At 29.0% G+C, this 104,428-nt stretch overlaps 3 protein-coding genes across 6 annotated transcripts; 1 reads left to right on the top strand and 2 right to left on the bottom strand.

Moving 5' to 3' along the window:
- Window positions 1-31,108: 31,108 nt before the first annotated feature.
- On the bottom strand, window positions 31,109-90,325 carry LOC113376431 (putative tricarboxylate transport protein, mitochondrial). Of its 4 annotated transcripts, none has more exons than XM_026616331.1 (6): window positions 90,111-90,325; window positions 34,023-34,231; window positions 33,467-33,593; window positions 32,869-33,092; window positions 32,437-32,601; window positions 31,109-31,674 (listed from the first exon to the last, which is right to left on the bottom strand). In XM_026616331.1, the coding sequence occupies exons 1-6, from the start codon at window positions 90,149-90,151 to the stop codon at window positions 31,436-31,438; spliced, it is 1,005 nt and encodes a 334-aa protein (XP_026472116.1). In that variant the 5' UTR covers window positions 90,152-90,325; the 3' UTR covers window positions 31,109-31,435. The 4 variants fall into 4 exon arrangements, with proteins under 4 accessions (XP_026472116.1, XP_026472118.1, XP_026472119.1 ...); XM_026616333.1 differs by having other exon boundaries at window positions 90,106-90,323; XM_026616334.1 differs by lacking the exon at window positions 90,111-90,325 and adding an exon at window positions 36,954-37,086.
- LOC113376430 (serine protease gd-like) lies at window positions 44,293-61,403 on the top strand. The gene is made up of 9 exons (XM_026616330.1): window positions 44,293-44,582; window positions 52,291-52,456; window positions 56,996-57,376; window positions 58,427-58,598; window positions 58,734-58,915; window positions 58,998-59,093; window positions 59,740-59,927; window positions 60,286-60,433; window positions 61,140-61,403. The coding sequence occupies exons 1-9, from the start codon at window positions 44,355-44,357 to the stop codon at window positions 61,337-61,339; spliced, it is 1,761 nt and encodes a 586-aa protein (XP_026472115.1). The 5' UTR covers window positions 44,293-44,354; the 3' UTR covers window positions 61,340-61,403.
- A 2,829-nt stretch (window positions 90,326-93,154) lies between the features above and the next one.
- On the bottom strand, window positions 93,155-104,223 carry LOC113377738 (PAX-interacting protein 1). Its single transcript, XM_026618147.1, has 11 exons — window positions 104,038-104,223; window positions 102,139-103,959; window positions 99,580-99,933; window positions 99,281-99,510; window positions 98,912-99,208; window positions 97,391-97,716; window positions 97,116-97,300; window positions 96,171-96,377; window positions 95,761-95,992; window positions 95,083-95,326; window positions 93,155-93,945 (listed from the first exon to the last, which is right to left on the bottom strand). Exons 1-11 carry the CDS (start codon window positions 104,131-104,133, stop codon window positions 93,384-93,386), a joined length of 4,554 nt encoding a protein of 1,517 aa, XP_026473932.1. The 5' UTR covers window positions 104,134-104,223; the 3' UTR covers window positions 93,155-93,383.
- Window positions 104,224-104,428: the final 205 nt, after the last annotated feature.

Genomic DNA, 104,428 nt, shown 5'->3' with positions numbered 1-104,428 from the left:
GAGATAGGCGTGGTCTACAAGTGTACTTTTTTGTTGAATGTTATTATTCTTCAAGAAGTATTGCAGAATCGATGTTAATAGCCCATACAAGTAACACAGTAAATTTACGGACAGATACCAATATATTACATGATACATACCTGAATCTCATTCATACTTTGTAGCTTATATATAGATGTACATACACTTTTAATTACAACAATGTATAACAAATCTTATAAACAAACCATCTCATCATAGAATATTTTTTCTCCTAACGACATCTATTTTTCAACTGGACCCTAATCCTTTTTTTTTTCCTATCTGATTGAGTGACTTTACAATTTCAAGTGGTTTCAAGTAGGAGAGAATACGAATACCGAAGACATTGGTATTAAAAGAACAACGTGCAGTGAACGACGTGTAATGAAAAACACAACATGCTAATTTAGATTTCCATATTTTAAAATTTTTTTAATTATAACACACTGATGATGAGACAAACCTAGTCTCGAAACGTTTGTGAAAATTATTATTTAATAAATTAGTGCAAAAAGAGTGTTGTTTGTTCATATTTCCAAATTAATATCTATTATCCACTCAGAATACATTTGTAATATATATATATATATATATATATGTATATAATAAATAAATTTATAATTTTTAAGGGATTTTACAAAATAATAGCTACATTATTGAACCAATGCAAAATATAAATTTCATGGGTACAGTCAGGTACAGTTTTCACAGAGATAACTCTTTACAAAACCTTGATCTGGTATTTTGTCGGAAATGTTCGTCAGCAGAGTTGAAATAACTATTTATTAATTTTTTCTTTTATAAAATTGCATTTTTTACTTAATTTACTATTTTATTTACATCATTTCCAGCGTGAAGGTTCAGTTGGCCCTTTTTACCGCGCCCACAAGTGAGCTTTTATAGGGGTTATATAAAAAAAACTAATGAATCTAACCTAAAAACAACAATGCATCTTATAAAACCATTAAAAACGTCTATACTTATAAGATCTCGCAAATTAAACAACAGTGCTCATAACCAAAAACATCTTACAACAAAAGTTGCCGTTTATCTCCTGAGAGCAACGTTGAAATAATCAATGTAATGGCTGGTTATACAGCTTTTGCCCTCTACTTTCAAATATTGTTGAAAAATTTAACTTTATAGTACAACAGTATAGAGATACTGTTGGTAGACCTTTGAGCCCGGTTCTGCGCTACTGTCAAATGTAAAGGCCAAAAATCGGCTCACATACTTTCCAATTTTGATTTAATCAAAATACCTGAAATGTCAAGAAAACATCATAGTCAAGTCAGATTCCTTGGCGAAAACAAACTCCTTCAATATTTGTTGATTTCAATTAACCAAAATATTAGTAAAACGAATGATTCTGATCATTTTCGTCTATAATTATAATTTTTTAACTAGAAGCAAAAAACATGAAGTTTGAATAGATAGGTTTTCAAAGTTTTTGTGTCAAGAAAGTTAACGTTGCCATAACAACGCTATGTTATCGACTATGTTACCTCAGAATTGGCCTCTAAATTTACAAAAATCATAATATAAAAATCCCATCCATTTTCTAAAAATCGTAAATTTATTCATCATTAAATTCACAAAAATCATAAAATTTAAAAATTTTAACATTTTGTTAATATTGAACCGTTATTTTGCTAAAATTTTAAAATACTATAAATTTTCTTTTTTCGTCAGTTTTCTAAGATGAACTTCTTCACCTAACCTATTTACAACTATTCCATTATAGAATATCAGAAAATTTTTATAGTACTTAGAATATCTGAATCAAATCAAACTTACTTTAGGCTTTTTAGAAGCAATTCGGTCCTGTAGAATCATGTTAATGTAGGACACTGACTCAATGCAACCAATGGAAACTTGTTCGAACAAACATACAGTAGAAACTCGATTAACTCGACTAATTGTTGTCGATAGGCATTCGGATAATCGAAAATCTGGATAATCCAATGTATGAAGAATAATGTTGTGTATTTATTAAAAATAACAAATACACATACATAGATATCAACGAAAATAATGTTTATTAAAAAATTAAAACTTTCTTATATATGTAGATACATATTTTCTTAGATTACATTATATGCATACTACACTGCAGCATTAATCGGGCAAAAATTCGAATTGGGGGTATATACATACATAGGAATTGGTCGCGGTTGGTAGTGCGGATAATCGCAAATCCGTATAACCGAGAGACGGATAAACGAGGTTCTACTGTACTTCATTTTTCTCCCAATCTCGAAGTCAGTATTGTTTACCTGGCACAACCGTATCCAGCGTCCCCTACTAATTTCAATCTGATTATTAATTTTGTCTATTTTCACAACAATTACTGAATGCCTTCTCAGGCAGTTGTAGTTTAGATGAAAATAAAAAAAATAAAAAAACTGTCTATTTTTTTTTGTCTAGAAAAAGGGCAAACTTGCAGCAAATTCAGCTGTTACAGCACAAAAGCCATGCAAGGCAGAACTAGTTAAAATCCTAAACCGAACCATAATCAACCCCGTTCCGTGCGGACTTTATCAACTGCCAAATCTTGATTCTACTATCTGGAATCTTATAGAAGGCACGAAATTGCTCCCTCTCGCATCCAGACTCGGGGCATTGTGCACAAAAGAAAAATGGTTTGTTATGAAAATCTCCGAACAAAAACATTCAAACAATACCAGAACGAGTATATAGACGGACGGACCGACGACTTTAAGTGGAGTTGTTGTTGATGCAGAGAAATAGAGAAGGAGCAGCTGAATATTATATATATCTCAACTAATGGAAAGAAGTAATAAAAGGAGTGGAACGCCATTAAGAACTATCACAATAATAAAAAGCCATAACGAACTGTAATGAAATTTATTAATGTCTTAAAAGATATGACCGACAAATGGTAGGTATTTGATTAGGAAGATAAAAGACATTGCAAGTCAGAAATGTGATGGCTGGCTTAGTCCTGGTGCTTGTCACATGTCATCTATATCATCTGAATGGGGTATAAGATATTTTTAATATAACATATTTTTATACAATTATTAATAGCAACGTGGTGCATTGCAAGCACATTCTGAGAATGTTTTGATATTTCGCCTGAAAGCAGTCAGTAGGACTATAATGTAAGTACGACAAAGGAGGCAATTTTCAGATAAAATAGAAATGTTATGGTCGTGTTATGTTAGGGGTTATAATCGTATGAGTTAGTTGTTACAAACTGTCAAACAACAATTTAAAACTATGCTTGCGGACCACATTAATACTCTAAAACATAATATAGACTTTTCTAACCCGACTGTACTACAACTCCAACAAAATTTATTTAAACCAAGAATTATAGAAGGATCTTTTTTCAGCAAAATGAACTTAACTAGCTGTGCGACTCAAATCGCTCTTATTTACATAGCATTTCCAAATTTTTCACAAAACAATAAAAATGTCGCGCAAAGGTTTGGCAATTCGTTCCACACATGTAGAATCTTAGTACAAATATTTTTAAAAAAATCCTTTCTCCATTATGTCTTCAACCAGTTTACGAGCAACACATTACACACTATCTATTTGTGATTTTTTTAAGTTAGTATTTGGTGAATTATTGTTTAATTCCATGTTTAACGTTAATATTACATAGTGTAGTGGATTACCATATCCTAATACCATGAATTATTAGAGTTACTAAGATTAACTAATTGTAAGTACTTTCTACTCTTTATATATATTTTTTCATCTTTTCACTCCAATTCAATTGCTTTTTAATTTTATTTTTAGTTTCAACTGAATGAAGGCTTGAATTATACCCGAAACGTATTAAAAAAAAAAATCATGTTATTTATTAATGTCGTGTCTGATTACAAAACTTATTTTATATATATATATATATAAATATATATATAATATAATATGTATATATATACATACATGTATGTGTATATAATAAGTTCCTACATTATGATCAATGCAATTAGCGACCTACTCGTATTTCAGATTATTTCATTGCAAATAATTCTGCTCGTTATCAAAGTTAGATATAACACATCACTAGTTCTAGTTATCTTCTGAAATACGAGTATAGAGTTTATATCCTATGAATAATAATTTATCATTATACTGTTGTAACTAACAATATTGTTAAGTCTGCCTTAATGTCCTTTTAATCATTGGAAAGCTTAGTATACTACACAAAAGTTGATCTAAAACTCATCAGAATTAATATAAGGTCAAAATTTTGACTTTTATAAATAAATATGTGTATCCCAAAAAGATTCAAAGAGGCTGCTTTCTCCAAGACTGGAGAAATTATACATAATTTCTGAATCAATTTAAACAGGTATCATATACATTTAAACTTTCCCCCAAAATTGTTCTAACTTTGTTTTCCAAACGCGCAAGCGAAATAAAGAAGACAAAAAAGCATCTATATTCAGCAATTCTTTATTCTTTTGTATATAAAGGTTGTTAAATATATTAAAAAAGTTTTCGAGTATCTTGTGATTTTATCCTTGTCATGAACAGACGCACAAACTGTCCGACGTCTGCACTTGTCATACTAGATTTGAACTCTGTCAAAATGTTGCGAATTATACGAGAAAACAAATGAACAGGGCCACAGGGCCGAACTGGGGGAGGAAAACAGAGGAAACAAAGAATTAAATTGAAAATATTTCATATAAAATGGGGTTTCTTTAACCTAATCTGTTTTTTTGTACTATTCTTAATGCCTTCCTAGGCAGATTGTGGTGATTTGAAATAAAACTAGTTGTGCATGGCATCGTGCCTTAAGGCAAATTGCAGGTACTCCCCGTACCAAAAACTAAATCATTTAAAAAAAAACTTTGCACAACTTTGAAAAAAATAGATTTTTGAGAAATTTTGAAAATTTTGAACACAATTGACTTTTTTTGAAAAATTTGATTTTATAATATTTTGATTATTTTTATATTTTGATTTTGTTTTGTGTTCTAATTTTGAACATATTCTTAAGCAATCGCGCTGCATGGCCAATTTGGAGTCAAATATCAAAGCGCGTAAGCGCCGCGTAGTCGTCTATAACGTGTAAAAGCATTGGTACGTTATCCAAATAAATGTACACAAAATTTGTACTTATTATTACAATTTTTATAAAATACCTGATAATACGATGTACATATGTCTAATGTTCATTTTTGACCGCCAAATGTTTTTATTTTATTTTTTTTATTGGATCTCCGGACACGCTGTACCTGCCTTCGTAAAAATTCAGAACAATTACCAGTTATCCATTTTGTCAATACAAGTAAAATGTTTTTTGAATAATGTAAATCGAAAGCTCCGTTATCTCAAAAACTAAAATACCATTGTTGGCACTTTTTGTCCCGTATCTCCGAAACGGCTAGACCTGCCTTTGACAAAAACTAATCAGCACGTCTCCTTATCAATAGGAATCGAATGTTTTTGGAATCATTGTAATTCAAAACGTGAAGAAATGGAGAAGTTTTAATTTTCGTTTTTTTTGCGATTACTATAACTACTTATGCTGGTAATCCTTGTTCTGTTGATTATGAGTATCTATGATATAAAATATTTTGGCGCACATGTCACTTTGAAAAACCGTTGTATTTTTACATAAGATGAAATAAACATCATTATCTATCAAATCCGAATCTACTTATTTATTGTAACATGATATGAAGCCTTTGGAGAACAATAAATATTCAGTTTAATGACGAGTTGAGATAATATTTTGACATTTGTTTATACTATAAAACCACTTAAAGATATATCTGTATATGCTATTATAGAATTTAAGGATAAAATTGTTCCAAGAAATTTAATAAATCTCTTCAATAAGGATTTTATTATTACGACTTTTGTATAAATGATGAATTTTCATTATATAGAGAAAGACCAGAAATGGCCATTTTCACTTTGAAATATATGGCCATCTATATTTCCAAGTGAAAAATAGATGTCACTACTGCTTGACATCAGGCTGTCCATGATGTAATCTCAACTATAAATTGAAGTAAAGCTATAGCTATAGATATAGATAAAAAATATGTTCTCAAGTGAAAATAGCCCCTCAGAGCAAAAAGTCGAGTTAAAAATACTAATTTATTACAAAAATGTAATCATAAATAATACGGATATCCGTTGGGTTGCCTTCAAATAGACATTTGCAAAAGCTAGCCTAACAATTATTAATTGTGTTCATGAAATAATGAGATTATAAATCAGAAAAAAACTAGAATTAAATGTGTTGCATAATCATAAACAAAGTGATCCTACTTAAAATTGATTAAATTTTAATATTGAGTTTTATTTTGCTGCTTTTAACGCAATACTTTAATTCCAATATTTCTACGTTTTAATCAGTTAGTTATATAAACGATTTCCATGTTTCAACTTAAATAATCATATTATATAAAAATCAATAAAATTAAAATAATCAGTAATGCTACAATTTTAAAGCTGTTTTGCATAAGCATCATTGTTATTCGTTTTGGATTTATTATTCATACATTATCTTTATTTTATGGCAGTTCTATATCCATGACATTTTACATTTAAAATCTATCATATTGATTTTACGTACTTTTATTCAGATTATTCATTACAAATTATTATATTAACCTTGAACCATACTATTCATTTTGGAGCTCAACTAATAAATTCATCACTTAGAGATAGGACAGACAACCTATGACAACCGTTTGGGTTGCCAACTAAAAATGCGAAATAAAATAAACAACTAGTGGGGTGTATGGCATCGTGCCTTAAGGCAAATTGCTGGAACTTCCCGTACCGTAACGAAATGTTCGAGGAATACTGAATGTTTTCAAATAGATTATTATAAATATTGTAACATTGTCTAATATTTATAAGAATTATATAAACTGAATTGCAAAGTTGAAATTATTTGTTTAAAGTATATTAGAACTATAGTCAGATTTAAAAATAAAATCTGAATTATTTTCGATATATAAAAAAAAATTTTTTTGAAAGAAAAAAGTTGAAACAAAATTTTTTTTTTTCCAAAATCAATTATTTTGTTAAGACAAGCAGAAAGTTCTTTGAATCATTTAAATCGGACGCTTAGTTCTCTCAAAAACTGCCATTTTTTGCATATTTAGCTCCGTTTCTTAGAAATGGCTGGGCCTGCCTTTGCCAAAATCTGATAAACACTTCTCCCAATCATTACTAATTGAATGTTTTTTAGAACATTCAAATCGGATGCTCCGTTTTCTCAACAACTCAATTTCTATTTTCTGCACTCTTTGCTCTTTATCTCCGTAATTGCTGGACCTGCCTTTGCCAAAAACTAATCAGCTCATCTCCCTATCAATAGGAATCCAATGTTTTTGAACCATCCAAATCGGTTGATGCGTGCGCCCGAAAACGTCCATCCATTTTTTCTGAGGTATGCCAAAATGTTCAGAAACCTTCAAAACGTCGAAAATTTTCAATTTCGATTTTCGGCCCATTACAATAACTTACCCTACGGGAAGTTAATTAACCAAACAGAGTTTTATGTAAAAACTGCACAAATACGTTAAAGTACATAAACAACAATCTGTTCACGGTACCATATAAATCAATTTGATATATATTATTTACTATTTACAATCAGATTTTATAGAAGGTGTCGAGTTTTGATTTCGCCAACGTTGTTATGATTTTGCGTTTTATTTTGGATATTTTGGTGCTAGGTCATTTTATTAAAATAACTATGATCATAGATCAAACAGGGATAAAAAATATTAATTTAAAATTCTGAAAAACTTTCAGATGAATAATCAATTTGATTTGATTTATTAAAAGTCCATACAAAACATACGTTTTATTGTTCACGTATTCAATGTAAATTCATTTTGGATATATTCCAGAAATCGTAATTTAGATTTCAAAATAACTCGTTATATATATATATATATATATATATATGTATCGTTTCATTTATACCAACAACATTTTACATCAAAATAAAATAAGGTTAGTAGTACATTTTTTAATTGTTATCTTTGAAACGTACCTATAAAATCTAAAATTGTATAAATTAAACTAAATTATTAACGCATTTTATTTTATCCATTTCGTGTTCTAAAATTGTATTTTATTCAAGTGTAAGCAACAAGTCAACTGTAATCAGTAGCCACATACTAAACACGGAACGTGCACATGCTTCGACAGAGATTAAAAACGTGATCGATTTTTTAAGGATTTTTGGACCCTCCTCCCCCTCGGTGATACGTAGTGATATTCAAAAATACCCCCTTCCCTCAAACATCCATTCATAGTTACGAAAGAAATGTTCAATTTTTTTTATTTATTAACTTCCCGTAGGGTAAGTTATAGTAATAGCAAAAAAATCGAAAATAAAAATTTTTATATATCTTTACGATTCAGAGGTTTTTGAACATTTTGGCATACCTTAGAAAAAATTGATGTATGTGTGTGTGTGTGTGTGTGTGCGGATACAAATTTTCGTCGACGATTTCGGGAACACGGTTTAACCGATTTCAATTATTCAAAAAACATTCGATTGCTGTTGATAAAGAGACGTGCTGATTAGTTTTTGGCATAGGCAGGTCCAGCCGTTTGGAAGATACGAGGCAAAAAGTGCCACAAACGGTAAATCAGTTTTTAAGAAAACGAAGCGTTCGATTTTAATAATTTAAAAAACATTTTATTTGTATTGACAAGATGAAGAACAGATCAAATTTTCATAAAGGCAGGTCTAGGAGTTTTAGAGATCTAGTAAAAAAAAAGTAAAAAAAATGACATTTGGCGGACAAAAATAATCATTAGACATATGCACATCAAATTATCAGATATTTTATAGAGATTTTAACAATAAGTATAAATTTTGTTTACATTCCTATGGGTTCCGTACCAATGTTTAACCGTTAGACGACGACGCGGCGCTTCGATATTTCATTTATATGCAGTTAAAGCAGTACTATGCTTCGAAAAAAAGTTTAGAATTTCCAAAATATTTTTTAAAAAAAACATTTTTTTTTTTTCAAAAAAAGTAAATTTTTGTTAAAAATTTATAGTTTAATCTAATTTTTTCAAAAATGTTTTTAAAAAAAATAATTTTTGGTATAGGAAGTTCCAGCAATTTGCCTTAAGGCACGATGACATGTGCCAGGCTAGTGACTAGCCCCACTAGTTAATAATGATCTTATAAAATTTTCTGAAAGAAATTAATTAATTTTTGAGGTCATCGCATACAATTTATTAACTTATTTTATAAACTATACTAAAATAAATGAAAAGAATAAAAATGTATTTGTTCATTTTATTGTATTTTAATACATATACGTATTGGTGCAATACGTAATTGCATTAATCTGTATAATCATATATAATTTAGAAGTACAAAAAAATTGGACATAGCAGTTACAAAACTGAAAAAAGCGAGAGAGAATACTTTTGAATTCTCAATATAGTTTTATCACAGCTCTAATTATTAAATATTTGTGCGTCTGGGTGCTTCATATCTTCATCATAAGATAGTTTATTGTAATTATACGGAAGTTCGCTCCATAACTGACGAACAGCTTTTTCAACTGTGATTTTGAACAAATTATCTTCTACCACAATGGTCACTGAATCAGGTTTCAGTTCTTGAAAACATTTTATCTTAGACATGTATAGAAACTGTCTCATCTCCCCGTTCTCCATTCTGAAGTAGTCGACCCTTAGAAATTTGCCTTGGCACTTTCCGGTTGCTCCAATCTTGACGTCTAAACCATGTAACAACCATAGTTCTAGAGTCATGGTTTCCAAGGTCTCATGGAAAACTTTATCTCTTTCGACAAATTTTGTGGCAATCAGTGTCATTATAGTATTTAATTTTTTAATTATTTAGAATTGAGATTAGTTTATTATGTAGCTTAGTAAATTACGTTTGCGTTTTTTTGTTTTGTTTATCTGATGACTATACTCAATGCTAGTTTGATTTTAGTTTCCATAGAAACAAATTACGTTGACACATTTCATAGATAAGATGATTCATATTGAATAGAAATCATTTTTAAGTAATTTAGCGATATTTGGTGGTAAAATATAGAACTAAAAATCAATTTATTTATTCAAAATGCAATTGCACTAAACATTAATTGAAGGTTAGGTTAATTTAAACGTTAAATTGGATCGAACCATTTCGTTACATCTGTATTTTTCGCGAGTGCCAAATGCTGTACGAGCCAGTTATCGACAAAATGTTTTAAGATTAATCTTTATCATTCATCGTCAATAAAATGTATACACTTACTGTTAGAAAAGACTAATAATCTCAAGGATTACTAGCTGTAAGTGGAATTCTGTCTTAAGGCAATTAAGGCATCGTGCCTTAAGGCAAATTGCTGGTACATCCCGTACCAAATATTATTATTTTTTTAAAAATGATTAACATTTTTTAAAAAAAATTACTTCGAAAAAATAAGATTTTTAAGAAACTATAAACTATAAAATACAAAAAAATCGAAAATGAAAATTTTTATATATCTTTACGTTTCAAAGGTTTCTGAATATTTTGGCATACCTTAGAAAAAATGGATGTATGTGTGTGTGTGCGTGTATGTGTGTGCGTGTATGTGTGTGCGTGTATGTGTGTGCGTGCGGATACAAATTTTCGTCGACGATTTCGGGAACACCGATCAACCGATTTGAATAATTCAAAAAACATTCAATTCGTATTAATGAGGAGACGTGCTGATTAGTTTCTGGCGAAGGCAGGTCTATCCATTCCGAAGATACGGGGCTAAAAGTGCCAAAAATGGTAACACGTTTTTAAGAGAACGGAGCGTCCGATTTTAATAATTTAAAAAACATTTTACTTATATTGACAAGATAAAGAATTTATCAAATTCTCATGACGGCAGGTCTAGCGGTTTCGGAGATCTAATGAAAAAAGTAAAAAAAAAATGCCACCTGGCGGTCAAAAATGATCATTAGACATATGCACATCAAATTATCAGATATTTTATAGACATTTTAACAAATTTTGTTTACATTCCTATGGGTTCCATACCAATGCTTATCCGTTAGACGGCGGCGCGGCGCTTACGCGCTTCGATATTTCGTCTCTATGCAGTTAAAGCAGTACGATTGCTTTGAAAAAAAGTTCAGAATTTCCAAAATATTTCAAAATACACTTTTATTCAAAAAGTCTTTTTTTCAAAAAAAAGTAAATTTTTGTCCAAAATTTATAGTTTCTCAAAAATCTAATTTTTAAGAGTAATTTTTTTTCAAAAATGTTAATATTTAAAAAAAAAAAAATTTGGTACGGGAAGTTCTAGCAATTTGCCTTAAGGCACGATGCCATGCGCCCCACTAGTTTAATAATATTATAACAATATTTACAACAATTCAATTCAATAAAACGGAGTGTTAAAAATTTCTGTTTGTCGGCGAAAAAGGACCCGGGCTTATTTATCAAAATGCATCAAGGTCAAACGAACGGACAAAACACAACCATATAATTCCGTTCGAGCACTTCAATGAAAGACCTTGAAAATACTCATATGGTTCCAAAATTTAGGCAATTTGATTTGGCGAAACTTTTAAGTAACTTTCATAATTCGATATTTTGTTTGTTTGAAAAGATTTATTTATTCAATAATATATTACATAAAGTAAATGTGAGTAATTAGGATTTTGTATATTTATCTTATGATAACAGTACAATTCATTATTAAATATTCATTTGAAACATTAATAATAATACAAATTAAATAAATTAAATTAGGAAAAAATCTCAAAAACCATATTACAATGTTATATAGGTGGTTTATAGTTTTATTTATTGAGTGAGTATGAATGTCGGTAGGTTGTATTTGTTATACCAGAACATGTCTTGAGATATTGAACCAATTTCCGTGATTGATGACGAAACTTTTAAGTCACATTCCTATTTTTTTATATTTCATTAAATAATTATGGCTTTTTCATGAAATGAAGCATAAATCTTGATTTTAGTCAAGACAACCAATATCAATATATATGACCTTGGCTAGGATTTTCAACCTGAAATAACATTTTGATACAAAGAAGTGCATTATAGGCAACTGTGCCTTGAGTAATTTTTCATTAAAACGAAAGAAATCTTTAAACCGAATTTTTGTTTTTCATTTGCATATATAGACTTATAATTACTGATTTGCAGTTCCCCAATTTTTTTTGTATGTATAAAAATACGGCCCATAGAGGATTAAACCATTTTTGTTAAAAACATACAATTTACAAATTTCTGAAAATATTTAATAACTAGTTGTAAGTGGCATTTGGCCTTGTAACTTGCTTTATGAACTTCCCGGCATGTGTCTTTAATCGTCTTTATTCAATATTTTAATTTCTAAGTATTCCCAGTTGATATAGGATTCATAATGTGAAGAATTTTTACATTTTCAAATTGTTTTTATTACACATTATTGAAAATCGAACACGTGTCTGATACAACTCGGCGTATGTTGAAAGAGCACCGCCCGATTCATCTAAATTTTAATATTTTTTTTTAAATTTATAACCATTTTCCGTAGGACTATAATGTTTTAGTATGTTTATTAAGACCAGGTCATTAATATACGTTTTTTTTTATCAATTGCGAAAAAACTGCCTCGCCGATCTTTGCCCAATTTGTCCAAAACTAACCAGCACGATTGTCAAATAATATCTTTCGAAATGTATTTGATTTTTCAAAATCGAATCAGAATTTTTGGCTAACATGTGGCCGCAAAATAAACGAAATATAGAAGCGCGTAAGCGCCGCGTTAGAAGTCTTAAGAATAAACATTGATACGGGGCCCATAGAAATGTAAACAAAATATGTACTTACTAAAATCTGTATAAAATATCTGAAAATTTGATGCCAAATGGCATTCTTTTTACTTTTTTTTATATGATCTCTGAAACCGCTAGACCTGCCTTTCCAAAAATGTAAGTAGTTCATTTCGTCAATGCAAATAAAATGTTTCTTGAATTATTCAAATCAGACGCTCCGTTCTCTCAAAAACTGAATTACCATTTTTGGCACTTTTTGCTCCTTATCTTTAAAACGGCAAGACCTGCCTTTGGCAAAAACTAATCAGCACGTCTCCTTATCAACAGGAATCGAATGTTTTTGGAATTATTCTAATCGGTTGATCCGTACGCTCGAAATCGTCAACGGAAAATTGTATCCACACATACAAACACACACACATACACACACACCACACATACATCCATTTTTTCTAAGGTATGCCAAAATGTTCAGAAACCCCTAAAACTTTGAGATATGCAAAAAAATTATCTACGATTTTTGGAGGATTACTGTAAGTTACCCTACGAAAAAAATTAAAAAGATATATGTATGAAATAGATAATTTTGTTTAATTTCTTAAAACTGGTTCATATGTTAAATTGAGATCTTGTATAAATTAAACGAATTTGTTTAACACAATTCACTTCATATATTTCGAGTTCCAAAAATGTATGTTAGTGAAGTGTAAAAGTCAACTGTAATCAGTAGCTACCAGCAAAACACCACATAAAGTACATATGCTTCGGCATCATAAAGCAAAATCGTAATATTATCTATGAAAAATTGTTCAATTTTTAATAGATCACTTAGAAAATTGAATTTTGAATCCAATAGTAATGATTTAAAATTACTACTTGATTATATAATTAGAAAAATATCCTTTAAAATGTCTTTTAAAATGTTCAAAACATTTTGCGTTCTGAGGTATACGCAGATCGCATCTCGGATTATGTAACCGTAGAATGTCTTCAAAAACTTTATGCACATAAATGGTACATCCATAAATATTAAATAATCCATGTTAATTAAAATAGTTTTACTTTATTTTAAAATAATTTTAAATATTTAAATTCTAGTTAACCACTCACCTGCCACAATTAAGGCATCCATAATTCCTACATCACTTAAAGATCGTTTTTAAAATCCAAATTCAAACACAAAATCACATGTTGTAAAAATAATCAGAAAATAGTTAATTTAAACATTGCACAATATTTAAAACGACATTTTGGAACTTGGTGACAAAAATTATTTTTTACGACAAAACTGTTAAACCAAAACTGTTCGAACTATACGGTGGTTATTGTTAAAAGTCTACTTTTTATATGTTTTATATTTATTGTAGAGGATGTTTTACTATTTGGAATATGTTCGTTGAGTTTTATATTATATTTTAATATATTTTTTACGATATTTCGAATGACGTATCACAAAAACGAGACAAAGAACCGACACCCCGAGCGTTCAAAATCGTACTGATGGAAATTTTGACGAAGGACCAAGCGGAACGTGTTTCGTTAGGTTGCCATCTAGCGGGCAAACAGAGAGTTCGTGGTGTGTTTCTGGAATAAGGACTCTAAAAGTGCGGCAAATTTGAATTTTGAATTCCTTAGGAATGTGTAGTTTGTTTTTTTAAATTGTATTGAGCTGTAAAGTTTTGAAATGTGGTACATAAAAGCGATGTTGATTTAAAAGTAAGACCAGTGGTGCATAGCATCGTGTCTTAAGGCAAATTGCTAGAACTTCCCGTACCAGAATTAAATATTCGAGCAAAAAAGAATTAATAATTAATAAATATTGATCAATAATTTATTACAAATGTTTTAAATATTTTTAAAGAAATAATTATAATTATTATATATGTATTTCTTCATACAACTAATATACAGTGGCGATCTTATCGCTCAAAGCACTTGAGAAAGTTTACATTAGCAGGAGGTGCATGAATGAATCCGTCTGAGGATATATTTCTTACGATTGCAATAACGCATATGAAATATATACATTTTCAATTTGAATTGTAAATTTCAAATTTATATTTAAAGTATAAAACTTTGCATATTTTTGAAAATTGTGGAAAAAAAATTTGTTTAAACTGTATAAGTGAACCAAGTTAAAAATCTTGATACGGAACCCCAAAAAAATATAATAAATTTAGTACTCATGTTTAATATCTCTATAAAATATCTGGCCATTTTAAACTTTTTTTTCTACATTCTCTCCTGTATCTCCAAAACTGCTGGACCTGCCTTCCGAAAAATTTAACCAGTTTATTTCGTCAATACAAGTAAATGTTTTTTGAATAATTCAAATCGGACGCTCCGTTCTCTCCAAAACTGAACCGTTTTAGCACTTTTTGCCTCATATCTTTGAAACGGCTAGACATGTCTTTGCCAAAAACTAATCAGCATATCTTCTCATCAATAGGAATAAAATGTTTTTTGAATAATTCAAATCGGTTGATCCGTGCGACCGAAATCGTCGAGGAAAAATTTGTTTCCGCACACGCATACATCCATTTTTTATAAGATATGCCAAAATGTTCAGAAACCTTTAAAACGTGAAGACATGCAAAAATTTTATTTTCGATTTTTTGCGATTACTATAACTTGCCCTATGGGAAGTTAACTAGTACAAACTAGTTGTAAGTAGCATTTTGCCTTAAAACAAGTTGCAACATGATCAATCAATTTAGGTAAAATGTTCAACTGTTTATTTCGAAAATAAAGTTTTCGATTTTAATAAAAATGTATAAATGCAATTTCTAAATAATGTTTTTCCAACATACTTATAATATCAGTAATTGTTTAAATTAAATTAATTTGTTTAACAAATTTTATTTCATCTATTTCGGATTCAAAAAATGTATTTCATTAAAGAGTGGGGCGTCAACTGCAATCAGTAGCTACATACGAAACACAGAGCGTACATAAGTTTCGGCTAAGATTCTGATTAGAATCGCTTAATCGCGGGGCGCAATTTCAAAGAGGGTGAATTTTTATAATTCAATCGCTTATCGTAGACCTATAATATTGTAGTATGTTAATTCAGACTATAAAATTTCAACATTTAATTGCGAAGAAACGGCCCGGATAATTTTTACCAAAAACTAATCAAACCGATTCTCAATCAATATCTTCAGTTTTTGAATTTTAAAAATCATTTTAGAACTGTGAGCTAAGACGTGGACGAAAATTTTTAAACTTTTCTGCTAATTACAAAGAAATGGCCTGTCCGATTTTCGCACGAAACTGATAAACGCTAATCCTTAGTTCGAGTTACATCAAAAGGCTTTTAAATTTTTGAAATCGGTACAGACGTTTATGAGAAAACATCGACGATAAGTCTCAAATCGACTTGCATGCTCACCCAACCCATATACTTTTTCCAAATTTTGTCTCACTGGATTCAGAATGATTTGACACATCGAGCAAACATAAAATTGGCATATCCAATTTTTTTGCAAAAACATAAACTTCTCTTTCGTGAAGTTAATTAGATGTAAGTGCCATTTACCTTAAGGCAAGTTGCATAAATTTCCCGACAAGAGTAAATAATCGACTTAATCAACAGGAATCAATATGTAAGTTGAGCTTTATCCATATGCAAAGTTTCAATAAAATAAAATTTTTTAACAAACAATTAATTACAAAGAAATTACCCTGATATCATTACCACAAATATCCACGATTCGCAACTGATATCTTTCGCACGGTTGAATTTTCAAAACCGGTCCAGAATTTGATGGAATTCTGGGCATCATCAAATAAATTCGATTTAATTCTACTTTTTTTGTAATACTGCTTTTTTAATATATTGTCTTAAAATACATGAATAATTAATGAGAATACAAAAATATATATAAATCGCAAAAGTTTTCAAGCGGGAAAAGAATCTTTAACAAACTCCAATAAGGAATCATAGACCATAAATGTTATTGGAACGTCACAGCAAACTCGGCCAAGCCTAGGTAGGGTTCCTTTGTAGAAAGCAAAAAGTCCTTCTTGCTTCCAAATTTGGACTATGCAGTCTACAAAGTTTTTATATTTTGTGGCTCCAAAACCTTGCATTCTGGTTTTCACTATATCTATTGGAGCGTTACCGAATACGGAAGCGGCCCCTGTAAAAATTTAGTTTTTGTAAAAAAAACGAAAATTACCAATATAATTTCGATCATATATCAAAAACTGTTCAGTTCATATTACCTGCGAAGACTCCCATTACACCGATGACGGGCTTCGGTATTTTCATGTTATGGTTATCTCCTTTGTAGCGTTGCTTCATGGTTTCCATGCAAGAGAATCTAATCGCCTGATTCGACCCTTGTCTTATAATAGTTGGAAACAGTCCTTTGTATAAACCAACAAACCCTATTAGAAATAAAAATAAAACATATTAAAATTTTAGTTTCATATTTATCTATTAACTTCCCGTAGGACAAGTTATAGTTATAGTAATCGAAAATGAAAATTTTTATATATCTTTACGTTTTAAAACCTTCTGAACATTTTGGCATACCTTAGAAAAAATTGATGTATATGTGTGTGTGTGCGTGTATGTATGTGTGCGCGGATACAAATTTTGGTAGACGATTTCGGGAACACGGATGAAGCGATTTGAATAATTCAAAGAACATTCGATTCGTATTGATAAGGAGACGTGCTGATTAGTTTTTGGCGAAGGTGGTAAATCTGCTACAATGTTTGAAAATCTGCTACAGTGATTATAAATATAATACAATAAGTGTAAATCTTCAGCAATGATCATAAACCTATGACAATGCTATTTTAGTCTAACCCAGTGATCCCCAAAGTGCTCCACATGGATCCCCAGGGGTCCATGACAACTTTCAAGGGCTCGACGGCAGAGAAAACAAAATTTGGGGGTCAATGAAATAAAAATGGGGGTCTACGGCATATTTAGAAATAAATCAAAAAGTAAAGAAAAATATTACATATAAATGTTAGTATTGCACGCGAAGCCAGCCACCCATCAACCTCGCATATCTCAGAAACTATTGAATGATTCAACTTTAAATTTTTGTCAAATATTTAGTAAAGTGTAGTAACAATGTGTGTCAAGTTTTATCAAAATCGTATCATGCATTTTTGAAAACGTACAATCTGTTTTAATACCAGTATTGAGAGCGGAGCCAGCCACCCATCAACCTCGCATATATCTGAAAAACTATTGAATGACCAACTTCAAATTTTGGTCAAAAAAAAATTTAAAAAAAAGAAAAATATGATTTGGGCTCCGAATTGCTACCCCTTTTAAAATATACTCTAGATCTGTTCCTCAGCGACCATATACCGATCTCAGATCTCAAAAGGATGCTTGCTGCGAAGAAACTTTTACCTAATGATAGATGAGATGATAGCTGAATTTTGTGGCAAAGTACAAATCGTACTAAAAATGGGTTCAAAAAGTTTGAAGTTCGCTATAATCGTTATATCGTCTTCGAAGAAACTATATTGCATAAAAAAAAGAAATTGCTTGTTCTTAGTTATCCTACGGATTTATTGAGTGATGTGAAATATATCGTTTCCAGATATTTCATTTGATGGGTAGTTGTAATTTAAAAAAAAAAAAAAACATGTGTAAAAGTTTAATATATAATAATACCAAATATTTTTTAATACAAGGGAGATTTTTAGCTATAATAAATAACGTCCTTAAGGGGGTATTCTACTGTAGAATTTTGAAAAAATCGAAAAAATTTTTTTTTCATATTTTCAAAGTTTAGTTATTCAAAAATATGTCATTAAAAGTATTTTTCAAAATTACTATTATTTCCTGAGTTATAGCCGTTTTAGTGGCGTGGCCTCGGTTCGGGTCCGACTTGTCTCAAAACTTTGAACGCGTTTTTCTCGGAACTACTTTTTTCGAGCTGGCGGTAAGGATATCTCGAGTTCTAATGAACCGATTTACTTCAAATTTGGAGAGAATCTTCTCTATACATCGCTTTATCGTATGGACCTTGCCCAAAACTATAACTTTTCATTTAGTATTTTTAAAAAATTCGGATTTGTTAAAAAAACATGAAAAAAAAATTTTTTTTTTCAAACTGCCGCCATTCAAACAAAACAAATTTGTTTAACTTATCCAAGGTTCATACGATAGCGGCATCTATTATAATTAAGAATCCATCTATTTTTTATGTTTCAAATCACCAGGAGGGTTGGAATCATGTACGCCAGGACACCCTCTTTTTTTGGGAACCTCCACTTTGACTGCTCATAACTTTGTGAATTTTAATTTTTTTTTAATAATAATTTTTTTATGTAATAATAAAATATCAATAAACAAATGATAAAAAAATCGATAGTAAAAATATTATTTGTTTCCTTCATACAGCGCTTCAAAAACTGGGCGAAATTCATGGCTCTACAGTAGAATACCCCCTTAATCAATTTATTCATTTTTGATATCAATTATAATTATTTATCTTTACCTGTTTCTTTAATAATTAGTCGAACTCCGTGCACAAATCCACGAAACCTGGGTTGTTTCGATCGCATGTCATTGATAAATTGCACCTTGATGGTTTCCATTGGTGTTACTGCCACAATTGCTTCACAGATACCAGCGCCCAAACCGGCTAACATTCGACCAGTGGCGTCCAATTCTCCAATACCACCGGTTAATTTATTTTTTGTGTATTCGAAGGCTCCGAATCTTAAAGCATAGATAGCACAAACTTTAGATTGTTTAGTGAAATATTATTGCAATAATAATAAATATCATTGAACCAGTTCAATCAAATTGATAAAATTAGATTTGTATGTAAGATTTAAATAAATGTGTACCGTACGCCAGCTTTCGGTATAGATCCATAAAGAAGAACACTGAGACCACGATAAAGACCAAAAAAGCCATTTTGTTTCACTGTTTGTTTCACACAGTCAACGATTCCTTTATATTGTTTTGTCCCTGTTGATTTATAAAAACATATAAATCTGATTTTTTTTTACTATATATAAATATTTCCAAATCATAAAAAATGAAGCAAAACATATTCAATTAACTTTTTTGCTAGGGCAGTGTACTCAGCAGGAGTGATACTGCTCTATGGGCCAGGAAGCCGCCCAAGTATTTGTTAGACAAGACATATTTTGAGATTTTTCAATCGTTAAAATATATAATAAAAATATATTTAAACATTTAATTACATTTTAAAAGAACCGAAAAATCACAATAACAAATTAGAATTCTCCATAATTTAACACGGTGTGATATGTATTGCAAGAATGGTCTATACATTGAATGTTGTCTGAAGGCGACACTCGTACATACACGTCGCCATAAATTTATCTCGGTAAAAGTTCCAGGTAATTTTTATGTGGGTTTATAAAATGTATTTAAAATTATTATAGAACTGGACTTTCCTGCAGTTTGCCAGAAGACAAACCGTTGACATTATGTCTTTTGTATTAAATAAAACATTTTCATTTACTTATCATCTGGGTTACCTTTCTCATCAAGTTGAAGCTGGGTTTTGATATATTCAGTTGGATATGTAATGCAGATTTCTATTCCACCAGTAATTCCGCCAGCTATAATTCCATGAACAGCTTTCGTCTCGCGCTTTCTATTAAAATAAAATAAAAAAGTAAAATCATCAAAAAAAATCAAAATAGCTTAAATTTAAATATTAGTATATACGTTGATTTTTTCCTAATAAATATTACTTCAGATTATTTTCTCATACAAACAGATCTTAACTTAACGAGATGACGATCTTCTATTTGGCGGATTTAATCTAAGGGGATGACAACCCATTATTCGGTCGATATTTCCATAACGGATTATTATATAAGTTGAAATTATAATTATCACGTTTCAGGCAGGATAGTTTTTCAATTATATCAAATGGTAAAAATTAGTAACACTGGTGTCCCTCAAGGGCGTTTTCTAAGACCCTCTTCAATCATAACGATAAATAATCTGGTGAAAACTTTGCTGATAAATTAATAGTTAATACGTTTTTTCAAAGAATCGTACTCTTTAACAAACAATTTATTTAAATTTTTTTTAAAACGATTTTATAACATTTTTACAGCAATAAAAACTTAACGAGTCCTATGAACCGTTTGCATTGGCTTCTTATGCGACGTGCCTTTTTTTATAGATGACAACCAAAACGGCTGTCCTATACCTATTATTTATAATTATATTTGCTGTAATACTAATGAATTTTTTATTGGTGCAGCAAAGTCTCGACTATTTTAGAATATTACTAACTAAATTTCCTAGTGAAAACCGATGACATTGATGATTGACATCAAGCAGTTCGAGACGAATGGAAACTCTAAATTCGTATCTCTGACCACTTGGCCACGGAAAAGCACATCGCAAAAATTATATATTATAATTTAATCATTTTCAATAAATACACTTACGGTATTCCACTTGCCATCGGCCGAACTACTTTTCAAGTTTAATCATACATGTTTCTAAACATTCAAAGCAATGTATTACAAAAATTTACGCACACTGAAATTTTGATATTTTATTATTAAATAATTATGTTTGACGTTTGTTTGATTTTTTTTATCACTTTATGTCAAAAGATTTGACATGAAATTAAAACAAGTTTGATTTTTGATGAAATCATATCTGTCCATTTTTATAAAAATTTTGCTTTACAAACTGCTCGACGTGAATAGTAAAATTTCTGATTATTTTAAAGCGATTTAACAATTTTTTGTCATTTTGTGTTGTTTATCCATATATCATACTGTAAAGAACTGCATCACTGGATGCAGATCTTAGCCTCTTCTTTCATTGTTCAATTCTAAGCCTTGCAATTGATTTTATATCTCCTGTAGATGAGAATGTGTTGTTTAGAAAAATTGTTATTTTTTTCAATTTTATTGATAAAAGAATTTTGAGGTGATAAATAAAATTCTGCTTCAAAAATGCTCGGCGGACGTCAGAAAATTATTTAAAGGGCCACAAGAAGACCGCGGGCCGCGGTTTGATCACCCTCGATCTATTCTATTCGACGCTTCAATACAAACTGCCCAGTGTCTCAGAGAAAATAGCCAAATAATAAACTATATTTACATTGTTCCAAAAAGGGGTCTTCCGGGCAGAAAGGGTTAAAATAACTTAGAAATTTGTATTTGTATGACATATATATATATATATATATATATATATATATATATATATATATATATATATATATATTGAATATATATAGTGCAATGTACCGAAAGGCTATTTTCACTTGATTTCTGTAATCACAAGTAAAAATGTTATATCTATATTTATTGTAGTAACGTGTTATTAGTATAAAATTGCGTCATAATAATCAGAAATTTCACTATTCACGTTGGTTTGATTTTTGTTATATTATCTTTTCTCAGCAAGTATCAAATAACTTTACTTTGATGTATATTTTATAACACATACACATTTTTCAATTGACCAAAAGATTTTTATTTCCAAAGATATCAATTGATTTGATATTGATTTAAATTACTAGATTTTTATTCGATACGAACGTGGTCTACAAGTTTTAGGTTCGATGGTTCGATTCCTACCTCGTCCAAACCCGACATCAAGCTGCATGATGTCAAATTTTCACTGGAAGTTCAAGATCTCAAATATATCCTTAACATCAGTCTACTTGTCCACTAATTTTCCTGTCTACCTGTTTACCTGTCTGCCTGGCTACAAGTCCATCTGCCTACAAATCCACCTGCTTATCAATAATTCTATTCGTATATAAGCTGCATAATGTCAAATTTCTACTAGAAGTCTTAGATCTCCTTAGGTGATTCGACACCAGTCTACTTGTCCACTAATTTACCTGTCTACCTGTTTACCTGTTTACCTGACTACCAGTCCACCTGCTTACCAATCCACCTGCGTATCAGCAATTCTGTAATAATGATTTGTAATAATAATCTTTGATCACCAAATGACATTTTTTTTATTTTTTTCCCAGCAACCCCGAAACTGCTGGACCTGCATTTGAAAAATTTATTAATTTTTTTGTATTTCATTACAAGTAAAATGTTTTTTGTCATTTTTGAATAGTTCAAATCGGATGCTTTTTTCTCTCAAAAAATCATTTTTTTGCAAATTTGGTTCTGTACCTCCTAGATTTGTCTTTGTCAAAAACCAATCAGTACGTCTCCCCATCAGTGCTATGAATCATAGTCCAGTCATTTAAGCTTAAATTAAGTAAAAATCTCGGAATTCGAGATACTTAACTGTAGGTCTGTGAATACTTGTATATTGACACTCTAATGTTGTCTCAAAACCTACATATTGTATTGACACCCTGCCATATGTAGGTTTTGAGACAACTTTAGGATGTCAATATACAAGTATTCACAGACTTAACAGTTAAGTATCTCGAATTCCAAAGTGAACTTACTATAATAACTGGACTATCAAATGTTTTTTGAAAAATTCAAACCGAAATCAAAATTAAAAATTAAAATTATGCAAAAATATTCATTTTCGACTTTGGACAAGTACTATAACTTACCCTACGGGAAGTTAATAATAATTAAATAATATAAGAATTCTAATTTTACATTATTTTGTATAACTTACCCTACAGGATGTTATCAAAATCTGAAAAGTCGTGACAAACATTTACAGTATTGTTAAGTGTCATATTGAATCATCCATTAATTTAATTTCCAATATTTTTTAACAATAACCACAAGTACATTTTTTCCATTTTTTTATATTATATATATATATATATATATATATATATATATATATATATGTGTGTGTGTGTGTGTGTGTATATATTACTTTGTCTAAAATAATTTTTCTGAAAACACAAATACCTGAATAAATAAACACCGTTTAAAAACCCAAGAGACTTTAATCACCAAACAAAAATACCACTATTTTATAATCAAAATAAAAGTATTTACACACCAACAATTTATCAAAAATACATTCACAAAACAATAACAAAATCACAGTATAAAAATAGACGTACACATTTTCACATTCGACAAATTTCGAATGAGGTTCAAGTGGCCCGGTTTGGCCAAACTTTAGTGAACCATTCCATGAAAGAATCGTAGAGGACGAACGTTATGGCAACGTCTAGGCAAACTCTTCCTAATCTGGGCACTGTTCCTTTGTAGAATGAAGTGAATCCTTCGTTTTTATACATTTGGATGATGCAGTCCAAAGTGTTTTTGTATTTTGCCGCATCGAGCGACTGCATACGAGTTTTTATGACGTCGATTGGTGCGTTGCCGTAACATGAAATTATTCCTGGAAAGATATACCAACAGTAAAGGATTATTATCTATAGACAGGTGGTATTCTGGTCCAGAAGCATGATTTTTTTGCGATTTTTGAAAGACCGTAAAAAAGGCCAATAATATTTTTTTTACAAGATATTAATTATTATTTTGAGAATTTAGAAAAAAAAATAATAGTTAATAATAAATTCATCAAAATATTCATAAAGCTGAAATTTTAAAAGGTGGGTCTCAAAAAATTGGCACATGAACAATATCCATGATTTCAGCTCTACAAATAATCTGAAGAATAAAAATATACATTATTAATCTAGAATAATGTCGTCATCGTATGAACTACGTATAAGTTTAAAAAAGTATTTGTCACAAAATAGCGACTATCTAAAAAAAATTGATAACTTTTTTTATGTTCATTTTTTTAAAAAAAAATAGTAAATATCGGAATTTAATAAATATGAGCTTGGATCATTATTGGTTCATCCTGCAGAATGGTCTATAGAAAAGACTCATATAAATCGGTCGAGTAGAAGTTGAGAAATCGTGGGTGTCGTATCGAAAAAGACAGTTTGGAGTAAAACTCGTTCAAAACTTGCCGGAAAAAGGAAACGATTATATCTCAAAAAAAAATTTAAATTTTGAAAAATTCTCTCGTACAACTTTGAAATTAATATGACCAGAATCTCTAATTAAAAAGCCTATAGTTAGCCTTATAATTATTTATTTCTACAAAATATGTTTTCAAGTAATAATAGCCCTCTGGCATTGCTGCGCAAGGAGAAGTGTGTAAAAAATTTAATAGACTGGAATATGGAAATAAAAATAACTCATGTGAAAAATCTACATAATAAAATTTCAATAAAAATATATTGAACGTCGTATGATAGGATAATATTAATAATATGGTAAGTATCGAGGTTAACAAAAAACAATAACAATAACTCGGTATAAAGTGGCATTTTGACTTACACATGAACTTCCCAATATGTGTAAATAATCGATTTGATCAATAACATTTTTTTATTTATATGATCTACTTGTTTACCTATCTGTCTGTCCACCTATATACCTTTCTATATTTATTTTTCTCTACCAATTTACCGCCCTTCCTGTCTACCTGTCCACCTATTTACCTGTCTACGTATCCTCGTAAAGATTTAGCAACTTTTAAAATTGTGACGGTACAATTTTGAACTGTTTATGTCCAAAGTAAAATTCCAATTGATGTTATTATACACGTTGTATGCCAAAAGAGTGCGTCTTATTATTCCAAACTTTATTGAATTTTAGTATGTTACCAAGTTTAGTATGTTAGTTTATGCCATAAACTCACCACATTATGTAAATTTTCTATAAAATTGTCAAAAAAATATATCAGTAGTTAATTATGCTAAAACGGCTCAGTAAAATGGTTTACTGAAAACTAATTATCGCGATTAGTGTTATCTTGATACAGGTTTAATAATTTTTGTCTAATTTTCTGGCTTTGTAAATAAACTAGGTGCGGCTCCTAAACTTTAGGCTGATAAATAGCACATATTTACCACATTTCAAATATGTGGTATTCCAGAAAATTAATCAAAATAGAGCAAATATAAAAACATTGTACAATAATTTTTAAAACTATATTAAGAGGCTCATATAACAAAAAAATTACAAGATTTTTGAAAAGAATGAACCTTACAATTTTGGAATTTCATATGGTTTTATTACTTTATTACTGAGAATGTTTAAATGTTATAATGCTATCATCTTACCAGCAAAAACGCCCATGGCTCCAATGACTGTTTTAGGGACTTTTTTCGTCTTGTCCCCTCCTCTGTATTTATCCTTCATGGTCTCCATCAAGAAGAAACGCATAGCTTGATTCGATCCTTGTTTCATAATAGTAGGAGCTAAGCCTTTGTAGACACCAGAGATACCTAAAATAAAAAATATACATGAGAAATATAATAATTTAATTTATTCAAAGACCCAAGTTTGGTACCCAAAATAAGAAGAATAGTAAAATAATCAAAATATTTTACTCCGGTTAATAATGAAACTGATTGTTAAATTAACCTGATTCCTTGATAATGAGACTGACTCCGTGTAAAAATCCTTTGAATCTTGGATTTGGTGATCTCTGATCGTTGATGAATTTTACTTTTATGGTTTCCATTGGAGTCACAGCAAATATCGCCTCCATGCAACCAGCGATCAGACCGGCGAACAACCTTTGCCCTCCGGTAATTTCCCCATTTTCATCTTGAATTTGGTTCTTGACAGTTTCATAAGAGCCGAACCTTTCATAATTGGAAATTTAAAAAAAAAAGTGAGTATCAAAGAAAATAGATAATATTTCTATTAGCGATAGATACTATGCTATGGAAAATTTATGCTAAATATCTCCTGATATTATCAGGAATTCAGAATAGTTTTGTTTAATTTTTTTATGTTTATTTGAAAAAATCACCTGACTGCCGATTTTGGAATGGATCCGTACAGAAGAATGCTAAGTCCTCGGTACAAACCAAAAACGCCTTTTTCACGAACAGTCTTTGTAATAACATCCAGTACACCGCTATACTTCCTATCGGCACCTTAAATAATAATAATATATTAATATTTTTGCAAATGTGCTTTCTTTGTTCATTGTATTTTCACAAATGACCAATCGAAATAATTAATTCTTCTATGATCTTATGAGCTCATTTACCATCAAATACAAACTAATAAATCAGTAAACTTTTTTATGATACTCACCTTTTCCGTCTAATTGCAATTGAGTTTTAACGTACTCTGTCGGATAAGATAGTGAAATCTCCAACCCACCAGTTATTCCTCCGGCAATAGCAGCCTAGGTAAAAAATGTATTAAAAAATTTAAAACGATGTATAAAATATATTTTTGCAGATTTATAGCGAATAATATTACAATATTTTCATAGCCGTTTATGTTATTATCATCCTTACTCACCCAGTTAAACAATAATGCACGGATTTTAAAATATGTACAAAAATTCTATAGAAATCTTTGATTTGTATATTTTCATTTTAATAACTATTTTATGTTAATAACTCGAAAAAAAATAATAGAAATTATATGCTTATATCATTCACAATATGCTCATAGAAAGTTTTGGAGAAATTATACCTTAATAAGTGTATTAATTTAGGACATGTTTTAATTATATGATCTAAAGCTCAAGATATATATATATATATATATATATATACAGTGGCGTCGGAACCAAATTTTTGATGGGTGGGCTCGTTTTTTTTTTTTTTTTTGATAGACAGGCAGTGGGCTCGTTTTTTTTTTTAGAGAAATTAGCCCAAATTGATGGGTGGGCTGAGCCCCCCCATCAAAATTCATGGGTGGGCTCAAGCCCACACAGCCCACACGGTTCCGACGCCACTGTATATATATATATATATATATATATATATATATACACATATATATAATTTATAATTATATTTCCTTACCTTCAGCAGACTTGTTTTCCCTGGCGTTGCGGCTGCTCCATGATCCACCATCCATGGTCTCCGAAAAGGATTGTTTTTAAGCATAGCAATTCTGCACGGATCCATTTTAATTACCAAATTTTATATCCCAATTAATACCAAAAAATATATATTTCCTTATTTAAATTTTGGAACAATTTTTAAAAAAATAGTGGCACAATTTCGAAAAAAAAATCATACAAAAATATATTCCCGTCTAATCTACATTATAAACGGCCCGAAAATTTTGTTTCAGATCATAATAATCAAAATAAAACACCATCAGTACCCAAAATGCGATGATCTAGTATGAATACCATCTAGAAAATTCTGTGAATGGAAACAAAAATGGCGATTGTCTATAATAATAAAATTTAGATATAGTATCGACCGAAGTGATTATCATTTTAATTATAAATGTGATTTCAGTTGATTCTGGATGATGAATATATAATTTGTACACTTTGTAACACTGCAGATATAGGGTGAGGTTGTATAAGGAGCCAATTCTCAGACAAAATAGATATGTTTTGGTAATGCTATGTTACGGGTCTATCTTCGAATGAATTGGTAATAACAAACTGTCAAACAGCTATGTATTTCTTGGTCGATCAGGCATTCCTATCATAATATGCTGATGATAATACAAATTGATGCAATTTACAAATATCAACCAAAATATAGCTGAGGTACGACTTAAGCAACATTACCTTATACCTTAATTGTACAAAAATTTGATCTTAATTTACATCATCATCTCTAGAACTTATTGAAGATTAATAGTATAAATAAATAAAAAAAAGTATATAAACTATTATAATATGTAATAAGAACAGATCAATAGTTTTCAAACATTTATTTACAAACACCGTGTTAATAAAATACATTTTTTCAACATTTCAGAACATCAATAAAAATCTAATAAATAAATATATTACATTTTTTTAAACCTTTATCCAATATGAAATATACAACTTTGATAATTACAGTAGATTTTATATTAGTAATTTAAACATTAACAGAAATCGAGTCTATGTGTATTAGTAAACAAAATATACTTTACACATATAAAAATCTAATTTCTAAAACATACTTATCATTTTACTTACAAAACACTCAGTACATTGATTGCATATTACATTAGATATTATGTTTGACTAAATGGCACAACTTGAACACATGAAAAGTGCCTGATGTTGTTCTGCATAAAAATACTTTAGTTAAAAAAAATCATTTTAGTAACTATTATTACTAGAGTACATTAGATATGGTCTGACCATGATTGATATATTTTGATACATTTTAGGCTTATAATATAAAAAAATACAATCAATTTAACATTTGATATTACATATATTAAATCAACAATATCTAAACATTGAAATTAGAGAAACTGAACCTGAAGATAGTGATTTAAGTATAAATTCTAAGCTAGTAAAGAAGATCCGAAAAAATCTGATAATGGTAATTTTACCGCTCCAACTAAATATCCAAAATTCCAGCAGAATTTGTAATGTAAATATTGATTCTGATAAACTGAAATCACCAGTAAAAAAAATCCAAGAAGTTCTAATAATGGTAATTTTACCACTAAGGAATATAAATGCTGCTGCAAGAGAAGATTTGACTAATTTCAAACAGAATACCCCATCGAAATAAGCGATCAGCAATTGAAGAAGATAATTGTGCTAATTTGTTGATTGTTCTTTAATTTTTATGATCGTTTTATATATTGTTAATAATTAAGTTCTTAATAAAGCATTTTGATATAGATTGATATACATTTAAACATCAGTTGGACTCCAAAAAAAAAAAAAATCGAACAAAATTCCATAAAAGCAGCTCCAATTCATCATATTGGATCAATGAAGTAAATAAAAATAAAATAGTCCAGATAAAGTGAATAGGACACAGATTAATACCATTAAAACATAAAAAAGGAGGTGCATTAAATATAAATAATAATAGTAGTGCTTTGGATTGAAATCCGATGAAATAATCAGGCTCTCAAAATCCCCATCGTATCTCGTAAATCAAACTGTAAACATGAGTTCAACTCCAAAAAATGTTAAACCTTCAAAAATCCACAACTGCAGCTCAATTCTTACTATCCCAACATAAGAACTTTTATATGTAAAAAAACTTGAAATTAGAAGTACAGAAGAATACTATTTATTGTCTAAAATAACAGATATTACTCAAATATTTATACAGTACCCAAAAATCCAAATTGAGGCTTGAGGAAAACATTGATAATTTGAAAGCATTGTATAATGATACTCTAAAAATCATTTTCAGATAAGAGTTTAATTAAAATTTAGCCTGAATTACCACATCAATGGAAATCTCTTTCAAGATACAAAACTTTTGAAATCTGAACTAATTTTACAAATAAATTTATGACAAAGCAAGATGAAAGGTTTAGAACAAGATCAAATAGTCGACATATTTGATAAGCTATAGACAAATTGAGCAAATGCAATAATAATGGAAATAAGGAAGGACATTTAGAATGTAGTTCACATTGATTTTTGTGCCAACAATAAATGTGGTTAATAATAACATAATAAATTGATTTTTGTGCCAACGTTTAAAAGTAAATATGCATCAATAATAAAACCTTATTGGATTGAATTGGATAAGATTGTGTTCAAAATATTATAATATTGCAAAGAGAATCACAGATCCATTTTTTTTTTACTGATGAATAAGATAGTTGCAGTTTTCAAAACAGAAATATTACCATTAGAAGATCTTAATACTATGAATTAAATTTAAAATTCTTAACTCTTAAAAAATGTGTTAAGCTCGATAGGTCATTAGTACATTAGACAAAGTTTTAGGTCTTTAGTTTTTACAGTTATTTTGGTCGACATTTTGACTATACATTTAATAACATTTATATACAGTACACATATAAAAGATATATCATATATTTATCAAAAATATATTTATATATAAACAACGATTTATTACGATATTGTTCATGAAAGGAATGCATATCTATTAGATTATATAAAAATGTTATGAAAACATTCCTTAATGCAGATTTCGAGATAAAAGTTTAGAAATAATTTTCATTAAAACAAAGATATTTATAAATGCATTAAGACTCACAGAAAATGTAAAAATAGATCCCAAGAATTAATATGATTTATGGTTTCATGAAACGCAACATGCTACATATTACGTTTATTATTACATAAAAAATATAGAATTAGTTTTCACAAATCGTAGTACTAAACATAGTCCGTTAAAATAATACCTCAAATAATGCACAATATAAAATTAATTTTAAAAACATTTTGAATAACAAATTTTTCAAATAAGATAAATGCAACATTTTTTTAAAATAGAGTTCAAGTATATGGAGCAAAATAAAATATATATTGTATTTTAGCAATAAATTTTTTTGCATCAACACCTCTGATTATAAAAACACTTCAATAGATAATTATAACAACTAGTCAACAACTCTAGTTTAGAATTATATGTAAAATTCAACAAGATAAAAAAAATATAATATTAAAAATGAAAGTAATATGTGCATCATATCTCGCAATGTGTTGTTTGAAATCACTTGCTACACAATTTATATTTCAAATTCAAACCTAAATGTATTTAAGAAGTCCAGAAAAAAATAATTTTAATCAAAATTTCTCCTAAAATATTTTGTTAAACACTTTCACTATTTAATCGCATTCCAACAAAGAGCATTTATATAATTTCAGTGAACATTTAAAAAACAGATGTGTATTAAAACTTAATGCACATACATAGTGTTTTGCATGAACAAATATTATTCAATTGAAGCTGTAAATTGCAGAATATTAGTTCATGATAACTTATAAATGCTTCTCATCAGTGCATTTTACTATCTACTACCTAATTTAATGCCAAACCTTATTGAACAGCTCCATGAAGGAATCGTAAATCATAAATGTGATTGCTACATCCGCACAAACGCGGCCTAATCTAGGTACAGTACCTTTGTAAAAAGCAGCTGGTCCTTCATTCTTCCAAATTTTCAATGTACAATCAAAGGCATTTTTGTATTTTGAAGCCTCTAAGCCCTGCATTCTTGTTTTTACGACGTCAATTGGCGTGTTGCCAAAAACTGATGCTGCACCTAAAAGGAATAATAAAGTATTTTAATGTTGAGTTGAATATATCATGAAAACAAGTTGTTAAATGAAATTGAATATGTTGAAAATGTCCAACACCATTATCAAAACATGCAAAGTATGGTGTTTTTAATAACACTATTTGAAAGTAGAGGAAAAATAAATTTGTAAATCGGGTGACATCGCTATCATGAGAAAACGGCCACGTTTTCAATTTTTTAACAGATATATATTTTTTGTTATGTTGTTTGGTTTTGAGCACTGTTGTTTAGTTTATGATACCAGAATATAGTAGTTAAGTGCACGTTTTAAATGCAAGATTGATGACTGTAGTAAGAGTTCATAAAAAATATTATTCATTATGTATATCAATAAATATTTAGGATATAATTTTGATTGTAAGAGTTGGACAGTGTTTGCAATTTATTTTACATACAGTGTTGTACTTTTCATGCTTGATATAGTTAATGTTTAGTTTTTATATACAAAGTTTAAATTATGTAGTATATTGTAAGTTATATTGAAAAGGTTTAGATTTTTTTTTATAACAATTCAAATACATTTGGTATGTAAGGAGTTTTTATATATTTTTGTTTTATGCCTGTTGTCATTTCAAATTTTTGTCTGTTTAAAGAGTTACAGAATAAATAGATATTCCATATCCCCAAAACAGAACGTAAGCATACAAATATATAAGCATTTGTTAAATTTTAGAATAATTCCAGAAAATATTTTAAATTAATCCCAAATAGATCTTAAACAATTACCTGCAATGGCACCCATAACTCCAACAATGGGTTTTGGCACCTTCTTGTCCCTGTCACCGCCTTTGTATAGCTCTTTCATAGTTTCCATACAGTAGAATCTAATTGCTTGATTCGAACCTTGTTTCAGAATGGTTGGTGTTAAACCTTTGTATATACCTTGGAATCCTAAAATAAAAAATAAAATATTAGTAGTCATAATAAAAGCATAACAATAAACAAAACTGTATACAGACAACCAAAATGTTCTGTACTCATAAAGTACTTAATAGCTTAAGAAAAAAATATATAAAAAATCATAAAGTATGTCATTTCACAAGTTAAAAAGTTTGAATTGCCTATAAACAAACTTTTCTCAAACAATGTCATTCCATCGCCAAATAAAATTTTATAGCCAAAATCTAATTTAGTTTAAATAATTTTCATGAATCTAACCTGTTTCCTTAATTATCAATCCTACGCCATGGAAAAATCCTCTAAAACGAGGTTTAGCAGATCTCTGATCATTAATAAATTTAACTTTTACAGTTTCCATGGGGGTCACAGCCAAAATAGCTTCAAGACAACCAGCACCCATACCGGCTAACAAACGACCACCGGTGGTCAAGTCACCATGTTCATCACAGAGGTTGCTTTTGAAATATTCAAATGCTCCAAATCTAAAATAAATTAAAAAATATAATTGAGATGATTGATAATTAATTGGTAAATATAATATTTAGCATGTAGGTGTAATTTTATTTAATCTTTTAGATGTGTTTTGTTATTTCTATAGAAAAAGAAATTGAAGAATAAGTAATTCTTTTAAAAATATTTAATATATTTATACTTTTCAATGCTCCTAATCTGCAGCAAATCATTAGAAAGAAATATCATTGGGACAGTTGATTAACATGATTAAAACAACATATTTAGAATTTAAAAGTAATTCTAATCAATATTTATTTAATTGTGTTTTATTATTTCTATGAAAAGGAACTTAAAGCATAAGTGATTCTTCTAAAATATTACTATTTATATAATATATTTTTACCTTACTGCTGATTTGGGTATTGATCCATATAATAAAACACTCAATCCTCTATATAGACCGAAAAAACCATGACCCTTCACAGTTTTCTTAACGCAATCAGCAATTCCAGTATATTTTTTAGCTCCACCTGTTTTGTAAATATAAAAAATACAAGAACACTGCATCATTATCTCAATGCTAATATTTTGTCAAAAAAATACCAAAGCAAACAAACATGTAATCAGATATGATTTATTATATTTGTAATGTGTATCATATATGCTAATATAGCATGATACAATCATATCTAATAGCAAGAGATAAACTTCTTATCAAATTAATATTTTACTGCAATTAGTCATAAGGAACAAAAAGAAACATTATGAATTTTAAATCACTAAAAGAAATTATTTAATTTTCAGCTAAGTGTTTTTCAATTGTCCAAAGCTAATAAATTAGGCTTCATAATATTAAAAACAAAAGTTCAAAAATATTTTTTTTAGAAACCTTATAATTGAATAGATTTTAAGCAAACCCCAACAATTGTTTATACATGGTTATTATATCTTTAAATTACCTTTCTCGTCCAATTGCAGTTGTGTTTTGACATATTCTGTTGGATATGTAATACAAATTTCTATGCCTCCTGTAATTCCTCCTGCAATAATTCCCTTCAGACCAGTGTTACCAGCCACTGCTGCAGCAGCACCATTGCCATCAAGCCACGGTCTGCGAAATGGATTTTTAGACTGCAGAGCCCGGCTTGTGTCCATACCAAAATATTTCCTAGAAAAATGATAATTATTAGTAAAATAATTATAGTAAAAAAATATTTTAAATTATTAATATACAAAAAAAATAAATTCAGTGATAAAAATCCTTATTCCAGTTAAATGTGAAACAATTTTTGTCTAACCATAATAATAATAACAAAAATTAAGTAAATTATATATTATATTATATTTATTTGTTATCAGCCCATAATGATCTATTGATAATAGAAACATTTTAAAAACTACATGAGCATATGGCAGCTAGTATAAGTAATATCAATATAATACAAGAATTCAAAAATAAAATCTTGAAGATTTTTATCAGATAACCAATATGCTCTATAAGAGAAAAAATGGTACCCAAAGGTTTGCAAATGAGATTTTAGAAATTGAAAACACAAAATGTACACATTCTTTAACTATATTTCATTTATCTAGATGAAATCCATCAGAAGAAACACATACTGTCTATCTGAATCTCAAGAAATCACAATCAATAATCAATAATCATTAATCAATATATAATTGTTTGTACTTTGATTAATAAATGTGAATTGAATAGTATAAATTATTCTAGCAATATTTATGAGAAAAATTACAGCATTCATATAATTTGTTCAACTATTAAATTTTTATACTGAATTTCATAGAACGAAAACTATGTGTATCTTATGCCCTAAAACTAAAGGCAAGTAATATTAAATTAAAAATATTAACGTGATAAGTATGTGCAAAATTTATTTTATGCAAGGTTATAAATAAAACATTCAAATCTTTGATAAATTAATAATTATGCAAAGAGAAATAGCATTGAATATTAGTAATGTAAACACAAAATGAAACAACAAGACATATTATAAAATATAATAAAATTATGTAAGATATAGTTGTAACTACAATAATTACATTTAATTAGATAAAGATTTTAGAAATTGAAAAAAAATTAAAAATCTCGATGAAATCTACCTGAAGAAGTAAGTACACTATGTTTGAATCTCAAGACATTACAATCAATAATCATTAATCAATATATAATTATTTGTACTTCTATTAATAAATGTATGTCGAATAGTATCAAGTGTAGAAATATTTAATAAATTTACTGAATTTTATAGACCAAAAACAATATGTTTCTTATACCCTGGAACTAAGGTAAAACATTATTGGATTAAAAATAGGAACGTCAAATGCATGTGCAAAATTTATTTTATGTAAGTTTAAAAGTAAAACATTTGAATCTTTGATAAATTGATAATTATGCAAAGCAACTGAATATTGGTAATAAAGAAAACAAGAACTATAATTATGAAAAAGTATGTAGTAGTATCTCAAAGAAATTCAATCGAAAAAGCAAACACTATCCCTGGATTCCAAAACATCACAGTCAGTAATTGTTAATCTACATATAATTCTTGGTACTTTTTTTAATAATAGTATGTCGAATAGTATCAAGTGTTAATTTTGTGTAGTAATATTAAATATTATTACTGAATTTTATAGCTAGAATTTTAACTAGTGTAAAGCATTATTAGATTAAAAATATGAAAGCCATATAGATGTATGTGCAAAATTTATAAATAAAACATTTAAATCTATGATAAATTGATGATTATAAAAATGGAAAAAGCATTGAATATTAGTAATTTAGAAATTTAGAAAAAAAAGTTAACAACAAGACATATAATAAAATTGTGTAGTATGTAATAATAAAGACATAACAATAAACATAATTGTATATAGAATTGCATTTTCACAACAATTAAATTTCATTTGATAAAGATTTTAGAAGTTGAAAATACAAAGTGACTATATTTCATCTATCTCGTTTAAATCTATTCCGTTAAAGCAAATATTTTCTGTCAGAATCTCAAGACATTACAAACAATAATCATTCATCGATACATAATTGTTTGTACTTTTGTTAACAAATGTATGCCGAATAGAATCAAGTGTTATAACAACATGTATGGGAATAAAATTACATTATTTATATAGAAATTTTAGAAATAATTATAACTGAATTTTATTGAACAAAAACAATGTATTTCTTATACCATAGAACTAGAGTAAAGCATTATTCGATTAACAATAGGAACGTCATATATATGTGCAGAACTTGTAAATGAAACATTTGATCTACAATAAATTGATAATTAAACAAAGGGAAAAAGTAATTTAAAAATAGGAAAAAGCTAACAGAACATATAATAAAATTGTGAAGTGTGTAGTGGCAACTCACAATAATTAAATACTAAATTAAATTTCTGAAATTTTTATACCATGTATATAAAAATTTTAGAAATGTGCACAAGTATGAGACAAAAAATTACACCATTTATATAATTTTTTGTAAAAATATTCAATAATTATTCTGAATTTTATTTAACAAAACCAATATGTGTTTCTTAAACACCAGAACTAAGGTAAAGCATTATTAAATTAAATATATAAGCGCCATTAATTAGTTTAAAAGAGGTAAGGTCAACGTAGAAGAATATTTTTAGGAAGAAGTTCAACCAAATAACTCAAATTTTTGAGGTTAGCATATTTCTAATGCAAATAAACCACTTTAAATTTATTATTATTACGATTGCACAATTTTATAACATTAAACATATAATAAAATTATATTATCTGTTGTCTACTCACCTGTCCATTATTAAATTATAATAAATATAAAATAAACGAAATTAAAAAGTGACACTAGACTACAAGTTTCTAAAACGTGCTCTAACCTTGAACTGTCAGGGCATTATTTCTGTCGTCTATATGGAAGACTCGATAGCATTTGTGTAACTATGTAAAATATATTCATAAATAATTATGTAAGATTTTAATCGCTAAATAAAAATTATTCTAGCGATAAGTGTTTTTATCATTTTATAAATAATCTTTATCGTGTTTGAAAAGTCGTATGTGTTTGCAAAACAGCAAAATAAAACTCTTGTAACGGATCGATTTATTTCAAATTCTTTTAATGTAGTAAAATTTTCATACTTTATTGTTAAGGTCCCGAAGGAGTTTTCGTTCTCACGAAAAAATCCGATTTGCTAGTTTTATGTTTTTTTCGACGTTTCAAGTCATTCTGAATAGAATGAGACCAAATTTGGCATGTGTGTGTGTGTGAATGCCGATTTTTGACCTTCCATCGACGTTTTCTCAAAAACGGCTGGACCGATTTCAAAAATTCAAAAGCCATTCGATGTAACCAGATAGCGATTAGCGTTGGTCAGTTTTGCGTCACGATCGACAGAGTCTTTTCTTTGTAATTAGTAAAAACGTGTAATTTTTAACTTCCCATAGGGGAAGTCATTGTAATCGTCCAAAAATCGAAATTTGAAAATTTTTACATTTCTTCACATTTTAAAGGTTTCTGAACATTTTGGCATACCTCACAAAAAATTGATGTGTGTATGTATGTATGGATACAATTTTTCGTCCACGTTTTCGGGCACGCGGATAAACCGATTTGAATGATTCAAAAAACATTCGATTCCTATTAACAAGAAGATGTGTGAATTAGTTTTTGGCAAAGGCAGGTCTAGTCGTTTTGGAGATACGGAGCAAAGAGTGCAGAAAATAGAAATCGAGTTTTTGAGAAAATGGAGCATCCGAATTGAATGATCTAAAAGACATTCAATTTGTAATGACGGGGAGAAATGGTGATTAGATTTTGGCAAAGGCAGGTCCGGCCGTTTTGGAGATACCGAGCTAAATGTGCAAAAAATGGCAGTTTTTGAGAGAACTAAGCATCCGATTTGCCTTAAGGCACGATGCCATACACCGCTAGTTTCGTCCACGTTTTAACCCAAAACTTTAAATCGATTTTAAACATTCAAAAACTGTTCGAAAGATGTTAGTTCGGAATCGTGTTGATTAGTTTTTGGTACAGATCACCCAAGCCGTTTCTTCGTAATTATTTAAAAAACAAATTTGACGATTTTCATAAAACTTTGTATAACAATAGGTTTAGTTATCTGAAATAACATAATAAACTATTATAGGCCTACGATAAGCGGTTGATTTATAAAAATTCATCAAAGTTTACAATTTCGCTTCGTGCTTGAGCGATTCTAATCAGAATCTATGCCAAAACATCTGTCTGTTCTGTTGCTACTGATTACAGTTGACGTCTACTACTTAAAATAGTATTTAAAATAAATTTCTGCTAATTACAAAGAAAAGGCTTGGCAGATTATTGTGCAAAACTAATCAAGTCCTTATTGAGATATATCGAATGACTTTTAAATTTTTATTTCAGTCCATACATTTACGAGAAAACATGAACAAAAGATCGAAAAATCGGCTCACACACACAAACACATACTTTTTGCAAAGTTGATCACAAAGTTGACACACTCATACTTTTTTTTAAAAATTTGGAATCAAACTATTCAGAATCTTATTTTTCAAATTTGGTGTCAAATGATTTAAAATGACTTGAAACGAGAGAAAACATAACAATTCTGTATATGTATGTATTACTTTGTACATATTTGTCTTAATTAAATCGTCGATTTGCCGAAGGAGAAGTTTATGTTTTTGCAAAAAAAATATTTACTAGTTTTACGTTTTCTCCACGTTACAAGTCATTTTAAATCATTTTGAAAAATAAGTTTCACCAAATAAGAACAATAAGAACACCAAATTTGAAAAATAAGTAGAAGCCAAAACATTCGTCGACGTTTTTTCAAAAACGGCTGCATCGATTTAAAAAAATTAAAAACCGGTCGATAATACTAGATAAGAACGTTTTTTTATATGAAAAGCTCAAAATATTTCGTTCACGTTTTTGCCAAAAATCCTGAATCGATTTTGGAAAGGTAAAAACCGTTCCAGTAATTACCCGTTAATTGTTAAAAAATGTATCGTGATCGAATGCATAGTCTTAACGAATATCCTGAAATATTATAGGTCTATGAAAAGTAGTCTAATTATAAAAATGTATTAATCGTTGAAAAAATTAGCCACATCAAATTTTCTATATTTTATTGTAACAATTTTAAAGGTTGCTGAAAACTTGACTTTATTTACAGGTATCTGATTTTTAATGCAACTTGCTTTACTGCAAATGTCACTTACACCTAGTTATTTGTACGTGTCGACACGGAATAGGTGTCATCACTCAGCTAAAGTCATACAAAACATTAAATAAATACAGTAACAGAAAAATAACATAGCTTTAAAATATAAAAATGTTTAATAATAATTTAGTAAAATTAATTGAAATTATTAAAAAAAACATTAAAAATTAGCTAAAATTGCCAGATAACTTTAAATAATTTTAGTAAGATTTAAGCGTATAATTTATTTCAATTTTTAATAATTTTATTTATGATATTTTGAAATTCATTTAAAAAACATATGATTTTATAAAAATTGATGACATAATTTTCAGATAACTTGTATCATATTAAATACTTGTAAATTTACATAAATCCGGATACATACGGATATTACCTACATATTATAATTTTCATGGCTTTTCTTGGAATGATGAATGATAAAATATCTTTTTAAAACGTTTTCACGTGATTATTACCGATTAGATTAAGTAATGGGAAAATGATATATAATTATGAAAATGCAATAAAATTGTTTCTAATATGTTTTCACGAACAACTTGACATAATTCTTAACTTTTTAAAAAAATTAACTATAAATTTTATAATATTTATTCTGCGAACGTTGAACAATTTCTCGGTACAGATCTTCATACAAAGCAAATCGGTAATTAGCCTTTAATTTTTTTTCATTTCTTTCTAATTATTTTATAGTATTTCAAAAATTTCCAATAACTAGACATAATATTAGTATAGGTACATATTCTATATCATATTCAACAATTATACATAAGATTTCCAGTTGTAAAAAAATGGATGTATAAACCTCTGCTATAGTCATGTTTGCATTTCTTTCTTTTTTTTCAAACACTTAGATTTTTGTTTTCTTTACTTTTATGCAAATATTTGTATGCAATGTTATTTCATTTTTGCAATATCACATTTCTGAGAAAACATTTAACATCAACCCTGTTTTCTGCCATTTAGATGGTTCAATGTTGATTCTCATCACATTAATGGAAGCGCTGGCTACCAAATGCAAATTTCCACAAATGCAGACATCAAAGTAAATTATGAAATATCAATAATTTAAAATAATATTCCGTTAAAAGTTGGAAGACTAGTTGCAGGGTTACGAGGCGATTATTTGTTTAGATATTCGAATTTTATTGTGGATTCGATAACAGCGTTACCAGAACATTTCAATTCTATCGAAGAATTGGCCCCTAATACTCCATGATATGAAAATTTGCCCTATGATAATATATTTTTAATATCACAAGCATCAAACAACGAAAATGAACTAGAAAAACAATTATTAAAATATAGTAATTGTGTACTGACTGCTCTGTGTCTAAGATAGAAAATTGATTTACGGCAAACTGTTTTCCTCCCCTGCAAATATTTATTGCCAAAGTTTTAAATCTGATTATTAAATGCAGACTGTTACTTATACTTTACAAAAATAATTATCTGATCTGTAATTGGTAATTTTTTTTTCATTTTTAGTAACTTTTACACCTGGCGTGAAATGAACAAGTAAAACTGCAGTATTCGAATCATTACTTTAACCCTTTCCACTCGGATGCCGCTCCGGCGGCAAAATACATACAAATTTCGGAATTCGCGAGTTGAAAGGGTTAAAAATACAAAAATTCTTCTAAACATTGTCAGAGATTATGAAAAGTAACGTATTTTAATAAACTATGATTTTAATGAATTTTTATTTTCTAATTGGTAACTTAAAAGAAAAATTTGCTGTGATAAACGTATAGACAGTGTGGCATATAGCAAAAAAAATACAAGGATCTTTTCTGTACATGGGACAAACTAGTGGTGCATGGCATCGTGCCTTAAAGCAAATTGCTAGAACTTCTCGTATCAAAAATTATTTTTTTAAAGAAGTTTTAAAATTTGTTGAAAACTTTGAAAAAACTAGTTTTTTGAAAATTTTGAGATTTCTGAAAAAAATTGACTTTTTTGAAAAAATTTGAAATTTTTACATTTTGAACTTTTTTTAAAGCAATCGCGCTGCGTATCTGTTTTAGAAACAAAATATCGAAGCGCATAAGCGCCGCGTCGTAGTTTTACGGATAAAAATTGTTACGGAACCCATAGAAATATAAACAAAATTTGCACACATTATTAAACTTTCTATAAAATATCTAATAATTTGATGTGCATATGTCTAATGATCATTTTTGACACGTTTTTCATTGGATCTCTGAAACCGCTACACCTGCCTCTCCAAAAATTTAATCAGTACTTCATTTCGTCAATACAAATAAAATGTTTTATGAATTATTGCTATCAGACGCTCCGATCTCTCAAAAACTAAATTGCCAATTTTTGGCACTTTTTGTCCCGTATCTTTGAAACAGCTGGGCCTGCCTTAACCAAAAACTAATCAGCATGTCTCCCCATCAATACGAATCGAATGAATTATTCAAATCGGTTGATTCGTTTTTCCGAAATTGTCGACGAAAACTTGTATCCGCGCACACACACAAACATAAGCATTATTAAGTTTAAGTTTGAAAACTTTTATTTCATTACATAGGGTGTAAAACAATATATTGTAATACTGTTTCTTACCCTAGGGCATTATACTTTTTCAAATCTTATGACTACATTTAATAATCTTATGCAATACATTTAACGTTTTTTTTTTTTTATTTTATTTTCATTCTGCAATCTATAAAAATAATTACATTTAGCAGAGAATGCTGACAAGTTGTTTACAATTGATGATCTACAAATTACTAGAATTAATATATATAAAAAAAACTAAAGACAAATATGAAGAAAAAAACTATATTAGATCTCCAGGTATTTTCCTTTTGAGTCTGGTCGGCTGGCCTTAATAATTCAATTAACATGAGATACATGCTACAAAAAACATCCATACGTGCATCAATTTTTTCTAAGGAATGCCAAAATGCTCAGAAACTTTTGAAACGTGAAGATATGCAAAAACATTCATTTTCCATTTTTTGCAATTACTATAACTTACCTAAAGGCAAGTTAATAATCGACAAAATTATTTAACAGTATGCAATATAATAAAAAAATAATAACATGATAAAAAAAATACAATCAATTATCAGCTCTCCTTCTATGCACTTGGCTTACAATAAATGGAGATCCACTTCATGAAACCACAATCGCGCGATTCAGGCTCGCGAATAAACAACGTATGCAAATAAATATATATTATATATACAAATAAATACCCAAATACATATAAATATAAGATATTACATATATATACAAATACAAATACATATATATTTTATATTTCTCCGGTACACGCCACTCGAAGAGATATAAACAAATACAGCAAAAAGGAAGAACTGTAAATCGCTTTAAAGATTTCTCATTTGAAATACGACAAAAGTGTTCCACAGTCTCTGCGGGGAGTTTGAATGAAATCCATCGATCGATGCCGATATTATTTTCCACATATAAATACATAACGATTTGTGTACAAAAAGGCAAAAAGGGTTCGACCTTATAAGGAACAACATCCTGTGTGTCCAGAAACAACGAAATAAAAATACATCGTTATGGTGGATTTAATTAACATCAGTAGTTTTGTTGGAAGTGAGGATTTGAGTGAAAATCTCGACAGTTTGAGGATATATCAAAATTAATAATAAAGTGTTTCAAGATTAACATCAAAGTAATTAATAACTATTAAAATTGAATTATTACAACAGTGGACAAAAATAATTACATACATTTTTAAATCCAACGCTTTTTTTTAACAATTAACAACAGTAGTTTTGTTGCAAGTGAAAGACTCTGGTGATGATCGACAATTTACGGATATATCAAAATTAATCATAATTTATAACCAAAGTGTTTAAAAAATTGCATAAAAATAAATGACTATTACCGAAATTATTTAACACCAGTGGACAAAAAATAATTACATGAATTTTTTAACCAGGACGTTGTTGAACAATTAACAGTAGTTTTCTTGGAAGTGAGGACTCAAAATTAATCATAATTTATAACCAATGTGCTAAAATAGTTCAAGAAATTAAGTTAATACAAAAGGGTACAAAAACCAATTAAATAAATTTTTAAACCAGACCGTTTTTTGAACAATTAGCAACAAAAATAGTGTTTTTGGAAGTGAGCATTTTAGTAAAAATCCACAATTTACAGATATATCAAAATTAATCTTTATTGGAAATCAACTTGGTGAAAAAATAAATTGAAAATTATCGAAATTAATTAAATACAACAGAGGATAAAAATAATAACCATCAAAATTTTTAAACCTGTTAATTTTGTTTATCTAAAAGCTTGTGCATTGTTATTCAATTTATAAAGCAAATAAATATTTAATGATTAGTGTGATATTAAATTTCTTACGTTTTTGTTAAATCCAGTGTTAATTTTATAAAATAATTGAAATAATAATAATTTAAAATATTACTAACAGTTTTAAAAGTGAATTAAATAAATAAATATAAAATATTGAATTGGTTTTAAAAATTTAGTGAAACTGGCTCCAGATTTACATTTTTCTAGTGCCAAAAATCATTTTACAAATTAATTTGATTGATTTTTAATGCATCAGAATATTTAAATAAAGAGCACATCTACTCCAGAATTATTCTTCAAAAGTGCCTAATTTAAATAAAATCATCTTGAATCACTTAAATTAAATTATCAATCACAAAATAAGTTGTTAAGTTGGAATCAATCCTCGTTAATTTTGCAATTTTTGTCATTGTTAAAATAAATATACGTATTATGCAAATTGTTTAAAAAAATTCTAAACTTCAATAGGAAAAGCAGTTAATTTGCTCAAAGTCTTACTAATATAAAAAAATTAATATATGTAAAATTCCTTTACCCAAAAGTGCCTAATTGAAATAAAATCAGTAAATCCTTAAATCTAAATATTTGTGTAAAAAAAATCAATCAATTATCAAGACAATCGAAAAAATTATAGTGATTCACCCAAACGTTGGAAGTTAAATTGGAACCAATCTCCATTAATGATGTGCAAATCGTATTAAAAATTTCGATAATTTCTATAATTTAACAAATTCTACAATGGCCTGCAAAAAATTCGGATTATCCACAATAATTTGGTGTTGGATGATTTTAGTGGCCAGTATGTCTGGCGGTGCGGAATGCCAAAATGTATCTCCCTGCCCCAGGATTTTCCAATATATTTTTGATGGTGCAGATTGGATTGGACTTTTGGAGATACCTAGCCCAATGATTGGAGAAACGGTCACAATACATGTACTTTTGACTATTAGAGCAGTGCTGCCCACGGTATGTACAGAGAAAATATAATTTGTAATAAAAATTTATCAAAATCCAACGACAAAGCAGTTTTTGTATCACCAATTATAATACCAACAATTTGTTTAATGAAGTAAAGTTTATAATTTTGTAAACATTTTTGCTTTTATATTACCACTAACAATGTGAATTAATAAGTACTTATATAATTGATTTATATACATAAATATATTAGTATAAATAATTAATTTTTATTAGCCCTGGTAAAGTTTAATTGATCCACCTTTTCCTTAATCGGTCGATAATGAAATTTTAAATTCTTTTAATATTTAATCTCATAAATTGCTTATTAATGTAATATATTGAAACAATTAAATTCATTTTAACTTGCTTTTAATTAGTAGAAATAAGAGACATAAATTTATTTCATTAAGATTTTAAACGAAAATCGTAGATGTTTCTAATAAATTATCAGATCAAAGATTCCTATCGTACAACACAAATTGTTATTAAAATGTTTAAATATTGAATAAGAGGAACACAATATATTAACTTTTTCAAATTTTTATAGATTTATATATGTACTTAAATTCAATATATTTGATACATTATTGCCAATAAAAATTTTACTTGTTGAACAATTTTTTTTTCATCATAAACCTTGAAAAAAAATGGCACTGTTGTTTCCTCATATCCTCAAAATAAAGCTATGTGATCTTCAAGTTTAGCAATATCTAAACATGAAATATTTGAGATACAAATTATGAAAAAAAAAATACTAACAATTAGTAAATCTTTAATAACGTGACTAGCCATAAAACTTGTAATAGAGGCTTGAAAAATTCTATTTCAAATTCTAATCAAAATATGAAAAAAATAGCATTGAATGAAAATTTTACACCAGCCGTTCCACTAATTTGTGACATAATTTAACCAAACAATACCAACTCATTTACATTAATTACTAAGAAAAAATTGCTTTCGCAAAATTGTACTTCCCAGGAGATTCGGTATATAGAATAAAAAGAATCAAATATTCAAAAAATATTATTGAAAATTTATCATGAAAATATAAAATTCAAGAAAGTGTTATATTTTTGTCCTGTATTTATTGTACTATTTGCCCAATAAATCAACAGTCATTCCACTTTATTGCTGAAAATATTTTTTAACATCCGAATGTAAATAGATTTATAAACAAATTAAAACAATACGTGACATTATTTATTATCATTGTTTTTATCAATCTCAATTATTTATTTTATTCCAATAATTTTAGTTCAATAATTGTTAGTCAAGTACTATTACTATTATATTCTATTAAATTACTTCCAATGGGTTGCAAATCCAAAAAATCATTTTAAGCGATTATATCATTTAAATTTCATAAAAATAATATATACAGTAAAACCCTGTTAAGACGATTTTGCAGGGTCAAAAACGCGTCTAAAGCGAGAAAGTCTAATAGGGGGATAGAGGCAATATGCTTTATAATACAAATTTTAATCTTTTAAAATCAATTAATTTAACAAAAAGCTTACTGTTTATTTGTCAAGAGCTGTAAAAGATTTAAAAAATTTAAAGTAGATTTAAATTTTACACTATCAATTAATTTATAATATGAATGATAAATATGAATCTTTTACATTTAGAGCATTTTGTTGTTAAGAAAAAGGTTTTTTTTTTGTTATTGTCTTTGGATTTGCATCATTTGGCCAGGTGCTATTCGTAAAATTGTTTAAATCTTATTACGTAATTAATTTATAAACTGATCTTTGCATTCTTAATTTTTAAATTTTAAATATTTATAAATTTTTAAATTATTACCAGCTATTAGCATTTGTAAATTGGTTAAGAAAATTACATTTTCTTACTGCCTTCTTTCGTAGAAAAAGATTCTTATTACTAAATTTTTTAAACTTGTTAATTTCGAGTATCAATCATATCAATGGACCACTTTTTATTAAATACATATAAATTCACTTAGGTGTTTAATTCAAAATTAGCTTATATTTTATATATATTTACATTCATATCTTGGGTATCAAAACTTAATTTAGACATAATTTAGAACACTGGGTGAACCACTGGGTTTTTCTTTTAAAATTCTATGTAATTTATCAAATTAATTACTCAATGTCTTTCTATATAGACAGATTGTAATTTATAAGATAATAAAAAATATTTATCTTGGGTTGTGGGATATCACGGTTTTAGAAAATATTGTCAATTTTTAAATGTATCAGACAAATAATTAAAAAAATACAAGATTTATAGTTGAGTCAATTCACGATTGAAATTTCTAAATTACATATTTAATGCAATAAGTCAGTCGATCAATATAGAGTTTCAATCATATTTACCCTCAGCCACAAAACAACTTACAAAAATATAATTCCTAAGATTCTGATAACGTCTGATTGTAATATTCATATTTTCCATAAAATCACTATCAAGTCTAATTTTTCACTTCACTGACACATTTTCACAAAATTTCATATATCACAACACAATAGATTAATTGCACTAACTTTTATTCAAAAAAAATATAATTTATCGATTGATGAAAGTATTCCCAAAGGTTTATTTCACTTTTATCACGACGTATTTCCCGGTTTCGAGGCTGGGCAGAAATAATTTTATGCCAAAATTTCCCCGCATCTTCTGTCGACCGTTCGTTCTAGTTCTGGGTATTACGAGCGAACTCAAAATCATCGACACCTGTTTTTGTAATAAGAAATAATCTTCTACAGGTAGAAAGATAAATTTCGATTATTACACTTTGTTGATCCTTTCCTCTCTATTGAGAAAAAGTGCGATTTGCTTATTTTATTATGGGACATTATTATATGAGTTTTAACACCTAGGTTTTGTGAAAGGGTGAATCATACAGGTAGTTGCATTGCTATTGCCAAGTATAGGGTGTGATCGAATTTAATTCATATTAGAAAGATTTATATTAAATGTTACATTATTAAAAAAACTAGTTGTAAAAAGCATTTTTCCCGATACTTATACGTAATCAACTTAATCAACGAGAATTAAGATACAGATATTTAGGTAAAATGCCTTCAAATATTTATATATATTTTCAAAAATAAAATTTTCGCTTTCACTATAAATTAATCAATGCTATTTCTAAATAAAGTCTTTCAAATATACTTACGATGTCTGTAATTGTATAAATATATAAATTAATTTCATTTATTACCACTCATCATCCATTTCGGGTTCTGGAAATGTATTTTTTTAAAGTGTCAACTGTAATCAGTAGCTATCTACGAACGAACACAGAACGTACATTATTAATGGCTTATGCGCAGGGCTCAATTGCAAACTTTGGTGAATTTTTATTTCTTAAATATTATTTTAGACTATGAAATCTATCGTCGTACTAAGTATCATCAAAATCCTTAAAACAATTTTTTTCAACATTTAATTACGAAGAAACGGCCCGGCTGATCTTTGCCAAAAATTAATCAACGCGATTCCCAACCAATATCTTTCGAACGAGTTTTATGATTTTTAAAATCGATTCAAAATTGTGGGCTACAACGTGGACGAAATTTTTTACACTTTTTTGCTAATTTAGCAAATAGCAGGATTTGACTGCCAAAAATCAATGGTTTTGCGAATTTTTGCATCCAAATCAGTTCAGCTGTTTTTCTAAACATATAAATACCTAACAATGTATATTCATTTTTTCTAAGGTAATCAAAATGATCAATAATATTTTGCGATTTTAATAGCTGATAATGGAGAGTTAAAGCCTAAAAGCTTTAACCCGCCATTAATCACGCGAGGTTTTCAGGGGGAGGGAGGGGTATAGTAAGATATAACGTGTATTTATTTTTTACCCGAATTTAAAAAAAAAACATTTTCAAAAAAAAAAAAATAAAAAAAATTACAATTGTTTCTCGTAACTAAAAATATACGTGATGTTTGGTGGGGGAAAGTGGGGGGGGGGTAATTTTAAATATCACCACATATCACCAAAGGGAAGGGGGAGTTCAAAAATCGATCACGTGGTTAATGGATGCCCCCCAAAGACTAAAACATTAGATTTGAGTTAACTTCCACTTTCCTCCGATAATTTTTCATTTTTCTGATTTAATATTAAGAATTATTTTGGAATTATTTGATATTAAGACAAGTTTTGATATAAAAAAATAGTTTCGTGCAACATATTTAAAAACTTCTTTTACAGTAATTAGAAAGCCAAAATTATATTTCAATACTTATGCTGTTTAAAAATGCTACAATTCATAATATAATATTTGAATTACATAAAAATATAAATAGACTTTAAGCGTTCCCAGATCTTTTTTCTGTTTTCGCTTACAAATTAAAGTATAATTAGTTGTATATCTCATTATTATTTTTATTTAATTAGTTTGCCAACATACATTTTAATCCAAATTCTACAATTTTAAAATGTAACTTTTTGAAATTTTAGAATTTAAAGTCTTTAGAAATGAGCCCAACGGTAGGCCTATTAGAATTTCCTACTACTGATGATATATTTTTAATTTGATGCAGAAATGCCAGGACAAGACTATTTTCACTTGAGATTTTATTTGAGATCTATAACCTCACGTGAAAATCATATAATCTCAAGTGAAAATCATACTGCTTGATATCGAACTGACCAATGTTCAATCAATACACTTAGTCTTCCACATTCCTAATCAATACACCACGAGAGACTTACAAGCTAAAATAAACCATAAAATTTGCATCGACTTCATTAATTAGCTTAATTATTAACTTCCCGTAGGGCAAGTTATAGTAATCGCAAAAAAATCGAAAATGAAAATTTTTATGTATCTTTACGTTTCAAAGGTTTCTGAACATTTTGGCATACCTTAGAAAAAATGGATGTATGTGTGTGTGTGTGTGTGTGTGTATGTGTGTGTGTATGTATGTACGTGTGTGTATGTATGTGCGGATACAAATTTTCGTCGACGATTTCGGGAACACGGATCAACCGATTTGAATAATTCAAAAAACATTCGATTCGTATTGATATGGAGACGTGCTGATTAGTTTTTGGCGAAGGCAGGTCTAGCCGTTCCGAAGATACGGGGCAAAAAGTGCCGAAAACGGTAACTCAGTTTTTAAGAGAACGGAGCGTCCGATTTGAATAATTCAAAAAACATTTCACTTGTATTGACAAGATGAAGAATCGATAAAATTTTCATAAAGGTAGGTCTAGCGGTTTCGGAGATATGGAGGAAAAAGTAAAAAAATGAGCCATTCGGCGGTCAAAAATGATCATTAGACATATGCACATCAAATCATCAGATATTTTATAGAGATTTTAACAATAAGTATACATTTTGTTAACATTCTTATGGGTTCCGTACCAATGCTTATGCGTTGGACAGCGACGCGGCGCTTACGCGCTTTATATTTTGTTCCTATGCAGTTAAAGCAGTACAATTGCTTTGAAAAAAAGTTCAGATCTTCCACAATATGTCAAAATAAAGAAAATTTTTTTTTTTCAAAAAAAAAGAAATTAAAAAAATTTTTTTTTTTGAAAAAAAATTTTTTTCAAAAAAAAGTAATTTTTTGTCCAATTTAGTTTCTCAAAAATCTTATTTTTTCAAAGTAATTTTTTTTTCAAGAATGTTAATCGTTTTTAAAAAAATAATAATTTTTGGTACGGGAAGTTCCAGCAATTTGCCTTGAGGCACGATGCCTTAATTGCCTTAAGACAGAATTCCACTTACAGCTAGTTAAGCCTTAATATATAATATTGATGATCAATGAAAGAAAAACATGAGTCAATTGCGCCGTACTAAAAATAATCCCGCTTGTTTATAAATATTATTTCACCAATCATTCTGACTCGATAATTTAATTATTATGAATTACTGTTAATAATATACAGAAGCGTGCCTCAGTAAGTAAGAATGAATCGATCAACACTATTGTCTTCTTGTACATCTGTATGTAAATTTACTAAGAAACAATACAAGAGAAGACAACCTGTTCGTTTTATTAACTTGAGGTCGTCGTTAGTTCATACATACAAGATATGATATGGGAAATAAAAACCCACGCGGTTCAGCTAAGTTTTTAGAAAAATCCCCAAATGACAACATGCACATGGGAAATAAATTATTATGCATACTCATCATTTGAAAAAGCAGTTGCATATTTCTGCTAGGTGACAAGTTGCAATGAATATTTTTATAAGTAGATATTAGCTTCTGTTGTTAAGACATAATAATTATATATTTTTTAAAACTATTTGTTTTCTAGAGTTATTTAACAAATAATGTCGCATTCTTTTTTATAATCGTTTCATAGCTAAACTAAAAACCTATTATTTTTCAAAAAACACGATTTAATTTTTAACTTCACTTAGGGTGAGTTACAGTAATCGCAGAAAAAATTAAAATGATTATATATATATATATATATATATATATATATATATATATCTTCTATAAATATAAAAATAAGTCGGGTTTTCCTTCCTGATCAAATTTTTCCTTTTCAAATATAAAACAAACAAAAAATTTCTTCATCTTTCTCACGAAACCATCTGGTGGCAAAACGGAGTTCGTCGGGTTTGCTAGTATATATATAAACATTTCAAAGATTTCCGAACGTTTTGGGGTACCTTAGAAAAAATCGATGAATGTGTTGTGTGTGTGTGCGTATGTATGAGCGGATACAAATTTTTGCCCATGATTTGAAAGAGAGAACGGATGCCAATTAACATTCGACTTCTATTGATGAGGAGAGGTGCTGATTAGTTTTTGACAAAGGCAGGTCAGCCGTTTTGGAGATATGGGCAAAAAAGTGCTAAAATGGCAATATTGAAAGAACGGAGTGTCCGATTTGAATGATTCAAAAATTATATCACTTGTTTTGGCTGAATGAAAAATTGGGTAAACTTTTGGTAATGCAGATCCAGCGGTTTCGGAGATACTGTTCAACTATTATACAACAACACAGCACAACACAATTGATATCGCTACTGCTTTGTAATTGATATCAGTCTAACGCTGTCCAAGACAGAAATTGAACTTGAGACCTTGTAGTTCCACTGAGCTACAGGCAATAATTAATATATTAGTAAAAATAAATTCATTCCACATGTATAAGTACTTGGTCAAGAATATCATTTTCTGTTGTTTTTTTTATCCCATGAAAGTTAATATTCACCTGTATTCTTCTTGGACTGATATGATAATGATGAGTGAGTCCAAGTCAATTTCATCTCAGAATCATTTCTAGTAATGACGATTTTTCATTTTTTCTCGATCTTCATAGTTCTGAATGCAATATTTGTGGTTTTTTACATTAGCTGCCGAATTTCTATTCCCATTTCTCTTCAGTGCCATAATTCAAAATTATCTAAATGTTTAGGTCTTCCATGAAGTGTACTATTAATATGTGAAATATCTCCAAATGTACCATCCCAGCCAATTTGTTTGATTTGTAATTAGTTATATATTTAATTATTTATATTGTTCTTATTTTTCTTCTTTCAAAGCAACATTTTTTTAATTGAGATTCAAAAATCAAATTTACTATCAATTTTATTATAATATTGTAAAGAAAATATATAATCATATAATAGCGACTTTTTGTCAGGATTGTGTTCGACAAAGTTCTAAATTCGAAATTCGACGATGATACATTAGGAAATGATTGAAAAAAATATTTTTATATTACTTTAGAGATCTTATTGAAACAATTACCTACTATTATTTTCTTTCAGAATTACTTTGGGAAAATCGAACTAGTCTCGACAAGATCTTTGATATTACAAGACATTCTGGCGCGTAGACCAGTGAGGTACAGGGTGCGATTTCCTCTGCCAGATCCGATACCCAAATTATCGGCTATAATTTTAAATGGTCGAACAATATGCCAAGGAAGACAAGGTAACACAAAATTAAAAATTGTTAAATAAAAATAATGACAATAAGTAATTATTAATATGTATATAATTATTAAAAAAAATACTGTAGTTCTTGTAGTTAGTAGATACCTATCAAACTGTATTAGCTCAAAACTACGTTAGACCACATTATAACTTTACGCGTTCTATTTCTTATATATTATGATTTTTTTTATTTATTTAAAACATATTCATTATAATATTTATTTTAATAAGATAAAAAAATATTTATATGTAATGCATTAAAGGAATAGAATCTTTTTTTCATCTCCCTGTCAATAAGAATCGAATGTTTTTCTAATCATTCATATCTGTTGTCCCGTGCTCTAAATCGTCTGCAAAATTGTATCCGTACATACATACACACATATATACACACACATACATACATTTTTTCTAATCTATAACAAAATGTTCAGCACGTCTTAAAGCATCTCCCTGTCAATAGGATTCGATTTGTTTTCTGAATCATTCAAATTTGTTGATCTGTGCATACGCACATACGCACGCGCGCACACACACACGTACATTCATTTTTTTCATATTATAAGCTATAACAAAATGTTCAGGAAGTCTTGAAATATAAAGATATGCAAAAATTTTCTTTTTCAATTTATTTGCGATTATTTTAACTTACACTACGCGAAGTTAGAAATACTTCAACTTTAACTTACTTTGTTAACTACTTCAACTTTACCTAATTGTTGTAACATTAACATAATATTTTATTTGGGTAGAAACATTCTCATAATTATCCATAACGTTCTGACTAAAATTTAATATAAAAATTAATTTGTTAATTACTAGTTCTCATAAAAAAACTTCAACCATGACTTATTTGATGCCTCAACTTTATTGTCACAGCATAATTCCTTTAAGGTTAAAAAAAATATATGCAATGCGTAAACTCTAATTTAATATAAAAATTTATTTTTTAATTACAAATTCAATATAAAAATTCATTTGTTATTAACAAAATCTCATATTTGTGAAATCTATGCAAGTTATATGAGGAAAAGTACTTTAACCTATTTTATCTTTACGAGGGAAAGTGTTAGTACGTGTGAAATTGTCAGAAATTTCACAAAATTTCATTTCTTTTAATATTCAGCTTGTGTATATATGTTTGTACATTTATATGCATTTGTTAGTATATATATTTTCTCTTAATATATCATAAAATAAAGCAAAATCTTAAAATGAACCTTCAACGTGTCTGCCCAATTGGACAGTTCAAAAACCATTTGATCCAAATGATTTATTTTCTTTACGAACCGAAAAATTATTATCTTTTTTACGTCAGAATATTTCCAGAATTTTCATTTATTTAAATTTACCTAGTGTTTATAAACGTATCTCTTCATCTTTAGAACATTTGCAACATTTTCAGACAACTTACAACATTCTCATACAATACACAATATTTTCAGACAATCAACAGCATTTTCAAGCAATCCACAACATTTTCAGACAACTTACAATATTTTGGGATAATTTACAATATTTTCAGACTATCTACAATTTTATCAGATAATGTACAAACTTATCGGACAATTTATAACAATTTTAGATAATATACAACATTTTCAGGTTATCTAAATTTTCACTTTAAATAAGTTTCAGGTAATCTAGAACATTTTCAGACCATCTATAATATTTTCAGACCATCTACAATATTTTCAAATAATTTACAATTTTATCAGACAATTTACAACTTTATCAAACAATTTACAACATTTTCAAACAATTTATATAATTTTGAACATACATTTTATAGCATGTTCAGATAAGTTACAAGTTTTTTAGGCATTTTATATTGCAAAATATAAGACACGGAAACAATAAGTTTTGACTAATTTTAATTAAATTCTCAAAATGCTGTGACAAACAATAATTGCATAGAAAAGTGAAGAAAATATTTAGAACACAGGCTACTGAAAATTTGGTAAAAAAATGATCCTCGTTAAATAGTACTGTTAAATCTTTCAGGAATATCAGGATCAGACCTAATCTCTGACGTAAATACTTTTAATACTTCCTTCTTTTTAAATCCAAAAGAACTCCGTTTTTTTCGTTCATTAAATAAAATATTGACACAAAACTTTGCAATAAATAAAAGTTATTTTGATGATTTCAATGCAAACAAACAATCTATATAATGAAAATTTAGTCTTTTTTGGACAAAGTAAAAATAAGAATTAAATCTTTTATTTGGAGTAACTAAAAAAACTATGTAAAAAATTATAATATATAATTATTATATGAAGAAGCATTTGTGATCAAACGTAGTTATTGGGCTAATACTTTTTTATTTTATTTGTAGAATAATTTTTTAATAGATTTGATTTCTACTTACTTTATCATATCTATGCATGTCTATTTACTAATTATTTCGAACTTGTTAATTTTACAATAATAAAAATTATTTCTGGTCATTTGCAAACATCGTAAAAATGTCTCTAAACCGGAGATAGTTGTAATTCATGAAATATATTTAACATAAACATGTACCATAAACACTTTACATACATCGAGGTAATAAAATGTAATATATACATTAAGTTTCGTGAAATATGAATGTATACATGTTTTTCGTATAATTTTGCGATTTAAACTTTTTATCAATTCTTGATGTGTCTCTTAAAAGTTGTACATTCAATATGTATTTCATTTAAATTACGCATGATTTTAACCTCTATGATACTAAGTTTGATATTTATATGAAAAAAAAAACTTGTGAATGAATTCAAATCGGTGTTATAAATTATTTTTGATATTATAATTTAATCGTTTGAAAAATGTTATATGTGAAGATTGTCCTTCGAACTTATCATGCGTGGACGAAAGAAATATTAACATTTTTGGCAATTATTGTTACATGTTTAAATTAAAGTGAAGCATAAAAAACATATAGAGATACTAAACATTTGTTCTTAACGTCTTAATTAAAAAAGCTGAACTATTACTGAAAAAAAATTAACAAGAAAGTTACCCGAATCTTATAGGATTCACTCTCAAATATATCAAAAAATTACTTTGTAAAAATTTAATAACTAGTGGTGCATGGCATCGTGCCTAAAGGCAAATTGCTGGAACTTTCCGTACCAAAAACTAAAAATTTTAAAAAATTTTCAATTTTCTTTTAGAACTCTAAAAAAATCGATCTTCGAGGTTTTTAAAATTTTTGGAAAAAAATAACCTTTTTTAAAAATTTAATGATCATTTTTTACCGCCAAATGGCTTTTTTTCACTTTTTTTTTATTGGATCTCTGAAACTGCAGACCTGCCTTCCCAAAAATTCAAATAGTTCTTCTTCACGTCAATACAATTTAAATGTTTTTTGAATTATTTAAATTGAACGTTCCGTTCTCTCAAAAACTGAGTTACCATTTTTGGCACTTTTTGCCCCGTATTTTGTAATCGGTTGGACCTGCCTTTGCCAGAAACTAATCAACATGTCTACTTTTCAATAGAAATCGAATATTTTTTAAATTATTCAAATCGGTTGACCCGTGTTCTCGAAATCGTCGACGAAAATTTGTATCCGCACCCACCCACACACACATCCATTTTTTCTAAGGTATGCTAAAATGTTCAGAAGACCTTAAAACGTAATGATATGCAGAATATTTATTTTCGATTTTTTTGCTATTACTATAACTTACCCTAGAATTGTTCTGGTAAACTCTGATCAAACCATCAAACCATATACTTCTTTTGAAGCTCTGAGGCTTCACCTTTATTTTGTCATTATTTTTAAAATAAAATAATAAAATTGTTCATAATAGACTTAATTCTTGCATAAACTTTCTTATTGCTTGTAAAAATTTTCATAAAAGCTCCACCCAGTTGTGTGAGATTTGGTAAAATTTTGCTGGGTCTCCTGCATTATTTTTGTTTTCTAATAAATAGTGGATAATCCCACTGCTCAAGTTGAGAATTTGTAGAATTTTTTTTTACTTTCTGTCTTAATAATTTTACACATATCAATTTACAACATAAAAAACCATCACCATTTTGGACAAGACAATAATAAGCAAACTGGAGGAGTATGATCTTTGATCATATATTAGACCTAGATATCTGAATAGACCTACAACTTTTCCAAATCCACCTTTCTTCAATTTGCAAACTTTCAGTAATAATAGGTTTCGTTGAAGTCCAGAATCCATCTTATACTACAAATAAAAGTCCTACATATTTTTTATAATATGGTCTACCCACTTGAATGATACATAGCACAATTCTTAAATTGTGCTATCAAAAAATGTTCTAGAATGCATTTATTGATAATAAAAGGTGGTATATACACCGCAGCATGTTAGAGTAGTTCAGTAGAAATGGACCATCTATTTGTATCCAAGTATTTTCAGAACCAGCATGTGTGAGTATTCAGAATCAAACCAGTAGATACCCCATGGGTCATCTTCTAAACTTTCACCACTAATAACACAAATCTTTCTCTTCGTCCTTCTCTTCTCTATAGGTTATCATCCCTTTTTTATATTTCGTCGTCTTATAGACGTTGGAGGTGTTGTGACCACCATAAAGTTGGAACACACATTATACACCAATAACGATTTTGGACCACCACCTTCATCCATGTATGGTATGGAACACGAACAATTTGGACTTCACTTTGGGTCTGACAGCAATGAGCAAAATGGAGACAATGATCTTTGGTCGTATGTTAGACCAAGACCTCCGAATAGACCTGCAATTTCTCCAAATCCTCCTTTCAATCCAACATTTAATCCGCAAACTCCGAGTAATTATGGTAATAATAATGGGTATCCTGGAAATTATCCAAACCAAAACCAGAACCAAAACCAGTGGAATGGAGGTAGTGGAGGATCACAGTTTGGAAGACCTCAAGCTCCGGTGAATAATAGACCAACACAAGGTAAAACACATGTTTTGTAGTATTTTACACTGTTTGAAAGTTATTGTGTTCCAATATATGAAAGACATAATAAAGTTCTTTGAATTATATCGAAAAAATCTTATATTTAAGGAGGTATTCTAGTGTAGAAATTCAAAAAATCGTTTTTTTTATTTCATATTTTCAAATTTTAACTATCTAAGAATATGGGTACGAGAAGGTTTTTGAAAATTCGAATTATTTCCGGAGATACAGGCTTTTTACTGACTCGGTCTCCATACTGGTTTGGCTTCACGCAAAACTTTAAATGCGTTTTTCGTAGAACAGACTTTTTCAGTACTGTTGACACGATTTCTCGAGTTTTAATCGACCGATTCACTCGAAATATTCAGAGAGTCTTGTTTGTAGACCTATCTATAGCCCGAACTAGGATTATCCCCAAATTCCAATTTTTACTATTTTTAAAAAAATCGAGAAACTCAAAAAAAACAGTAAAAAAATACTTTTTTTTTTCAAACAGTTGCCAATTTGTAAAAAAAAATTTTTTTTACTCATCGCTAGTTCGGGCGATTGCGACATCATTGTAGATTAATAATCTTTTTATTTTTGGCACTTCCGATAGTTAGGAGGGCTGAAATCATGTCAAGACTGAGGTGCCAATTTTTTAAGACCACCCACTTCATCAGCTGACAGTTTTTACAATTTTCAACTTTTCTATTTTTTAATTTTTGTTTTGTATTTTAATAATATTAATAAACAAGTGGTAAAAAAATGGATAGTAAAAACATTAATTGCTTTCTTTTACGACACTTTAGAAATGACCTAAAATTCATCGTTCTAAACTAGAATACCCCCTTAACAAACCAAGGTAGAATTGTTTGAACCAGAGATTATTAATTCAGAACTCGGAGGAAAAGAAAGAATATATTCTTGCGACTACTGTTACATAACTTGCTATAGAACTTAGATCTTCAATAAAATACTGTAAAACAAAAGCAATCTAAAATACATTTACTTTCAGAATAGCTTATTAGTGTTTTACTTTTTTTATCTTAATACTATTTCTTATAGGAACGAATCAATTCCAACCAGGAGTAGATTGGGGAAACTTAGCACCGCAGAGTACGAGACCAACCATTGGACAAAATAATGGACCACCATCAACAGCTCGTCCTACAAACCGGCCTCCGGCTTTTAGGCCACCAGTTGCTGGTGTACCACCAAGGATAGATCGACCAAATGTGTAAGTAACGAGATTATATAAAATGTATTTGCAAGTTTTCTATGGTGAATAATTTTTTTTTTCATCTTGCTCATTGCCTATTTTTTGTCTTCAATCCTTCAGTGTCCTTTGAAAATATTTTATTTCTATTTCCAGATTGAACGAAATGAACTTAATATGCGGCCAATCGGCACCAAGACCCATCAACCTAGTAGTTGGTGGCGAGATAACGTCCAAAGGCGACTGGCCTTGGTTGGTAGCACTTTATGTCGTAACAGACACCGGATTGAATTTCAAATGTGGATCTACATTGGTCTCTCGAAGACTTGTTGTGACAGGTTAGTTTTTAGTTTATCATAAATAAAATTAGCATTATTGTCTAGATGTTAAATTTAAATTTTACCATTTATTATTCCGCAGCCGCACACTGCTTATTCGGATTGGACAACAGGCAATTTGAAAATGAAAATATTCTGCTAATAGTTGGGAGATACAATATCAACGAGTGGACAGATGGTGAGTTTTTGATAGATTTATTGATGACATTTATTATTTTGACAACGATCGTTAACATTGGTAATAAAAATATGTTAATTTTTGAATTTGTCTATGCGAGATGTATTCGATGAATAAAACTAAATTTAACTAGTTTCAAATAGGTTGTCGAATTTGACGAATGATAGATTATTATTATGAATGTTTTGTTATAAAATATTCATATTAAATACTTTTTGCTACTTATATATTTATAGAATTCTGGCTATTTATTTGCAAGTTCTTTATTTCTTCAATGGAATATTTAAAATAAAAGGAATTTTTTCTCAAAAGTGAAGAATCAAGTATATTTTCTAAATCAATTCCAAGTGCGTTTTTATGTACCAATTTAGGTTTAAATAATTTTTCAGTAATAATTAAACATTGCAATATGTTGTGAACAATATGAATGTAGGCTATGAGTAGGTATAACACTTATGGTTCTGCTAATCTATCTTTTATGTAACATCTTATTACTGAGATTTTTGGTATACCATATACAACGAGATAATCCGCTTTTTAAAATTTTAATATTATTTGCGCTTGTTTTATGAACATTAATAATGAAGAAATTTTCAAAATGTTGCAATATAAAATTAAAAAAATAATGTATGTTCATCGTTTGCAGATGCAATAAGGGCTCCAATAGATAGAGCCATACCTCATCCAGATTACAGACCGAATACTATAGGAACTGATGCCGATATTGCATTGTTAATGTTAAGAATACGAATAGAATTCACAGATTTTATAAGACCAATTTGCCTCTGGCGCGGATCCAACGATCTACAACGCGTTATTGGAATGAATGGAACGGTAAGATTTGCTTTAATATAATAAAAATTAGACTTAGATCGTACCAGGTGCTGGATTTATAAACTGAGAAAAATATGATCCATCTTTTCTGCAAACTATCTAGAATTAGATTTATACCCACTCTTTCAAATGTAGTCATCTTTATAAATACTTTGCGCAAATTGCTTTTCAAGTTGTTAGTTTCACTGGAAACTTAAGACGTTGTCCGGTGGAAACATAACACCAAGAGCTTAGAGACAGATTTAGGGCTATTTTTATGAACAAAATATTTAACAAAAAACAATTAGTTATAGTTATCAAAGCTTGACTTAACAATTGCTAAGGTTAGGTGCTTTTACAATTCATGCTCTTATTACAGGTTGTAGGATGGGGCAGAGACGAATCAGGCCGGAAAACTACGCCGGAACCGCGGATGGCCAGAGTCCCAGTTGTTTCTAGGGAAACTTGTTTACTTTCTAAAGAAGAATTTAGACATCTCATTACATCGAACAGAACATTCTGTGCCGGTAAGTAGATAAAAATAAAAATAACTTATCAATTATAATAAATATAAAAAATCATCAGTTTCGAATCGGTTTGAAAAGATTTGTAATTTAGCTCTTTATGAAAAAAAATTAGAGAAAAAATAGCGTTCGTATTCACATAAAAATATTCGTTTTATTCAGACTTCAAAATTCTACTAATATGTAGTGAGTAATACTGCCTTAAGGCAGGTTTGTGAGCTGAGTTAGACTCCAACTCGATTCAAGGAAGAATAGTGTGAGAGATTTCCTATTGCAATGTCACACTGCAGTGCTCGAAATCGGTTATTTTCAATTAGAAACACATTTTTAATCTATATTATACATGTGGATATTGACATCGCTGCTGTACGATATCAGATTGCCAAAGCGGGTGCTCGAACACCCCCCATCCACACGAAGCAGGCCAATCAAATTAATTGTTTAGATTGCAAACCAATTTACATTGGTGATTTGACTAAAACTTAAGAGTGAATTAACTAAAACTTAATAAAATGAATTCAGCAACATAAAAACAATTTAAAAAATCCTAAACAATTTAAAACAATGCTCACAGAACCCATTAACACTTTAAAACATAAAGTAAATTTTTTTAACCCGACCAAGTAAATATGCTCAAGATAAGTGAAAGTCGATTTTCTGTCAGTTTGAAATCGTGATCGGTACTTTTAAGCATCGTTTTCTCTTTCAGGAGCAAGGGGCTCCGGTCCCTGCAATGGTGACTCCGGTGGAGGTCTCATGTTGCCCCAAGACGGTCGATGGACATTGAGGGGCATTGTCTCGGTTTCTTTGGTCGACCAAATAACAAAACAATGCGACGTAAACGAATTCATAGTTTTTACAGATGCTACAGAATTCCACGATTGGATAATATCCCATATGATAGAATAATTTTTATAAAATAATTTAATAAGTATTGCAATTATAATAGTATAGAAGTATTTATAAATTCCGTCCTAAAGAAAAAGAAATCTATATCTGTGGCCTTAGAAAAGCAATATATTTGAGGATTTAAATTTTAAATAGAAATGCATTAGTAATTGATGATAATAATTTTACACTATATTGAATTATGGATTATTTAACGTTGATGTCATCATTGAATGCTAAATTTAGAAAAAAAAATTATTAAAAAACTACATATAAACATTTTTTACCTTCATTATCATTACAATAATATTGAAGGATTATGCAATAATAAGCCAACATTTTATGATTTTTATAAAACTTGAAGGTTCAACGAGATTTTTAAGTAAAGATATAAATTGTGCAAATCTTATCAAATTTATTAATCAAATGTTGCGTTAGAAGCTTAAATTTATTAAATTGTAGTATTTCAACAGCTACATTCCTAAGTACTATTTAAAAAATTTTCGTGCCTTTTTAAATCATAATTTTTTCTAGTTAGATATTATTAATGAATACATGTACTTTTTATGTTGGTTGTTATTTTCGACTTAGAACGGCGATTGCTAACATTTATAAATCTATATCGACATTTTTGTTATTTATTATCAGCATTTTTATTCATAATTAATATAGTTGAAAGTTAATAAGTTATATAGAAGAATGATTGTATGAAATTTCAAATTATTTCTAATATTTTTTACATAAATAGTTTGTACGCCGTTGTCTATTAAAAATTAATGTTATTACTTAGAAAATTTTATAATAACTAATTAAATATTATTTCATTGACTAAAAAATTACGACAACTGCAAGAAATTTATATTCAGTTATATAATATATTATTTTAACTTCTATGTATTTATTTTAGTTAGAATTAGTTAGTTAGTCTAGATTTAATTTAATTCATTAGTATTTAAGATTTAAAAAACTCTGTTCCTTCATAAATTCATGTTTATTTTACTTGAAAATATTTTGACAATATTGTTTCTATTTGTATGTTATTTAGATGTTTTATGGTAACCCTTATTATCTGTGATTATTTTTGTAAATAAATGTAATTTTTATAATAGATTTTTTTCTGTAGTAAGATTTTTGGCATTCCAGATCTTTTGACATTATATTTTTTATTTATTTATTTATTTATTTGGCTTCAACCTTATGGTTATCTAGCACATTACAGACATTTATAATATTAATTATAACTATATATATATATATATACACATATATATATATATATATATATATATATCTAAACTTAACTATATACATATCGATACATATATACACATACACACATGCACATATATATTTATATATACACATACACATACCTACATATACACACAGATATCAATTAAGAAACTTAAATTTTTATTTTGCATTTAGTAATAAAGTCCAAAACGATTTTATAAATTTGTATATTGTTTGTAGCGACTAATATGACTGTATTTATTGGAAATGACATTCCCTTTTCACTCAGACATTTGTATAGTTTATTACGATGTTCATTATGAAGATGGCATTGCCAAAATAAGTGATCAATTGTTTCTGCAGCTCCACATATGCATTTGTTATTATCTACGATCCGAAACCGGTATAACTGGTCCTTGCACAATGTATGATTGAATCGCATTCTACAGAAAATTGAAATCAATTTTCTGTCGATGTCTAGCCTTTTATTAAACCATGTATTAAATTTTGGAGATGGATTAATTGTAGCATATAGCCGTCCCTTCCTTTTTGATAAGGTTTTAAACTCCTCTTGCCAAGTTTTAATGGTTTGTGACTTTATCCAATAAAATAGATCAGTACATGGAACTTTATAAGGGTCCACGTCCAGATCCCATGCCTCTTTCGCAAGATTGTCGGCTATGTCGTTACCCAATATGTTGGAGTGACCTTTTACCCATAATAATTTGATTGAAAATTTATCTCTAGTTAGTTGTATTAAAATTTCTGTAGTTTTTAAGATAAGTTTATTTGATTTAATATTTGGCTTGTTGATAGATTTTAATGCTGCTTTGCTGTCCGAAAGAATTATCACTTTATTGATGTTATTTTGCTTGATATACTCTAATGCTAAATAAATTGCTAATACTTCTGCAGTGAAAATCGATGCAATGTCCGGCAACCTCACTTTTCTTTTATAATTAAAATTGGGGATGTAAATAGCACCACCTGTTTTTCCTTGTCCCCTTGACCCATCTGTATAGATTTGTATGTGATCAGGCCATTTTTCATTTATGTAAGTCTCCAATTCCCTGTTTCTGACTCCAATGTTTAAAATATTCGGTTCAATTGGAAACGATGTAAATATTATATCGGGTTTCTCAAACTGCATTATCCACGGAAATTCAAAAAGTGGTATGGTCTTATTTATAGTTATATATTCATCAAACTTTTTGAAAAAATAAAAACTTGATAATAATGGAGGAGTATTTTTCTTGAACCAAAATTTTTTGGTAATATGGTGATTTGATAACAGTTGTAATTGATTTGGAATTTCTTCGCATGCCGAATTAAATTTTTTCGTAAGATATTTATTTGATAACATTTGTATTCTCAGCTGAAAAGTTATTTCACCTGCTTCCGCAAGTAAACTATTTGTAGGAGTTGATTTTAGAGCTCCTAGGCTCAATCTAAGTGCTGAATATTGTAATTTATTTAATTTTTGCATTTCAGAAGAGTTTATTGTGCCGTAAATAAAACATCCATAGTCCATTTGAGATCTTATTAAACTCTTATATATCATCAAGCACGATTCTGGGTGAGCTCCCCAACTGGTATTCGCTAGTTTTCTCAAAATGTTTAAACCTTTTTCACCCTTTTTGCATAATTCTTGAATGTGATTTTTAAAACTCATTTTGTTATCCAAATAAACACCGAGTATTTTTACGCATTTTTTAATGGGAAAGTCTAAACTGCCCAACCTAATTTGGTCTTGCTGGTATGATTTGTTGTGTCTGGTGAATATTGTTATTGAACTTTTACTTGGGGATATACTTAGATTGTTTTTATTGAGCCAATTTTGTAGTTTCTTTATTGCTTCACTAGCCTTCTTTATGCATATCTCAATTGATGGTTTTGCTACATATATAAACAGATCATCCGCATACTGTAAGATTTTGATATCGTTTGATTTTATTATTTTGATCAAATCGGAGGTATAAATGTTAAAGAGTAGTGGGCTAAGTATTGACCCTTGGAGAATACCCGTATTTGTTGTTCTTGGCCCTATAATTCCTTCCTTAGTTTTGATATAAATTCTTTTTTGTGAAATAAGATTCATAACGCAATTAATTATAAGTTTTGGAATCTTAAACTTTCGCATTTTATTTTGTAGAATTTCCTGGTTTACGTTATCGTATGCTTTTTCGATATCTACTGCAATAAATAGGAGGTAGTTATTATTGGAATTTGAGATATGAATATCGTTTGAGATAATGCTTATAACATCCATAGTGCTTTTACCTTTTCTAAATCCAATTTGTAATGGACTTAATAGATTTTGGTTTTCGATAAACCATTCCAGTCTTGTTTTAATTATTTTCTCAAATGATTTTGCCACGCATGACGTTAATGCTATCGGCCTATATGAATTGACGTCAAATGGAGATTTATTGGGCTTACATAATGGTAACAAACAAACATTTCTCCAATCTTCGGGAATCATATTATTTTTAATTATCTCGTTAAACAGATTTACAATGATTTTTTTAAATTCCCTAGGGGATTTAGAAATCATAGAGTAATGGATGTTATCCATTCCTGGCGCAGAATCTTTTTTATTTCTCAAAACATTATCAAGTTCTTCGGTATTTATTGGACAATTTATTGCTTCCTCGTTAATATTTCGATTTCGAAGACTATCATTCTTGTAGTGACGGATGCAACTTCTAACATAATCTGGCGTATAGTTTTTCAAAATATTATATCCAAAATCCTGCGATATTTGATTATAAGAATTTACTTTAGATTTACTGTTTGAGAATATATTGATTTTTTTCCATAGTTGTGTGATAGGCATGGTATTATTCAAGGAGTTAGTAAAGTCTATCCATTTTCTTTTCTTTTTGTTGCGAAGCATTATTTTTATCTCTGCATTAATTTTTTGATAATTAATATAGTTGTTATAGTTGAAATTATTTAACATTTTTTTATATGCTATTTTTCTTTTGGATATGATTTCCATGCACTCTTCATCCCACCATGGAGTAGGTCTAAAAGTCCTAATGTAATTCTGTTTATTTTGTTTTATACTACTTATTGCTGCTTTTTCTATTATGTTTGTAATAGATTTATATTTTACTTGGATGCTTTCTGTGTGATTAAAGGTTGTTGTCATTTTGTCAATATTTTCTTCAAATTTTGTCCAATTTGCTTTCTTAATATTCCATCGTTTATTTATATTAATGTGTATCATTGTTTTTATATACACATTCGCCGTTATAATTATTGGGAGATGGTCTGATCCAATACTCTCATTAACTATATTCCAATCCAACAAACTAATTAAATTGTTGGAACAAAATGATAAGTCTATTGGTGAGCTTCTTTTGTATTTTGATTGAATTGTTGTTGTTCTTCCATCATTCAGTATACAAAAAGAATAATCTTCTATTAACTCATATATTGTAGCACCCCTTTTGTCTATATAATTGCTGCCCCACGCAAAGTGGTGGCTATTGAAATCACCCGAAATCAAAATTCTTGCTCTTTGACATTGTTCTATTAGATTTTTAAAATCCGTCATATCTATACTTGTATTAGGAGAGTAATATACGGACATTATATAAAATGGTGTATGGGTTTTAATCAAAACTGCACAGAGTTGTATATTATCGTTATCATTAGAAAAAATGACTTCTTCGCAAGCAATTTCATTTTTTACTAAAATAGCTACCCCGCCATAACCATCATCTCTGTCATCACGAAATATTTTATACCCAGAGAAGTTATAATTCCTATCTGGTTTTAGCCACGTTTCTTGTAGTGCCGCTATGTGGATTTGGTTTTGGAACATAAAGTGTTGAATACTTTCCCTATTTGATACTAGTGATCTGCAATTCAGTTGTAAAATTTTTAATTGATTCATTTATATTTTTATTTTTATTATTTATTTATTTATTTGTTTTTTTTAATCAACTATAATTATTGTCACTAATATCTTTTTTCTCATTTTCTTTAGAACCAACTCCTATTGTGTTTTCTACTTGAGAACTTACTATACCCAAACTTTCGATTATCATTTCTAATCTAATTTTTATGTTCGACATATTAATTTCCTTGCTTATATCTATACCATATCTTTTGTCTTCTAGTTTTTTAATTATGTTTTTAATGTCGCTTCTCAATTGAGTCCTTCGCGCTGCTGAAATTTCTTTATCCTCATTGCTTTGTGACCTTTTGTGAGACTTAATCACGTCAGTTCTGTCTACCCTACGTTCACCTCTTCGATACTCATAATTTGCTTTATAATAATTTCTTCTATCATTTCTGCTTGAGATATTTGTTGGTTTATTCATTCTCATTAAGTTATCTGTGTCATAAACCTGTTCTTTTTCTATTAGATTTGCTAATATTTCATATTTATTAGCATTTGGTTTATCTGAACTGCTTCTCATATTACTATTAAGACCTGGAAAGTTATTTTGATAGGATTTATATTGATTATAGGTGCTAACTGCTTTTGCATATCCGTTGTTCTGAATAATTTTTTTAGTTTCTTCGTAAGATGAATTCTGCATTGCCATGATTTCTTTTATTTTTTTATTCTTCAGATATACCTCGCATATTTTGCTATCTGCTTGATGGTTTTCATAACATAGGCAGCAAGTTTCCTCGTCATTTTTGCATGCATTTATGTTATGTTCATCTGCACATTTTTTACACCTTTCTTTGCTTCTGCATTGTATTTTTATATGTCCAAATCTCCAACATTTGTGGCACTGTATTAATCTTTGTATATATGGCATAACCCGACAACTTACTGAATGGATAAACACTCTTTCTGGTAACATATTGCCTCTAAATAAAATTTTTACTCTCTGCGAATTAGGTTTCATTGATTCATTATTTTTACTTTTTAAGCATTTAATACTTATAACTTCGCTATCGCACCTAATACAATTAAAAATTTCCTCTTCTTCTAGATCTGGGTCTATATCGAAGATGATTCCGGTTCTTACTAGTTTGTATCTGGGAATGAATGCCTTAATATTAAAAATATCCAGCAGATTTTCTCTGATGACTCTGTTTGCACTCTTATAATTATTAAATGTTATTTTTATCTTGTTTTTGCCAATAGCGCTAATATTTTCTATATCCTTACTAATATTTATTAAATTTCTGTGAAATATTCTTCCCACGGCCATCGGGTGTAGTCTACCGATATTTTTATCTTTGCTTTCAGCATGAATAATGAATGGACCTTCGTCTGTTTCTAAATAGAATTTAATTTCTTTAATATTTTCGCCTACTATTGCTGTATCCTTATCTTTTAACCACATATTATACCAACTTGTTTTGATTCCATTGTTTACATTTGATATTTCACTACTTTGTTCAGAATTTGCGACTGATATTATACCTGTTTTTAATTTTTTATTTACACTTTCCGCACCGACACTTGTTAAATTATCACTATTTGTTTCTTTATTTTCATTATAATTTATATTTTCTTCATTTATTTCACTAATATTTACCGAATTAATAGCACTAATATGGGTAGTGTCATTAACCCAATGTATTTTGTCTCCTTCCATTTTATAATAAGTATTATTTACGCACTGTGACTCACTAACATTATCAATGTCGATATCTATATCAGATATCGGCGATAAGGGTCTGCCGCCGGGGTCCGGCGGCTCGGTATCCATAACTGGTAAACAAACTATTATTCACAATATTTAAATTTGTACCTGTAGACGATCCTTACTCTTCGGCTGCCGATACTCGAATGTGGACATTATATTTAATAGTAAATTTTAATAGCAAAAACCATAACTACCTGAAAATATTTTTAAAGCCTCTCGTTTCAATATGATGATATTTTTTTATGATATTTGTCTAATATTAAAGATTAAATTACTGAGAAATTAAAATGATGTAATCCAATTGCATCATGTTTCTTCAGAATAATTCAAATTCAGGAAATTCAGAAATGATTATTGGAAATATTCACAAATCAATGACTAATTTAAGTTTATTATCAATAATTTTGATGTAAGGTAGGGCGGGGCACAAAGATCTGCAATTATATTGTGAAAACCAAACCATAATTATATCACAATGAATAACACATATCAAACAAACCACTATCTGACTATGTTTAGTAAAAATTCCAGCTAATTCGTCGTTGTAAAAATGTGTTTTTTGGCTGTTTTTCAAAAATTAGTAACCTGGTCCTTTATACCCCATAGGCGGAGTAAATTGAGACGGCCAGGGGAGAAACAGATCCAATGTCTTATTTCAATTTTAAAGAAATTTTACAAAATAATAGCTACAATAATCAACCAAAGCAAAATATAAATTTTATAGATACATTTTTTACAGAGATAACACTGTATATAACCTTGATCCGGTATTTCATCAGAAATAATTATCGACATAGTTGGAATAACTATTATTTTAATTTATTTCTTGTAAAATGGCTTTTTCAAATTTAATTTACTTTTTTTACTATATTCTTATTGCTTACACCTTTGCCAGTGTAAAATTTCAGTCGGTCCTTTTTACCCCACCCACGTGTAAGCTTTTATAAAAGTTATATAAAAAACTGTTAAATCTAATTTAAAATTAATAAGACATTTCACAAAAGATTTAAATAACGTAAGCTTAAAAATTATATTGACTTCTCGTAAACTAAACAACAGCGCTCACAAACAAAAAAACTAACTACGAAAGAAAATATTTTTGTTATAGATTTCCAAACATGGCCGTTTATCTCCTGATGGCAACGTTACATGATTTAAGGTGATGACTGGTCACTCATCTTTTGCCCCCGACTTTCAAATATTGTTGTTAAAAATTTCTAACTTTACTTGTTCTTGAGATATTGGTGCTCCGCTCTAGCCCATATTATATTGCTTAAAACAAAAAAAAAAAACTTTTTAATACCTTAAATAACACAATTGTGAAATATGATAGTTATCCAAAAATGGTTGGGAAGTCAAAAGGCAAATTTTTTGGCTTATGTTTTTAATAAATGATACTGATTATAATGAAAAATGAAATCCTAAATAAATTATAATGAAAAATGAAAGCATAAATAAATCCAAGAGCACAAATATGAAACAAGATAGTTAAAATAAAAAGTAAATCCCAAAACTAACCTAAAAAATACCAAAATGGCAAATTGTATCACAGGTTTGTCAGATCCACTAAAAGGTTAATCGTATTGAGTGATTAAAAATATGATTTGCGTTTGATAATTTTACATACAATTTTTGGTTTCAAAGTAGAGAAAGAACTGAAATTAATAGATTTGTCTGAATAGTAGAATTATAGATGGCATAATCTTACAACTCAATTTTAAATTAGAATGTCTTCTGTTGCTTTAATTTTCCATATTGTTTCCAGTGAGTCTTAAGTTATTTCCTGACGATTTCATTCCATCAATATAAGTAAAATATTTTTTGAATAATTCAAATTGGTTCTCTCAAAAACTGCCTTAGAATGTTTTACACTTTTTACCTTTTGGATCCTTTAGTTTTTTTTGGATCTGCAAAACGGCTGGAATGCCTTCGCAAAAACTAATCAGCACGTCTCCCCATCAATAAGAACCGAATGCTTTTTGATTCATTCAAATTGGTTAATTTGTGCTCTCAAAATTGTATCTAAACATACATAAATACATACATAGTACACACATACACCAGTTTTTTCTAAGGTATGACAAAATGTTCAGAAAACTGAAACCTAAAGACAAAAAAATATTTTCGATTTATTTGCGATTACTATAACTTACCTTAAGGTAGTTGAAAAAGTTTTTAAAATTTACTAATATTTTTATACTTCCCATTTGTAAGGATCATCCATATCCTTCAGCTTTTCATTTCTGTCAACTTTATTTTTATAACATACCAAGAGTCTCATTCGAAGAATTGCTCGATCAATCACTCAAAGATATTTCAGAAATGTATTTGATATAATTCTCCTTTTTTTAAAATATTTTTTGTTTGTGATCAGATCAGTCTGTCCACTTTATTTCTTCGACATATCTTGATATTACTTCGCGAATCTCTAACTTTGATATTTGTAATAAAATTCTCATGTTTTATTGCTTTATGGACAAAATGCCGGATAAAAAAGATATGGTTTGAGATGGACAATGATGCATTACAACAGGGGTATATTCCTAAACTATAAAACAATTTATTACTAAACGCGACTTTTAATATTTGTAACCACTTATAAACTTAAAAAAATGGATATTAATGATTTCAGCTTGCTAGCAATCAAGATATTCTGTTTCTCGTGTAAGTCTTCTGCAATAATAATCCTTGCTCATAAACTTAGCTTAGTGTCTTTTAGTAACTATTTTTTTTTCTATATTTTTAACCAGCACTATATTTCAAAATTCTCCTTATAATTTTTGGAGATTTTCTGTAAACTTCCTGTCTCCAATCCATACAGATCAGTACTCCGAGTATATTTTATACATGCTCTACTAATTTTTAATCCACAATTAGTTAAGCTGCTAGTAAAATTCTTTTTTTTTTGTGATTCTTTAGTAAATTGTTTTCCAAATTTCAGGTTATATTATTCCAATGATTATTATAAACAAATATGATATTTTAGTAATTTGGTCCAAAAAAAATAAAAAAGTATTCAAAATCTAATCAACTAACCTTTTAGTATCATTATTAATTATACTAGTATTGGTGAGTTAAAAATAGTGAATGTTTCATATTCATAACATATCATTATGTCTAGCTCGAAACCTGTAATTTGTCATTTAGGCATATATTCATGATCAATACATTAAAAATCTTGACATCTGTAGTCTGATGTTTGCAAAAAGATAAATGGTACTTAACAAATTAAACAAAGATTTGCGTCGTTCTTTTTGACAACATTTGCCTAACCGGAATTCTTGGTACTGATCAGCAAGGACGTTGGGTCAACAATATTTAGAAAAATATTGAAAAGGTCAAGTTCAAGTCAAAAAGATATTTTGGAGATTCTATATTTGAATTGTTGCAAGAACTTCGAATCAATCAATTCAATATCTAGTATCAATCAATAACTTAATTTAATGATTTCTCAGACTTATGTTTTCTCCAAGTTCCAAGTTATTCAGAATTGTTTGAAATCTAGGTTGAAAAAAAATTCTGTGTATGAGCCACATTTCTCCAAAACGGCTGCACCGACTTTAAAAATGTAAAAATCAGTTGATAAAACACGATTGAATAATTTTAGAATCGACGACACATTTCTTTAAAATTAGCAGATACGTGCAAAACTTTTCGTCCACGTTTTCTCCAAAAAAATAACCAAATTTGAATAGTTTGAAAGATATCAGTCGAGAATAGTGATGATTAGTTTTTGGTATAGGTCGGTCGAGCAGTTTCTTCGTAATTATCAACTTTCCGTAGGGTAAGTTATTGTAATCGTCCAAAAATCGAAATTGAAAATTTTTGCATTTCTTCACGTTTTGAAGGTTTCTGAACATTTTGGCATACCTCAGAAAAAAATGGATGTGTGTGTGTATGTATGTATGGATAAAATTTATCGTCCACGTTTTCGGGCGCACGGATCAACCGTTTTGAATGGTTCAAAACACATTCGTTTCCTATTGATAGGAAGCTGATTAGTTTTCGGCAAAGGCAGGTCCAGCAGTTTCGGAGATACGGGGCAAAGAGTGCAAAGAATAGAGTTTTTGAGAGAACGAAGCATCCGATTTGAATGATCCAAAAAACAATCCATTCGTAATGAAGAAAAGAAGTGGTGATTAGTTTTTGACAAAAGCAGGCCCCGCAGTTTTGAAGATACCGAGCTAAATGTGCCAAAAATGGCAGCTTTTGATAGAACTAAGGATCCGATTTGAATGATTCAGAAAACTTGTGTTGACGAAACAATTGCTTATGAAATTTTTTTTATTTCAATGTTTTTTTTTAGTTATTTTTTTTTGTATATAGATAATATTCAGATTTCAATTTTAATTCAGGCTAAAGTTCTAAAGCTCACTTATATGAATGAATACTTTTAAATTTGTAATTCAGTTTATACAATTCTTATAAATATTAGACAATATTACAGTATTTATAACAATCTATTTGAAAACATTCAATATTCCTTGAACATTTCGTTACGGTACAAGAAGTTCCAGTAATTTGCCTTAAAGCACGATGCCATACACCACTAGTTTAATTCTCTCTTTACTATTTTTGCATTTCAGAAACTTAAGTATTGACATTAAAAAAATAAGCACTAAAATTAAATTACAAATTTACTAAAAATTATATTGATAGTATTTTAGAGTTCGAAAAGTTCAACATTCAACATCTAAATACTTCACATGTAAATAACAGATTCCTTTGCACATCAAATACTTCAAATTAATAGATAAATTTTGGGGGATTTTTACAAAACATCCTGGATATTAAAATTATTCTATTCCCCTCAAATTTCATCAAGGCCAATCTTCAACTTTTAGTTTAAATTTTATTAGACCATTTGGCAAGGTTATATATCAAATAAATATAGTTTTTATAATAAAATCACACCATGTGATATGTATACGAATAAGCAGCACTGATAAAATATCGATTATCCATACAATAAGATGATTCGAGTTGAAGATGAAAAGAGATATGAACCAAACCAACAAAACATAAACTTAAAAACGGTTAAAAGATTCGCACACACGAAAAAATCTGCTTAGTCACTTCATGTCTTCTCTTGAACGAATAGCGCTTTTGAAATTTTAACAAACTTTTAAATAAAATCGGTGAAAAAGCACGCGCATTTTAATTTACAAAAAATGAAGAACAGTGAAAATATTTAAAAACTTCCTTGAAAATATATTGATCATTATCAACAATGCTTAGGAAAGTCTTTAATTACAATTGGTGTCTGATCACTTTAGTGCTGAATTTTTGTGTTGGCATAAGAACCAAATATGGGTCTCCATGTCCAAAAGTATTTCAGTACAAAAACGATGGTGACAAGTGGTCAGGTTTAATAGAAGTTCCGAGCCCGAAAATTGGAGATACTGTAAAACTTGATGTCCAAATAACTATTAGGGCGTTACTTGATGAGGTAAGAAGAAGAAAATTATATTTTTAGATAATTTTAAAAATCTATATTATAAATTTTTAAATACTAATTTTTTAAGCAGGTAAACATTTCTTGCTTTCTGGCATAGTGCCTTAAGGAAAATTGCTGCAACTTCCCGTAAGAGGAATATTAAAAGTTTTCAAATAGATTATTATTAATAATCTAACTTTCATTATACTTATTTAATCAATCGGATTTAAAATGAAGAACATTGTGTAATATTTCTAAGTATTATATAAACTAAATTGCAAAGTTAAAATTATTTATTTGAAATAAATAAGTGATGTTTGGAACTTCAGCTAAAATTAAATTAAAATCCGAATTATTTTTCAATAATTAAAAAAAATTAAATTAAGATTATTATAAATTCTATGATATCATCTAATAATTATAAGAATTATATAAACTGAATTACAAAGTTAAAATTATTCACTTAAAGTATATAAGTGAGCTTTAGAACTTTAACCAGAATTAAAATTAAAATCTCAATTATTTTCGATATTCAAAAATTTTTTTTATTTTTTTCCCCAAAAGCAATTATTTCCTCAATACAAGCAGAAGATTTTTTGAATCATTCAAATCGAATCAAATGCTCCTTTCGAAAACTGCCATTTTTTGTACATTTATCTTAGTATCTTCTAAATGGCTGAACCTGCCTTTGCCAAAAACTAATCACCACTTCTACGCATCGTTTAGAATCGAATGTTTTTTGGATCATTCAAATCGAATGATCCGTTCTCTCAAAAACTTTACTTCTATTTTCTGCACTCTTTTCTCCGTATCTGGACCAGTCTTCGTCAAAAACTAATCAACACGTCTTCTCATCACTAGGAATCGAATGTTTTTTTAATCATTCAGACCGGTTAATTAGTGCGGCCGAAATCGTGGACGAAAAATTGTATCCAAACATACGCACACACTCACACACACACATACATACATACATCCATTTTTTCTAATTATAAGATATGCCAAAATGTTCAAAAACCTTCAAAACGTGAAGATATGCAACAATTTACATTTTCGATTTTTTTTGCGATTACTATAACTTACCCTACAGGAAGTTAATAACAAAATTTGCATCGAAAAATTATTCTCTTATGATTCGCAAAATATTTTGATACAATTCTTCTACAAGCCAAAACTATATGAATTTTTTAATGATGATGATTCAATTAATAGGACAATACTGGACACATCGAATTAGTAAACGGCAAAGATGGAGCTTTGGAAGACATCAAGGCCAATCGTTCGTTAAAATATAAACTGGTGTTCCCAGTTTCTAAAATCGTTCCAAAAATCACCAAGATTTTACTAGATGGAATAGTGATATGTGAAGATAGAGAAGGTAGGAACCATAGTTTTCCAAAGAACAATTTTAACACTTGACAATTAAAAACTTAATTATAATTAATAGCACAGGTCCACAAACGAAGTAAAAAGACGAGAAGATCTCTGATCTAGTAATTCCAAAAAACAGGTAAAAAGGGCCAGGACAGGGACTGAAATTACAAGATTTTATGTATTATGCAAAAGAATTGCTAGATCGGAGATCTCGTCGTTTTTTTTTTATTTTTTGGCATTTGACAACGTTTTTTGTGAACCTGTGTAATTATGATAGATCAATTTATGCAATCGTTTTCTTAGATTCTTTCAATTAATGTTTGTTAAAAATTAATATTGGATATTAGAAAAAATCTTATTCGTTTAATTATCAATTATGGTGTTAAAAATTAAATAACCAATGAGATAATTTAACTCTATTAATCGTTTTCATAAAATTTGTAAAGATATTATTTATTTCCAATACTGCATTGGTTAATCTTATATCAATGTTGAAAGTACCAGTAAATTTTTAGGAGATGTAGGTACCAAACCTAAAATTGTCTGAAAATAAAAATAAGTGATCAAATACTGTTTTACTGATTATTTATCATTTCTTTGCAGATGATTCACTGCCAATCACATCTATTAAACTTCAACATACATACACAACAGTCACTAAAACTCGCAATCAATCCCCGACCAAAAAACAAAATAATCCAAATTTAAACTTCTACGACTATGAATTCGAACCGGATTTGAGGTACGATGATGAGGTCGATAGATTTTCGCCAGATCCAAAGCAACAGACTCTAGTAAAAGATCCAAATAAAAATAAATCAGACAATGATCAGGACCTTTACTTGAATCCAGAGTCATTACTATATTTACGCGAGTTAAATAAGTATATTACGAACGAAAACTGGAGATATTTTCCACCACCAGTTATGAAAATGACTAGAGCACCATTTTCAAACCAGAAGCCAGTGATTAAACGTACTACTAGTATACCGATTACTTCTACTACTACTGGTAAACCGCCGGAAGATTCATCGCCAAAAGGAGCAGAATTGCCTCATATGTGAGTAAAAAAAATAATAACATAAAACTAGTGGTGCATGGCATCGTGCCTTAAGGCAAATTGCTTGAACTTCCCGTAACGAAAACTAGATTATTCAAAAAACGTATTTTGAGAAATTTTCAAATTTTTGAAAAATTAGATTTTTTTATATTTTGTATTTTGTTTTTTTTTTTAAATTTTGAACATTTTTTTAAGCAATCGCGCTGATTTGGAATCGAAATATCAAAGCGCGTAAAACTAATCAGCACGTCTCCACACACACACACACGCACGCACACACATACATCCATTTTTTGTAAGGTGTGCCAAAATGTTCGGAAGCCTTTGAAACGTAAAGATTTATTTTTTTTAGATTTTTTTACCATAAATCTATTGAATGCGCTTTTGCCATTCAATTTATATGCTACAACATTTTAATTTCAAAAGAGAAGTTGATATTTGCGTCAGAAATTCTGATTTGTTAATTTTATGTCGTCTCGACGTTTAATGTCACTCTAAATCGTTTGACGCCAAAGTTAAAAAAAAGTATATGTGAATCTATTTTTGACCTTTCTTTGATATATTCTGGTCCAATTTTTAAATCTTAAACGTCGATTACGGCTTGCATTCATTAGTTTTTTGCAACGATCGGTCAAGCAGTTTTTTTGGGTCATGACTCCTGAAACAATTTTGAAAATTCAAAAAGGGTTCGAAGAAAATCGGTTAGAAATCATGCTGATTAAATTTTAGTAAAGATCGGCCAAACCATTTCTTGATGATTTTGATGAAACTTTATATGATGATATTGGCCATGGTCGAAAATTCGAAAAGTGTTCGAGGAAATCGGTTAGAAATCGTGCTGATTAGTTTTTGGTAAGGATTAGCCAAACCGTTTCTTGATGATTTTGATGAAACTCTGTATGATGATATTGGTCATGGTCTTAACAAACATCCTAGCGTATTAAAGGTCTACGAAAAGTTGTTTATTTATTAAATTTTTTTTTAATTTAATGAACCATTTTTGTTAATTAAGTTGACTAATCTGAAATTTATAAAACTTTTCTTAAGTAAAAAGCCTCACTTACAACCAGTTATGATTTCATATGAGTCTTTAAAAAAATATGATATAGACAAACAGTCAAATCAATGAACCAAAGGATCTTCCAGTACGACAATTTGCAGATAATCTTGATTGTGTAGAACAGAAAAATTTTAACCACGACCAAGATTTAACTCAAGTTGCCATAAGCAGTTTAGCTCAGCTCACGGACCTTCCCTAGATGCAGTACTACCCATTATTTATTTATTTAAGCATTTCAATATCGGTATCCCTAGTTTAGCTTTTCACATCATTATTCCTCAACGTAGATATCTTTAGAATTAAAAGAGCAGCAGAGAAATTTTGCAAGTTGGTTCTTAACGTTCTGCCAACACATATTTTATAAAACCCTTTTACCGTTTCTATAGGGTTTTATTTTTATATTTGAACAGCAATTAGAACTACGTGTTCTATAAGCTGTTATTCTGACGTACATCTTAACCAGAATACATTATTCTCAAGAGGTTTAGTCAGTGGTCTAACCCCATAGGTTCAAATGAGTTTTACGGAAACTTTGTATATGAGAACTTTGTTGCTCAGAAATAACTTTGAGTTAAACCTCTTAGCCAATAAAGTGACTTTATCTTTTACCTTTTATTTACTTTACTTTTTTATTTATGTGTTGTATAAAGTTCAATTTTTGATACAAATAAATACCAAGGTATTTGATGGTGGATGCTTCGGACACCACACTATTATTCACACCGACAGGAAGGCATTTGCCTTATAGTTTTACGTTGGACCCGTAACAATATTTAGAGTAACAATATCCCACAAGAAACATCTGTCAAATATTAGAGGTCTTCATCCAAATAATAAGTTAAATTGGAAAGTGCATAATATAAAGAAAAAACGACAGATCGAAGAGATAATCGAACAACTCTACCCAATCATAGGGCATAAATCGCACAATACGCTTCTAATATATAAATCAATATTAAAGCCCGTAAGAACGTATGAGATTCAGCTGTGGGGTTGCGTCAGCAAATCTAACATAAAATTCCTGCAAGTAACACAAAACAAAGCCATTAGACTCTCGGCAGCCAGATATGTACCAAGCTGGCTTATCCATCAGGATACAAACATGACTACGGTGCAGGAAGAAATGCTTCGATACTCCAAGAAACATGCTGAAAGACTGGCCGAATACTTCAATGACTTCGCCAGAAAACTGCTTGAAGACAACCTTCCAAAAAGACTAAAACGCTAACACCAGCCACAATTGAGTTTATAGAGTAATATGCACCGATCACAATCTAATTCCTATAGTAAAAAGAAAGTAACACATGTTACTCCCACGAACGATCACAATTAATCATAGCCCTTACATCAATTAGCATAAGCCATTATATTTACTAAATATCCATACGAACAGTAGTAAATCTTTATGTATAATTAACAAAAAAAAAAAAGCTTTTTGTTGGATATGAAGATAGCATTAAACCTTGTCAAAAACAATTGCAATTACTATAAAAAGACTATCATTATATTTTCAGTTTAAATGAAATGAATTCGATGTGTGGTCAGACCGCGGTTCGCCCGTTGAATCTGGTGGTTGGCGGAGAAGCGACTGCGAGAGGCGACTGGCCATGGTTGGTCGCCTTGTACGTCGTATCAGATAACGGACCAACTTTTAAATGTGGATCTACGTTGATATCACGAAAGTTAGTTGTCACAGGTTAGTTTTAATAAAAATATATGATTTATTCATATAAACTTGAGAAAAATTGATATTTATTATTTTTTTGCCAGCTGCACATTGCCTTTTTGATTGGAACGGAAGACAGTTTAATGATGACGATTTCCTGCTAGTTTTAGGAAGACATAACATCAATAATTGGGTGGACAGTAAGTCATTTAATGCTATAAAATTTAAAATTATCAGCAATTGATAATTGGCAATGGTGGTGCATGGTTGAATTTATTTTACTCTATAAATAATATAAAACATCAAGAGTCAGATTCATAAAATCATTCCTAATTATATAATATTTCATCGACTAGTTTACAATTTTAAAGATATGTGGCCTGCTATTAAATTAGTTTCAAGTTTTTACCATTTCTTCCTAATTATAGTTAAGTGCCTCTTCTCTTCTCTCTTTTATAATCTTTTCTCTCTTTCTATCTTTTTCTCTCTCTTTTTTCTCTTTATCTCTATTTTCGCTCTCCATCCCTTTTTTCTCTTATCAATTTTTTCTCTTCATCTCTATTTTTTCTATATTTCTCTTTTATCTTTGTTTTTTCTTTACATCTTGTTTCTTTTGCACCTTGTCTGTCATTAATTCTTTTATTTTTATCCCTTTTGAGAACCTCTGCCCTCTTTTCTCTCTGAAGACAGGTCCATGGTGTGAGAACACCACAAACAGAAAATTTTCTTTCCTTTGTTTATTATTTACAATACCATTTTATTGCCATTATTTACTTGTTTACGTGTTTTTATGCATTTTACGCATTTATGCATAACACTTTATTAGTCTCTTTATTAACTTCCCGTAGGGTAAGCTATTGTAATGGGCCGAAAATCGAAATTGAAAATTTTTACATTTCTCGACGTTTTGAAGGTTTCTGAACATTTTGGCATACCTCAAAAAAATTGATGTGTATGTGTGTGTGTGTATGTATGTATGGATACAGTCACGTTTTCGGGCGCACAGATCAACCAATTTGAGTTGGTTTGAAAAACATTCCATTCCTATTGATAGGGAGATGAGCTGATTAGTTTTTGGCAAAGGCAGGTCCAGCAGTTACGGAGATAAAGAGCAAAAAGTGCAGAAAATAGAAATCGAGTTTTTGAGAGAACTGAGCATCCGATTTGAATGATCTAAAAAATATTCAATTAGTATTGATTCAGAGAAATGTTTATTAGTTTTTGGCAAAGGCAGGCCCAGCCATTTCGAAGATACGGAGCTAAATGTGTAAAAAATGGCAGTTTTTGAAAAAACTAAGCGTTCGATTTAAATGATTCAAAGAACTTTCTGCAAACAAAATAATTGATTTTGAAAAAAAAATTTTTGTTTCAACTTTTTTTTTCAAAAAAAAAAAAATTTTGTATATAGAAAATCATTCAGATTTTATTTTTAATTCTGACTTATACTTTGAACAAATAATTTCAACTTTGCAATTCCGTTTATATAATCCTTATAAATATTAAACAAATGTCACAATAATAATAATCTATTTGGAAATATTTAGTATTCCTCAAACATTCCGTTACGGTACGGGAAGTTCCAGCAATTTGCCTTAAGTCACGATGCCATACACCTCACTAGTTAGTCTTTAGTTTGATGTAGTCCATAATATAAACCTCATATTCCCCAGATGCTTTACAAACAGGGGCAGAAAAAGCAATTCCTCATCCAGATTTCAAGCCAAAATCCGACAGAACAGATGCAGACATAGGCTTAGTGATTTTAGCACAAACAGTTGAATTTACAAGTTTCATCAAACCAATTTGTCTTTGGCGTGGAAATGCAGATTTACAGAATATTATGCAGAAAAACGGAACAGTAAGTTTCTTTTCCTAATAATGTAATGAGTATGTAAGAATGATTAAATATTATCACTAACCAATCAGTTTTATATATGTACTTGGTCTTGGTGAGATTTCACAGCTACCACCACAAGCAAAATGATGTTATTTTTTATTATTTTTTATTTCTTACAAAACTTTGCAACTTTTATATATTGTCACCATTATGGTTTTTATATAACTTGTAGAAAATGATTCCTTTGATTTATAGAAACGCCAAACGCAATTTTAATGCTGTTTTTAAGTATACTATCTATGAGCTTCAGTTTTCTAGATATGATGTATATGATATATACGGAATGAAAGTACAAAATAGTAATACAATTCAGAATTTTATTTTAATAAGATATACCTACTCGTACATATAAACTTACAAGACCCATTCGGCCTTAGTTGGGACATTAGTTGACACTGTGAAAAGTTCTTTTCCGTGACGACCTAGAATGGACCTGGTTTCGGCAACTTTTTTCCAAGTTCCAGGCTAGAGCTGATACAAAAAAAAATGGTTTGCAGATTTGAAATCAGCGCAAAAAATACTATAAGAATCAGCTCTAACATTTGATGCACCAAACAAAAAATTTTTTTTTGTAGGCCTGTGTTATCCATGGCTTTGCAAACGCTTCTTCAATGAAATGCCTTCATTTATTTCTTTTTTTTTGTACGTTCTTTTACATCAAATCAGATTCTTGTCGGTATGTCCTGACTCAGTTCTTATACAGATGATTTAATAAAAATTCGGAATATTTAGTAATAGTTCCTTATTATGTTTAGTACTGCGTTCTTTGATGAGCTCATTAATATGCTAATATGTTCCAAATAAAACAAAAAGTTATTTTGCTTATCTTCGTTATATCATATTATTTTCACGCAAAATAATTTAATTCGTTATTTTCAAAAAAGGTTGTTGGTTGGGGCAGAGATGAAACTGGACGAAAAACTACTCCTGAACCTCGGATGGCAAGTGTTCCAGTCGTTTCCAGAGACGACAGCATGGACTCAAAAGAAGAATTCAGACATATTCTGACGTCAAAAAGAATGTTTTGCGCGGGTAATATGAAAATGTATTTTTAAATAAAAGAACAGAATTCACATTTTCCAGTAAATGATACCTAAATCTTAAATCTTTCTCCCACTTGGAGGCACAATTGAAATAACTTTAAGAAAGATAAAAATAATGTGAAATCACATCATAGTGTACATTATAAAAATTATTAACTTTCCATAGGGTAAGTTATAGTAATCGCAAAAAATCGAAAATGAAAATTTTTATATATCTTTACGTTTCAAAGGTTTCTGAACATTTTGACATACCTTAGAAAAAATGGATGTATGTGTGTGTGCGTCTATGTGCGTGTGTGCGGATACAAATTTTCAACAATAAGTATAAATTTTTTTTACATTCCTATGGGTTCCGTACCAATGTTTATCCGTTAGACGGCGGCGCGACGCTTACGCGCTTCGATATTTCGTCTCTAGGCAGTTAAAGCAGTACGATTGCTTTGAAAAAAAGTACAGAATTTCTAAAATATTTCAAAATAAATTTTTCTTCAAAGTCTTTATTTCAAAAAAACGTAAATTTTTGTCAAAAATGTATAGTTTCTCAAAAATCTAATTTTATCAGAGTATTTTTTTTTTCAAAAATGTTAATCTTTTTTTAAAAAAATCATTTTTGGTACGGGAAGTTCCAGCAATTTGCCTTAAGGCACGATGCCATGCACCCCACTAGTTTTTAAATGGGTTTGGCTAGAATGTAGAAAAATTAAGAATACTTCTAGAATCAATTTCTAATGATGCTATATACCAAAGATGCAACTACTTCTGGTATGCTCGAAAACAAACAACAGTGTCATTTTCAAGACTTTTTCTAATATTTTCAGCTATTTACCTTTCACCTTTTTATTTCATTTATTTATTTATTTGATAAAAAGCAAGCCGTAATCAATAATAATAAATTCTCTAACAATTTCTTATTAGTTTCACTCTAAAAATGCCTATACAATTATAACTTTTTTGATGTTCTCTAACAACATCTTACACTTTTCAATACATATTACCTATATTTATAACATATTATTTTGGTTAATTACATTTGGTTAATTAGATTAATAGTTAGAGCTATGGGCTTTCAATCAAAAGTTCCAGGTTCGACACACATATCAGACAGCCTGATGTAAAGCAAATTAAAATATATTTAGATAGCAATTATATTTCAAGCCCTTACAAAGCATTGATGCATCCAATAACTTATCAGTATTAATAAAAAAAAATTCATAAAGAGATATGGCAACCGTTGAGATACCTTCTAAAGTTATTAAGAAGTGATCACAATAAAATTATAAAACTATTAAGTAAGTAAGTTGTGATTGGTGTTAATAACACCTATAAATAAAAAAACGCCACAAATGCAAATTTTATAAAACATTTTTCATATGGAAAAAGAAGATATCTCATCACTATTTGGTCTACTTAATCGTAAAATAACCAATTAATAGGTTATCAATACTAATGCATCTTACTTTCAATTATCAATACCAGTTTAAATACCCCTGTTCCAATTTTAACCATCATAATAATCAGTTATTTAAGTTTTAGTTTTAACTAGCTGTAAGTGGAATTCTGTCTTAAGGCAATTAGGGCATCGTGCCTTAAGGCAAATTGCTGGAACTTCCCGTACCAAAATTATTATTTTTTTAAAAACGATCAACATTTTTGAAAAAAAATTACTTTGAAAAAATAAGATTTTTGAGAAACTATAAATTGGACAAAAAATTACTTTTTTTGAAAAAAAATTTTTTTTTTAAAAAATAATTTTTTTTTTTAATTTTTTTTTTTTTGAAAAATTTTTTTTTTCTTTATTTTGACATATTGTGGAAGATCTGAACTTTCTTTTCAAAGCAATCGTACTGCTTTAACTGCATAGAGACAAAGCGACGTAAGTCCCGCGTCGCTGTTTAACGCATAAGCATTGGTACGGAACCCATAGGAATGTTAACAAAATGTATACTTATTGTTAAAATCTCTATAAAATATCTGATAATTTGATGTGCATATGTCTAATGATCATTTTTGACCGCCAAATGGCTCATTTTTTTACTTTTTCCTCCATATCTCCGAAACCGCTAGACCTACCTTCATGAAAATTTTATCGATTCTTCATCTTGTCAATACAAGTGAAATGTTTTTTGAATTATTCAAATCGGACGCTCCGTTCTCTTAAAAACTAAGTTACCGTTTTCGGCACTTTTTGCCCCGTATCTTCGGAACGGCTAGACCTGCCTCCGCCAAAAACTAATCAGCACGTCTCCTTATCAATACGAATCGAATGTTTTTTGAATTATTCAAATCGGTTGATCCGTGTTCCCGAAATCGTCGACGAAAATTTGTATCCGCACATACATACACACACATACATACATACATACATACATACACACACACACACACACACACACACACACATACATCCATTTTTTCTAAGGTATGCCAAAATGTTAAGAAACCTCTGAAACGTAAAGATATATAAAAATTTTCATTTTCGATTTTTTTGCGATTACTATAACTTACCCTACGGGAAGTTAAAAAATCTGGGATTGCGACGGGACTTGATTCAGAGGTCCCGGGTTCGATATCCACTTCGAGCAGCCCGTTGTCAGGCAGCAGTGACAACTGTTTTCACTTGGAAATATAGATATATCAATATATAGCAATATGTCTCCAAGTAAAAATATCCCTTGCCCGGCATTACCAATGAAAAGTCAGCCCAATTATATAAATTCTAATAAATAAAATCATCAAATATGGAAGGATAAACCGGTGGGTTATTATCTAAAAACAAGAAGTAAGTAGAAGTTTCAGCCCAACAGCTCATAGGACGTAAGATGCTGATTGCTGTTATAATATGGAAAAAAGTCTAGTTTCAGATTTAGATAATATAAACCAATATAAAAAATGCAAAAAAAATAATACACTTTTAATAATATAAACCTCTAATACCTTTTATTTTAGGAGCAAGAGGTTTGGGTCCCTGCAACGGTGATTCTGGTGGAGGTCTTATGTTCCCCCTTCAAAATCGTTGGACCCTGAGCAGTGGCGTACCTAGGGGGGGGCGGTGGGGGCGGTCCGCCCCGGGCGGCACTTATTTTGGGGCGGCATTTTTTAGTTTATTTATACATAGTTGTAAAAAGCAACTTACTCATTTTATATTTATTAACTTCCGTAGGGTAAGTTATAGTAATGGACCGACAATCAAAAATAAAATTTTTTACATTTCTTCACGTTTTGAAGGTTTCTGAAAATTTTGGCATACCTCAGAAAAAATGGAAGTGTGTGTGTTTTGTGTGTCCGCGTTTTTTCGTTCACGTTTTCGGGCGCTTCGATCAACCGATTTGATGGTACAGAAATCGAGTTTTTGAGAGAATGAAACATCCGATTTGATTGATGCAAAAAAATTCAATTTGTAATGATGAGGAGAAGTGGTGATTAGTTTTTCGCAAAGGCAGAGATAGCAAGCAAAATGTGCAAAAAATATCTGTTTTTGAGAGAACTAAGCATCCGATTTGAATGATTCAAAAAACTTTCTACGTGGATTTTATTTTGAATTCTACCTAAAGTTTAAATGCTCACTTATATACTTGAAATAAATAATTTTAACTTTGTAATTCAGTTTATATATTTTTAACTTCCCGAAGGAGAAGTTTATGTTTTCATCAAAAAATCCGATTGGCTAATTTTATGTTTTCTTGATGTTTCAAGCCATTCTGAATCGAATGAGACCAAATTTGGAGAAAGTATGTGTGTGTGTGTGTGTGTGTGTGAACAGATTTTTTGCCGTAAATGGACGTTTTCTTGAAAACGGCTGGGCCGATTTCAAAAATTTAAAAGCCATTCGATGTATCTCGACGAGGACTATCGTTTATCAGTTTTGTGCGACGATCGGCCAAGCCGTTTCTTTATAAATCGCAGAAAAGTGAAAAATTTTTCGTCTACGTTTTAGCCCGCAATTCTGAATCGATTTTGAAAATTTAAAAACCGTTCGAAAGGTATTGGTTGGGAATCGTGCTGATTAGTTTTTGGTAGACATCGGACGAGCCGTTTTCTTGTAATAAAGTTTTGAAAAAAAAAGTTTCGACGATTTTTATGATTATTTTTTTGACGGTATATACTATAGTCTTCTATATCATACTAAAATATTACGGCCCTACGACAACTGGTTCAGCTTTAAAAATTCTTAAAAGTTTGCAAAAATTGGTATCGTTTTTTTGGCATTTGTCAAAATTAGACTTTTGATCGACGTTTTCTCAAAAACGCATGAACCGATTTTAGAAATTTAAAAGCCATCTGATGTATTTTGGTGAGGACTATCGTTTGTCAGTTTTGTGCGACGACCTGCCAAGCCGTTTCTTTGCAATTTGAAAAAAAGTGTTAAACTTTTCGTCCACATTTAAGCTCATCCTACCGAACCGATTTTAAAAAATCAAAAACTGTTCGAAAGATATTAGTTGGGAATGGTACTGATTAATTTTAGGTGAAAATCTACCGAGCCGTTTTCTTGTAATGTGTAACTGTTGAAAAAAAAATTTAAGCCGATTTTCATGGAACTTTTTTTGGCGATATACATCATGGTCTTATAGAACTTACTGTAATATTACGGCCTTACGACAAGTAGTTTAATTTTAAAAATTTATCAAAGTTAGAGAAAATGTTTTTTGACGTTTGTTAAAAATAAAATTAGATGATTTAGTTGGTATAACGATAGTGTACTTGGTCTTGAACATAGTAAACCATTAAAGTCCTACGGAAACTGGTTCAATTATAATTATTGATTAATTAAAATTATTGATTTTTGAAAATTTGCTTTTAGAAAATACTCCGAGTTAACGTGTTTGTTCGTTCGTTTGCAATGAAGTGTAATAAATCCACTCGGAATACTTTTAATCACTCATAAATTAATTTATTTTTTATTGATTAGGTCGATTATTTACACAAGAAAAAATGGATGTGTGTGTGTGTTTAGAGTAGAGGTGGGTCGTTGACGGTTTTGCCGTCAACGAAACGAAACGGTTATCGGGGTTTCGTCAACTAGTTAAATAACTAGTTATTTTTCAACTATAGTTATTTTTAACGATTCAACGCTGGCAACGTTAAGAAACTGATAGTTGAAATAACTGTTTCATTGAAAGTTGGTAATATGAAGTTTGTTCTTATAAAAGTCAAGTTGACGTTGGATTTTATGAATAAAAAGAAATAAATGTGAATTGTCACATTTATTACGCACACACACACACACACACACACACATATATATATATATATATATATATATATATATATAATAAATAAAGGTTTAATTTAAAAAACTTAAATATTTTCATTACAGCAAAGCCATATACTAAAACATCGAATTTACATGTTATATAAAAATAGCAATATAAAAATGTATAGTTATATAAAATGTTATGAAAAATAAAAAATCAATTTTCAGGTTTAGTCTAAAAAAATTATTACAAGACAAATGCTATGAGATTTTTATGAAAACTATTAACCATTGAAAACTATAATAAATGTAACTGATTTTCTAAAATTAAACGATTTGGCGCGTGTTGCAAGTTTCTTTTAAGATGTACATGTACATTTGCAATATTATAACAGCAGTAGCCTAACAATAAGCGATTTTCATAGTATTAGTTGATCCTTTCCGACGCAGGTACCTGCCTACGTTCGTTTTCGACAACGAACGAATTCCTATATCGTTGAAAAAACTAACTGCTTCGAAACCAGTTGATTTTCAACTAGTTATTTCGTTGCGACGAAACGGTTAGTTAGTTAACGAAAAAGAAACGGTTGAAAATAACCGTTCGTTGATTCAACGCCCATCACTAGTTTAGAGACAAACTTTTGTCGATGATTGTAGGAACACGCATCAACCTATTTAAACAAAACATTCAATTCGTACTGATAAAACGTGCTAATTAGTTTTTGGCAAAAAGGGTCCAGCCGTTCCAACGATACGGGGCAAAAAAGCCAAATATTGTAATTTAGTTCTTGAGAGAACGAAGCGTCCGTTTTAAGTAATTCAAGAAACATTTTATTTGTATTGACTAAACAAAGAACTGTTTTTGGGATGACAGGTCTAGAGGTCTAGCGATTACGGAGAATCAATAAGAAAAAGTAAAAAAATGACATATTTGGCGGTCTAAAATGATCATTAGATATATCCACGTCAAATTTTCTGATATTTTCTAGAGATTTTAATAATAAGAACAAATTTAATTTACATTTCTATGGGTTCCGTATCAATATCTAGCCGTTTCGCTTCGATATTTCGTCTCCAAAACAGCTGCGCAGCGCGATTGATTTTAAAAAAAGTTACAAATTTTCAAAAAATTTCAAAATATAAAAAAAAAAATTCAAAAAAAGCCATTTTTTTAAAAAATTTCGAAATTCTCAAAAATATATTTTTTTCAGATTTCAAATTTTTTTTAATATTTTTTAAAAATTTTATGTTTCGGTACGAGAAGTGCCAGCAATTTGCCTTAAGGCACGATGCCATGCACCACTAGTTTATTTGTATTAATTTATGAAAACTACTATTTGACTGACTTATAATTGAAAGGGCGGCAATCTGGAGACCGCCCCGGGCGGCAAAAGTTCTAGGTACGCCACTGACCCTGAGGGGCATAGTGTCTGTGTCTTTGGTGCATCAGTTCACAAGACAATGCGATGTGGAAAATTATGTGGTTTATACCGACGCAGTACAATTTCAGGAATGGATAATATCTTACATGATTTTTTGAAAAAAATAATTTAGTTTTTCTATATAATTAGGTAGTGTTTAATTAAATGATAAATGTATTCTATTGTGTAATGTATGCTATGACTTGTGTTTTGGAATTAACTCTCTGCATATACTAGCCTCATCTCCCAATTTTAATTTTTACATTTTAGAAACAAATCGAGAATCTCAAAAAAGTGGCAAGAAGTTGATTCTTATTTCTTCAAAGAGTCACTATTTTGTCAATAATTAATTTCGTAACTTAATCCTGGTATGTACAATTGTGACATCATTCTAGTAAAAAAATCGAAACTAAAAATTGTTATATATCTTTACGTTTTAAAGGTTTCTGAACATTTTGGCATACCTTAAAAAAATTGATGTATGTGTGTGTGTGTGTGCGTATGCATGTGCGGATAAAATTTTTCAAGCGATTTGAATAATTCAAAAAACATTCGATTTCAACTGATAAGGAGACGTGCTGATTGGTTTTTGGCAAAGGCAGGTCTAGCCGTTTCGGAGATACGGGCCAAAAAGTGCCAAAAATAGTACTTCAGGTCAGCGTCTCCGAAATTCCATAAAAAAAGTAAAAAATGGTGTCATTTGGCGGCCAAAAATGATCATTAGACATATGTACATCGTATTATCGGAACGCATATAAATGTACACAAAATTTGTACTTATTATTATAATCTTTATAAATTAATTTACAATAAATTAAATAATGTGTACATTTATATGCGTTCCGTACCAAGGTTTACAAGTTAGGCGACTACGCGGCGCTAAACAGATAAACATTGGCGGAACCCATAAGAATGCAAAAAAAAATACTTACTGTTAAAATCTCTATAAAATATCTGATAATTTGATGTGCATATGTCTAATGATCATTTTTGACCGCAAAATGGCATTTTTTTTTACTTTTTTACTAGATCTCCGAAACCGCTAGTTCTGCCTTCATGAAAATTTGATCGTTCTTCATCTTGTTAATACAAGTAAAATGTTTTTTGAATTATTCAAATCGGACGCTCCGTTCTCTTAAAAACTGAGTTACCGTTTTTGGCACTTTTTACCCCATATCTTTGGAACGGCTAGACCTGCCTTCGCCAAAAACTAATCAGCACGTCTCCTTATCAAAACGTGTTTTTTGAATTATTCAAATCGGTTGATCGGTGTTCCCGAAATCGTCGACGAAAATTTGTATCCGCACACACACGCGCGCACATACACACACACACACATACATCCATTTTTTCTAAGGTAAATGTTCAGAAGGTTTTGAAACGTAAAGATATATAAAAATTTTCATTTTCGATTTTTTTGCGATTACTATAACTTACCCTACGAGAAGTTAAAAAGAAGATAGTGCAAAAATTGATTGCCTTTTTTACGATGATTTAAAAATGACATTAAATTCATGCCTCTACATAAAATACCACATTAAGACAAAATGCTACTTACAACTAGTTTTATTATTAAATTGAATTTAATTCTTTTATGTGTCAAATGCATAACGAGTGTTCGTTATAAAACGTTTTGTATAATGACAAGTAACGGCAATTTTTCTGTCTACACATTAATTTCATCAAAATAAGCATGATAAATTGCACAAATTTATATGTAAATAATTCAGGACAATATATAATAATATAACTAAGTATAAACAAAATTAAAAACTTACCGAACCTGAGAACCATTTCAGGCACATCTTCCATTCCATTCAACATAATTTTTCGTAAAAATCGTCTAAAATAATGGAGCAGTTTAAATCAGTAATATTTGTAGCACAAGAACAAAACACATTATTTGACTTGGCACTATTCATTTTTCAATAAATTGCAACTAATAAATAATATAATAACTTCATATAAACATGTATTTGTCCTTCATCCTCCATTAGACGATCTGACAGTCCGTTCGGTTTTCGGGTTCGTTCTTACGTAATATTGCAAAGATAAAGGAATAGGAGGGGTGTTAAACATTCATTTTGGCTTGACTTTATCTTCAAAAAAATTAAATGACAACTGTTCATACAGTTTTACCAACTAATTAATGAAACTTCAGTTATTAAATTTAAATAACAGCGCGAATAATCTTTACCAATGAGCAGGATTGTTGACTGATATCTACCGACAACTTTTCAAAATCGATTCATGATTTTTCGTTGACAAAAAATTTTGCACTTAGCAGTTAATTATAAAGAAACTTTTAAATTGGTGCAGCCAATTTATACTTGTTTATCTAAGGGTGCAGCCTTTTTTGGAAACAAACCTCAACAAAAGGTCAAACTTTGGTCAGATTCGATTCAGAATGACTTGAAACGTCCAGAAATCATGATATTAGCAATTTAGATTTTTAGCGAAAATATAAACTTCATCAGGAAGTTAAAAAATAATATGAGACCATTATCAATTTAACACTTTTTGCTAATTCTGAAAAAGAAGCTATGCTTTTTGTTTCGCTTAGATTTACCCGCAAAACTAATGAACACAAGTTCTCATTGAGTTTCATTGAATGGCTTCTAAATTTTTGAAATAGGTGCAACCTGTTTTTGGGGAAATCTTGACGAGAAGTCATATTTTAGCTCACATACACATACTCTTTCTAATTTTGATTTCAAACAAATCAGAATGACTTGAAACAACGAGAAAACACAAAATTAGTACTTTGAATTTTCTGGCAAAACCATAAACTTCTTCAGCAAGTTAAAAAAAAATAAATGGATTTTTTACTTATTAGTAAACTTCTTCTTCAGGAAGTTAAAAATAAATAAATTGATTTTTACTTATTAGTAGACATATGTTTACTTATTAGAAGGTGAATTGTTATGATAAAAGTTGAAAATTCATATGAAATTAAAAATCTAATAAATTGTTTTTTTAATGATTTAATTTCGAATATTTATTCACTTATTCCATTCACTTAACTTATATTGCTTTCAATCATTCGTCATTTAAGTATAATTGGCAACATTAGATTTTTTTAAATTAAGCACAGTAGTGAGAAATACCATGCTCAGGCAGTTTTAAAATTGAATTTGATTTAATCTAGTTTATAAAATTTATTATACATTATTAAGATTCATTTTTTATTTCCTTTGTTATTTTGTAGGTTTAGGATAAAAACCTTTGAATTTTATCAACAATTTAAAGATTTTTCTACCAAACCTACAAATAACAATCATTAAAATATATTATATAATGTTATGCAGACAAAAATAAAAATTCTATAACGATATTTTGAAAAAGAATTTTACTTATAAAATCTATTTCTCCTCTATTACATTTGTATGAAAAGATTTTTTTTTCAAATATTTTGTATATTACATTTATATAGAATTTAAGACTACATCTAACATTAAATTAAAACTAAAGACATACAAACTAATTATGCCAAATCACATTTTTTTCTTCGATTTAATTTCTGATGCTTAACTTGATTAATGTACCAATCTATTTCTTTTTTATATTAACCATAAACTATAAACACATTCATATAATATAATTAAACTTATTTAAATAACACAACCAATTGCACCTTTTTCAAAATTAAATTTAAGTAATCAAAACTTTAAATATTTTATAAATAAATGTAATATTAATTTACAATATAATTTGCACAAACAAATATTAACCTATGGAATCATATTTTATTTACCTTTTGTGTGATTCTATACTTTTACTAATAAGTTTCTAAATAAAATTAAATAATAATTAATTTTTTGTACGTTAATTTGTAAAAAATAAGTTTTATATACACATTTATATTCATATAAAAATTTAAATAAATTATTATGTACCTGAATATCAGCCATCAAAAAACTTCCTAAAAAAATGAAAAAATAATAGAAACTTATGGAATTATTTTGTACACTGAATCAATCAAGTAAAAACATATGTGTTTGAAACAAATATGCTCGAAGGAACCCATTCCACTTTAGAATTTTGTGAAATGTACTAGAAACTATGTATACCATTTGATGCAATTCATCAAATAAAAGCAAGATATTTTTGTAATAACAAAAATCTTTAAACCACCATAATTTGCCATTTAAGTGACCATAATAAAATCTTTGATAAGAGTTTGAAATACTTGAACTGTTTATGATTTGTTTCATTTCCAGAAAAATTAATAAAAAAAAGTTTATTCTAATTCTAATTTATATATGTAAAAACTATTGCATTTTAGTATACGAGACCTCAAAAAAAATAAAGCTAGTATTATTAAATTATCGACAATATCTTAAATGGCAAGTTGTGGAGATTTAATTATTAGTAATAATTATTACATATCTGCATTCAAGATATATAAAAATACATACAGGGTGACCCAGAACTTATTTTCAAGCCAAAATGTGGTGATATTTTTGTCTGTAAAAATGTCCTGAAGAAAAGTAATAAAAATTAAACAATAACCAAAAAAATACCTGACGTTGTTTGTAAATTAGAAGCCTTTAAGTGCAATCTGAAGCTTTGGTGAAATAGAATTATTTGAACTCAATATGAGCAAAGTGCATTAACCATTACTGTATTATTTTTAGGTTTTTATTTTTGTATATAATTTTTTTCTTATGAAAATATTTTAAATACAATAAAAAGTATTTTACCGTTTTAAATCACCAAATTTTGATAAAACTTGCTATCCACTTAGAAGTTCATAATTTTCAAATAACGCAAAATAATGTTTTTTTCTAAGTTTTTTCAGGACAGTTAGAGTCAATAATATCGCCCCATTTCGGCTTGACAAAGAGTTGTGGAACACCCTGCATAGCCTTATTAGTTAGAATAGTTCTTATATTTAATATTTGCAAAAAGTACTTCAATTGAAAAAGCATCTACATATTTTTTCTCATGTAAGAATATTTAATAAAGTTGTTAATATGTCACTGAAAATCTATTCTAACGGCAGAAGCTTCAAGTTTATTCTATATATACAATTATTTATCTTTTTTCAGTACATTTAATCTATAGTGACAGTAAAAGGTTCAAAATTGATTTCCTGAGTCATTATGGAAGTCATAACAAACTCACTATTACAAACACATTTTGTTATTTTTGTAGAGCGAACTAAGTCCATAACTAAATGTAAATCATCTAATGTGGTTACAACAACGTAGCCATTCGGATTTACACTTTGTAAGTCTTGCACTTGCAAACAAGACCTTTTAATTTTTTCGACAGTACCTCCAGAAGCTTCAATAAGTTCCTTCAAGGTAGCCCGAGATGGCACAACCGAATTTGTAAGATAAAATATCTTATTTTTGAATAGCTCAGTTCGACTTGGCGTTTGTAATACTTTTTCTATATTACATTTATAAGTGTTTGTAAAATTCTCATCTCGGAAAATAAATTTATCACATGATAAAAATTCATTCGATTGTTCGCTTTCTGTAAGCCACTCTGGTGTAATGATATATTTGCAAACTATTAAACTCATTAGTAGCTTGCGAGTCCTATTTGGACGACATAAAACCAGATGTGTAGCTTCTGATGGAGTATCAACAACATATCCACCAAGCTGCCTAAAATAATTAAATGTATATATATATATATATTAATTGATAATACATAATTATTGAAATATGTTATATATATATATATATATATATATATATATATATATAAATTTTTCTGTAATGATGTATGTAATATACTCCTCCTAAACGATTATTCGGATTTTGATAGATCTTTCTGAAGTTTGATAAAGGAATTCTTTAGGATGTATGTGATTATAAAAATATAGTAAATTTAGTCAATATAGTAAAATTTTCAATATAGTTTTTTTTTTCAATATAATTCAAGAAATATATAATTTCTTTGTATCTTTTACTAATCTTTGCACAATATTTTTAAAATACGTTAAAAATTACACTTTAAAACAACAAATGGGAAAGTAAAAATGAATACATACAATTTGGCCCTTACGATATCAATTAGAAGAAGTTTAAGATGCAATTTTGGATAAAAATAATAAAAAATCAAATTGAAATAATCCAACATGAGGTGCCTGTGTTATGTTATGGCTATGTTTAATAATGAAAGGCTAGAATTTTTTTGCTCTCTATGATTTGCTCAATAGAATAAATCGCATAAAATGCCCAAAAGAAATAAGTAAAGTTTAATAATATGTTGTTAAATAATTTTAATAATAAATTGTTAAAACAGGTAAAATAATAGAAAAGGGGGGAGGGTAGCGCTAGGATAAAAATGGCATGCTGTCGCTGAAAACCCCAAAAGCGTTCCTGATAATAATGTATACTAAATTATTACTAAAAAAAATGTAATTTAGATATTATAATTACTAAAAACCAGTTAAAATATGATACAAGATTATAAAAATCATAGGCAACATTATTGAAGCAATTATTTTGGGTGGAAAAATCCGTTTAAAAGACTTCAATTTTCAATATAGTGTGGGAATTTAACTTTTTACATTGCTCATATTGATGTATATGCATTTTGGTATAAAGAGTAATTTAAAAAAACAATAATTATTATTTTTAGGTAATCAGTAAATATCAGAATAGGATATTGAACAATCGTAGACGTGGGTACAGGACAACGGCTGCCGGGTCATCTAGTATATATATATATATATATATATATATATATATATATATATATATATTAATTATTACTTATAAATTCATGTAACTCACTTGACAATTTTTACATAATTTGACAAATTATCACCAATCATGGAAAACAGAACACGTGGCGCATCCTCCGCTGATGGAGGATTCTTGGAAGTAACTTGGATGGTTGCATCCTCTATTTCTTGTTTTGGTGTATTTGGTGGGGAACGTGGCTTTTTGGCTCGAGGTGTGCCACTATGAGGGCTTAAACTGCGTTTGACACGCTCATGAGATTCTTGGGTGATGTTTATTGGTGATTTCCAGCCTCCTGCAGGAAAAATATAACTTCACTCTGAATATACTTTTCACAATATTAAATATATTATTAAGACAATTCAAAAAATATTTAAATGAAAGTGTAATACTTTATAATGCTTCTATTAATAATATTCAAATTAAATTTATATAAAGAAAATTCTAAATTCTCAAAAAAATATCCAATTTTTCATGATTTTCAAAATATGTTAAGGCTTTTAAATAAAGTAAATTACAGTATGGAAAGTTCCATCAATAGCAATAACATGTTTATTGAATCATGGTAGAATTAGCTAAAAACGTCTTTCCTATTTACTTTATTTAACTCCAGATAATTTAATAACTAATAACTAATTAATTAATTTAATATCAACTAAAAACAATTTAAACCAATTTAAGATTTAACATTTGTTTCAGATGTTTGTCAAATCTATGAATTTAACTTACCCATGAGATGAGGCACCAATGAATAATCAATTCTGAATGGATTTGGTAAATTATATTGTTGATACTTCTGGGCATCAAACTGCTTCAAAACATCTAAATTTCCTAAAAGTATGTCACTCAGCCAGGCAACATTAACAACATTTATTCCTCGATCACGTGCATATTTATATTTTAATCCTTCAGCACGTTTACAAACCAATACAGTATTATGCTTGCTCAAGTAACCAGTAAACTAAAACATAATAATAATATATATATATATATATATATATATATATATATATATATATATATATAATATAAATAACATAATAAACATATTGCTGACAATGTAGATTGTAGAACAAACTTTAGTAGATATTTTTTTGAACAAAAGTAAATTAGACAGATTATTATATTAATTTAATTACCTTAGCTCCAATCTCTTCGATCATGCTTTGCACTCTAGTCCTCTCTTCTCCTTCAAATCCAGAATAGGATATAATGTGTTTGTAGGCAGGTCTCTGAGTTCCAAATGCAGGAAAATGTATTGCTTGCCACGGTGGTAGGACTTGACGCTTTACCATAGTGTCATTAAGCCAGTGAGCTGTTACACATCGTTTCACATCCCGTATTGCCTAAAAACAAAAAAAATGTTATAATGTTCATCAGTTTATGTGTTATTTTAATATTTCCAATTTAATATAATTTCCACTCATAATACTTCATATTTATATATATATATATATATAAAATGTATTCTGAGTGGATAATAAATATTAATTTGGAAATATGAACAAACAACACTCTTTTTTGCAGTAATTCATTAAATAATAATTTTCACAAACGTTTCGAGACTAGGTTTGTCTCATCATCAGTGTGTTATAATTTAAAATTTAAAATATAGAAATCTAAATTAGCATTTTGTGTTATCCATTACAAGTCGCTCGATACACTGTCCTCTGCCACACCAATGGTCGACGTTGACCGCATTCTCTCCCACTTGAAAACCACTTGAAAATGAATGATCACGCAATCAGATAGGAAAGGAAGGATTAGGGTCCAGTTGAAAAATAGATGTCGTTAGGAGAGAAAATATATTCTATGAATGAAATGGTTTGTTTATAAGATTTGTTTTAAATTGTTATAATTAAAAATATATGTACATATATATACATACTGACATATACAAATGTATACCCAAAGTACAAAACATCACATATACAAATACCTATATACCCACAACATACACATACATATATAAATACACACATATATACATACACATACATTAACACATATATATATACACATATATATTTTGTAAGGAAATAATTTGTCAGAAAAAATATTTATATTCTCTTTAAAATAAATACCTGCATAACAAGGCCATGCCTCTGAGTTTTACATAACAAATGGGTAACTCTGGCACAGTAAGAAGGTTCGACTTCTCCTCCATGTTTTGCTATTAGTTTTTTCCACATAGCAACTTTATCAGGAGACTCTTCATCATATTCAACAATCAGAAATATGCAACCCAACAAAAACAAATCAGGTGGCACTATAAAGAATAAACAACAAAAATTGCTTAAATGTATAACCTTCAAAGAAAATTTTATAAATACAAGACAAAAAAGAATAGTATATTTACATTTTAAATTAGGATTGTGTCCATAAAACTGAGGTCTGGCTGGTTGCACTTGCAGTCTCCCATTAGTAAAAACCATACCAGGTTTTAAAGCTGTTCCATTTGTTTGTGCAAGTACTCCTGCTGCGCCGGGCATAACTGTTACCTGGCCTGCAGCCCCTCCACCTGGCATAACAGCCACTTGACCTGCTCCTCCAGCCACCGGCATTGCTACTGGTGCAGCAACACCCATTCCCCCTCTTCTTTGCTGCTGTAAAACAAGGAGTTCTTGCTGTGTGCGTGGTGCAACTGGTGCATTCAATGATGCATTATGTTGTGCAGTCATCATTCTAAAACAACAAAAATTAAAAAATAAATCATAAATTATATTTATAATCTGGCCCTTTCAAGATAAGTACATTTCATCAATCCTACATTATTTTAATTTGAACTATTTTGTCACATTTTTGCAAAAATTTTTACATTCAAGTAATAATTATAGACTAGTAAGTATGATTTTTTCTTAAGGTAAGTTGCTACTTCTAACATGGTTATATAGAGTATATTTACAACAATGAACTATAATATATTTCTTGGGCTAATACAAACAACTCTTTCTCATAGTCTATGAGGAGCATATGTATGTTTTGTTCTGTTTCCTTGGTAGGAATACTTTCTCCAATATAAAAAACATTGCAATCACTTTATATACAAAGTATAATTATTTCTTTAGGTGTTTGTGATTTTAAATCTAAAAAAAGATTTGTCAAAATTAAAATATAAGTGTAAGAGGAAACCTTCTTCAAAAAATAACTTATTTAAAAAATAATAAAAACTACATAAAAACGGTAAAGATATTATAATACCTTAATATTTATTGAAAGAAAAAAAAGATAAAGATGAAAAACCATTTAAAATAAAAAGAGAATTATTTGAAAATTATTTGTAATTTGTATCTAATGAAATCTATTTTTAATAAAATAATTTAATTAAGTGTGAAGGACAAGAATTATTACTGAAAGTTGAACGTAACATATCTAAATTATTATTTGAAAAAATTTTATCACTTGACAAATTGACTCTATCAATTAACAAAATAACAATAAAAATTTTAACTGAACGAGAATAGAAGAAAAAACTAATGTACTACCTGACCAAGTTGGTTTCTGATGCCAATGAGCGAGCAATCAACATGGTATCTTTTTTATAGTTTTTAAATCTAAAAAACTAATATAATTATCTAACTCATTTTCACAACATGTTCACAAGTAAACTGCAAATGTTTTTTATTAAAGTTACCGCTTTTCAAAGTGCTAAAAATATAATAATTATCCAAACAAAAACATTGTAAACCTATCTATAATATATAAACGGCTGGACAGAAAGTAATCTATTCTAAGAAGTAATTCTAAAATTTGCAAAGGTTTCAACTGGTAAACCAAAAATTTAAGAAAACATTATCAAATTTCTTAAACTTTCAACTAAACTGAAAAAATTAGCAACATTAAATTTAGATAAAATATTATTTTAAATATATATTAGTACCTCAAGGTGCCTGCAGCCGATGGCTCCTGATCAGCGCCCGGTACAACAACAGCGTTGCAGCCACTCAAACGATTACTCAACATATTGGCGAGCGCAGTTTTCGTCTTGCTGTTTACTACTACGGCTTGAGTTGGTGGTTGGGGCTGATTTTGCTGCTGATCAACTGCTACAACTACTGGAGGAGCAGGAGTTTCTGCGTCGCCTACAAATCCTTGAACTGTTGCTGCTGGTTGACCACGAAGCATATTGTTAGCAACCATCGGCATCCCAGCATTTGCTTGTTTCTGCGCTTGTTCTCTGTATTCAAAAATATACATATATATAACTAAAGCCAAATAATTTTACATGAATATTATGCATTTTAATTACCTCTGCATTTGAAGTTGCTTTAGGCGGTGATATTGTTGTTGGCGTTGAATTTGCAATTGCTGTATGTGTTGTTGGTTTGCTGCATTCTGATCCATTGTAAATGCAGCTGGAGGTTGTTGCTGTTGTGAAATAGGACTTAATCCTGGAGCACCACCTGCAACAACACCGCCTGCTACTTGCTGTGCAGGCCTGACAACACCCTGTTGCTGTTGTTGCTGAACCCATTGTATCTGAAATTTAATACTTTTTTATAAAACTCTCTAAAAAAAATATACTTGGTAAAAACTTTTAGAATCAACCTGTTGTTGAGGCGTCAATCCTGCAGGCACCTGGCTTCTAATAACAGCAATTTGTCCGGGTCTTGGTGGTACAACAGGTCGCTGTACCAACCCTGCCGCTTGCTGTTGCTGCTGCTGTTTCTGCATCAATGCTCTCTGTTGTTTCTGAAGATGTGCCACAAATTGCGCCCTCTGCTGGGGATCCATCTGTTGAAGTTGCGCATGAGTGTGAGCATCCAAGTGAATTAGTTGCCTCTGCGGTTGACCAGGTTGACTAACTTGCTGTTGCCACATAGCGCGTGGAGCAGCCTGGCGTTGTTGTTGCTGCTGTTGTTGAACATTGGTGACTGCATATTGTTGTTGATGTTGCCAAACCTGCAGAAGGGTGATATTTGTTTTTAATTAATTTATTTATTTTTCTGCCAGACAAATATCTGAAATTAAAACATTGATATTAATGTAAAGGAACCCTTCATCAGTCCCTTACTGTTACTTTCATCTACATTTAACAAATGTTAATGAGATTAAATAAAAAATTATACAAAGATATAATACTACAAATACTAAATGAATAATGAGTTATAGACTAGCGCTTAATTAATCTGTCCTAGTTCTATTGATAATCAAATTAATAAAAGCTAGTCTTTAAATTTATTCTATACATTTTATGACATTCGACAAATTATAAATATCAAGATCACATGTAACAATTTACATTAACTCGATACATTCCAATCTCATTTATTTCTATATGTATGTAAATATCTCATATTTTGCATTAAGTAAATGCAGATTGAGTACATAGTTTTTAGTTTATAAAATATAGTAACTAAAAACACCAGACACCTAGAAAAGAACTGATTACAAGATTAAATTACATTTACATTTCATTCCATATATAGTACTGAATAGTTCCAACACAATGAGTAAACTACAATCAGTAAACTAAATTAAAAATATTATTGCTATTAATATTACCATTATCAATCAGCCTAAAATAAAAATAATATGTATGATATATATATATATATATATATATATATATATATATTTATATATATATATTAAAGTTGTTCTTGTGCGTCCATTCATTAATTGAAACTATTTTATTAAAATAAAATGTTTTATTGTCAAACGTTTCGGGTCCTGATTTGACCCATCTTCAGTGCTACATTAAAGGATTACAGAGTTACAAATTAAAAATACAATAAAAATACAAAGATATAAATAAAAAAATGTGATTTAACTTAATAAATCTAAACAATATGATAAAAGAATTTATTATAAGACTAAAATATGTTGTTGTATATAAAGATAAGATACAACTAAAATAGTAGAATGATATGCAATAACTCACCATATAAATAATTTGAAGAAAAAAACAAAAATACAGAAAATATAATGCACCAACTACTAAATAATTTACAAAGCACGACTTTTAAAAACTATTAAATTAAAATAAATATTAAATTAAAATAAAATAAATGAAAAGGTTTTAAAAAAAGAACTCTTCTCATCGAGACATGTAATATGTTTGAAAAAATTTTTTCACTAGTGAATAGTGTTTCTATGTATAGATAAGGAAACTCGAAAAGCTACTTCGTTATTAGTTGAAAGACTGAGATAGAGAAGTTTTAGCGGCGCTTTGGCCGGCGGAAAAATTACGAAATAAGTATATGGAAAATATAGCTTTTGGATTTAAGCTGTAATCAGTAGGCAAACATTTTTTTGTATAAAAATTATATATAAGGAAACTTTATAAAATATGAAAAAATATACGAAGAAGAGAATAAAATATACATATATGTATACACGCACAAAAATATATGTATATAGAAGAGAATATACATATATATATATATATTTATATATATATATATATATATATATATGTATACACGAAATGTTTGATATTTATTTTATTTTAATAAAATAGTTTCAATTAATGGATGGATGTCTAAGAACAACTCTATTATAATATTTCACCATTTGAAAAAACCTCTCAATTTACATATAAACACACGTATATGTATATATATATATATATATATATATATATATATATATATAGCATGGGACCAATTTTATTTTCCACTTTAACCCAATTAAACTACTTTACACAAATTATTTTTTATTTGCCTGTAAAACATGATTGGCAAACTGAGTGTTCTTAAAAATAACATGTTATAAATACTATATTGTATTTGAACTTATAGATCACAATAAAATAAAACTATATTATTAATCTCAACTCTAGCAGAAAAGCTCTAATTTTTTTTAGGCTCCGGATCCTAACTCATCAGTCATTTTGTCTGGTCTTCAAATCACATAATCCAGAAACAAATGATGATAATAAATTAGTTTAATAAAAGTACATGCAACCCAAAAAATGCATGCATCTGATATTTATTTTAAAATTCATTTAATTAAGATTTATTACTAATAATATCCAGATTTATTATATAACAGTATCCAATTTTTATGCTGAAAGATTATAAAAATTTATCAAATTGATATTTTGTATCAAGACTATAGCAGTTAAACAGAATTGATTTTTTTTTTGTTTTTTTTTATACTTACTTGTGGGTTCTGCTGTTGGTTTATTACTTGCTGATTCTGTTGCTGCAGCATTTGCTGATTCTGTACGTTTTGTTGCTGCTGCCCTAATATCTGAATATTTTGTTGATTTAAGACTTGGGATTCAACTCTTTGATTATTTATTAATGAATTTGGATTTAACATCTGTTGGTTAATTATTTGTTGATTTTGCTGCATATTGATTAGTTGTGGATTTTGCATTCCTTGCTGATTAATTAGTTGTTGGTTTTGTATAGTTGTTTGTGATTTGAAGATTTGTTGTGGCTGTTGTTGCTGATTTATTATTTGTTGCTGATTGATTGTTTGCTGTTGGTTTATTGGACTGGAATTTAATTGTTGATTAGGTTGTTGACTCGTTGTGATGATATGTTGATTATTTATTTGATGTATACTATTATGCTGTGATAATTGTATTTGTTGATTATTTATTTGCAACTGGTTATTCATAACTTTATTTTGTTGCTGTATTAGCATTTGTTGATTTTGCATATCGTTTATTTGTTGGTTATTTAAATTTAAATTTTGATTGAGTTGGGAATTATTGATGAGATGTTGATTAGCTAATTGTTGGTTAGACAGTTGCTGTTGCTTATTTATAATTTGCTGGTTTCCCACAAGATTTTGTTGCTGATTTAAACCGGCTTGTGTTACATTTTGAGTAATTATCTGTCCACCAGACTGTGTAACTGCCATTTGATTGCCAATATTAATATTTAATTCTAGTTTCTGATGCATTTGTTGCATATTATTTATTTGAAGCTGATTCTGCCCAGTACTAACAATAATTTGTTGTGCTGTGCTCATAACTTTGTTATTCATATTCTGCGATGCAACTTTTGTCTTCCAATCAGCTTCATCATTCTGTTGATTATGCATTGGACTGCTCTGCATCGATTGTATCTTTTGTTGATTTAAATTTTGTTTTGCCATAGATTGCTGATTTGCTAACATAGGTTGACTATTGTGAATTTGTTGCTGCTGCAAACGTTGATGTTGATTATTTACATTGGGTTGTGAAAATTTAACATTTGCATTATTATTTAAAGCTACATTTGCCTGAGAATTTATTACAGTAAAACCTTGAGAAGTTGGAGATTTAATTAATGGGGACTGTGATGGTACAGACTGTAAAGGTTCAGAAACATTCCAAGGTAACTTTTGTCTGGAATTATCAAAACCATCTTTTGATTGCTCAGTTTCTTTTGGGCCTTGTGTTGGAACTTCAGTTTTAGCTATGCTTTCCTCAAAATCAAAACCTGTAATGCTCCTAAGACTATTCTTTGTATCATTTTTAGTAGTACCATTATCCATTATTAATAATCTAGGGTGGTAAATACTTGTTGAACATAACGAGTTTACATTAATACTATCTATAATCCAGTCTGGAGTGATGACATTTAATTTTTCTGAATTTAAACTCATTGCCGTTGTATAGCGGGCTCCTTTCGGAGCCCCACATATTAAATGAGTGCATTTTGAATCCAAATTCAGTTTTACCTTGCCTCCATAAAAAGTTATAAGACTCCATAAAGCATTAAGATCTTTTTTTGAAACTTGGGCAATACAGAATACAAGTGAAGCAAAAAGTTTATTCTTATATCTTTTATAGGGCTTTGTGCTGACTAATTTGTTTAAGCTAACACAGGATTTAACCCAAGTAGCATGAACTGCAGTCAAATCATATGTGTCTTCAGCATCAAATATGTTCGTATCAGCAACATCATCGCCGAATACGTAATGTGTAACAAAATCAGAGATATACTGGATCTTCTTAGCCCCATGTTTACATAAAAGTTCTTCAATCTAAAAATTACAATCATTGTTATTGCAAATTTTTGCATTCAAACTAACCTAACAATGCCAACAATAATTTTCGTTCACCTGTGGCCCGACGTTTCCGCATAGGTAAAAACTCACATCTTTGAAAATTGGGGTATCAATTTTCAAATTATTCAAATCATTATTTATATCACCCATAATATTGTTTTATTAGTAAACAAACATCAAACACAAATAATCATTCTAGCGTACGCCATTTTGTTCATACCCTTGACAAACTAACATCCTTTCAGGAGCTGTCACATTATGAGAAAATTCATATGGGGTGAATTATAATTATTATCTCTTGTAACATATTGTTATATTTTATTTATTAATATTATTATATTCTCAAGGCCATTCAACAAGATTTTTGAACACAAATATTTGAACAGAAGCATAGAAAAATTAACGACATTCCAATTAGAATCTTCTTTAATATGTTCAAATTTTA

Source organism: Ctenocephalides felis, unplaced genomic scaffold (genome assembly GCF_003426905.1).
Source record: "Ctenocephalides felis isolate EL2017-DRISC unplaced genomic scaffold, ASM342690v1 CF-g0.4_SCAFFOLD_01886, whole genome shotgun sequence".
Lineage (NCBI taxonomy): Eukaryota > Metazoa > Arthropoda > Insecta > Siphonaptera > Pulicidae > Ctenocephalides > Ctenocephalides felis.
The sequence above is the reverse complement of the archived record's forward strand: the minus strand, read 5'-3'. Positions and strand labels throughout refer to the sequence as shown.

Excerpts from the sequence above, each read along its gene's own strand:
- LOC113377738 (XM_026618147.1), bottom strand. The coding sequence starts at position 104,133 with ATGGGTGATATAAATAATGATTTGAATAATTTGAAAATTGATACCCCA. Across the intron at positions 103,960-104,037 it reads GCGGAAACGTCGGGCCACAG|ATTGAAGAACTTTTATGTAA; the intron begins GTGAACGAAAAT and ends TGTAATTTTTAG. Across the intron at positions 97,717-98,911 it reads TCGGCTGCAGGCACCTTGAG|AATGATGACTGCACAACATA; the intron begins GTACTAATATAT and ends TTGTTGTTTTAG.
- LOC113376430 (XM_026616330.1), top strand. The coding sequence starts at position 44,355 with ATGGCCTGCAAAAAATTCGGATTATCCACAATAATTTGGTGTTGGATG. Across the intron at positions 44,583-52,290 it reads TTAGAGCAGTGCTGCCCACG|AATTACTTTGGGAAAATCGA; the intron begins GTATGTACAGAG and ends ATTTTCTTTCAG. Across the intron at positions 60,434-61,139 it reads GAACAGAACATTCTGTGCCG|GAGCAAGGGGCTCCGGTCCC; the intron begins GTAAGTAGATAA and ends TTTCTCTTTCAG.
- LOC113376431 (XM_026616331.1), bottom strand. The coding sequence starts at position 90,151 with ATGTTGAATGGAATGGAAGATGTGCCTGAAATGGTTCTCAG. Across the intron at positions 33,594-34,022 it reads ACTGCAATTGGACGAGAAAG|GTGGAGCTAAAAAATATACT; the intron begins GTAATTTAAAGA and ends TTTACAAAACAG. Across the intron at positions 33,093-33,466 it reads ATACCCAAATCAGCAGTAAG|ATTTGGAGCATTTGAATATT; the intron begins GTAAAAATATAT and ends AATTTATTTTAG.